Source organism: Chaetodon trifascialis, chromosome 12 (genome assembly GCF_039877785.1).
Source record: "Chaetodon trifascialis isolate fChaTrf1 chromosome 12, fChaTrf1.hap1, whole genome shotgun sequence".
Taxonomy (NCBI): domain Eukaryota; kingdom Metazoa; phylum Chordata; class Actinopteri; order Chaetodontiformes; family Chaetodontidae; genus Chaetodon; species Chaetodon trifascialis.
In genome coordinates, this window is record NC_092067.1 from 19,089,217 (window position 1) to 19,232,987 (window position 143,771).

General features: G+C 41.5%; 7 protein-coding genes across 13 annotated transcripts; 5 read left to right on the top strand and 2 right to left on the bottom strand.

The window, feature by feature from the left end:
- The first annotated feature begins 16,406 nt into the window (after nt 1-16,406).
- LOC139339973 (GRIP and coiled-coil domain-containing protein 2) lies at nt 16,407-33,969 on the top strand. The gene is made up of 24 exons (XM_070975481.1): nt 16,407-16,626; nt 17,351-17,413; nt 17,556-17,640; nt 17,735-17,814; nt 17,928-18,032; nt 18,189-18,693; nt 18,905-20,823; nt 21,019-21,070; nt 21,217-21,317; nt 21,629-21,727; nt 22,452-22,571; nt 23,398-23,562; nt 24,387-24,491; nt 25,215-25,377; nt 25,607-25,707; nt 25,993-26,070; nt 26,236-26,373; nt 26,981-27,102; nt 27,377-27,553; nt 27,732-27,940; nt 29,657-29,884; nt 30,023-30,162; nt 31,698-31,899; nt 32,123-33,969. Exons 1-24 carry the CDS (start codon nt 16,621-16,623, stop codon nt 32,194-32,196), a joined length of 5,037 nt encoding a protein of 1,678 aa, XP_070831582.1. The 5' UTR covers nt 16,407-16,620; the 3' UTR covers nt 32,197-33,969.
- tmem223 (transmembrane protein 223) lies at nt 30,220-31,481 on the bottom strand. The gene has a single exon (XM_070975482.1). It carries the CDS (start codon nt 31,323-31,325, stop codon nt 30,558-30,560), a length of 768 nt encoding a protein of 255 aa, XP_070831583.1. The 5' UTR covers nt 31,326-31,481; the 3' UTR covers nt 30,220-30,557.
- Nucleotides 33,970-36,052: 2,083 nt separating the features above from the next.
- LOC139340315 (LIM and senescent cell antigen-like-containing domain protein 1) lies at nt 36,053-64,500 on the top strand. Of its 5 annotated transcripts, none has more exons than XM_070976087.1 (11): nt 36,053-36,249; nt 54,150-54,309; nt 55,920-55,986; nt 56,422-56,542; nt 57,405-57,554; nt 58,226-58,376; nt 59,487-59,579; nt 60,416-60,464; nt 60,715-60,790; nt 61,246-61,434; nt 62,688-64,500. In XM_070976087.1, exons 1-10 carry the CDS (start codon nt 36,218-36,220, stop codon nt 61,388-61,390), a joined length of 1,044 nt encoding a protein of 347 aa, XP_070832188.1. In that variant the 5' UTR covers nt 36,053-36,217; the 3' UTR covers nt 61,391-61,434; nt 62,688-64,500. The 5 variants fall into 5 exon arrangements, with proteins under 5 accessions (XP_070832188.1, XP_070832189.1, XP_070832190.1 ...); XM_070976089.1 differs by lacking the exon at nt 36,053-36,249 and adding an exon at nt 43,157-43,349; XM_070976085.1 differs by lacking the exon at nt 36,053-36,249 and adding an exon at nt 49,699-49,940.
- A 734-nt stretch (nt 64,501-65,234) lies between these two features.
- ranbp2 (RAN binding protein 2) lies at nt 65,235-89,284 on the top strand. Of its 2 annotated transcripts, XM_070975272.1 has the most exons (30): nt 65,235-65,399; nt 66,537-66,604; nt 66,707-66,818; nt 68,636-68,788; nt 69,250-69,480; nt 69,593-69,735; nt 70,053-70,248; nt 70,741-70,881; nt 71,211-71,370; nt 71,626-71,807; nt 72,242-72,441; nt 73,289-73,412; nt 74,281-74,442; nt 74,707-74,844; nt 75,487-75,618; nt 75,761-75,991; nt 76,118-76,201; nt 76,689-76,830; nt 76,951-77,045; nt 77,170-81,658; nt 82,079-82,156; nt 83,492-83,668; nt 84,106-84,192; nt 84,385-84,560; nt 84,903-85,161; nt 85,651-85,734; nt 85,860-86,014; nt 86,145-86,418; nt 86,680-87,032; nt 88,110-89,284. In XM_070975272.1, the coding sequence occupies exons 1-30, from the start codon at nt 65,328-65,330 to the stop codon at nt 88,413-88,415; spliced, it is 9,204 nt and encodes a 3,067-aa protein (XP_070831373.1). In that variant the 5' UTR covers nt 65,235-65,327; the 3' UTR covers nt 88,416-89,284. The 2 variants fall into 2 exon arrangements, with proteins under 2 accessions (XP_070831373.1, XP_070831372.1); XM_070975271.1 differs by lacking the exon at nt 82,079-82,156 and having other exon boundaries at nt 65,236-65,399.
- Nucleotides 89,285-90,177: 893 nt separating this feature from the next.
- Nucleotides 90,178-98,786, top strand: tpt1 (tumor protein, translationally-controlled 1). 2 transcript variants are annotated; one of them, XM_070976290.1, is made up of 6 exons: nt 90,178-90,260; nt 90,446-90,519; nt 91,437-91,624; nt 91,799-91,904; nt 92,270-92,380; nt 92,981-93,484. In XM_070976290.1, the coding sequence occupies exons 1-6, from the start codon at nt 90,233-90,235 to the stop codon at nt 92,981-92,983; spliced, it is 510 nt and encodes a 169-aa protein (XP_070832391.1). In that variant the 5' UTR covers nt 90,178-90,232; the 3' UTR covers nt 92,984-93,484. The 2 variants fall into 2 exon arrangements, with proteins under 2 accessions (XP_070832391.1, XP_070832390.1); XM_070976289.1 differs by lacking the exons at nt 90,178-90,260; nt 90,446-90,519; nt 91,437-91,624; ... (1 more) ...; nt 92,270-92,380; nt 92,981-93,484 and adding exons at nt 93,930-94,081; nt 94,865-94,938; nt 95,548-95,732; ... (1 more) ...; nt 96,265-96,381; nt 98,346-98,786.
- A 2,939-nt stretch (nt 98,787-101,725) lies between these two features.
- LOC139340738 (general transcription factor IIF subunit 2-like) lies at nt 101,726-142,163 on the bottom strand. Its single transcript, XM_070976676.1, has 8 exons — nt 142,098-142,163; nt 141,558-141,631; nt 141,430-141,448; nt 140,545-140,689; nt 107,219-107,300; nt 104,988-105,087; nt 103,847-103,990; nt 101,726-101,854 (listed from the first exon to the last, which is right to left on the bottom strand). The coding sequence occupies exons 1-8, from the start codon at nt 142,161-142,163 to the stop codon at nt 101,726-101,728; spliced, it is 759 nt and encodes a 252-aa protein (XP_070832777.1).
- Nucleotides 121,146-123,182, top strand: kctd4 (potassium channel tetramerization domain containing 4). Its single transcript, XM_070976675.1, has one exon. It carries the CDS (start codon nt 121,415-121,417, stop codon nt 122,189-122,191), a length of 777 nt encoding a protein of 258 aa, XP_070832776.1. The 5' UTR covers nt 121,146-121,414; the 3' UTR covers nt 122,192-123,182.
- Nucleotides 142,164-143,771: the final 1,608 nt, after the last annotated feature.

Genomic DNA, 143,771 nt, shown 5'->3' on the forward strand with positions numbered 1-143,771 from the left:
TGTGTGTGTGTGTGTGTGTGTGTGTGTGTGTGTGTGTGTGTGTGTGTGTGTGTGTGTGTGTGTGTGTGTGTGTGTGTGTGTGTGTGTGTGTGTGTGTGTGTGCTAATACTCATTTACATGTCACCAATGAAAGTTCAAACCTGCCTGCTTTACCATAAATTCTCTTCTTTAATCTTTATTTTTCAATTGCATGGTAGTGCACATTAAGCAAAATGTCATTTTTAGATATTCCGCTATATTTGCGTTACTTATGGAAAAGTACCATCACCCATCCACGTTATGGAACATAACTCAGCTGCACCTCTTTCTTTTGACAGATTCTGCAGCCTTTCTTATTACCGCTGCACTCATTGATCGCTGCGGTGGCGGCCTATGTATTGAGCTGCGGTAAGTAATGAAAATGGTGTGTGTCCACTGTTGGTTCTCCTATTGATCCCATTAGTGGTAAGTAGCTTGGCTCCAATTAGGCCTTACTAGGCCCGAGGGAGAGGGGATTGTGATTGTATCAAACTGTATGAAATGGGAGTTATATATACAGTAAGTTCAATGTAAAGAGTGGATGTCGACAAAAGCTGTATTTTACCTGCATTTCCATCTCACAATAAATCAGTGTAATGAGCAGGGTGTCAGCCAGTAATTAAATCTAAAGTCTAAGGTGAGAACAGATTCCTGTCAGGACAATATAGACAGTTTATCCCATTACTTGTATGTGATGTTAGTTACAACTCAGCGATCAATGAAAATCAAGTCCTGTTTAGCCTCTTTCTCACCAATTGTACCTCCAGTATGCAGCTGCCTAAAGCTCGTTTTGCCTCTTTGTTGAAGAGCTGACAGGAGCTGACTCGTCACAGCGATGCTAAGGTAATCAGCTGAACCCACACAACCTTCGATGCACAAATTATATCACAGCACAGTTTGAGGGTAGTGGTGGGCAGTTAATGCCTGGACTCACAATGAATGTTGCAGGAGTTGCAGCCTTGAAGAGACATTAGACACATTCACAGGAGCGCTACAAACAAGGCTGTGCATGCGTGTGTGTGTGTCCACGTCGTGTTGTCTCTCTGCTTCACTGCTGCTGCACATCTGGCTTCCTCCAGCAGTAGTATACCCAATGAGCTAAGATGGCTGTTCCCTTCCAAACACAGCAGAAAATAAAAAGACGAAAGCTGGCGGGTGAAATGATGCTCATGCATTAATGTGGAGGAAAACTAAAGCGTGTTTCATCTCAAACTGAAGCTGTCAGTTCTCGTTTAATAACACATTGACTTGGCACAGGCGAAACGTTTCTTTATTTAAGCTCCACTCTGGTGGGACTGATGAACAGCCAAATGAATGATTTATCCCATTTGAAATTATAATTTGAGAGGTTTATGTAAAAATGCCTGATTGTGCCATTTCAGAAAGAAAAATCTCTACCGATTTATTCATTACATTTACTACATACTTTAAACCCCATCAATTCATTTTACAATTTATATATTTGCATCATACTCTGACGTTTCATGTACCATGATCTTAAAGCGGATATAATCTATATTTCTATATTAACAATGGATCACATGACCACTTGCAGTGAAAGGGGTCATTGCAAGTGACTGCAGTTCCTCTCAGCTCTACTTTATAGTATCTTTGAGTTCGAAGAAGCTCTAAAAACTGAATGCATGCATCCTGTCCAGCACCATATACACTGTCTGCAGCTGGAGAGACCAGGCAGTTTGCCTAGCTTAGCATAAAGGCTTGAAGCAAGGGGAAACAGCTAGCTTGACTCTGTCCAAAGGTAACAAAACCCACCTACCAGCAACTCTAAAGCTGACTAATCAACATGTTATATCTTGTTTGTTTCATTAATAATTCCTTCACTGCAAGGTTGCCAGACAAAGAGCAGAAACTCCATTTTGGCCAGAGCCAAACAGAGTTAGCTGTTTCCCCCTGTTTCTAGTCTTTATGCTAAGCTAAGCTGATAACTAAACTGTAACTCTACTTAGCACATAGATGTGAGAGAATAGTTCCTATTACTGTCAACTACTGCTTCAAGTCTGCAGATTTGTAAATTGGTTATATTGTAATTTAAGATATTTTATGTAATGGTCAAATTCAGAATAGATATAGAGTAGAATAGAATATGAAAATTGCAACCAAGATAAGATTATCAGTTTAGGTATCAGTCTAACCGTATCTGTTTGCTTTCTCTTTCTCTTCCTCTTCTTCTTCTTTTCTTCTTCTCTGATTAGAAGTGATACCAGCTGCTGGCTAACAGGCTAACAGGGCAGAAGCATTTATCTGGCTAACAAAGCCCTGGCAGGGCCCCTGTCCTCCACTCTGCTCTCCGTAATGCTTTACGACACTGTCATTTAAAGATGACATATGATAGGAGCGGGGTTTGGCTTGCCAATATCCCCCGTCGTCACACACACACACACACACACACACACACACACACACACACACACACACACACACACACACACAGCTGCTGAGGAGGCAACCCAGAGAGGCAGACAGAGAGGCGGAGATGGATGAACAGCTGCTGTGTGTGTGTGTGTGTGTGTGTGTGTGTGTGTGTGTGTGTGTGTGTGTGTGTGTGTGTGTGTGTGTTGGCCAGTGCAGTCATTTATTTGATTATTTTTTCCAGTTTTACGTCTCTCATGAATCAATAGGAATGGGTCCATGTGACTCTGGATATTGGCCGTCTTCTCCGTGATAACTCTGTGTGTGCGTGCGTGCGTGCGTGCGTGCGTGCGTGCGTGTGGGGGTGTCAACCCAGCAACATGATGTCTACAACCCAAGCACAACACAATACAGTATGTTGGGCCTGGGTGACTCCATGGTCCCATAAGTAATCACTAATTGAACAGACACATTACTTATTAATTAATCAATTAATTATTGATTAATTAACAACAGAAAGTGAGTCCATTGGCACAACAACTCCTAATTATAGTACACAGCAGGCAGAGTGTACTGTTTTCACAGACAGACAGACAGATAGAGAGATTTGTACACACACTTGAAATGCTTCAACTTAAAAGCATGTTTTCAGAGACAAAAATAGTACTTTTTTCTTTTTTTCCTTTCTTTTTTGTTTTGAGTGTTGGCTTGAGGCAGTAAAGATGTAGAGCACTCAGTACTGTGATGTTTCTGTACTGTGGCATTAATGCCATCTTATACTGTGACGCAGCCAGGAGGCAAGACCCTCCTCTGAAGGCTGGGAGGTTAGATATGTAACTACAGTCCTCTGAGCGAAGACCCTGCTCCTGCAGTTAATCACATTAGGGTGAGTTAGTGCTCATACATATGGAGTATGGAACCAGGCAGAGGCACATTCATTGCTATTGTATTGTCAAAAATACAGTGTCAGATGTGTCTCCACCCTGACACGATGTCAGCCTCTTTGTCCACAAGCAAAAACTGCAAAAATCCTCCTTGTCTCAAGAGGCTCACACTCGAGTCATCCGGCATTGAAGATACTCATGAACGTCCCTGCAAAGTCAGGTGAAGAAGGGTGTGCCTGCATGCGTAAGGCTAGGCATTCTCCCCAAGAAGCTTGCTGATTAGTTAATCCAACTACGACACACGACATGAATGTCGCCTATGAACATCCACCCACGTGCAGCTCAGAGAAGCATCATAGACTCATGGGCAGACAGATGACAAAAGGAAGGGTCTAAATCAAAGCTGCACAGGCTGACACATCCTGACTTTAAATATCTGAATGCTGGATCCTCCATTTCTGATAAATGCCCATATCCTGTCCACTCCAGACCCCCCAGTTTATAACGCAGGCTTTCTGTTTAATGAGCCCAAGCAAAGGGTTAGTCTCTCAGATTTCGGAAAGGTTCAACCAACAACTACTGGCTAAAATCAGGAGTTTGAAGTAGCAGCCTGTGAAGCTCATATTCAGTGTTTAACAAACCAAATGGATGGGGAAAAAGATAAATCTGAAACAGTGGCCACAGTTTAACCCAGGAGACTATGTTTCTGTATTGGGGACCACTAAAGTTATTGTTGACAGTAAATTTTGAAATGAGATTTTGATGATGGATGGCATTTCAAGATACATCAGTGTTAGTGTCACAATGGATTTAATCCAACACCACACAGCCATTAGACTATATTTAAACAGCCCTGTGTGTCCACTGTGGCTAGAGACTAATTAATGCCCTATATACTTTTTAATACATCCCTTCACTTTACATCTGAATGTACATTATAAATCATTCTGCAAAGCTTTTATTTTAGGAAGACATTTTTCCATCAGTTACAAAAGGCCTATTGATTCAGAGCTGTCTCAGAAAGTGCTATCAACAAGAGAATATTTATGTGTTCTTTAAGTGAGTTCTCCCATAATTTAATTGCTCTAAATATCTACCGGGAAACGAGTTCCTTGTTTATGTGGAGAAGAAAACCAGTGTGCAGCTTCAGCTGGACAGTTGTCATGAAATAATGAATTCTAATGTAATTTACTGTATGTAGATTATTCACTGGATTATTCACTTGATGTTGTTCTGTATTCAACTGAGAGGAACGTGAAGTAAACTAAGCAAGAGAAAGAGAAAACTGCTCAGACACACTCGCATACTTTACAAACAACTGAATTCTACGTTCGGTCCTCCTGCTGCAGTTCAGATTCATGTCCTCCTCTACTCCGTACAGGAAGCGGCAGAGGATAATCAGATTACCTGTTCTGAATGGGGAAAGATAATTAAATCTAACATGAGCTAACCCATTTAAAAATTTAATGCCGCTGTTACGGATCAGGACACCCTTTCCAAATGCAGAGGAATGGCTCTTAAATTGAGATCAATAAAATGCAAATCACATTGTTTAAGATTCACATTCTCTTTCTTCCTTTAATACAGCTGTAGAGTTCTGATTGTGTTTACATGCAGGCTTATATTAGGTATGAGATGTTGTACTTATCTGTTGTGTCATTTCAAATGACTGATTTTAGAAAATTTCAAACCGACATGAATATTATTATGTTCTGTTCATTCAATGACTGTGGAAGTCTGTGCTCTCTGCTAGAAAACGCTGCAGCTCTTCTCCATCTGCATGTTTCTGTGCACTGAATTTCTTAAGTAAAGTGCATCATCTGGGTCACCATAGAGGTGGGTTTTAGTTTCGGGCAGTGAGAGTGGAGAACTAAATGGATAAAGCCCTGAAGACTGTGATGAATGGTAAGGAAAACGGCACACATATACACACATACACGCACACACTGAGGCACCAACTTTCTGAGCGACGGAGGCACAACACACCACTAGTTTCTAAAGGACTGTGTGCTTTATATACAAAAGCTGCCCCAGAAGGGATACTGATGCAGTGGTACACAATTTGCATGACCATCACAGTCTGAGAAGGACACGGTGAAACTGATTGTATAGTACACAGTCTAAATATTGTGTACATAGTGCATAATGAAGGTCTCCAACACGATTAAGGGCGAACCACATCTCCCAACATCTATGAGATTTTAAATGCCTAAATGAAAACAAAGAATCAAACACAGAAGCACAACACACATTTTATTTGTTTTTACTTTTATACATTTACTCTGTCATATTTAGAAAAAACACCCTAAGAGTGTTTTCCCTATCAATTTGATATGAGGGTATTTACACTATGGCCAATTATTGTAAGGGATAGGCTTGCATACGCTGGTCAACTTAAAGCGAATGCGCTACTGTCCAGCAGGCTACAACCAGAAAAATTCCTGTTAGCAAAAGGGTTTTGAAACTATTCTGTCGTTTTCACGAGAAGGTGAGAGGAAGAAATTTCCTTTTTAGAGAAAGACGCATCATTAATGGCAAAATGAAAAACAATCAAATGTTCAATCGTAGCTTTGGTGGGGTTAATCAGTGCTGACAGGAGCTGATGGCCGCCATGACAGACAGCCTTTCACATTAAAACAACATCCTGTGGACCAGCCGGCCAGGCAGGAGACTCGTGTCAACTGCACATTTAGATTTATCTGTGATTGTCTGTAGTTTTAAGAAACAGTTTGAGAAACAGATACTTCTCATAGAACTGTTAGTAAGTGTTGACAGCTAAGCTAATTAGTGTTAGCTAGCTAGTGTTAACTTGTAAATAGCTTACATTACAACATTGTTGTTTACATTAAAAGCAAATACAAATACCATCTCCTAGTGTGTTTCACTTTATTTCTGTCTTTGATTTGTTCTCATTTACAGTTTTGAATTCTAGATCTCCAACCCATAGCTGCTCCAAGCGTCCTGCAGCAGTCTGTCCACTGAATGCACAGAGAAGAAAACTGGCAATCCTGCAGAAAACTCCTGGTAGGACAGAAAACAAGCCCACCTCTGAATTGTGACCTGTCATTCATAAAAATGCTCAAGGGGTTTTACTGTTTCATAGTTCAATATTTCGCGCAATAAGAAATTGGGCAAAGTTTTAAAAATTGCCTGCTCGAAGAGAGAGACATGATGCACAGACACAATGTGTAATAAATGTCACAATTAGCATGCAACCCTGATCAGTCCACTAAAATGTTCCCCTCGCATTGATCTGTTGGACAAAGAGCCAGTAGAAGAAAACATCAGCATAAAAAAGAGAGGGCATTGATTGACCCGTTCTTAAAATAGGAGGGACGCCATACTCACAAATCTGGAGGAAGTGCTTTCCATCAGTCTGATGGAAAATTCCAGTGGTGGCATTTTCAACCTATAAACAAGCCCGAACATGAGCCCTTCCAAGCCCTCGCTTTGGCCATCAGGTCAGTCAGAGTGATAGTAATGATGACGAATGAATACAGCATTCTGTAATAGTATGAATGGAAATAATAATAATAACTTTCTAGTCCCACATCCAGCCCTTGTTAATGTCACTTCTACATACAGCAGATGATGCGAATGACATCAGCAGCAGAGATGCAGTAACATGAGAGTAACTCTTTCTGGAAAATTAAATGGGTTCCTCGAGAGAGGCAGAGAGGCTATTTGTCTCCTAGTCCAAACAAGCTGAATCTAAGTAGGAGATCAATACTGATATCTTTAGGCTGCTAACTGCTCCACTAATATATTATCGATGTCTGGGTCTCGCCGGATTGAATTTGGGCTGCACACAGCAGTTCATCTTGATCAGCACACACAGGGGAGATGCACCGACAGAAGAATACAAGAATACCCCTTTAAATGTGTATATGATGCCTGGAAAGCACCAGAAAACAGAAAGGTATGATGTGTTAAAGGAGCTTTCAGGGTGAATAATGAAGGCAGTAACGTAGCGTGACTGGAAAAGGCCATCACAGCCTTTAGTTTCATTTGTTTGATTTGGGACGTAGAGGCCGCTGAGCTGAACAGGAATGCTTATCCGCGGCTTTAGGGTGAGCTGAGCTACTTATCACTTAACAGTCACACCACCTTTGACCTCGCTACTTTGGTTACTTAGCAGATGCCAGAATATCTGACCTCCTGACTGAACATTGCTCTCTGGCAATCAGCAATCACCAAAGCGCATCAGCAGGGACCTTTTGAACGGCTCAGGGTTAAATTGTATCACAAAAGTGACAGCGTGAGATGACTGACACAGTTCAGTTTTACATAAATACTGTAACATCTTCAAAACATCAGTGAGAGACTGATGTTGTGAGAGACTTTTCCTCTTCAGGAAAAAGACAGCATTGATCGGCCGTTCATTAAAACTACTTACGGTTACATGTCCCTGACATGAATAGTGACTGTCCTTTAGCAGAAGCAAAGGTGGAAGTAGTGCGTAGTTTTTACTGCTACAAAGCACTCATGGAGGAGGTCGGGTGGATGGCTGGGATGGTTGAGTGAGAGTTAAAAGTGTCAGACAGAGACTTCAGCTTCTGTCAGTGTCTTCCAAAACAGCCAATCTGACCATTCATAGAATGACTTTTGTTTTGTTATTATGGTTAAGAAATGCTGATGTTGGTGCAATATGGGATGTGAACGTATTCTCCATTTTTGGTGATAGAAAACATGACTTTAAAGTGGCATATACAGCCAAATCAGAGGACGCATGTGCAAATTTAATTACACTATGATGGGTCTGAATGTGTACAAAGTTCATTTTCGCTCCAGTAATTGCCAAATTCACTAACAAACCCAAACCTTATTTTTATTCTTAATTCAAACAGGCACTGTGCTGTTTGAGCATCACACACTGTCCTCCATTAGCCCATTTGGAGCTCCTCAACAAGGCCACACTGTAATTGCTGTTTTTGCTCTCATCCACCTGAATATGCTAACTATTCATTATTTACACCTTAACTCAGACTAGAGATTTAAGCAAATGTTTTGAGGATGGGTATTTTTCTGAATCTGCTTCAGTCCACCCAGCAAGCATTTCCTGCAAAAGGCATATTACAACTGATGGATTACCTATTGGAATTCATTAACTTCCCTCGTTTCCCCGTCTCTCTCTGCAGCACTCTGAAGCTGCTGTAATTCCACTAATGGAGTGCTTACCATTCAGGGCCATTTTTCTGGCAGTGACTGATGCTGCTTAATTGCTGAAAAAATAGAGAGTGGTTCCTGGATGTAGCTAAATACAGCATAAATGTGGCCACAGAGAGGTGCAGGACTTCTCATCACGATGTCCAAGACGTGTTACACTTAAGCACATCCTGTTCGGTGTCACAAGGGAGCAAAATTAAATGGTAAGTCTGCACAATAATGCTGAGCCAGCCGTTTCTGTTTCTCATGAACAAAATGACAAGCCATTATTTTGCAGAGTTATATACTATGGAGCTGGATATATGAAGGAAAAAATAACTTAAAAAACAAAAAAAAATGTTAAAGGAAAATTTCACCAGGTGAATGGAAAATAATAAACACTGACTGCATATTCTCTAGAGATAATATAATATGATTAGAAGAGGGAAAGGAATAAATAAGGGCACAATATGCCTTTGACACATTAGCACTAATATGCAACAAATAATGGACACAAATTCCAGACAGTGTTGTGCTTGCAGACTGTTATCAATTACTCATTGGTCACTAAAACTGTAATTTCATTATCAGGTTTTTACTGATCATTAACAGCTAGCTTAGTCCCATTGTCTGCACACATTACTCTGGAGAACCCAACCTCATATTGAAGTTGTGGGTGTTAACACACCCTCCAACTCTGAACAAGACAAGACAAAGTTTAGGCTTACCAGTGGCTAATTGGCTAGCAGTCTACTTTCATTTAGCCCCTATGTAAAGCTAATACATCCCAGATGAATGCACTGCAGAGGTGCAACAAAAACTATGTTATCTACATTTCCCTATTATAACAATTCAATAACACATTACATTCACACTAAATCTCTCTTTAATATATCATACATTAAGGAAGGCACCTTGGCAGAGATCAACCCCATCATGCAACAGGTTTGTTTTTGCAATACAAAAGTCCTAACGCAAATTATATTGTAGGGCCTAAAACAATGATAAAGGGTTCACTTAAGGAGTGCTAAGATACAGTGTGTATTATCTCTGATATAAATAGATGACGTTATTTGCCCAGTGATTGGTTGTCTTCAAGTGTGAAAATGAGCACAGGGAAGATGAGCAACTGTCAAGGTCTGAGCTCGAGTGCAGGTCCGGCAGTCTTCCTGACGAGGGTCACGCTGCTGGGCTGAGCGACAGGGAGGAACCCTTCCTCCAAAGCACTGTCACAGGCCCAGCAAAGGTGAGAAAATGGGGTGGTGTGGAGGATTCAGAGTGCGGCAACAGATACCAGACCAGCCAAAATGTAGTTTCAAAAATAAGAAAATAACTAAAGTCTTGAGATGTAATGCAACAGAAAATGAATGAGCTGCTTCATCAGAAGAATGTAGCCATTAAATAGCTGGTAAGAATACCACAAACCTAAAGAGACACATTAAAAAATAAAAAAAAAACAACGAAATGTTGACTTCAGGACTAAGATTTCATTCACTACAACTCAATTAAAATAATTTGTTTTCTTTGAGTAAGATAACAGTAGAACACCCAGACTTTCAGTCAACTTCAACTTGACAAACTTGACACAGGAGCTCAGGTGTAATTCTCACTGATTTTTGCACGAAGCGTAATACCCGCATGCCTTACGTCATATGACAGAAAACAACCAACAGTTGGTCTGGCTTCATGGTACCTGTTCTTTTTGAGATGATGTTTTTTAGGTTTGTTTTTAGACACTTTGAATATGTAAACAAGCCCCTGGCATCAGATGGCGGACGACTTTCAGCCATATCCCAGCTGGTGACACAGAAGGTAAGTTGAATTTTAGAAGGAAAAAGAGGCTGCCAGCTTCTGGGTGATTTCCTTTATTTCCTGTATTCACGCTGATGTGCATGGAGTGCTGTGGTTGTGTGTGAGCTGAGGTCCAGGGCCAGGGCTGAGATGAGCATTGGCCAACACTTCCATTAACACTGATTGAAACTGAGGCGGTGCAGATGAAATATATTCAGTTAAGAGTCTTCTTTTACACACACACACACACACACACACACACACACACACACACGCACACACACAGGCCAGACAGCTCCACCAGACTGATGATGAATGACAAGAAGCAGGAGAGAGAGAAAAAGATGGACAGAGAGAGAGAGAGAGAGAGAGAGAGAGAGAGAGAGAGAGAGGGAGAGAGAGAGAGAGGAGGCAGTATTTCAGTCACATTTAGCAAACGGCTGTCAGTGGTGAACCCAGATGCTTCATCACTCTGTAAACCGTCAGCCACTGTGTTGTATCTCCACTGCTGCTAATGAAATCAACACTGGCCTGCTGCATGTGTGTGTGTGTGTGTGTGTGTGTGTGTGTGTGTGTGTGTGTGTGTGTGTGTGTGTGTGTGTGTGTGTGTGTGTGTGTGTGTGTGTGTGTGTGTGTGTGTGTGTGTGTGTGTGTGTGTGCGCGTGTGTGTGCGTGTGTGTGTGTGTCTGTGCGTGTTTTCTATCTGCATGTATGTGTCTGGCTGTGTCTTTAAAAGGGCTGTGCATTAAACAGGGCTGTCATCTCAGGGCTGCCTCACTAGGCTGAGTGAATGTGTACATTAGCTTCCATGGTGACTGCACAACAGAGTAATGTACAGCACGCTGACACTGAAAAATAATACACATTGATGGTCTTTAAAAGGGTGATTGCAGTTCTGCGACAGCTGGTCTTGTTAAATGCAAACCTCTATTAGTGCTCAGAAAGCGGTGTGGCATGAAAAGCTGCTACCCTGATTCCGAGCCTCTGAAAAACTGCCCTCGTCTCCAGTTTGTTCAATGATGTTCAGGTCTGGTACTGCGCTCGCTCACTGCTGTTTCCCTTGGGTGGAGGAGCAATCAACAAATCAGAGAATTGTAGGCGGAATCGAGAATGAGGACATCATCTTTCTACATAGCTCACTAACTGCCAAGCCAGAAAAGTGGCCACAAACTTAGACTCAGAGAAACAACACCTCTCAGTTAATTCAGCTTATTTGACTGTACCAGAAAATAATAAGTTAGCTGCTACTAGCAACACCTACCACTGCTTTTGTATTGTTAAATGGTCGAACATGGGAAAAAATGTAATATTTGATTTGATGATTATGTGTGGGACACCTGGGTTGTATTTGAATTAATTCAAACTATTCACATGCTAGTTCCCATTTGTACAAACTTGAGGGAAAACAATGTCAGCCTGATGAATGACGTGAAACAAAATGCCAATTTAGTCAATTAATTTAAGCCAATTTAATTTTGTAACCTGTAACCAGCTTCAAACTTGGAAGTCCAATATGTTAGACATTTCATTCAGCACATAAGTGAAAAATAAAAGCCATTAAGCAGCAGAAAATTCAAGATACAGATAATCAGCAAAGTTCTTGGGCCAGAGGTTATTTGTCTGATAATTTCTTTTTACGTGTTATCTTGGAGAAAGGTGAAACCACAACTGTACAGGATGTGCAAAATGTACCATAAGCATGAAGAAGAGGAGGGCAGAGGAGGGCACTGAGCAGGGAGGAGGAAGGGGAAGACTGTTGTAATCAAGGCTGAGCGCTAGTCGAAGTGCAGACGGAGGCAGGTTGTGCCCGTGGTCCTTGATGAAGTGCTGTTCTCCTGCTGAGCCACCAAACTATTTATACACGAAACACTGACAGCCTATGGGCAAGGAAGAGAAAAGTGCTACACTTACTGCTCTTTCTTCCTAATCAGTCGATCCCTCACGTTGGTCCCTCTATTCACAGTGGTAGATTGGATCAAGGGCCTAAATTTACTGTACACAATATTCAGACCCGGCATGGTTTACGGCCAAAATTTTGACTAAAACAACTAGTGACTGACAAGTGGCTTTGATGGTCAAAGAGTCAGAACAACCATACAGTCAGATCATTGCTGAGATCAAAGGTCAACTATGCAGTTTGGATTCATCAGATCAGAGGCCCTGCTTACAGGACGCGACCTTGACATCATCAATAATAGACGAGTGTCAGGATGGAGCATCCACTGCTTCTGTCGCGCTTGCACATGCACACAAACTAACACAAAATCAAGGTAAAGTGATGTGTATCCTCCCTGCACACACGTGGCAGTGATTGGAGAAGGTCAAGCGTTGCCCTTTAAACAATTACAAAACAGAATAAAAAAAAAAAGTAACAAACCTGATTCGTTTATCAGTTCTCATAAAAAGCATACAAAGAGAAGTTATCTCTTATTCTATGTTTGATTAATGGTGTATCAACTTTGACATATTGCCTTCTCTTGAGATTATGACACACAGACTTCATTAACTATTAACCTATTATGTCCAGAGCCAACACTATTCGCTCAGAACATAATGAAATATTCTGTCATCTTTCTTGAATACAGGCTTTGGTTATTTATTAGAAAACCCCACTCTCTCGGGTCTATAGTGAAAAGAACAATCTAAGAGGTTCAATTCCTTCATTAATACATTAAAATGTCAAAGCTATATGTTAAAATGTCAAACCTATTAATGGTACTGCCAGTCTGTGGAGGTAAAATGTCAGGAAGAAAACAAATGCAGGACGCAGTGAACAAAATAAGGTGTGGACCGGTGTAAATGCTGAGTAGATATAACAATCTTATCTGAAAGATTCACTCAAATAAATGCAAAAATGCCAATGTTGTGATGAAGGCAGGCACTGTTGTTATGCAGACTATAGACGCTCCTAACAATGAGTAGTGTTAGAATTAAAAAAAAAAGTGCAAGACACCGTGAGAAAAATACAATTTTGCAGGGGTACTTGGTCAGAATGAGCATAACTGTATGATATATTTGCATTTATCTATACCGAGTTTGTTCATTATCAATCAGTTGTCCCTGTTTATTGAGCCAATTTGAGCCTAAATCAAAATTACATTGTCTTCACAGTCAAATTCTTGTTTATGTAGGCAATAATCTGCCAGCCATCTATACTGGTCTCTGAAGAGGCACCACTGAGAGGCCTCCATCATGCTGTAGGGGGTCCGTGACATAACCACTCCAGCCCCAAAGTCACCTTTCACTGATTGGGTAGGAGGTCAAGTGCAGTGGAGTGGAGGAGGAAAGGGGGAATGGAGGCTAGAGAGGATGACAGCATCACTTCAGTGTGTTTCTACAGCTACGTTGATTAATCTCAATGGACAGCTGAGGCTAACAGTCAAAATTTACACTTCAGAGCTGACACCTCACCCTTACGCTCAACTTAAATAAAGCTTGAAAAGTAATGGTTGTCATGGTCGTCTGGTGTTAGCTTAGAGCTCACTTACATTAATGAAGACGTCAGGCAGCAGCTTAGCAGAAAGTCTGGAAACGGGGAAACAGCTAGCCTGGCTCTAAACTATCAAACTACAAAGCAGTGAAGTGGTCCCAGGGAATGCAGCGTGCTTGTCAATAAGATTGACACTGACTGCTGTCATTCATTAAAAAAAGAAGACAGTAATGATTTTCAGTATTTTTTGACAGCGTGTCAGTTTGCAGGGAGTGATGGAGCAGGAAGGAGCAGCCACAGTGAGCTGTTACATGAAGCGCTGCAGGCGACAGGCTGCACACCTCCAACTTCTCAGTAATATAATCAATTCCATTCAGTTTCGCTGTGCCCTGCTGTCCACAGGCTCATGTCATGTGCAGCATAAAATAAGATTACAGCTGGTCACTGAATGATGGAAAAAAGGCCAAACGTTTGTTTTGCTGTCTTTCAAAGCAACAATGGGAACTAAAACTGGTGGTGTGTTGAAATATTATTGTGTTGTTAATAAAGGTTAAAAAAGGAGATAAAAGTCACTATACCTATTACAAGGCAAAAGCTGTAAAAATTTAACAAAAGAGAAATAACAGGTCAGTTTTTGTTAGCTTTGGACAGAGCCAGGGTAGCTTTTTTCCTCTGTCTCCGATCTTTATGCTAAGCTAAGCTAAGATAACCAGCTGCTGGCTGTAGCATCATATTTACCATGCAGGTGATGAAGAATCTTTATCACAATGTCCAATTCCATCAAGGCTTTTGGGAGCTAGCTTCTGGTCACATCGGGGTAAACATTGAATCATCAGCTGGGCTGGCAGAAAAGTACTTTGCTCTTGTAACTACTTTCTTTTTACACCCTTTATACAGGTTTAATGAATAAAGGCAACAGAAACAATATAACAAATGTGCATTGAGCTCTTTCATGATTCAGGGGAGGCTATTTTTCACAGTAAAACTTCGTCTGCCACCGTAACACATTTACAGTTTTGGACCTGGCTCCACAGCTATAGATTACACTTTGATGTCACTTCTTAGCCATGAAGAAAGACATTAATAATACTCAGCAGTGCAGCAGAGGGTGACTCTGCATAGACGCAGGGTGCGCATCTTTGTAGACTGACAAATCTTTGCAAGTGACACTTTATTTTAACAACAAATAACTGCTCTTATATTTGCAGTTTATGATGATTATCTACTATCATTTTTATTCACCACAACATTAATGCAACATTTGCATTTACAAAGTGCACAAAGCACATTTGAAGTATACAGTCGGAGGAGTCTGCAAGACATATCTATCCTGGCATTTTCTAACCAGAATCAAAGAGATCAGGTGAGAGAGAGAGGGACAGGTAAGAGGTGAATATATCCCATTCTCCATGTTAGTTTGAAATGTGGCGAGGGAGAACTAGCAGGACAAAGTGAGAGAGATAGAAATAGAGAGGGAAAGCAAAAGAGAAAGAGAGAAGCATGAAAGAGTGTCTGTTGCGCCTCCTGATAGACCCAGCTAGGCTATTCATTACTCCCTGAACGCCAGCCAGTGTCAGTTATATTACTGCAAAGCCGTCCCTGACTGACGGCCACGAGTGGGGGGAGAAAAATGGCTGCAAAATACTGCTGAATGCCCTGGGAGAAAACAAGGGAGGGGCTGTGATGGATGGGTGTGTTTGACCCGAGCGGGGTGGAAGGCAGAGACGGGTCTCTTCCAGATGAGACAGGGAGTCGGCAGAGCCCCTGCCCCTCTGCTCACAGCATCCCAGGCTTGTCAGGATGAGAGGCATCTCGCTAAGCTGCCTCCGTCAGTGCTTCTATCACTCGTGTCAAAAGAAACGCTCTCCATATTCAACAGATGAAACTGGACCTCACGTGATGGGAATACAGAAGCACAGCTGAGCCATCCACTGAGTTTGTGACAGGCCCGATGTCAGCATGAGGGCAGATACCCCTCACCTCCCTACAGAAGTCCCAAAAACAACATCATGGTAGCATCAGACAGCTTTGGGGTGATTTTATGCCCCATATGGCCTTGCATACACAGTAAAAACAAACAATGAGAACAGTTTTAGGTTCTCAAAGTATGTGCTGTCTGCAGCCACCATACACATTTGTGCAGCTGCGCAGCTTCTGTCTTTTGACTAAAGGTCCGTGTGTTCTGTTTATTTCTGCACTGAGGCTTTTTAAACACTGGTCATCAAGATGTGTTTGTCATTAAGGCGTGTGTTTAATGTCAGTGAGGAGTCTATATCTTATTGTCATTAATCCACTGCATGTTTTTACAAACAGTTCAGAGGAAAGACACACAGTTCAATCACGCAATGACTTCTCCTTTCACCTATAACAAAATTTAAGTATGATGTTTATGTGTAGTTACAGCACTATGATAAACATTTGAATATTCCTTAAGTTTTACATTTATTCTGAATTCAAATAAATGATGACTAGGGAATGAAAAGTATACACACAGAAATGTTTAATCAATATCTTACATTACTAAGATCCTATCAGGATATACACAAAGGCTTTAAACATGCATTACTATCCATATTAATAGTTCTATTGTATTATAATATAATACATAGGTGGTCAGAAATATATTGTAACTATGGAATTGTGTCCTAAGGGTGTTAGTTAAATTTTATTGCCAGAGTTTTTCATTTCCATGGCAAAGAAAAGAAAAAACATGCACATTGCACAAGGGTAAAATATCTTTCCTCCTGGCATCCTGTTGTATGTGTGACGTAAATTTCGCTGACGTCACTTGGTTGACGTTTACGGAAGCAAGTCGATGCTGTAGCCTGTTAACTAAAAAACCAAAACAGATGGATGTTATCGTGTTAAATCTCCAATAAAACGCAAATTATTTCGGACATAGCTTTGATTTCGTGCGGTCGACTTACCGGTCGTGTCTCTGTGTGTGTCAGACGGCGGAGGAGTAGATAAACTGCGACTGAGATGGAGGTAAATGTTCAGAATCCAGGAATTAGCTTTAGCCAGTCTACCACAACGTAGTAATGAGTATATAGCATGTTCAAGTTAGCTAATGATGCACTGCACCGACGTTTGTAATATCGGCGCTGAGATACTCACGTTTAATTGTGAAAGGACTTTGAAACAGGGCTGATAACACCCACAGCCCGCAGCAGGTTCACTTACCCATTATGTGCTGTTTACTCACCGAACTGTATTCCAAACTTCGGTAATTAAATGGGTTGAATATCGAAAGTTATAATATTTGGTAAAACAGGCAATACTGTGAAGGGCTAGCGGTATTATCTTCTGGTACATCAAACATATTTTATCCATGTCGCCTTACCCCAAAGTCTGCTTTCCGGGTTGTTTCACCCTGCTCGCCTTCGCCATTCAGTGTGCTTGTGAAAACGCCGGCACTTGGAAAGACCAACCTTTTTTAAAGCCCACATTTATACTTGGTCTATATGTGCCGAATTGAAAGGTGGCTCCTAATAAAGCATAAAAGCTTTGAAAACTTGCTCTGTCAACAATGCAGTTTTGCCGGCAATCAGATCAACATTAAACTTCGGATTTTTCAAAGGAAATACTGTGCTGACTGTTGACTTTTATCTGGCACGTCTAAGTCAAGTAGTAAAACAAGAAAAATAGCATACCTGACAATTTAAATAGGTCATAATTAGGTCATTTGTTCTTATTCCTTTCACTAAAACAGGACCCTGGTGGTACCGGAGCAGAGGCTGTGGCTCAGTCACCAGCAGGTGCAGCCAAGTCGAAGGTAGTGCACGTATACAAGCTTGTTATTGATCTAAGTGTCTATCAATATCTATCATATGTGTCTACATTTGCATAAACATCATAGTATGATATGTACTGATACAGATTCATGTACCTCTCTTTTCCTTGTATTTTATTCTCAGCTCGACACACTCTCCAAAGATGACCTCATCAAGTTTGCCAAGAAGCAGATGGCTGGCATGCAGAAGATGAAGAGCAGATGTGCAGGTAGCTATAAATGCTGTAAACACTTGTGTTCATGTTTGAATTTTTTACTCTGTGGGCCAATAGCATATAAATATGTGACGTTATTTCCCTTCAGATTTGGAAAAAGAAGTGGAATCCCTGAAACAACAATCCAAAATCAGTAACAGCAGTTCAGATGACTCCACTCTGATACAGGTTTGTTTGTAGGCCAGCATCTTATCACGTGTCTGCTGTGAATATTCCTCTGTTAACACACTGTACTTCATTTCATATTGCATCAATTACACTGAATCATGTGTGTGTAATAGGAGCTGACTGAGAGGATGGATGCCTTATTACTGGAGAAGGCAGAAACTCAGCAAAGTCTTGCACTATCTCGCAAAGATCTAGAGAAGAATAAGCAGCAAGCCAAGGTGAAACACAAATATTGTATGACGTCTAACGTTTTACTGAATTCTAGTGTTCTCTGAACACTATGACATTGCACTGCAAAGTCCATTCATTGATGCATGTATGTTTAATGAAACCAGATAGTCATAACCCACCTACATAACTGTTATTTTGTGCAGGATGATTTAGCATTGCTGCAAGGAGAGCTTGACCGTGTCATAGAAGAGCACCAAATGAAGATCAAGACCCTTGAGAGCAGCATTGAGCAATCTAACAACAAACACCAAGAAGAAGTGGCTTATTTCCAGAAGTTACTGAAAGAACGAGAAGAAAGTGACCGGCAGAGGGATAGTGAAAGAGAGAGGGAGCGCCTGGCTGAACATGCCAGTGCAAAAGAGAGTGCTGAAGAAGTCCACCGTCACCTAGAAGCTCAGCTGAAAGCCCTTCAAGCTGAACTGAAAGTGATCCAAGAGCAAAAATCGCAGGAGATGGTCGAGCTGCAGGAGAGGCACCAAAGGAAGTTGACAGAGGCCCAGCAGGAGGTGGAGAACCTGAGAGAAGAGCTGGCTCAGAAGAGTCTGCAGCACGAGGAGGAAATGAGGGCTCTGGAAGAGGACTGCGAAATTGAGAGGGAGCGCCTCCTGTTGCTCCATGAGGAGCTGACCGAGCAGCTCGCTCTCAAAGGTATAACAGCACTTCATTGAGAGCAAGAGTGATGTCACCTTTCCAAGCTATCATACTGTGTACATACAGCCTTTTGTCATGTAAACATCAGGCTTTTTGTGATTATTGTATTACCAAATATATTACGTACTGTATGTGTGCATGTGTTTACATTACTGATGGGATGGAAATTAAAATGATCTTTTAGTTAACATTAGCCTCATTTTTCCAGACAGCTACCTGCAAGATGTGCAAGAGGAAGACGAGGAACCTGCCCGTGGGTCGGGGATCGCCAAAATGCTGGAGCTCTCTGGCTGCAGTCAGGGTGACACCAACCACGCTGATGGAGAGGAGACGGAGACTGGAAGACTGAAGGCAGCTTTGGAAGAACTTCAAGCCCAGAGCACCATGTTTCAGGATGAGCTCACTCTGCTCAGTAATGTGAAGGGTGAGCTTGAGGCAGAGCTGGACAGGGTCAGAGAGGAGTTCCAGATGGAGAGAGAAGAGCTGGAGTTCAAAATTAATGAATTGCAGATGAGCCGGGAAAGTGCTCCCAGTGACGCAGCCGTAAGCCTGGACCCGGACCAACAAGCAGTCCAAAAAGAGTTCCAGCAACAGGGTGAAGCACACAAAGATGCAGAGGATACCCTCCAAAGTGAACCCAAAGAGTCAGCAGTCAGTCCTGGAGACCAAAGCCACTTGAATCCAGAGGAGCTGAGGGCCCAGTGTGAGGCCTTGACCAGAGAGAGAGACTCTGCCCTGGCTGAGTGTCAGCACATGAGAGACATCCTGCATGGTGTGGAGATAGAGCTGAGCGAGAAGACGAAAGATTTTGTTCTTCAGTACAAAGCGATGAAGGAGCAGGGGGCTAACACTGTACAGGAACTCCAGGACAAGATAGAAGAACTTAACCAGGGGAGGGATGATCTGTTGGAGAGGGTGAGAGAGGTTACAGAGGAGAAAAATGCTCTGATGAAGAACGTACAAGACCTAAACCTAAAGCTTGAAGTTTCTGCAGGTGAGGAGCAGAAAAGCCAGTCCTGTGTGGAGGAACAAACAGCTTTAGCCTGCGAGCTGAAACACTCTGTGGAGCAACTGACCAGGCAGAACGAGGAGATCGTCTCCCAACTGCAGATGAGGGAAAACATGACTGAAGACCTGAAAGAGAGGGTCAACACGCTGACTGAAGAGCGAGACAAAATACTCTCCCAGCTTCAGGACAGAGAAGAGGAAATGCAAAAGCTGAACAATGAGAGAGCAACAGAGATGGAGAGCCTGCTGGAGCAGAAAGAGAAAGAGGCACTTTTGTTCAGAGAGGAGAAAGAAAAGGAGATGGAAAGCCTGAAAAAAGAGAAGGAGGATGAAGTGCAACATCTAAGAGAGGAGAGAGAAAAGACAGAGGAGCGCCTGAAAGAGGAGGTGGACAGGAGGCAGGAGACAGTTTCTGCTTTAGAGCTGACCATCAAAGACCTCTCCACAGAGAAGACTGACCTCCATCAGAAACTGGAAGAGACATCCTCTGTGCTTTCCAAAGCCCAGGAAACAAGGGAGCTTTTGGGCTCCAAGCTGGAAGCCCTGGAGGCTCAGCTGGCGCAGGAGACGTCTGAAAAGAACCACCTAGAGGCGAAGTTGAATTCAATGGCAGAGGAAGCAGAGCAGGCCCGTGCCACCATTAAAGCTCTGCAGGAAAATCAGTCTGAAGTACACAGAAACTCCACCAAAGAAGTTGAGGAGCTCAGAGCTCGTGTGGATGAGCTGGAAAAGGAAAGGAGCCTGTTGAGGAGTAGTCTTGAGGAGGGCCAAGGGGTAATAACATCAGAGGAGGTGCAAAAGGAGCTCCAGGCTCGCATCATGGACCTGGAACAGGAGAGGAACATGTTGAGAAACAACCTGGAGGAGGTGGTGAAGGATACCGAAGGCCTGCAGAAAGACCTGGAGGACATGAAGTCAGTCAATGAGAGGATTAATGAGGAGAACAAGAAACTGCAGGCTCACATTTCCCTCATGACTGAGGAGAAGGAGGAGAAGGAGACGGTGAAAGTGGAGGGAGACATGGAGAATATGGAGAAGGCGAGACGAGAGCTCCAAGACCAGCTGACAGAGAAGGATTCTCTCATCTCTCAGTTGAGGAGTGAGATGACTGCTCTCCAGGTGAGCGGAGCTCCTCATGTGTCTGTTTCTCTCATGGAAATGATAGAAGTATTGGATATTAGCAAAAAAAATGTTAGATGGTGGCAGTTTCAAACCAAAAAACAATGTTTCCTTTAAAAAACAATAATGATTAACATGTGATTGGAGTGTTTTTTCTTTCTTATGTTTTCTGCTTTTCCTCTGTCACTCTCTCAGGAGTCTGCTTCATCTGAGGAAAATGGAGAAAGCGAGATCACACAGAAAATAGGTATGGAGGTGAAACTTGTCCGGGTTAATGAGTAACATCCATTTCAAACTGCAAGTGGTTTCATTAAATATGTGGTGCCTGCTCTTTGGAGCAGGTGATAAATTGTAGATTACAAATTCAGCCCATTGAACTGCTGCTCCCCTCAGCTCTGCTGGAGAAAGAACACAAAGACAAGGATGAGAAGATGAACAAAATCAAGGCAGTGGCCATCAAAGCAAAGAAGGAGCTGGACATCAGTAAGAAAGAGGTAGAGTGAAACATAAACTCTACATATGAGCTTGGTATCCCTTTTTTTAACAACATGAACATGACAAATCATGGAATCATGGATTTACATCGCATTAATTCGGTTTTCTTTATGTTTTGCACAGTGTCCCAGCTTTTTTGGAATAAGGGTTATGAAGAAATTCTAATATCAAAAAGCATTCAGACTCATTATGCAGTGTATAGCATGGTAAAGTGGTGTTTAATGTTCAGGACACCACATAGACATGGATTCTAGATAGATGCTCGCCTCAGTATTCAGATTAATGTCTAATTTCCTTGATTTTCTTCCAGGTTGCAACCCTCCAGGAGGAAGTGGAATCACTGAAAACAGAGAGGGAGAAAGTGAACAGCTCTATGAAAGATATCATCCATGGGGCTGAAGGCTACAAGGTAGGAGACCTGCCTGCACAGATAAAGAGTGTGCAGGATATAGAGTAGTCAACGATGTATATGTACATTATGTACAGATTATAAAAATGCTAAATGCCATAAAAATACTACTGCCCATAAAAGTACTATTGCCATGGTGTTATGAGAAAACCACCACTGTCATATGTTGAATTGCACTTGAGAAATAAGGACATAATTAGGATATTAATTGTTAATCCTCACAGTAGGTTCCATAATAGAGCACTGCTAAATATATAATCTAGTCAATATTGCCATTGTGTTTCACATATGAGATCATAGTCAACACTCAGAAATATTTACACTGTGTCTTTTTGTAGTTTTCTTTCAGGCCTGATTGAAAATTGCAGAACCGAATGATTAGATTTTCTAGGAAAGACATGAGCTGACAGTTTTTGATCGTTAAACATTTGACTAATTGTATGCATTGCTAATACACTAATTGGCAAGTGGAAGCGTGCTCACTTTGAGCCAGGCTTTTTGCATGATGTCACTCCCAGAGGTCTCCATAAACAGCCCCCAGACTGCACTGTGCTTTACGACTGTGTCCCCATTAGAGGAGAAACCGCTCTGTTGTGCCTAATGAGAGTTTTGTCCCATACTCTCATGTAAATGCTGCTGAGATTGAAGATGCATAGTGTTTACCTTCACTGAGCTGTTCAACCGGCTTCCAGTAATGAATGAATGTGTGTGCGTGTGTGTGTAGAACCTGCAGATAGATTACGACAGGCAGACAGAGCAACTGGATAAGGAGAGAGAGAAGGTGGAGGCGGCAGAGAGACAGATTGCTGAGCTGACCAAACGACTCAGCAGTGCTGTCACAGAGGTAACACAGATACACACTCAATCACACACACCCACACATCACCCCTAACAAACACACAAACTGCTCTCACCCTCCAGTAAATCTAAGCAGTGCCACTTTGTCCAGCTATACATCTCGCCAATACTTCTCGCATAACTCAGTTACCATCTGATTTACAGTGAGTCATTTCAGCCAGCGCCACTTTACCCAGCTATGCTTGACGGCCCGGCACCCACAAATAGCCCATCAGATGTGACTGGGTGAGCGGGGGAGGAATTTTGTTTATATATTCTTCGCTCCCCAAGCTCATAACAGTTTCTTTCCAATGAGAGAACAACAGGCAGGTAAATGGAGCAGAGTATAGCTTCCATCTGCTGCGTTCTAGTGCAACACAATTTCCTGAGGCACGGGTTTATTCTTGTGTGCGCTCGTGGGCCTCAAGGGGGGGCAGGCAGACTGAAAGCTAGTCAGGGATCTCAGAGTACGTCTGGACATCTCTGTTTACCAATCATAGTTTCAGTGTTTAGCTGACAGATGATGGGAGGTAGCTGCTGCTGCTGGTTCAGTGTTCCTTGCAGAGAAAGTCCTCAGAGCCTGCCGCTGTCAGATTTGCATGAATGACTTTGAGATGCGTCACGTGTGTTCATGCAGGCTCGGCGCATTTGCCTACATTTTCAGGTGAAAATCTTTAGTCTGAAACATGTAAAACAGCATTTCTCAGTGGGAAATCTTCTTTTCAGTGAGATTTTGCAGGATCATAGAACATTCTCAGTTCATTCTGTTTTTTGGTAAAAGCCTCTTTATTGGCTGACAGGGACGGTAACATGGATTGTTTCTGCTTTTGCAGAAGGAAACAATGAGCAGTGAGAAGGAGGACCTGCTGGCCAGTATGGAGACCACAAGGAGCTCAGTGAGGTTCCTGGAAGCTCAAAACCAGGAGCTGCAAAGACAGTCAGCCAGTCTGGAAAGAGACCTGCTGGCTGAGAGAGCCATGAAAGAGCAGAAGATCAAGGTAGTAATGAGGAGAGATAGATACTCTTCCACTGTTGTGGACACACTGTATGAAACATGGACATAGTCTCCATAAAATCATCCATAAGTTCCTGAAGCTTAGCGACAGCGGCTCCAGCCATCGCCATCTTGGCAGCGCCTGACTCCTGGCTATTCCCAAAATGAGCAAAGAGGTGGAGTGTGGGTGGAGCTGAGGCGGGCTGAATGAAGCTTGATTGCTGAAACTTAGGGACGAGCCGTCACTCAAAGCAGCCATGCCCATAATTAAGCATAACTTTAAGCCTTAATAAAGCTATAATATAAACTATATATCTAAATTCATCCCCATGCAATTGTCATGATTGGAGAAATAAGCTATAGAGACCAAAAAGGTTCTTTGTACCAGGCTGGAAACATGTTTCTTTCCACTGGTAAGTTAGGCATTTTAATTTGGAGGTCTATGGGGATTGACTCACTTTTGGAGCCAGCCTCAAGTGGTCATTTGAGGAACTGCAGGTTTTGGCACTTCCTCTTTGGCACCCACATGCAGGGGGTGAAATTTTACACAGACCTGGTTTGTCTTTAAGTATCTTCACATCTTCTTAAACCGCTCATAAGACTTAAACTGCTGAAGGTTTTTAAAGGTTGATGAAATAAAATAAATAGAGAGAAAAAAAAAAAATTATATATATATATATATAGAGAGAGAGAGAGAGAGAGAGAGAGAGAGAGAGAGAGAGAGAGAGAGAGAGAGAGAGAGAGAGAGAGAGAGAGAGAGAACACTGAACACTGTACAAACTGAAAACCCATTTGTGTGTGTGTTTGTGTGTTTCCTTGCTTTTCCAGGACTTGTCTTCTGCCATGAAGGAGGTAGAAGAGCTGACAGCCCAGCTCCGCAAGCAGCAGCAGCAGTCTCAGCAGACTGCCCAGGAGCTGGAGCAACTACGCAAGGTACACACACACAGACACACACACACGCAGCTCCTGAGACACCAGTGTCTCTGAGGGCCTGTCTAGTCAAGCGACTGGACTGGTGATGGCTGGCCTGCAGCTACAGCAGCACCTCTCACAGAGAAAGAAAGCAATTCTAGCCCGCAGCACAGGAGCTGTTGTTTCTTTTCCATTAGTGCAGCCCTACATGGTTCAGCAGGGTACATGGAACCTGCCAGGAGGTCTGACTCTGTCATGTGTCCACATTGGTAGCACAGCTAAACACTGTGATCTCTGACAATATAGAAAAAACTGATGATGCATTGGCGCTATACATCATTTAGCGAAGATAATTGAGCAGTATTATTAGATTATGATCAAGGATAACATTTTTTTTCTTGTAAATTTCTCTGGGACTACTTAAGTACAACAGAAATACATTCAGTCAAATATCCACAAAAATATGCCCGTGCTCTCTCACCACTTTGACAGGACAGCATTTATTGTGTGTCCAGAAATGTAAATTTAGCACTTTTAAAGGTCAGGTCCTAAATTGCTGTGCCGCCTTAAGCCTTGCTAGTTCCTCACCAGTCTCACACACAATCACAGATGAAATCTCCTGAAAAACATGTCACATCTATTCTTCCTGTTTTGCTCTTAAAGTTTGACATCAGTGAAGCGACGGGGAGATGGGATGTTGGCTTTGTTCACTGTAATGATGTAATATTTTGGCTCTGCCTCTAGGAGGCGCAGCAGAGCTCTCTGCTGGACATGGAGATGGCCGACTATGAACGCCTGGTGAAAGAACTCAACGCCAAACTCTTAGATAGAGATGAGTGTGCTGAGGAGTTGAAGGGCCAGATAAACACACTGACCCAGAAGGAGAGCACGCTCAAACAGGAAATTGGTATGTGCGAATTGTTCAAGTACAAACTCCTTTATGCTTTATACACACACAGGAAAAAATTGTCCTTAAATGAAAAGCCTACAGCATGTATTTCACCTAAACTGTCTTTATTTGTCTGTGTGTGTGTGTGTGTGTGTGTGTGTGTGTGTGTGTGTGTGTGTGTGTGCGTGCGTGCGTGCGTGTGTGTGTGTGCACGCACTTGTCTCTGCGTGTGTATTTGTGTCTCCAGAGGCTTTGAAGTCCCAGCTGGACCAGGGGGAGGAGAAGACCTCCAAGATGAAACAGCTGCTGGTGAAGACCAAAAAGGACTTGGCCGATGCCAAGAAACAGGTCTGTTTCTGTGTGTGTGTGTGTGTGTGTGTGTGTGTGTGTGTGTGTGTGTGTGTGTGTGTGTGTGCGTGCCTGATGAATGTAAATAGTGTTATGCAACCATGTGTGGGCATGATTGTGGGAGAGGCCTTGAAGATGTTGGGAAAAGTTAATCATTTGTGTGTGCTGCCATGTTACATGGGTGTATTCATTTACAATTTCTGTGTGTGTGTGTGTGTGTGTGTGTGTGTGTGTGTGTGTGTGTGTGTGTGTGTGTGTGTGTGTGTGTGTGGTGCATACGTGCAGGAAAGCTCCCTCATGATGCTGCAGGCCTCTCTGAAAGGAGAGCTGGAGGCTCACCAGCAGCAGCTAGAAAGCGCCAAGGTAACATGGCCAGCACTTCCTAGAAGACCTATTCTTAGCGATACCTTTTCATGAAACCTGTAGTCAAACAAATCAGCATTTCAGTCCTACGCAAGTCACACATTGAAGTGTGTGTGTGTGTGTGTGTGTGTGTGTGTGTGTGTGTGTGTGTGTGTGTGTGTTGAGATCGAGGTGTGCGAGCTGACGGCCGAGCGCCATCGTCTGCAGGAGCAGCTGAGGTCTGCGGTGGAACAGCAACAAAGAACCAGCAGCTCCCTGCAGCAACGCATCAACAGCCTGCAGCAGGAGAGAGACACTGCTAAGGTACACACACACTTTCAGTGTGTCGTTTGTCACACACTGAGCAGCAAACAGCTCCACCAGAATGGAGTAAGAGTAAAGTGCATTGCCAAAGATCACATCAGCAGTTTCATTTGAGATGCTGAGGGTTGCAGCAGCTCATGCTCACTACTTACAGAGAGCAGTGTTGGCTGCAACTCGTGACCATTTTCATTATTAAAATCTCAATTACTTTTGATTAATCTTTTCATCTCTGCAACATCAAAAAATGAGAAAAATGCTTGTTTCAGGTTTCAAGTTCATAGGGCGACAACTTTTAATTGCATGTATGCGTTGACCAACGGCCTATTCAATTATTAGTGATATGAAAAGAGAAGCTACTGTATGTTTGCATATAAATAGCTGTAATTAACTCACAGTTTTCAGAACTCAGTCCAACAATCCTCTTCACTCCTCACTAATGTCCAAGATTGGTAATAAAAAAACAGTGCAGAGTGAAACCTTGTGAAGTGGACATGCAAAATATCATGCATGTATGAAGTCATAGAGCGGTCATGGATCAGATAATTGAATGATGTTGAAGAAATGTAATTCACTGTGTATCTCTGCTTAATCTTTGTGCTGATTCCAGGCTGAGCTTACAGCAATAGCCAGTGAATTTGAGAGTTACAAGGTGCGAGTCCACAATGTGCTCAAGCAGCAGAAGAGCAAAACCACTGGCCAGAGCGACGGAGACTCTGGTAAACTAGAGAGGTAAGGACAACACAGAAATGTAACTATACAAAAACTGCATTTCTAGATGTTTTCAAACCAAAACAAACAAATAATTACTTCATAAATATTGCTTAATGTGTAAAAGCAAAAGCTATTTGCAAGATCAGTGCTGAGATAACCCAGCTTATATATCTCAGGTGCAAACGCAGCTGCTCAGTGAAGCATATTTAAGTCAACACTAATTAGCAGTATGAGCCAGTTAATGCTGCAAGAGTGTTATGTGAGTATAATGAATATGTGGTGTGTCTGGCAGGGAGCACTTGTCCTCTCAGGTAGAACAGCTGAGGTCCAGGCTGGCAGAGAGCCATCAGAACCTCCAGAGCAGCACAGCAGAGCTGCAGCAGCTCCAGACTGAGCACGACACTCTGCTGGAGAGACACAACAAAATCCTCCAGGAAACCATCAGCAAGGAGGCTGAGCTCCGCGAGAGGTGACCCTGTCTTTCTTTGAACTTACCATACTATCATGTTGATGTATGTTCTCTCACGGTCGCTTCGCCTCTGTCATTTGTTAGAACTGTTTTCTCTATTAAATATATTTTCCAGTAGTTTTCACTGAACAGTCTGTAAGTTCTTCCCTCAGTCTCCTCTCACTGTCTCCACCTCCAGGCTGCTGTCAGTGCAGTCGGAGAACGTGGCTCTGCGGTCAGATCTGTCCCAGGCTCAGGCTGACCTGTCCTCCCAGGTCGAGACCCAGCGGCAGACCTACAGGGAGCAGCTGAGGAAGCTGCAGGACGACCACCGGGCCACTGTGGAGACCCTGCAGGGCCAGCTGACCCGCGTCGAGGAGCAGCTCTTCACCCTGCAGAACCAGAACAGTAAGCGTGGAGGCAAATTACAAACGCTGGCTGCTGCTCAAATAGACAACAGGAAGCTCAAGGGGTGCATGATTGATATCTTATAAAGAGATCCGTGAAAGCATTGAGTGTGTTGAACTTTTCCATCTTGTTTACTCGGCTTTTCTGGTGTGTTTACCAGAAGAGCGGCACTGAAAGCTCGTTCATCACCTCCCACACAGCTGCCCTCTGGAGTCAAACAGCAAATACAGTACACACATAGCAATGACTAGGAAAGGGATGTGTGTGTGCGTGTGTTTCTTCTCTGTCACTTCATTACGGCCAGGTGTTGGCGAGGCTCCTCAGCTCTGTTCCCGCCTCTCAGTGGGGCAAACAGCTCACTGTGGCATCTGGAGAGGCTCATCATTAGTGGCTCACACATGGAGTAGCCCGATAAAAAGAGCCAATATTACTGAAAGTCATATTTGAGCGTTTTCACCACTATATTTGGGTTTAATGGCAGTTAGTTTGACATCTGTGTGATTTACTGGCCCTGGTGGACAGGTGGGTCATAAAGCTGCTTGACGCCTGGACAATTTTTACTGGCTTCGTTTTTGTTTTTTCGTTTTTTTTTTTTATGAATCACTTGTAGCAAACAGTAAAAATGATCTATATTCATTGACATGTTTTGCCCCATTTACTCTTTAATCTAAACAATCAAACAGTACATAAACACAAACTGCAAATATTCAATCTAAAAACAGTTTTTTACAAGAAACCGATGGAGGCAGCAGCTTTTTCTGCTGTACGCTCTCTTATCTGTGGATTATATCGTGTCCAGGAAATTCATTCCTCTATGAACAGATGCCCTTTTTCCCTGTTGCTGTCATCTTTATCTTGAAACTGTCCTCTTGAGTGTTGAGCCTGTGACAGATTTGATGGAGTGGATCTGCACACATCCTCTCTGTAATAAGGAGTGTTGTGTCAGGAGATGGATAAGAATCTTTCTCCAGGCCTCGAGCCACCAGGAAATCATAAGTATAATTGTCAGTTATTCTGAACCCTGCTCAGACGACAAAGTCTGGTCAAACTCTAATGCAGTTATAGACAGAAAAAATAGATGCATGCACGTAGCAGGACTTCAGTGTCCTGCTCCTCTCGCTCAGCTGCACAGGGTGAGGAGGCAGAGTGCCAGACTGGAGGTGGGAAGGTGAGGGGGATTGTTTGGTGTCTGCTCTTTTGGTTCAGTCTCAGGTCCATTAATCACAATCTTCTCTTTTGTCCACCCTTCTCTCCGCACACTTGTTGTCATTGTGTATGCCGGCTGAATGGTGAACATCGGAGTGTGTCTGGTGCCCCCTCATGTCACAATGAAGTAGGACACTCACTCACGGTTGCGTTAGATGAAGCAGGGATTGTGTTTCGTGTGGTAAGGGATTGATCATAGAGCTTCATGTTGTACAGTTTTTAATTACAGTGACAGCTGGTTCAGTAAAAATCTATTTCATGATTCAAACTAAAAATAATTACAAATGCAGCCAAACACTGTATAAGACATGATCACTGACAGCAGAAGACCAGTGGAGTTGACACTAACCTCGTTTAGCAGAGAACTAAACTAAAATTTAAAGAATAGTTTTAAGTACATCCCTTTAAGTCAAAAACTAGGTTCATTTAAAGCCTGGATGTTGCTTGTTAATATGCTCATATTCACCTGCCAAAAAATGTGCTCTCCCACAAACCTTTCCACTCTCTCAGTTTCAGTGTCGGTCCAGTCTGGACGTAAGCCCCTGGCATCAGACCCCCAGCGCAGAAACGTGGATCAGAACCAGGCCGGGCTGGGACTGATGGCCCTCAGTGACCTCCAGTCTATGGCCAGGGAGGAGGGCGAGGGGATGGAGACCACAGAGACTGAGAGCCCCTCTCCTGCTCTGACGCCGCTGCCCTCTCTGGAGCATCTTCTCACATCCCCAGACCCCAAACAAGGTGTGTTATTCAGTTTATAAAAGCACCATGTGCAGTACTTCACCTGTCATTCAGTCTCTGACCCAAACGTGGCAATCAGAAACAGTACTTGGTTTGTCATCCTTGACCTTTGTTTGGATCTTTTGGTTTGGTGTCTAGAGCCATTTGTGTGGACGGTGGAGCCAACCAAAGAAGAGCTAAGTCAAAAGCTGAGCACAGCCACCCGCAGTATGGAGCACATGAACAGCCTCCTGCATGAAACTGAGGCCACCAATGCCGTTCTCATGGAGCAGATCACAGTATGTATAATTACACACACACACACACACACACACAAACAGGCAGGAAATGCAAACATGTCAGTCTGTTTAATTTCACCGCAAATTCCTTGAAAGTTTCTTGACACCTGTATAATTTCAAGTTACTCATTATTTACACTCAGTAAATTTAAAGGATATTTTAAAACACTCCTCTGAAGAATTTAAATTTTCAGCAATAGCAGGATGTAATGTTTAATACTAGGCATGAGTTGACACACATCAGTCCATATTTGAGCTCAGATTTAATTTCATTTCATTGAAAGACAAACAGAAGCTGACATATTTGTTTGGCAGCCATGTAAAATCACATCAGTGTTTCCTTGGTGTTTGGTGTTCCAACACAAGCATTTTGGAAATGGTGTAATAACCACACCTTACACTGGCCGGTAAGCCCCGACAGTGACATCAAACAGCCTGGCGTTGTTCACGGTCCCCTCTTTGTCCAGGAGAAAGTAGAACTTGTGTCCTTTGATCCTGAGAGGGATGAAGGAGGGGGCCTCGTGCCTGTGAGCGTGACAGGCGACCTGGGACAGCGGGACTGTTATTCTCTGCCCTCGGCCTGGTCCCAAAGGCGACTGCGTGCAAACTGTCACCATCGTCCCACCTTTGTGTAAAACCACCTGGTTGACAGAGCGCCGGCAAAACAGAAGACCGAGCCCGGCTATCCCTGCTCCTATCGCCAGGCACCCCAGCGTGAAGCCGTACCTCCAGGTGTTTGAGCCCAGGTTCATCTCAAAACTCCACATCCCAGCCAGCCCGGTGGTGGTGGGCGCCGCGGCTTTCCGTTTCTCTGTAGAAGCTCGCGTGTCTCTGAGCCCGGTGTAAGCGAAGTGGCCCAGGTACGTCCAGAAGAGAAACTGCCCGCCGCAGAAGAGCGACAGGAGCCGGAAGAAGCGGCTCCTGTCGTGCTCGAACAGGGTGACGTCTCTAGAGGGCTGGGTGGAGGTGCAGAGGCTGCGGCGGCCGACCAGCTCTCTGTGAGCGACACCGAGGCGGCTTGTGTGGACGAATACCCTGCTGCACAGACCTGCCACAGACGTCTGTGGAGACGCATTTTGAATGACTTTTTGCTGAATGTTAACGAGTCGAAGCTGTCTGGAATAACACTCCAGTGCCCCGCAGAGCAAACGCTGTAAACCCATTTCTCACAACGAAAAACGGCGAAAATCCTCACAAAACTATTTGATCAGACAACCACGATAGCTTACACCCGGAAATCGTTCTCATTACTCGCGTTTTAACGCTTCTCTTACAATACAGTAGGGCGCTGCACCGCAGAGGGCGCCGCCATATTTGTTATGTGTGACGTAACACTCGGTTACGGAAAGCAGCGCCGACCAAAATTAATTGCCGCTCATTAAACGAAATCGAATAATACTCTAAAAAACAATAAAAGAAATATCTTTTAATTACTGTTAAAACATTACGGCTGTTTAATGATGTCAAATGGAGGGACTTTGTCAAAGCTGAAGGTTTTGTAGGTTTTAACGGTGCTGATATTTTCTACCTGCTAGCTGTTGAAGAGTGAGCTGCGTCGTCTGGAGCGAAACCAGGAGAGGGAGAAGAGTGTGGCCAACCTGGAGTATCTGAAGAACGTCCTGCTGCAGTTCATCTTCCTGCGATCCGGCAGCGAGAGGCAGGCGCTTCTGCCTGTCATTCACACGATGCTGCAGCTCAGCCCAGAGGAGAAAAGCAAACTGGCTGCCATTGCACAAGGTGAGCAAGGCTTATCATATGAGATAAAAAACTAAAATACACATAAAGAATGAGTCAGTACTGTTTAGGAAAAAGCTAGCAATCCGGCCACTCACCAGACTGCTTATCTGCTGCAGTATCTAACAGCACTGAGTCTCTTTTTTCGTTCTTAGTTTTCCTCACCAGGTTAGTGAAGTGCAACAGAATTTACTGTCAGTGATGATCTTTGGTCTCCTTTGTGCAGGTGAGGAAGAGGGGTCTGGGAATCGGGGCTCAGGCTGGACCTCCTATCTCCACAGCTGGTCTGGGATCAGGTAGACTTAATGATCAACCAACCCGATAAAAACAATAGGATGAGGAGGAGGAAGAGGAAGAGGACAGATGTTACTGGGCCTTTTTCTGAAAACCCATACTAAGCAGTGATGCTTGACATAATGGCAAAAGCGGAAGCTTAACTGGGGCATTTACCAACACGGGACAAGGGACCAAGGAATGTATCAGATAAGAACGAGTGTTGCAGAGATCCAACCAAACATTTGACTTGAAGATTGATTTGAATTTGTGGTGCAATAGTTAGATGAGGCTCTTACCAATGAATGTTAACTGTGACAAAGTCCTGTCTTCCTTACTCTCTGTTGACACATATTTATAACAACCTTTACTGGACGTGAGGTTTCTCCTCCTTGGCGTGGGGCTTATTAGGCATCATTAGCAGTACGAAAACATTGTGAGCGGATATAATACATTATTTGTATAACCTGATATAATCACAGCATTGTATAAAGCACAAGATGTGCAAGAATTGTGGGATAACTGCATAGTTAGTGGCATGATATCACAACATTTTACTTGCACTTCTAATGGGCTTGTGCTCTGTAGCACGGTGCACTTAAAGGACCCTACTTGAGTTTAGCTCATTTGGTACAAATCACACACGCTTTACACGTGTTTCAACACGGGCATACTGAGCGTTGAAAGATTTTTCAATGTGTTTTTATCACCTTAGAGGCAGCCATTCTATTTTCTATTCCATGCGTTAAGAAAATCAGCATGAAGTTTGCACGATGCATCAGAGAAAACATCTTCTCTGCTTTTATTTTTTGCCAACTGTTGCGTTGAAGGAGAATAAAAAGCATAAACGTAACATGTTTTGGAAAACAATCAGCAGTTGTGTGAAGTCTGTGTGATTTTACTCAGTGGGCTAAAACATGCTAAACCTCCGCTGCGGTCCATTTAAGTCTTTCTGGTATATCTGTCATAATCTCGTTTCAGTACAAAGGAGAGCGCATTCTGACATTCTCAGGTTCACCTGACCAACATGACTGACACAACATGATCATAAAGAGCGTATTTAGACCTTTTCTGACTGATTTTGCAGTTGTTCACTAATGCCTCACACTCTGAAATCAGGAGCAGGTGTATTTTCTTTGAGCTTTGATTCATATCCTGTAGGTTGATTTGTGATTTTGTTCTGTTTACTGTGTAATTTGTTGTTACTGTTTGTTGTGGTTGTTATTATTTAATACCAAATCATTATTGTTATGGTTTCTATGAGTATTTTGGGAATACTTTATGAGGCGTCAGTTGTTGTGCTGCTGTTTAATCACTGGACATGAAAGATTTGTTGCGACTTCATCTGCACAGCCGTCTTGTTGAAGGACGGCCCCTGTGACAGCGGGCACACCCACCCTGCTAAAGTGTCCTTGAGCAAGACTCCCCATCAGACCCCTGGGTGCTGCTTTTCACAGTGCCTGGCCACGACCTCTGACCTCCAAGTGAAGCACACATCCACCTACATCACACGAGTCCGTTTTTGCTCACATCCTACCAATGAAGGAGATAACTGGCTTGTTCATTTTCTCATTCCAGTGGCAGCTTTTTGTGATTCCTTCAGCGTAAGTGAATGTATTTGTATCTAGAGTTCTTATATGTTTGGTTGTTAACCTCAGTAGAAGCTATGGAGAGATTACTGTAACCACAAAATCTTATCTGGATAAGCATTTCCAGTATAACTAGTACACTGTAGAACACCTTCCAACAACTAGTTATTTCCGCCTGTAAACTAAAATAAACTTAACATGGATGAAAGTGTTTCTGATTACTTTGTGTTCAGCTTTGCATGTTCATTCATTATGATGCATTTGCATCTACTGGTCATTACGAGCATGAGCAGCATCTCCCTTCATGTTTTCAGGCCTGTGAATCCTTAATTTTATTGCTCTAACATCATCAGTTTCTCAACTTCAGTCTGTTTGGAGTGTGAGCTCATGTACAGTATCCCTAGGTTTTTGGGGTTTTTTTAGCTGTTGTGCATTTTTCCTGCTATGAAAGTCCTCATCCCTCCTGTGAGAGGGAAGGGGGTGCAGGGTCTCTCCTTAAAAGGAAATATATGTGGTTTCTAGTATCATGACGCAGCCAGGGGAGGAAACAACAAATTACAGCCACTGCATCTGCCACTGGAAGGTAAACATGCTATTATGTGCGCTCCCCTCCCTGGAGAGCAGCACCATCATTAACACCTCACTGAAGCTTTTCTTCCTGTTATTATTTTTTCCTATACGTTATATCATTCAAACTTATTTCGCAGATCCTTGCAGAGAGGTGGCAGGAAGCACATTCTTTCCATCAAATGTGTCTGTAGCAACCCGTGGATGGCTTTTTCAAAACCTCGCTGTGAAGATCTTGATGTGGGATGTATGTTTCCTCATGGCACCCACTCGCCATGTTGAACTTCTGTATAGTTTTCGGCGGCCAGAAAATGAAAAGTCTTTCCATATATCCTGAACTGATGCCTCACAAAGACCACAGAGGATGCGGGAGCAGCATCCTGCATCAGTCTGTTGACGGATAACGTTTAATCTGTCGATACAAACACGTCTTTGCACTGAGCTCACAGGGTGGGTCTTGTCATTTTCTGGCTTTGATACCGAAATTGTAATTCTCCAGCGGTGGAGGCTCGCAGACTGAGCGAGAAGCTGCCGCACATACACGCAAAAACAGCTGGCGAGCATTCCGGCCTTCAAAATAAAAGCATAGTCTTCTCGTTTAATGTGAGCCTGTTTGTCTCGATGGGTTATGGATTGTTTTAATTAGTGGCATTAGTTGTGTTTTTTTATTGCCATTTTTAAAAATATCTTTTTATTTGCACATAACATAATTAGCTGCTAAAAGAAAGAAAGTAACTTTGAAAAAAGTGTCAAAATCTCAATAATTTACATGCAATTGGCCCTTTTCAGATGTTACTGTCAGGTGTTACTAATTACAGTAACAATGGCTTTTTTTCTGACTGGGCCTGAGTCTGACAGTGAGCCAGAATGCACAAAAGCAGAGCCCCGAAACTGAAACAGCTAAAGGGAATTTAACCATTATCAGTTCTATTGTTTACACGTGCTGACCATGACATCTCAAAATGTCCTTTGTGGGAAAAATCGGTAGAATCACTTCAATGTTTCAGCATAGCTCAAAGCTGGGGATCAACATTGACTTTTGACTGTGAGCAAATATGCTTTCAAAACAGTCAGTTTGCTGAACGGATATGAAATCAAAAAAGTATTATGATATGCCATTGTCCAAGCACAAAAACTGATATTTGGTTCAAGATTCAAAGTTCAGCTTTATTGTCATTATACAACACAGGATTGCACCGTAAAATGTAGGTGCAGCTCCTTCCATGCAACAAATATTCAAACTTTTGATATAGACAAAGCAAATAAAAGGAGCATTAAAGAAAGGGGTTAACAGGAAAACTAAAATTCTATTTACAAGGAATTCATACAGTTACATATATAAAGTACAGATATGCCTATACATATATACACACTGAAAATATGTACTGAATGTGCAACACAGTACACCTGTACTTGAAAACATATTGTACACAGACACAATAGAAGATTTCCACCTTCATTGTGCTTTTTTGTTTTTTAATTTCTTTGGACTATTATATCAACTGTTGTTTTGTAAAATCATTACGCTTACCTATGACATATCCTGCAGATCAAAAAATATATACATGAATGTGTAGACATTTCCATCATTTTATTTTGTTAGTATTTTGATTTTGTTTTGTTTTGTTTTTATTTACTTACTAGAGATTAGCTGAACTCTGGTGTGACAATCTTATTAGAAGAATTAGATTTTATTTTGAAAGTCACAAGCGGAAGTGAAATGTTCCGTTGAGTCTGTCTTGACTGCTGGTGAACTGAGGCGAGGCCCGTTTTCGCCATTCTTCCCACTGTGTGAAGACCAACACTGGCCAACGCTACATCCCAGACTGGACAACATCTGGACATCTGCAGCTGAAGTCTGAAAGCTCAAGCCTGGCCCGGGAGGGAGCGGCATGATGCTCGGCATTACGGAAATGACAAATGGGTGAGTGAGAAGTTTTGAAGTGTTTCCCGAAACGATACATTTTTGCCTGATAAGTTGGGAAGTTGACAGTTTTTCGATGGACGGGGGTGAAAAAAAAACGCAGCCCCGGTATGTTCCATTCTCTCATGGATGATTCAGTCATGACAAACCCCATTGAGAAAGCTGCCAGTTTAACGGTGCTTATATGCATGGGAGAAAATGGCTTTTATCAGTCAAACTTAAAGTACATTAGCGACACACTAAGTAGCTGCAGCTAATGTACTTTAATGTTGTATAGCTACAATCTGAACTTGGTCACTTAAACAGCTCGCTAGCGCCCCCCATCGTGTTTTTAATGGATTTCCATTAAAAATATTTGTTTGAAATGTTGAACTGTTGATCAGTTAAAATGACAGCTTTACAGAATAGAGTTTGGTTTGAAAAGCCTCCGTTAACTTTAAAGTTAACCGTTTCCTAAATTGTATGTGCTGCTGTTGTGGCTCACAAAGCCCCCATGTGTCTTACAGCATGGAAAATAATGCAAATTGATTTATAGTTGTTGTTAACAATGCAACAAATTTGATATGGATGTTGAATGGAGCATAAAATGTCAGATATCTAATTTACTTAGCAACTGACAGCTAGCTAAGTTAGCTAACCTAGCTCTGTTGTTGCTTAGCAGCTCAGCTTCCGTTTTAAATATCAGGAAGATTAATAAAGTTTTGCTACTGAATTTGGATTTAATTATTTTATGACAGATTCAGTAATAACCAGAAGAATGATCTGACTAGCTTTTCATGAGGGGGCTAACTGTAGTGTGCACAGACACATATTTGTCAGAAGTGATTGCATTATTAAAGCTTTTGATTGCTTTCTCAATTAGACTTTTTGTTTAGCAGTTTTTAATCAGTCTTTCCTTTCACTCGTTCATTCATTTGTATCGCTGATCCATTTAAAAAGCTGGAACCAGCAAACGTTTGACATGTATTATGAAAAAAATGACTGAAATAATAAATTCATCCATCCATTTTCTATGCCGCTTATCCCTTTCGGGGTCGCTGGGGGGTGAAATAATAAATTGAATGTCAAAATAGTTCTCAATTAATTTTCTTTCAATTGAGGGTTGCCCACACTAATTGCAGTTTTGATAATAAAAAGCCAAAATAGCTTTAAAGGCGACTTGATGTATTGATGTCAACCTACACTCACATTAGACAGAAGTGACGGCACAGGGTATAGCAGAGAAAGAAATTTTAAATAAGGAAAGAGGATGTTCCTCCATTTTCTGCACATCAACCTCCTCCCTGCACAGGAATGTCCACACAAACTCACTGGACAGTAGTTACTGCTTTCCAAACCACTTCCTGACCATCCATTCCCTGGGGACGGCCATTCGGAGCTGTGTTTTTTCCACTGGTGTGAATGCTGCTGTGTGCACCGCGCAGTTAATTATGGCCTGAGATGAATCTGGCTTTTATAAAGCGCCGTGGACACTGAAAGCTCAGAGGGAGAGTCTCTTAAAGGCCCGAGCGTTGCTGCATTCCCAACGCATTACAGCTTTATCTGACTTCACACTGTGTTGATACAACTGGAGCTTAGAAGAATGTCCCCTTCTCCAGTGTGGACTTGTCCTTGTTTGGAAGAGCGGGGAACTTGTGTGATGCTGGATTTGGACTGTCTGCATTAGATTTCAGAAACTTAGACTTCATACTCTTGAGTGTGAAATGTTTATTTCGACTCACGCATCCTGTAGCTTATTAATACTGCATTGAATTCGACTTTTAACACGAAGTACAATGGGCTTCAATAGTAGTTCAAGTTACTGAGGTTTCTTTGGAAGATGTGGGTGTCCCATGATCTTAATCCTCTGGAAGCACAACAAAGGCCAACCGCTGTCTACACAATATAACACATTTACTGTGACGCAGGTCTTTTATTAGTATCAGTGGTAAATGTCTGCTTTCTGCGTGACTTTGCAGCACGAACATAAGGTAACAAGTCTTTCCTGTTGTTCTGCTACAGCTGCGTGGTACTGAAATGTCACAGTCAGAAAGTGAGTCTCATACAAGTACTCGGTATTAGCAAGTACCCAGATGTAAGTATTTGTACTTGGTCTTAAAAGAGTGATATTGGTGCATCCCTCGTCGTAGTATTGACTTACTGTGTACATTGTTCCTGTTCATGCTGGCCCACACCGACGTGAAACTAGAAGTCATTGGTTCTTCTTTACAGGAAGAAGTTCTGATTGATTATCTGTGGGGCGCATCGGGTTTGTCTTCATAGGATGTAGTGTGTGTGTTTAGTACACAATGATACACAACTGCCTAACTGATGCAGAAGGAAGTATGGACCAACGGGCTGTGCAACAGTCGCGCTTACAGCAGTTCCTCCGTGATAGACTCTGTGTGTGTGTGTGTGTGTGTGTGTGTGTGTGTGTGTGTGTGTGTGTGTGTGTGTGTGTGTGTGTCTGTGTGTTCAATTTGAGACATACTGAACTTGCAAGAAGTTAATACTTTTTGTGTGCGCTGGATTGTTTTTACACTGCAGATATTTGCATCTGTATGTTTATACTGGTTTTGCACACATTCCTAATGCTGTAACCACTTTCCTGTCAATGCATTCTCCAGCCAGTCTCACTGACATTATTTATATTATTTTGTTGTCACGTTAACAATACAGTTGCCAAACAATATAAAGTGTCAGTGGGAGCCAGTGTGGTCAGTGGGCTCGGCCTTTCACGTCCTGTATGGCAGCTGCAGAGGAACACTTAACATAGCATGTCTGTGAGAACTACTTGATTATCCATTCAGTCTGGTCATTGAAGGCTCACCTCCTCACACCTTCTCGGCCCTCCCTCCTCTTCTCTGCACCACCTTTGATCTCAGGACAGTTTGGCATCCAAAGGCCTAAGCCACACGCACGCGTCGAGAAGTGCGTGTGCTCGCTTTACGTCCGCCCCATCTCTCACAAACACATGCTGGCACATGGGCACAAATGGATGCAAACATACACACACACACACACACACACACACACACACACACACATACACACACACAGCACAGCAAACAGGAAGTGATGTGGCCATGCAGGCTGAGATAACAGCTATGGGAGCATTTGCAGTGGCAGCAAAGGGACTCTAGCAACCACTGAAATATCCTCACTGCAGTTTGACCCGAAAACAACGGTACGATTCATTCAAATTACTGTCAAAATATCTGTTATGCAGCTAGGCTCCATCAGCTTCATGTTAGATGTGTAAGTCATGGTATTATGCTGTCTGTAGAGCTATGCATGGTCTTAACACCACAGTGCACCTTTGAATATTGTATTAGGAAGTTAGCTTGATAGCTGTGATGTTTTATGATGTAAATCTTTTCATTGTGGCTCAGCATGGCTGTGTCTGTGCTCGTTTCTATGCTTCTTCTCATATGTGCGACTTATTATTTTTGCTATATTTTTGCATTTCATTTACAGAAATAGGATCACAACAGCACAGAGGCAGTCATAAGATTCTTCAATAGACAAAAAGAATAGATGAAATAGTTAATTCAACTTAAAGCAGTGAGAACATATGAAGAAATAATCAGGTTTTGTGTCCGCTTTTAAAATACTAGATATGTTACTGATTTCAAGAGTACAGAAAATAATAATCCCACAGTCAACTGTTTATATATGGAACACATTTTACTGCCATCATTACAGTGTTTTTGGTTTGCAGCATGAGGGGTTGAAGTTGTTACAGTAGCTGTTGTACCTGTGTTGTCCACACGGTGGCAGTGTACTCATGTGGCAGAGAGGTTGGTTTAGGAGTTTTCGAAGGCTTGTAGGAAATGTGTGTGTGTGTGTGTGTGTGTGTGTGTGTGTGTGTGTGTGTGTGTGTGTGTGTGTGTGTGTGTGTGTGTGTGTGTGTGTGTGTGTGTGTTTATATCCCAGTGGGGACTTGAACCTGACAACACATCAACCCATGTGGGTGACCTGTTGAAGTCCAGTCCAGCTTTTTAAGACTCGGTTTTATGTTCAGGGTTAGAGGTATGCGTAGGGTTAGGCATTCAGTTGTGATGGTTAACGGTTAACGTTATGGCAGGGGGCTAGAAGATGCATCATGTCAATGGAGTGCAATAGCGGTGTGTGTGTGTGTGTGTGTGTGTGTGTGTGTGTGTGTTTGTGTGATGAGTCAGTGTGAGCGCGTGTAACAACAGCTCTCTCAGCACATTTGTCCCAGTACAAAACTTTGGCTGTATGCATCTTAAATCCAAAACACAATGTTAGCTTTTACATCCGCTGTGGTCACAGAGCCATCATTAGGCACACACTGCGTTCACTGTACACGGCGAATCCCGAGCAGATGACCATTCACGTTTAGATTTAAATTGTATGACAATTTATTCAATTTTGAGGGAAATGAACATCCCAAATGTGGATTGGAAGTGACTTGAACTCGGATATAAAGCCTAAAACTGTGATTCATCATGAACGTTCTGGCATACTCAGACATGTCAGCCCGTGCTGCTGTGACCCTGTTGCAGCTGCTCAGGGATGTGAAAATCATACAGAAGTTCAGCTTTCACATTTCTCCTGCTTTAAGCGTGTGTGTGTGTGTGTGTGTGTGTGTGTGTGTGTGTGTGTGAGTGAGTGAGTGAGTGAGTGAGTGAGTGAGTGAGTGAGTGAGTGAGTGAGTGAGTGAGTGAGTGAGTGAGTGAGTGAGTGAGTGTGTTCATCAAACCCATGTGGAATGCTGAACAGGTCGAGACAAGCGGCCGAAGGTGAATCTGCACCGTGTGAGCTGTTCATAAGGCATGCAAGCGTCTGCACATAAGGAGGGACATGGTTAGTCCACCAACAGCCGTTCAAGACGTCAAACCCTCACACGCCTTTGTGATATCTGCAACAGCAGGTGCACGTGTTGACTGAAAGGTATAGACAGAATAAACACAGTTAACCTGAGCAGGCAATTAAAGAATTGCTTATCAGCTCGCATGTTCTGTTTCACAGTCTGAGCTCTGCGCACATCTGTTTCTTTCCAGCCGCTTGTTGACTTTGCTTGTTTGGCTTCACGTCGGGTGGCCAATCGTGTCCCCCCGTTTCGTTGACGTCACAGCTTCTTGTTTTTGATTAAACATGCACGAGAGGCAACTTTCAGCTGTGTCTGCCGGGGAGGGTCTGTCGTTCCCACATAACAGTGTGATGAATAATTCATAGGTTGACATTTTCCCCTTTGTCAATAGTTTGTTGTTTCGGCTGGGAAACACGCTCGCAGTTTACAGTGGAGGAGTCAGACTGAAGAGCAGCGTGTGCTTGAAACTTAAAAAACGTTACTCCATAATAGGTGGCATTGTTTAGTGTAGTGCAGCTTTACTCGGCCTTTGTGTTCCCATCCATCCAAACAAGCTGCCGTTCAGGCTGAAACATCCACAACATGTTTTTACCTCTGTGCAGACCACAGTGCTGCTGCTCTGCCTGGCCTGGCTGAGGCTGACTGATGACAGAGGAGACATGGGTACATCAGCTTATTGAGTGCTTGAGTTGCTTAGAAGTGTTATGCTCACTGTAGCCTGACTTCAGCTCACGATTTTATCCGCAAGTATTAGCATATATTGTGCGATATCGTCTAAAAGTATACAGTAACACACGTAAAAAGGACAGGGCATCACAAAAATGTTTTATAAAGAGTATTTTATGCACATTGTTTTTTAAATCCTTTTGTTTTTATTCATAAATAGTCAGGCTGATTTCATTTTAAGCGATTTTTACTGTTAATATTTACTATCTATTATATTGTATTTATATTAATTGTTTAACTGTTAAATGCCCTGGCTTAGTACTGTATGTCATGGTCACAGCTCTGTCATGGCCAAACATGAGGGATCCTTGCCAAAATGTGTATTATGTGTAAATATAAGGTATTAGTGTAGATACAGAGCGCTGCACGGATGACGTATTTTATTTGGCCGGCCTGAACCTGAGTATCACTCTGGCTCCCTCGACAAAAAGCCAGTGGGATTTCAGCATTGACTTTTGGATTAATGCAGTCAATAATCTCTGTGGCAAACAAAAGTTCAGGATACTTACACGTTTCGTTCCGCAAGATAATCTTTGTCAGGTGAAGAACTACTGTTTGGCTATGCACCAGTCACACGTCATCAACATCAGCACTGCTAAGCTTCCCACTACACCGTACACACACTTGATAACTGAACTGAACTGATAAATGTACAAGTTGGAAAGTTTGAGTCAGAATTGTTTCCAAGTAGATGAGTTTCCATGATGGTGTGATGACGTTTAATAGTCTCATTTAGCCATTTGATTTAAGACACACAAAAGCTCCAAAATTCACAAATGGGATATTTATTGAGGTGTAAAAATCCCTTAAACTTAAACGTAAAGGGGAAGTGCAACAACACAAACTCATTTCCAGGTTTTAGGACTCATTCCTGCAGCACTCTATTCAAAAAGTAAAGATTTTTAGACTTGAGCTTCAAACAGTATCCTCAGATAATACCTCAGATGACCTCATGAGGGTGGTTGCGGCATCTCTACACCACATAACGAGTCATCACTGCTTGCTGTTGTATGTATGTGTGGAAAATAGCCTCTTCTGTTGTCTCCCATCCATCCGGGACTTTCTTTTTAAACAGAGGAATGCGCACGAGAGAAGTAGGAGGCAAAGGAGACAGTGGGGGTGAAGGTCAGACAGGGCAATGCCTCCTTCTTCTTCTTCTCCCCTCCTCTGACACATTGTCCCTCTACCTGCTGCAGGAGGGGGAGGAGGCGCAAGAGGTATTTGATAGGTGTGCAGGCTGTAAAACCACTCCTCTGCATGTGTCCTTCCTCAAGGGGGTGAGCCCTGGAGGTGTGTTTGAGAGAGAGAAGAAGAGCGGAACAAGACTTAATCTTTTTATTTGGCTCTGGCCTCAGCACACACGCTTTCTTCAGAGTGCTCTGAGCAGACGAGGGGTAGGAAGGAAGGAAGGAAGGAAGGAAGGAAGGAAGGAAAGGAGGGAGAGAGGCGAAGAGGAGATGAACTCTTTGAGGCTGAAAGAGTTGTCAAACTCTGACTTGTACAGACGGAGACAGGAGAGACCAGACAGCTATGGAAGTGTGGCAGGGGACAGCCTCAGGTGAGTTCACCTGCGTGAAGCTTTTCATCTTCTGTCAAATGTGAAATCATTGATGATATATAGGTATTCTGCAGTGGTTTTACGTTTGCTTCGTGATAGCAGCTGACGTAAAGTTATAAATGGCTCCAGATAAAAACTTCACGGCCTAATAAGGAATGATTTCAAAATGAGGAAATTAACAATAACCGTACTTTGTAAAACGTGCCTTTTCATGCCTGTCGGAGTGTCCAGCATCCTCATTGGCTTCTTAAGAAACTGCTGTAATTTTCCAACAAATTGGAGCCATTTGGCCGGCTAATATACGATTCACTCCTCGCTTCCAAAATCCTTATTCTTCCTGATAAGTGACTTTTTTTTTTTTTTTTTGGTAATAGATTTTTTCTATTGAAGCTGTTGAAACTATTTAAAGTGAGCTTAATCTCGTGCTACAGTCCCTGACTTTTCAATGTGCTGTCCTGTGTTCGTCTTTTGGGTTGGCGTTGCTAGCGTTAGCCCGTCATCAGCTTCGTTATCATTAGTTGGCGCTGGCTGACATTTTCTTGCATCATGTAATGAATCAGGGAGGGTTTGTTTGTGTTGCTACATAACAGAATCAGTACCAAAGAACCTTTGAGGAAAAGTCCTTTTCCGCGTGTCTTGTGTTGACGAGGACAGATAAGGTGAGATGTGGTGGAGTGTTTGATCAGTAAATACTGCAGCTGATGGCTGAATTCCTCTGAGCTGTGTGACCGGCACTTTTAGACAACATGCACAGACTTTTGCAATATTGGTTTCACAATATGATAACATCAGTTAGTGTTGGATGCTCGTTGCCTTTCACAAACACCTTTCTGTCTCTGCCTTCATCTCTCTCTGTCGTGTCTGTTTGTGTGTGTGTGTGTGTGTGTGTGTGTGTGTGTGTGTGTGTGTGTGTGTGTGTGTGATCCTGAAGTGATTAGAGGAATGCAGTAATGCGAGGAATGTGGACAGAAAGAGGGAGCTCTCTCTTCAGAGGTGTCCCCAGTCAAACCACAAACACTTCATTTCACACTTTGCAGCCTCCCTCTTTCTCATGCTATGCAAAGATAATTTGGTGGGTTCTTCTTTGTAATTTTCACACCATGCCGTTTATCATTGCTGTCGTGCTATGTATCATTCATATTAGAATAAAACATCTGACTGGGCAGGGTCACTGTGTTGATCCAGCAAAGCACAAGACTGACATGCTTCATCACCACCTCAGAATTACAGCTTACCTGCAGTAATTATACACGCTACAGTATTATTCATACAGTCTCATTCTTTCGCGCCAATTCTGATTGTGGTATTTACACGAGCCTGGAGATTGTCGGCATCGAACCAAACATTTCTACTGTCTCTCGGCAGCGAGTTGCATCAGTAAATGACAAGACTTCTTTAAACCACAGATGAAGAAAGCAGAGAGCTCAGACAAAGCATGTGAGAGAGGGACAAAACAGTAATGCAGAGGGAAGAAAAGATTTAGGAGATCTAAAACAAAAGGAGCCAGATCCGAGGAAATCCTGCAAGCGGTGGTGAGAAAGAGAATATTCTGATGTGAGGAAGTTTTTCAGATTAAAACATGATGACAGTCAAAAGTCCGTTTTGCCACCTGGACCGCCGCAGGGCAACATCACAAATCTTAACCACCCAGGAAGTCAGCACAGTCATTACGACTGTATCTGAAAACCAGGAGCCTCATATAGTCCTGACTTTTTATTTTTTAGAAACGCCTTCTCTAAAAACTTTCTCTAACTCAGTGCTGTGTGTTTTTACCATGAATACTGTTGTGTTGTGAAATGAAAGCAGAACGAGGTCTACAAAGCATCACTTTCTACCACACTTCCAGTCACTGTTATCTCTAAGAGGCACAGCTGACCCAAAGGGAATATAATCTAAGAAAGGAACCAGCAACATTGCAGGGGCACATTCTAGGTTTCCAGAGTGTTGAGAAAATAAATTGCTGTTTGCCTTACAGTATTGAGAAAGGATGTGTGTGTAATGTTTTTCTGTTACACTCCTTTGGGCTGTGTATGTTCCAGGCCGTCTTGTAGCGTTGAGGTCAAAGTGGGTGCCTGGAACAAAAAGTGCAAAACAAAGGAAATGTTCGTCATCAATTATGTTTGCACAGTCATTAAATCTGTATGTGTCACTGAGTGTGCTCTGTGTGTGTGCGCGCGTGTGTGTGTGTGCTTGGGTTAGTGTGCAAACTCACCTTGCCAGCAGCCCTCATGTCAGTGTTGCCATGGTTGCTGTTGACACAGTGCATGGGGGGTCAGCAGGGTGTGTTTGATACCAAATGTTGTCTGTAGACACAGATCCATTCAGCCAGGCTTAAGACAAAATTTAAACAGAAATGTTGTGTTGCATGAGTTTCTATGAACTGCGGTGTCACGTGTTTTAATCAAGTCTCAAGATTATATTTTATGTGTAAGGTGGTCATTTTGGCCGATCAATAAAATAAAACTCCCCAAAATGTTAATTCACCAAAGCAGACGTGAACATGGGCCGCTAGCTGTACGGTTAACTGAGCTAACTAGCTAACAGCGGCTAGTAGCTACAACCAAAGATACTGTAGAGACAGCAAAGAGTTTAGCAAGTGCAGTTAGCAGTCACTCTGGTGATATGCTGCCCCATATTTGGTTGGACCAACCTTTGACAGTTGGCCAAGTCTTACATATTGTACCTTTCGTGGGAAACTAAGGATTCAAAGACAAGCTAACACTAACCAAGATCCAACTAGAACCAGATTCCTCCAGGATCATCGTGTGAATGGAGGTTCGTCTGATAATCCTCGGGAGTTGAGGAGGTGTGGCACCACGTTTTGGATGTTGTTTTTTGCCTTTTGTTGTGAGTTCTTGTAAGGACGGAAAATGTCATAGACAAATGTTTTCCAGCATGTTCCTGGGTTAAATACTTCTGACTGTGGGAGCTGTGCCCACATGGACTGTTGAGAAGCTCTGCAGTGCATTATATGCACAAACCCTCCCTCTGTTGGAGACTTCATGGCTTTGCCTCCGTTATAGCTACAGAGGTCAGTTCAGTGGAACAGTGGCTTTGACCTGGGTGACCTGACCTGTAACCTTTCCGGTGACCTCCAGCGACCCTGTGAGGAAGTCTCAAAATCCTATCCTGCAGGGGGAACACAGCAGAGACACTTTGTCGACTGCTGACAGTTGCTGGAGCCATTTTTAAGCTCAGGTTGACGTTCACATCGACACTCGCTCTCTCTCTCGCTCTCTCTCTCTCTCTCTCTCTCTCTCTCTCTCTCTCTCTCTCGCTCTCTCTCTCTCTCTCTCTCTCTCTCTCTCTCTCGTGCTCTCTCAGGCATTGAAAACTGCTCCTTTTGCTAAATATCTGATTATATATTACTTTTCATGATATTGTTTTATTATTTAAAGTGATGTATCCCTCTCTTTTTACCATGTCTGGTCGTTGACACTGTGGTCAGAAAATTCCCATTTGAGGTCTGTAGATTAAATTTGAGTGTGTCTACCACTGGCATAAGAATAATGTCCCAGCAGAGACACTGTTTAAGCAGATGAAAGAGCAAGTTTTGTCTTCTAGTCTATTTTATTGGAGGAAACTTACCATCTTTCTGCAGTTGGTTTTTATCTGTGTATCAGTGAGGGAGGGAGAAGGGTGTGCTGGGCTTTTTTGCTCTATCCCTGTTTGAAAGTGTGTTGCAGTGCCAGTCTCAGTTTAATACTGATGCCTCTACATGACCTACATAACCAAACAAGACCATTCATGAGAGGACTGGCTATTTCTACAGTTATTCTTAATGCCTGTCATTGGGCTTGATTCTCTGCAAAATTAGCCAGTTAAAGGAAGCAAGAGGAGGTTTTTTCTTCATGAAACATTATTTTAACGTTATGTTCTGTGGTTAGGAAAGAAAAACTGTAAAGAATAGACCAAAAAAAGGTAAAAAAAATGACAGAGATGGAGCACGGGTGAAAACACAAGTCAGCCTTGGTCGGTCATGCGACAGATGAAGAAAATTGTGGGATTAGATCTGTTGGTTGTTGGCTTAGATGTAAATCACTAAAACAAAGTTGACTTTGTTTCATCATTGTCATATTACAGTTATTAATCTTACATGGCCACAGATACACATATTGCCTCATCACTATGCATCCTGCAAACTGCTGTTTAAAAAAGGCCAATGGGATTAAAGAAAATGCTTCCAAAGCAAATGATCGCGTGAACAGATCAAAATCTTTCAGACATGAGGTGGTGGAAACACTACAGGGGGCGCCAAAATCAACACAAAACAAATGCTCCTTGTAGTTGCTTTAATAATATTCAATGCTGAAGTTCAACTTAGCCTAAATCAGATCAATGCACATTAGATCATGTTAATGTGGACACCAGAGAGCTGAATCATTCTTGAGCTCTCCTTTTAGGGTGGAACACCCTGCAGCACGTCTGTATACAGAAGGAAAGATTGCGTGTTTCCTGTTAAGCACCCACCCTCTATCCATTGTGCACCAGTCACTCAACACTGGTTCCCAGTGGACAACATTCCCAGCAGAGCACCAGCTAAGGACAGGTGACTTTCTGCAGTCATTGTTCTGTTGGAACGGCTCTTGAAGCTTTGGATGGTGCCTGGTGAAATGTTTGGCTCATTGTGTCCCCTGCATAGTTTAAGTGGGGTTTAAAAGTGAGGATGCTGTGAGTGATAATGCGTAATGCATTCAGAAAATAGGATGAATTTTAGAAACAAATCAAGCATCCAATTTTTAAAAAAAAAGCTGCATTTAGATGGAAAAAATGTGACTGAATGACTTTGGAAGTTATATGCAGTTTAGAGGAGGTACAATTGGCCACTAATATGTATACAGTACATGCAGACTCACTCTCTCTCTCTCTCTCTTTCTCTCTCTCTCTCTCTCTCTCTCTCTCTCTCTCTCTCTCTCTCACACACACACACACACACACACACAAACAGCAGCTGCCAGCACCTAGTTTGGAGTTGAGGCTCCACTAGGTGTCTATTTGTAGAATGATGGAGTAATGTAGAAGACTGTTATACTGAACACACACACACACACACACACACACACACACACACACACACACAGGCCTAGAACATTTGACTCCTTATCCCTTAGTTTTGTAGGATGAGTGCAGCATCTGTTCTCTAATGGAGCGTCAAACATGTTTGTCTCACTGGAGAGTATTTCCGGATCTGGCTTTATGTTGTTTTGATGGTTTGGGAAGTGGTCATTAATTTGAGATGCCAGTTGAGTTTAACGACATAAAGAGCTATCATTTACCCAGAGGGGACACAGATTCATGGCTTTAAAGGAATGCCTAGGCTTAGACCAATATGGGATTTCTAAGGGCGATTAACATATTTTATAATTGCGGCTCCCCATGTCCTCAAGAAGATGTTTCAAACTGATGTTCAAGCTGCTCTGTTGGCTCACTTGGAGACGACTTGGAGGTCTTGTGTTTTAATCCTGTCAAATGCCTTTTATGGCCAAAAATATGCAGTCCATAAACAATCGCGACGTGGTTTACCAGTAGGCCAGTTAGAGTGTGTTTAGAAATAGCGAACGTGTGCAAAGGTCAACTGAAAAGTCTGCATTAAATCAGCTCAGATCCATTGATCTGCGTCCCTCTTCACATCAGGAAGCTGACACTGATGAGACAGTATCTGGCTCCAGCCGCTGCATGTGTGTCTAAACACACAGCTGCTTGATTTGCTGCTCCAGTGTGTTTAAACAATGACATATACAGCAGTGTGTTATCTGCTCTGCTCCTGTCACTTGGTATCCTGCTACTTTAGCTTCTCTGCGCAGTGCTGAGCTGGAGCCATGTTGTTATATCTGTCAGAAAGCTTAGAGCTCCAGCTGTGTAACATACACACACATAGATGGACAGTGTGGGTAGATATTAGCCATTGACTGCAGATAGTAGTAGTTTTTTATAAATACAGCTAAGATTTGTATGTGTGTGTCTGTGTTTCTGTCTGTGTGTGATGGCACAGTGACCTCTGGAGAGACATCATGGTGGGCTCTTTTATTTCAGTAACCTGCCCAAGAATAGACAGCGAGTGTGTCAGGAGGGGAGAGTGTGTGTGTGGGCGTGTGTGTGTGTGTGTGTGTGAGAGGAAAAAAGAGAAAGAGTTGATGTGGGAGTGAGAGAAAGAGGGAGTGTGTGTGTGAGCAGGAGAGAGGGAGTGTACTCCAAGCGCAGTCTGATCAGTGTTTCGGTCTCCTGCTTTCTCTGTGGACTACAGCTCCCACCGCTCACTGGATTGTCTTTCCCAGCCCTGGAAACTTATATTGAACCAGCTCGGGGGGGATTTCTGTTAGAGCGCTTTGATTTTTGACCTGAGGTGTTAGATGGACTTCTGAAGTCAGTCCTGTTGTTGATGAGTATGGAGATGAATGGTCGTACCCTGCCGCCGTCAATACCTGAGGATGGAGAAGCCCCGGACCACATTCATCACGGGGAGACGAACGGTTACCACCAGAGGTTTCGGGGCGATGACGGGGTCGAGGCTGAGGTCCCGGTGTCCAAGTCCCAGAGACGGAAGAGCGATGTGAAAGTCTATAAGGAGTTTTGTGATTTTTATGCTCGCTTGTGAGTACACAGTTTAGAAGGCAAGGCTTTAACCACTGTAATTAGTTGTTGCCCAGATGATGACACAAATCTATTTGAATCATTATATGTGTGAGATGTTTGACCAGAGAAATCCTACTAATGTGGAATGAAAGATTTTACCCAGCAGTTAAAGCCTACAGTGAAGCCTGCCTCATCCTCTTTAAAGGGGCTGCTGACCCCTTAAAAAGTGTTGCGTTAATATGGATTAAACACGGTGGGTTAAGTTTAGTGTCAGAGGCTGTTCTCCGTCATTCGCAGGGACACACCTCCACCCATTCGTCATCGTCAGGCCAGGAGTTGTGCTTTGATTCCCTGGCTTGGTTGTGATGATTGACCACATCACTGAATTTCCATCGCACATTAAGAATAATACATTTTTCTAACTGACGTGTCAATTCAACTGATGACAGAGCAGGGAAAAATGGTGCGACGCAGTGGATGTGTGCGTTAAGGGATTCGGTCTCGTCCTACACCGACATGCCATTAGTCTGTATGCTCTGAGCTTACTGTGGTGCTACAGAATGTGAAGAATTCTGATGTTCTAGTCGCTGGGCTTTACCAGCCAGTTTGATTTACTTTAGCTGCCTTAGGTGCCATGTTTGTGCAGGGGTAGCGCCCAGCGCTACAGGAGGAGCGCATAAGAAGGGCTATTTCTGTGCCAAGGGGGGAGTTGTTATGCAAAGTAGAATATGTCAGCTGGCATTCTAAGTATGTGTGCATGAGGGACAGGAAGGCTAAATATACATGCCTGACTGACCTGGCTTCATCGTAGGCTGCAGGAAAACATGGACAAGGGTCACACGCAGGTTTGTGAAGACTGGAGTTTTCTTTGTCAGTGTCTGGGATAAAAAGGGAAATTTGGGTGAAGATATTAGAGGTGAGGTGGGACAAGCGGGCAGCAGCCACCTTTAGCAGCCATGAGGACATTAAAGCTCCTGTGTGTGGTATTTGAGAATGTCTGACTTTAGTGACTCCTAGTGGTATTGCATAAAAATGCTTGTCCATTGCAGACACATTTCTGTCAAATTTGGTCTTTGGCAGCTGATATATTCAGTTACATAACTGGGTCCATGTCCATCATGTCATCCTCATTCAGAAAATAACTAAAACTGCTGATGAAAAGAGTTAAGAGTAAGAACTTTAGACATGTCAGTCGTCAGGAAAGACATTGATGGGGCTTTATGACGGCTGTGTCTCAGGTTTCCAAAATATTGTCATTAAAGAGAATCAGTGTCTGTGGATGTGTACAGACCACTGAGAGCAGATGCAAAAGAAAGGAAACTGATGACAAGTGGAGACCAGTGGAGAGAGGGTGGAGGCAACAGAGGGTATTCATAACAGAAGTGACAGTGTGCATCCTTTCCCTTTGCTGACAACCAGACTCCATTTATAGTCAAAGGCCAGCATGGTGGGGTTAACTGGGTGGAGTCATGTGTGGTTTTTTATCATTAATTTTGTGTAAATCTCCTCCCAGCTTGCTTTTGTCTGTGTGCTCACACTGCCTGTTTTTTGCCTCCAACTTTTGCATCAGTTTTCTCCTTCAGTCTAAATGCTCTCAAAGACTGGGTGTTAGCCTGTGAGAATCTGACCGCTGCGTTGAGTTTAATGGAGAAAATCTATTTTGCTTTAGTCCTACATCTCACTCACACAGGGTGCTGGAGGCAGATAGGAGGGTGGAAATGCCTGAGGGATGTATCACTTCCTCCCACAAATCCTCTGGACAGGGCAGGGCTGTCAGTGTGTGTGATAGCAGGCCAGACAGGGTATATGGAACAATATGTATTTGATAAGCTTGTGAGGAGTGGACCCAGATGGAAGCAGAGCATGTTCTTACATCCTGCTTGAGTGTAGCCAGTGCATTAAAAAGGGTATGCCGCTTACTTTTTTTGTGTGTGATGCAGAATCTTAAAGGCAGAACTGAGACGTGTATTGTTTGAATGATAAACGATTTAGAGTAAAGCCCAAAAAATGAGAAGGGATGTGCAGCGCGTCCAGGAGAGTTTCTGGAATTCTTGTTAATTCCCAAGTTGATCTGGCTAAGTTAATATGAACAGATGGCATCACTCCATAAAATCTTACATGGTCTTATTGTGTGTGTGTGTGTGTGTGTGTGTGTGTGTGTGTGTGTGTGTGTGTGTGTGTGTGTGTGTGTGTGTGTGTGTGTGTGTGTGTGTGTGTGTGTTGCCTGGATACACTTTGGTATTCTGACCTTTCAAACAAAGCAGAGCAGCCAGGATGGTCCCACCGTCCTCTCCTTTTTCCTTGTCTCTGTCTGCAACATGTTTCCATTTGCCTCCACTTTGTTTCAGCTGTTAAACGTGTTGTCTGTGTTTACATCAGCATCAGTACTCCTGCTGGGTATTAACTATGTTGCACTTTGGTACACTGGGTACTAATGCTTGGTAGGAGCAGTTAGATCATTTTCAAGTCTTTTTTTGGAGTCACCCATTTTATGATCATCATGGATTTAGTCCCAGCTTCAGCCTAAGCATAAACATGTAATAGAAGCAGGGTCCAGCGATGCAATGATAGTATGTTTGTGTGTTTCTAGATCAGTGAGTGTGAGTGGTGTGTTCAGATCAGATCTTTTCTAGTGCTTATAGCATTATTGAATTGAAAGCTTTTTAACATCCATGGGCAGTGACTAACTAACAAGTGTAGGGCCCCTTGATTTCCATGATGCAGACAACAGCCGAATTCATGTATACACACACAGTATGTTTTGGTGTCACACACACAAACACAGGGGCGTATCGAGAGCTCAGCACTTCGTCAGACTCTCAGGAGTGCAACCGCATCGGCAGATGCGTGACTCCAGCCCGCTGAAGACTTCACGGCTGTGTGCTCAGAGTCAGATATTCTGTCCAAAATGAATGAAAAAGCTTCGTCCAGTTCTGGTCAAGCATCGCAAACAAGAAGGAGTGTTGACAGAATGTGAGAGCAGCCTCCATCAGACCCACTGACCCGGCGTGTTCAAGCTGCATATGGAGGCCCTCATGCAGAAGATCCATTTGATGAAAAATAGTGCAATTCATATGGCACCAGGCTTTTCTTATTGAATTGTTGAAGTTATAATCATCCACTGCATGATCAGCCCCTCCTCAAAGGGCCGTACGAATGTGATGGTGAGCAGAAAAAGACATAAATAAGCTTTATGCAGCCAGTGGTTGGTTTTTAGGTATGACCACAGGTTCTGGCACCAGTCCCTCCAATGGGAAAAAATAATTAGCCCGGGGAGCTGAGCCGCTGGTATGTTACAGCCATGTTTTGCATAGAGGCAGTGAAACATTTCTGATTGTTTAATGAAGGGATCGGCTTTATATGTCACACTAACCCTTCCTCTCTGTTTACTCTTCTGATACACTGCAGAAAAAATGCAGATGAATAAACTTCAGCTTGTCTCTCAAAAGACAACATGCAGTTTCCACACCTCATTGATTCCCCCGCCCTGATAAGCAGAGCCAAAATAAACCAAGAGCCAAGATATTGTGTCTGTGTGTGTGTTTAAAACGGGCTGATAACCTTCTTACACCACATTCTCCCCTCTCCCCTCGCACTGAGTACACATTCCAGCTGTGCTCATGACAGGAGGAACATGTGATACATGTTGATAATATTGGTGTTGGGTGTGTCCTGATATGACCCCGCTGCTTTCCATTATCTTCCTATAGAAATTTGACTTGCAGAAACAAATGACCAATGTATGAAGAAACTAAAAACTAAAAAAATAAGATGAAGATATAAAAAATCGTAGATTAGAGAACTTCATCATAGCAGAATACCCTCTTATTAACAAGCACTGAAATCATAAAACACAGCGATGCTGCTTAATCCGTTTCTGTATTTGAGACATTTCAGATTGAACCGAGGTTTCAAGTTAAATAAAAGCTGAAGACATGTAATAATTAAAAAACTTGACACCATTAACCAATCTGAAAACTAGAGTCAAATATACGTAGTATGAAAACAGTGAATAGAAACTATAATAGATAAACAGTCAGCTAAAATTCTACTGACAGTAAAGGTCATAATATGCTGTTTTATTGGTTGCAGTATGATTCAGTTTGTTCTGCAAATGCTGCTTTCCCTGCTTCTACTTATTATAAGAATCCTTTATGAGTGTTGTTTGACTATTTACAGTAACTCTGTAAGTATACTGATGCCTGATTCCCTTTGTTTTCCTCTCAGCAACATGGCCAACGCTCTGGCCAATGCCATGTGCGAGCGCTGCAAGAGTGGTTTTGCCCCGGCTGAGAAGATAGTGAACAGCAACGGGGAGCTGTACCATGAGCAGTGCTTCGTGTGCGCCCAGTGTTTCCAGCAGTTCCCGGACGGCCTCTTCTATGAGGTAACACTTTGTCCTCACGATTGTCTTTTCAGCATGGCTTTCATCATCCATTAAAAGAGACACGATGCGGTAATTGACAGGGTTAAACACACGTAGAAGGGAATGCATTACAATAAACGTATAAACATGGGCGTTGCAAACTGTTATACTCAGGCTTTTCAGCATGAAATGCATTTCAAATGGCCGCGATGGGTCAATGAACTGGCTCGCTCTTCACAGGCACTTAGATCACGGTTTTATGCAAGTCTGTTGTTATTGCACATTCCTTCAGTGAAGAATCTAAACACATGGCCCTGCTGAGGTAAATAAAGAGGGGTGAGGGCCACCTTAATGCAGCATTGAATTATTAGAGGACCACTTCCAGTAAGCTTGTTTGCTTACCAGCCTGCATACGAGGCCAGATATCACTCCAGCAGGTCCCAGAGAGCCCGATGCTCCTCTGTTTAGGCAGTTCATGAAAGAGAGATCAATATAAACATCAAGGGCATTACATCAACCTTTGGTTCCCTGTAAATAATTCTAAGTGTTGCCAGAAATAAATATCTGTTGACTCTTACCCATTCCCCTTTGAAATACAAAAAATGTCTTTCAACAGCAGTTTAAGTCTCAGTGGATAAATTGCCTCCTTCTTTTGTTGATTATTCTGAGCATCACTGTTTTATTAGTTAGTTATTAATGCTTTAAGAGGTACTGCGCAATTAAATCGACTACAATAGAATCATAAAATGGTTGTTTGAAGAAAATTAGAGAGCCATTTAAAGGGAAGGAATTGATCTTACATCAAGACATGTAACATAAAATACACACCAAGAGCTATTCAGAATAATTTTTGCTATGTAGAAATTCTAAATAGTTGGTTTTGATATGCTCAGTACATGTATTGTATTAAGTGTACAGAAAATGTGAAGCCATGGCGCACTGATGGCTGTTTGGAACAACACAGTCTTTATACTCGCCAGGCTGGCACAGCCACACATCTGCAGACATACAGATCAACCATCGCTTCCTAAATAATGTCACACAGGTCATCCATCTTTCACGTTTTTACTGCCTCGATTGATTTGAATCTGTTCTGTCCTCTATGCTGAGTAATTGCTGGATATCAAGAAGCGACTCTCTAGAACCACTCAAACAAGTCCAAATTCCACAGTCTCTGGCAAATTTGAGCTTCAGCACAGCCTGAAGGGCTCATTAAAATCTGTCTTCTTCCCCCTTGGCTTGCTCAGTGAGCGTTGCTCAGTAATATTGCACAGCTGCCTTCATTAAACTGCATCTAACTATTCTTCCCAGTCTGTTATTTGACAGTTTTCAGCACTAATTTGATTCATCAAATATAACAGCTTCAGCCTAATGGGCCTCCACTTGCATTCACAAAATAATAGAACACCAACAACCTTTTTCACAATGTGAAAGAGGGCAGTTCTGCACTGGCAAAACTTCACTGAGTTACATTTCTAGCTGAGTAACGAAGGCACATTTTTGATCTTCTGGTAGTAAAGATGTAAGAAAGTATTTGTCCATTTAAAGGGTGGGAGAGATGTTTTTTAAAATTCTACTACAGCTGTGTGCTTTGATTAATTGTGCACAAATTGTTTGAACTCTGTTGCCAGTTTGAAGGCAGGAAATACTGTGAACATGACTTCCAGATGCTGTTCGCCCCCTGCTGCCATCAGTGTGGTAAGTACACGACCTGCAGTAACAGAGAAAATGCCATTCGAGTAGGTGTTTTACGTGGTATATCATCAACTGACACACTGACGTATTTAATGATGTTACCTGCGGTGAGAGGTGCACTCGGTGTTTACTGAGATGACTGCTGGGGAAAGCAACTTTGGCCTCCAGAAACCCCCCAAAACACGAGCAGCTCATCTCCATAAAACTCAGTGATGAGCTCAGTTGTTTTCTTCAGCCTTTGGGGGGGTCATCCCTCTCTCACTTCTTTTTTGTTGGATTCTTGTGCCATATGCTGAAAACATTGATCTGAGTGCAACAGATACATTTAAGTGTTTATGGTCTGTTTTTATGCAGCTTGCCCCTGTCCTTTCTTCGTGTTTGTGCCCTTTAATCGATAAATATCCATTATTTTTTCCTCTGTTCTGTTCTGCTCTCAAGGTGAGTTCATCATTGGCCGTGTGATCAAGGCTATGAACAACAGTTGGCATCCGGACTGTTTCTGCTGTGATATCTGCCAGGCTGTGCTTGCTGATGTTGGATTTGTTAAGAATGCTGGAAGGTCAGTTCCACTTTAGCCAATCAGCATCAGTCTACACTCATCATTCAGTTTATGTCCACTAGGAGGCAGGACGACGTTTTCTATGATGCTGTTTTATCTGGTACTTCTACACACCCATGTCACGTATTCGCAAGACCATATCCTCCGTGACTGCCTTTTAATTGTCCTGCCTCAAAAATCAGGATTAAAAGTCTGCTATACGTTGTGTCAGGATCAAACACTGACAAACTGGTCGGGTTTATTTTGTCAGTAAATTAAATCAAGTTTTAAGTTCAGTAAACAATAGGTTCACATTTTTTAGTCCATGTTAAAACAGTACCCACATGCCCGTACGGTACTTTCAAAGACAACCTTTCCTAATGCAATGTAAATAATAATAAGATAAGATTAGGACTGTACCAAATGTCATTTTTTTTTACATTCACAGCCTCTTTGGTGAGAATTCACTGTCCTTATTCTGTGCAAAAAGGACTCCTAAAGAAAGCAATAGCCTCATTTTGGTTTCTTCAGGGCTGGTATGGACAGGAGGAATGATTACAATGACCAATAGCTCTTTAAGTATTCATATGGGCCTGTAAAATGTCATCGCTTCCTTCAGTTTTGGTGAGCAAATCTGGATCTATGGGCTCTTAACTGTGAAGCATAGAACAGGACTTGCTGTGCGTGAGGTTTCAGGTTTCAAACAGTGCTGTTTGTTCAAGCACTCAGTGACTATCTCTGCATCAGCTGTATTACACAGGACAAATAGTGCTTCGAGATATGGCTGTGCAAGAAGGATCCTCAAAGAACGTGCTATCTGATCAGTGTCCCTCTTTCTTTTCTGTTATTTTCTTCTCTCATCTGTTGCTCGCGCTCTCCTCAGGCACCTGTGTCGTCCATGCCACAACAGAGAAAAAGCGCGGGGCCTTGGCAAGTACATCTGTCAGAAGTGTCACGCCATTATTGAGGAGCAGCCTCTGCTTTTCAAGAATGACCCCTACCACCCTGATCACTTCAACTGCAACAACTGCGGGTAAACATGCACACACACACACACAAAAACCTGGTCAGCTGTGTCAGTCTCACAAAGCCTCCAGAGCATGACGGCAGTGGGAAGTCCAGATGCTGCAGGAGATGGTGGGTGCAAGCTGCGTCAGGTCCTGAGAATGCCTCAGACTCACGGATAGAGGTCTTTCTTTCAGACTCAGGCTTCATTTGTTATGCAGTTATGATGCTGCCAAGTTTCTGCGCACTTTGATGATCCAGTGGCTTGAACATGATGACACACATCGTCCATGATTATTATAACATAAATATTTGCTGCACTGGTAAAATGTTCTTAGCATGAAAACTTCACAGAGATCCAATAAAGTAGGTTACAAGTGTAAAGTATATGCAGACTTAGACCAAATGCAGCACTTTTCAATCTGTGATGGACCAAAGACTGCTCTCTGGTGGACAAACTATGTAATTGTAAATATATGTACACATCCAAGATACTGTGTATGCTGTACCCATGCTGTGGTCTAAGTGTCTAATGGCATGTTATATTCAAAACTCTTTAATTGCATTAGAATTACAGTCTCAAGCCCCCATTGCACTCTGCGTTTTTTCCACCAGATTTGGTGTTTTTTCATATTTTCTTTGGGCATATACTGTGTCTCATCAGTCAAAGCAGAGTTTTATTCACCTCTGTCCCTGCAGGAAGGAGCTGACGGCTGATGCCAGGGAGCTGAAGGGGGAGCTCTACTGCCTGCCTTGCCACGACAAGATGGGTGTCCCCATCTGCGGGGCCTGCAGGAGACCCATCGAGGGCCGCGTGGTTAATGCCATGGGCAAGCAGTGGCATGTGGAGGTGCGATATTAAACTTCACAACTCCAGTTACCCAAAGCTTAGGAGACGCTTGGAGACAATCTTTTTTTTATTCATTTCATACCAATGAGTTCACTTTAATATGTACCATATGTGTGACTCATACTTTTACCAGCTTTATCTCCACAGTTGTGTTCAGCGCCCCATCTCTGGGCTGTGGACATCATTCCTCCGTTATCTGTCTGCCTCTTTGTTATTTTCTCTCTCTGGCATCATTCTACCGCCTTCATCTTTTCTTCTGTCTATTCATAATTTATGCCCATTTTCCTGTCTTCCCTCCTCCACATGCAGCATCATGTGTGCACTGTGTGTGAGCGGCCTTTTCAGGGCCACCCATTTTATGAGCGAGGTGGTCGTGCCTATTGTGAGAGGCACTTTGACATGGTGAGGAGACGAAGGATTGGCCAGGCGTTGACTGCTGCCCCGTGTCTCACTTCTCCCTGCCTCCATACAAGGGTTACACTAATATATAAGTTCACCAATCTGTGTCGAGTGCATGCTGTGTTAACAGTTTATACAGCATAGGCATTTTGACTTTCCCATCAGTCACAGATTAAAAAAAAAGGAAAAGACATAAAGTTTGAGTTTATATAGGAGCAAACACTATGGGGAAATCTGTTCTTTATTTGTGGTATAAAAAATGTGAAAACAAATCGTTGAATTTTGGCTACTGGCCAGCAAAACTTCCATCAACATCAACATTGTTTTGGCTTTTAAGAATTCATATTGGCGTAACCCTGCTCTGTCATACTCATCCATGATGTCCTCGTACGCAGACACATGAGGGTCTTCAATCAGTTCCTCTTGAGCATTATCAAAAATAGTGTATGTTGCCCTTTAATTCCTGTCATACCTGTAAATCCTCACATGTCAGGAGGATTAGTACACCCTCTACAGCTCACGATTCTGTCCACCTTCTCTGCTCTGTGTATTCTGTCTGGACCCAGTAACAGGACATCTGGACTGAACTGATCTGCTTATGGTCTGACCTGATAACGTCTGAGCCAGATTGTGCTGCTGCCTGAACGTGATAATGTACTGACTGACGGCTGTGCTAACCACGTGTGCTTGGCCGTGGGTTTTTGTTTGCAGCATTTTGTGTGTGCTAAGTGTGAGAAACCCTTCCTGGGACACCGTCACTACGAACGCAAGGGCCTGGCCTACTGTGAAACACACTATAACCAGGTAACACTCAGCGGTACTGGGACCGTTTATGTTGAACACACGAATAGAGGATGTGAGCTCAGCCAACCGACACCAAATAAATGTTGAAATAAAAAATAACAAAGTCTCTTTAGAAACCAGAAATGCTGCAGAAAAGGTACTTAGCCTTTCCGACAACAGACGACGGCTGTTGTCACTTTGGCATGGAGGCATCAAGCAAACATCAAACACAATATGTCCACCACTTATAACACCTAGAAGCCTTGACATAAGTTGTCAAGCATGATTATAAAGATTTAGTTTTATAAATGCTTGATGATATCTTGAGAATGTCCTTGTAATGCATTGTAGACATGACCTTCAGAGAAAGAAAAAGCAAAAGCTTATTGTTCTGGTGTATATGAAGCAGTCAGAGGCAGATATTCTACCTGTCCCCAGTACACTTTTCATGGTCTCAGAAAATTTCTTGTGTAAATATGCCATTAAAAGACTGCATACACAGTAGTATCAGCAGAATCCAGAACATTTTTGAACTAGTGACAGTACTACTTCTTTTAAAAAGTAACTTTAATAACTCAGTAATAGAAGAAGGCAGTATAATATGTTATTTCTTTGACTTGAGATCCTAAACCATGCTGCATCAGGAAGTCAGTGTAACGGCTCCACCTAGTGTTGTACTTGCGCTGCCAGGAAAGTTCCTGTGTAGCCGGTGCGTGTTTGCATGTTTTCTGAACACAGCATGTCGTATGAGCCACGATGAAGGCTGCCAGCGCTGCGTTGTGTTGCATAATTTCATGACTCATCAGACATGTCACAGTGTTGCTCACTGTCTGTTTCTCTCCCCTCGTCACACTCAGCTGTTTGGAGACGTTTGCTACCACTGCAATCGCGTTATCGAAGGAGATGGTGAGAAAACTTGTTTTGATTGGGAATGCATGATGGTTTGTGGGTGGAGTGGTCGTAAGTCGCCGTGCAGCCCTGTTAGCATCAGTGTTCATTAGATCACTTTTTACTTTGTACTTTTATGACATGCACTTGAGTGCACTGTCTCGCTTGAAAATGAGATTCTGAAATCTGTTTAATTGCAGTCATACAGTGATGATTTGGAACAGTGTGACAGTGTCTCATGTGACAGTGTTTCTTCTATTTTTGTCAGTGGTGTCTGCCCTCAACAAGGCGTGGTGTGTCAACTGTTTTGCCTGCTCTACCTGCAACACCAAGCTCACCCTCAAGTAAGTCACACACAAGTCTGAGAGACACTATAACATTAATACAACCACTGTGGATGGATCAATCCACACATGTTAACCTGGGTTATGTACTCATTTGGTTTTAGTTATATTCAGATATTCAATGATTTGGCCAAGCTCTCTCTTTGCTTGTCACTACCTCGCGTCTGGGACAGTTTGCTGCTGTTAACTGTCTGTTTTCAGTCCTGTTAATTTCTGATTTTTCACATCTTTCTCTTCTAATCGTGTGTCTCTAAAGGGCTTGTTTCTCCACCTCTCCTCCTTTTCATCATCACTCTTCTTTATCCTCTTGTTTGCTCCCCTTCTCCTTCACCTGCCCTCTCTCTATCCTTCTTCTGTCCTCCTCCTCCCCCTGTTTCTTTCTTCCTTCTCATCTTTCTTATCTGCCCTTCCTCCTCTCTTCCCCTGCCATCTCTCCCTCCTCCCTGCTCTGCCAGGGATAAGTTTGTCGAGGTGGATCTGAAGCCGGTGTGTAAGCACTGCTACGAACGCCTGCCGGACGACATGAAACGCCGGCTGGCCAAACGTGAACGCGACTCAAAAGAGAAGAAGAAAAAAACACTGATTCCCATGTGTCTGTGATCCTCTCTTTCTCCTTTGTTCTCACTTCCACTGTTCTTCCTTTGGTCAGTTTCCATCTTTTTTCCTTTCTGTTTCTATTCTTTCGCTGTTTCATTGACAGTATATTTCAAATGTACTCCATTTCTGCTTTTATTCCACATATCGCTGTTATACTTAGTCTGTCTGGCTTTTAAGCCAAATGATGAAAGGTATTTAACACATTTAAGTGACTTAGCTCTGGTTTCAGTTCATGACCACTTCTCAGCCCCAAACACTGGTCAGGATTAAGACTGGTACTCTTGTAACCCCTGCTATGCAAACAGGAAAATCAGATCAGTCACATGGTGAAGGGAATGCGTTGTTTTCTGGGTCTCCCGGCCTGTCTGAGCGTAAAGCCTTAATCACTTCCGGCAGCTTTCTGACCGCAGCAGTAGAGGTGCTGAGGTGCAACCGGGTTTGACACGTGCTCCGGTCCTGCCAGCGATTATCTGCTTCGGGAAGAAATGTCGTCCTGGCGGGTGGGTGGGTAAAGTGGAGCACATTTTACCTCTGCCGAGCCTTCGCAGTTCTCAGAATTTCAAGCATAAAAAATGGTCAGTTTTAATCTGCATGTGTATCTAAACCATTACACAGGAAGATAGACCGTCTTGGGATCAAGTAGTTCATGAAAAACTGTCAAAAATGTTCACAGGACCTCAGAAACACGAATCAACTTTTCACCACTTATTCCTATATGCTCCCTGATTCGACTCTGGCTGGCTTTGTTGCACGTCATCCATCTCTCCACCTGTCTCTTCCCATATGTCCTTTCTGTCTTGACTGTATTTTTCAATAACACATTAAAGGCCTACAAGAAAAAGAAGTTTTGGAGTTAACCAGCTTAGAGATCGATAAGCAATCTAAAAGAGGATATTTGCTCAAGAACTATAAAGTGAAAAAGAATGAAAAATGTTATTTTTAATGGGGTTTTTTTGTACATTGTGTATAAAGGACAGAGTTCAATATGACGATGCTCCAGACGATGCTTGGCGTTACAACAAAAGTACAAAAGTACCCGTCCAGTTCGTGATGAAAATAATAAATAACTAAAAATGCCCACTCACAATATTCACTTTGGGCCACTGTTTTGTGTTGTTTGTTCTTTGTGGCAACATCTGCATGTCAGCATTTCAGTTCATGCGCCGTTGCTGGTTTGTAAGCGTGTCAAATGTATGATAACCATTGCTCTAAAGTGTTGCTCCAAACCAGCAAATTACTAAACCACGCAGACGCTGGGTGTGATGACATCTAACTTCCAACCAACTCTTGCCTTCCACAGGAACAAGTTTGTCGAGTTTGACATGAAGCCAGTGTGTAAGAAGTGCTACGAGAAATTCCCCCTGGAGCTGAAGAAGAGGCTGAAGAAGCTGTCTGAAACTGTTGCACGGAAGTGAACACACAGATGAGCAGCTGGAGGCAGGGAGGAATAGATGAGACGCCATGGTGGCCTTGCAACATTTCCAAAATTGACAGTCGTATAAGATATCATTAGTGTGTTTTATATAATTGGTATGTTCAATGTAGGTTATTTCAGTGGAACAATCCACTTTTTGTCAGTTTGCCTACAGAGGTTCATTTCATGGAGCCTGAAACTGACAGACGGGTTAACAGACAGATTGTTGGTCAGTCAGTTAGTAGGTTTAACATCAACCAGTTCAGTGCCTTCTGGCTCAAATGCTGCAATGTACATTTTTCACATGCTTGCCTTATTTCACTATACATATTTCACCTCAACACAGATGACAATAGTCCTGTGTTTTAAAATGACATATGAGCTTTAAGAGAATAATAATAAAAAAAATGGGGTTCAACAGTTTGTCAACTTGTCTCATGCTGTCAAGCCACTGGTCTTCTGTTTGACTCATGTTACTGACTCTTATAATAATGGAGTAAACTAAGAGACAGTTGAGAAAAGATGTTTTAATGAATGTGTATATAAATCCCATATATTTCCTGTTTCTGCCACCATATCTATGTATTGTTAATGTGTATTTCCTTTAACATTGTGCAAGTTTGTCTTTAGCTAGCTTTAGTTTGCATTTCTTTTTGCATCTACAGTTTATTGACATCAAGTGCTGATGGACTCAACCATCACCTGCAGTATGTTGCATTGCCTCGTTATGTGCTATGCATTTTATGCGTGGAACAATCTCTTTATGTAAACTGGTATTTACACTGAGTTACCTGCTTATTAGGTTCCCTTGTACAATCTAATAATCCAATACAAAAGAAATAAATCCCCAAATTTAATGATCAGTTTTTGTTTTATCTTCTCTCATTTACAGTCAATACATGAGGGCAACAGAATATTATTACAAACACCTCTCAATGTAATGCAGTCCACTTTAAAGCCAAAACTGCATTTTTAAAATGATTTCAGCGATGAAGCAACGCCTGTCACACTGTCAACAATGAACACAGTCAGCTTCACAGTAACAGGATTTATTGCACGACAACTGCTGACTGTGTGTACGTCCCATCATGACGGCTTGTGGCATGTGCAGAGACCGGATGTGGAGTAATGTTAGATGTTAGAACATGTGTCTCTGCTGTTTGTAATCCAGAGAAAGTGATCCTCTTAGAGAGGTGTACCGGCTTCCTCGGGGCTCAGACCCTATTAAGAAAGAAAGCCAACTGTTGTGAATGGGAAAGAATAATTTCCGTTCATGAAGTGTTTCACTTGAGCAGTATTTAATCGTAGAACGCTTATCGTTTAGATAGTTGTTTAATTGAAAAACACATTCCACTATTTTATGGAAATACAAACCTATGTTACTGGTGTGAATTTCACCACCTATGCCACAGCATTTTTCACATGTCACATAGAAGTAAAACTATCCACTGGACTGTTTGTTGTGAAACAGAACGTCAGCTCCACTAAAAATAGTCCAGTGGATGGTTTTATTTGATATCTTACTACCTGGGAGACTGAAATGACTCCACACAGACACTGCTCTTATACTGTATTTTGTCTTTGCAATGCTTGTCAAGAGGTAATATTTATTCGTATAAACACACCAAAGTGCATGTTCTAAAGTTGAATGGAGAGATATTTTTCATGCTATCTGAGAATAAACGTGTATAGCAATGTTACCAGTGGGCATTTGTTATGTTTTTTTTAAACATTTCTCAGCTCTCTCGAGTGTTGCGTGACATCACTGCATCCAAAAGTATGATAGCTTCCCTTGATTGAAAATGAGTTGCTTCCTACTCCACCTTTACTGGCAGCATACTTGGTTTCTTTGATTACTGTGATTAAATATTAATAATCCCACCTATAGGGAGTGTTTTTTTTTTTGTCTTGTATGTAGTTTCTAAATGTTTGAAACAGATTTGTACATTGAAAGTAACATATTTGTGCTTACTCCAGATACAATATAATTCCTTGGAATAATTACATGAGTTGAGTAGGTGTTAAAGTACAGACCACACTTATGAGGAAATTACCTGTTGAAGACAATCTAAACCTTTAACACTTTCACAATTACTTGATTTTCATCTTTCCCCTTCATTGTCACTTAATACCTATGCATTCTTGAAAGATTTAACCAAATGTGGTTTAAATTTTGTTTGATTAGTGCTTTCTAGAATAATTCTATCAATAGTATTGCAAACTATTATACCATTACATCTTTACAAAGAGTCTGAGGTCCGGAGGGTTCACCCCAGCCAGTACACCAATCCTTCAAAATAAACTGCGTCAGTGTGCGTCAAACTGAATACTCGGTTTTCATTGGTTAAGAAGCTTGATTCAAGAGCGAAGGCGGACCACATGACTTTCTTCCATTTGTCGGTTATGAGACTGCGCAATGGGGAGTTAACGTTACGTAGTGACAGTCGAACCGATATTATTTTGTGAATTCTTGGTATTTTACGCGCCATAGTTAGCCGTTTTAAAAGTATTTGTTTTTTGAACGCGATGCGGCGGAGTAAGGTTGAAGTGGACCGTTACGTTTCCTCAGTACAGAGTTCCTCTCCCTCACTTAAAGAGGTAAGTTGACCCGGCGGTTGCTAACGTTAGTGTTAGCGTGTTGCTGCCATCATGTCAGACAAACGTGTCAGACGAGCCGGTGCTAGGAGGCAACCGGACGCTGGGATCAGATTAGCACTGGTTATAGTTTTAAGTATCTTAAGTGGACGTTCTACCAGTTATCTTAAACTTTGTGGTTAAGCACCCCAGGCTAGTGCCAATGCTAACTACCGGTCTGCTAGCTTTGGCGCATGATGACGCTTCGTCGTGTCCTCCCATACCCAGAAAATGCGCGGCATGGGGTTGTTATAGCAGCGCTAGCCAATTAGCCGTGCTAGTTAGCCACCACTCAGTTTCTCCGATTACGTTTAGCTGTGGTTCTTACTAGTTTTATACGCCCCTTAACCAAACATAAGTCCTATGCAATTAAGTAGGTGACCGCCAAACCTTGCTCAGAAATGATATGCCGAATCTTAACGTTAAATACCGACTAGATTATCTGTAAACAGAAGTTAGTGGAAGTGATCATGTTACATCTCTTACTTCACGTTAAAGTTGCGATTAACGTTTTCTGAGTCGTCCACGTTACCAAGAAGAAGGAGTGCAACAATAACTTCATAGATATGTAGTTTAGTTTATTTGGCACGAGAAATGAAGCCACTACACCACAAAAATGTTAAGAGTGATAAAGTCCCAAACGCAGTATTTGAGTATCAGTATTTCCATTGTGGTCCTTGATGTAAAGATAGCAAAGATGCAAAAGTTCAGGTTAAGATGATAAAAAAAGACATTAAAATTCGGATAAACTTATGATTCAGAGTTTAGCACATGCCAATGATTAGATCCTCTTTAAAATCTGGCTGCTTGCTCACTTAATGTGCGGAGGTAACTTACTTAAATTCCTGGCACCACAGTCTCAAAGGAAGTAATCAGCCGGACTAACTCTGGTCAACAAGGAGGGCCAACAGCAAATCATGAGTGGAGACAATCCTGTCACCATGTTGGCTCACATGTTGTTCACTTTTACCATATCAGGACTGAGTGGGCATTTGTGTCCCAGTAAGACATCATGTTTAACTTTAAATGGCATAATGCCTGTGCCTGTTCAAAACATTGTTGGCTTACATTTTCATCTCAAGTGTTTTCTTCTTTCCACAGAAGCCAGTCAAAGGGTTTTTATTTGCTAAATTGTACTTTGAAGCAAAGGAATATGAACTTGCAAAAAGGTAAGCACACGAATCTCCCCACTGATGACCAAATGTGTTTTTGCTTCTTGAGTGGTTTGCGTTATATTAACCACAATCTTGCATTTTTCATGCTGTGCCTAGGCATGTGTCAGAGTATCTCAAAGTCCAGGAGAGGGATCCCAAAGCACACAAATTCCTTGGACAGCTCTATGAGAGAGAGGGAGACATCAACAAGGCAGTAGGATGTTACAAGGTAGGAAGAACATGACCCTCTCCTCTGAGTGTTTTAAAGTTATTCATTTCAGGGTTGGCAGTTCAAATTCTGGCTTGTGCTTTCCACACATGTGGAAGTGTCACTGAGCATGAAATTTCTCCCTTGGCCAGTCTGTGATTGATTGATTGATTGATTGTGTGTGTGTGGGTGTGGGTGTGTGTGGGTAAATGAGAGGTGTTAAGGTTAAAACGTGCTATAGAAGTGCAATCCATGTAGCTTCTTACTTAATCGCAGTCAGATCAGGATGGCCAGTAATTAAAGCCAAGGCTGTGAATCACATAAGCAGTTCTGCAGGTTCTCTACATTTGTATCAACTCTTCATTTATTATCCACATGAAATACATGCAATCTGGACATATCTGTTTATAAACAAAATGCCAACAATACTCATTAGACTGATAAATAATGCAAATGTCATTAAATATTAAATTGATTGATAAAGTTACACCAAATCAAATGGGATTAATTAAAGATGGGGATTATTCTGAGTGAATGCTTTTAACAAACAGCATTGTGAACAATGCTCCTCATTAATTACACTCATTCGGGAGGGGATTTTATCCAGTGCAAATTATAGCAGGTGGTTTGTAATAGAAAAGTAATTCCCCATCCTGTTGGCATTATGTTAACTGACTTAACATCAAGGCAGCCAACCAGACAGCTTGGTTAGGAGTCTAACCTGTAGAGGCTTTACAGCTCTTTTGACTGCCAGCATCTAACTCACCTTGCATGCTCACTCCTAAGCTTTCCATTTCTTTTATTTGTTTGTTTTGTTTATTTTTCTTTGAGTGTACAGACTCCCAATTAGGGCTGTGTCACTATAAATGGGTGGCTCTTCATCACATTAGCCAAAGACAAGTTTCAGTTCTACCTTTTGAGCTGTAGAAATTCATTGTGAGTTTTTAAATACAAGGTGTTGGTGGACCAATCAAACAGTTATTTTTGGCTGATATTAACACCTGCAAAGGAAGAGGAAATTACACACATTTATGTAAATGCAGTTGAATTTACAAATGCAAATTCATAAACAATCTACCGATTGTGTATGCTTTCTGTTTCTACTGACCACTTTCTATAGCATACCATAATCCTTTTCCTGCCTTCTTTGGTGTCAACTATGTGAGATGTTAAAGTTGCACATACTGTAAATTTGGTTTGAGATGCAGAAGGTAACCAATTAAAGTGAATATCAGCAATCAAAGGGCATTAGATTATTATATAGATATTATATGGTGATGCACTCTGACTATAAATTCTTGATGCACATTCAAGAATTTATAGTCTGCTGCCCAAGAACTGATAAGCTTTATTGACAGAATATCAAATTCAAAGCAGAAACGATAACAAAAACAAGCATTATGAAGGATTGTGCTAGATTGATGTCTCTTGCATGTAGAAGTAGCCAACTCTGAACTCTTTTGTCAAGGTTTAATGCACCAACAGTTGTCAGTCCCCTTTACACCTGCATTACTATGTTTTGACAACAAAATTTGAAGTAAAGTCAGTTTTATTTAGCCCAAAAATCACAAATTTGCCACAGAGACCATTAGAGTCTGTCCCACGTATGCATCCTGCTTGCCATAGACTCTTCCTATTTGTTCCATAACTTCATTAGACTTCCCTCTCCAGCATGTCACTTCACTGAAGTATAAATAAAGTAGCCATTCTTCTGGTCTTTCTTTCCCACTTTTATATCTTGGATGTTGTTTTTGTAACAGTCTTGCCCTTTGGATAGATCACATAACTTTTGTAAAAAACTGACACTAGTATGTGTGCTCTTCTTTGTGTGAATGTAGCGGTCAGTGGACTTGAACCCAGCCCAGAGGGACCTGGTGCTGAAGGTGGCTGAGTTACTGGTCAGTAAGGAGGAATGTGACAGCAGAGCAGAGTTTTGGGTGGAAAAAGCAGCCAAGCTGCTGCCAGGAAACCCAGCAGTTTTCAACCTAAAGGTGAGGCTCCCTGTCGTCTGATTCCTCAGTAAGACCTCCATTATGCACTGCATCAGTCAACTGTTAAGTAATTTAATGCCCCTCTTTTAACAGTTCACTGATGCGCTGTGTTAGCGCTGGTTTCTTTGTAGATAAAAGAGCTTGGTCTGTACCAGCTCTATATGGAAAGTGTCCTGAGACAACTTCTGTTGTGATTTGGCGCTATACAAATAAAATTGAATTGAATTGAATTGAATTGAATTGAATTGAATTGAATTGAATTGAATAGTGAACTGTTAAATTATCAAATGCCACTCTTTTAACTTGTATTTAACCAGCAGCTTAGTTCAAAGTCTACTATGTCCCTTACTCTGTCGTCATTTTAAATTAGTTTTATAAGAGAGGAATTAGGTGCATATTAATTAAAAGAGGAGAGGATGCCACACTGACCCTTTTTGCTTTGTCTGTGCTGCTCTATGCAGGAGCGTTTGTTGAGTCGTCAGGGTCAGCAGGGTTGGAACCGGTTGTTCGACCTCCTCCAGGCTGAGCTGGCAGCAAGGCCAGCTGACGCTCATGTGAACGTGAAGTTGGTTCAGCTGTTCTGTCAGGACGGACGCCTGGATGAAGCTGTTAAGCATTGCCTGGCTGCTGAGAAAAGGGGCGTGCTGAGCCACAGTCTGGATTGGTACACAGTGGTGTTGCACACACTGCAGGTCAGCATTGAAGAGCAGTAGTGTACGATGTTCTGTTGTATTTCATATCTTCATATCTAACTGGTTTAATTTTAAAATAATACAAAAACAAACTGAATGACCTTTGTTGCAGGAGTATCTAGCCCAGCCCAGCGTCTCTAGTAATGAGAAGATGTGTCGGCGTCTCCAGAGGGAGCTGCTATTGGCCCACTGCAGCCTGCTGAGAATCACACTGTCTGAGAGCAACATGCAGCCCAGCCTCGATGCCCTCAGAGGGTAAGACTTGTCGACATCCTTCGGTGTTTGTATACATATCCTGCAGACATGCTGTGTTTGTGGAATCAAATCTGATTCTGAAGTCCACTTTTCCATGTCCATCTTTGGATTTGATCACAGAGCGTGCCTTTAAAGAACTGTACAATTTACTGTAGTACAAATCAGTAAGACTTTCACTTGATTTTATGAAGATCAACACAGTGTTCAGGTTTGTTCTTTCCAACCTTCCAGGTGACCATTTGTTTCCATTTATTCCACTAAACCGTCTTCACTGTCGGGAACTGTATATTAAACTGTGTCTGTGTGTGTCTGTGTAGGTTTGATGAAGCTATGCAGACACTGAGCAGCATTGCTGGCCGCCACGCAGATGATCTTTGTGACGTGTTTGTGGAGATGAGAGGTCACCTCTACTTGCATGCTGCCACAGTGCTGCTGAAACTAGCTCAGGATCGCCAACAGACCTGGAGGGCCGTCATTGACCTGGCTGCACTGTGCTACTTGCTTGCATATCAGGTACTGACACACCAGCCAGCCAATTCCATGTCAAAAACGGGACAAGCCTATGGCCACAGCCATTAGCGAATCCCCAAACACCTCTTTGATCTGTGGGTAAATGCTAGTCTGACTCACTGGTTGTAGGCCGTGGGTGTATGGCAGGCCCTTCTGCTATTTGAGTGTTACAGTTTTCACTACAGCAAGTGAGGCTATCTATTATTTAACAAAATTGCTTTTTTTTTTCTTTGATGTCCCTTCACCCTGTTCATGCTACAGACTTACACTTAGGATCTTACAACCAAGCAATTCTGTGGCTTGAAGATGGACAATAAAAGCTGAATTTTTCACTTTAAAAGTCTTGACAGTTGCCTTACAGGACAAGTAATGCAGTATTTATCCTTTCATTTTCTTAGTTTTTGGATTTACTGACTTAATTTGGGTGCCACAACAGCGACGTTCTGAATATAGACTGCTTTCAAATACATTTTGTTTTGCTTTTCCTTCCACCAGGTCCCCAGACCAAAGGCTAAAGTGACCAAAAGAGACCAGTCGGCCCCACAGCTTCTGGAGCTGTTGGCCAACGACCGACAGAGTCAGGCTGGCCACATGTTGCTAAATCTGAGCACTGATTCTTCCACCTTGATCAGAGAGGTGTGTCCATGTGTTCTGATTGAGTTTAGCTAAAGTTTGTAGCATTTTTAACCTGGAATGAAACTGTTTTATGTGTGTATTCAAGTGTCAAGTATTAATTCAATCTAATGAATTGATTACTTTTGTTTTATTTTGTGTGTGTAAAGTATGACTGTGGAGATTTTATACCATAGATGCAAACATGTTATCACTCTGTCATGACCCTGACAGATGCACTATTCCTTCAGTATATCCATTGTGCATAGTCAGACATAGACAGCACTGACAAACTGATGTTAAATGTATATGTCTGAAAACTGATGTAATCGTTTTATATCTTCTGTGTGTAGGTGGTGGAGGCATTTGGGAACCGTAGTGGTCAGGACTCTCTATTTGAACTCCTGTTTGGACCACAGGCATCCACTGGATCGTCCTTTATTGCCAATGACAACATTCGTTCCATTAACACCGCAGTTCCAGAGCTCTCTCAACTGGCCAAGTGGGACGCTGGTATAAAACCAATAATTTGCCCGAGTACTAAAGAAGCCTGAAGATCACTTCATTTGGTGGTCTTTTCAGATTGATAATCTTAAATCTGTGTTGAAATTGTTGTGGTCTACAGACGCCAGTGTCTGAAAGTGCAGGACAGTGCTTTTTATTCTGGAGAGCGAATAATATTCGTATTGCTATTTTTCTGTGCACAAGCAACTGTTTTGACATTTTAAGTACTCCTACGTAGTAATAACTTTGTTGCCTCCTCCATAGGCTCTATCCTGCTGCACGGTGGTGACTTGCAACATCTAAGCTGGCTGGGGCTACAGTGGACCCTTCTGGGCCAAAGACCAGCCCTGCGGGACTGGTTACAGCAGCTCTTTCCAAGGCTTACACTGGAAACTTCCAAACTGGACACCAACGCACCGGAGTCCATCTGCTTGCTGGACCTGGAGGTAGGTGGAATCATGTGGGCTGACTTGGTAGCTCCATATAACACAAGATGAAGCTTTGCAGGAGAATCTTACAGATGGTTTTTCACATAATCTCCAATGGTCAGTACATCCCTAGAGTGTTATAAGATATATTAAAAAGATTTAAAGATGCATCTGAAGGTGCAAAATAACAGGAAAATGTGTTTATGGCATTAAAAGCCACAGCCATGTGTAATGTAAACAATGTGTTATGTGCAACAAACACTTGGTAAAACAAACATTGGGTAACTATGCTAATAAATGTTGAAACATGCCCCTGAAACTGTGTTTGATAGGCCAACCCCATATGTAGATAAAAGGCACTTCTGCTGTTCAGTTCTTGTATAGTTCCTGAATTTTTGCTTGTCTTCAAAAATATCTAAATCTTTAACTCTTGTCCGGTTTCCTCCATCCAGGTATTTTTATATGGTGTGGTGTTCTGTAGCCACTGTCAGCTCCAAGAAACGGCAAAGATCAGCAGCGGAGTGAACCAGCAGCAACAACAGCAGCTCTATGAGCCTCGCTGCCTGGCTCTTCCTCTCCTTCGCCTCTTGACCACTGACAGACAGAGGGAGTGGTGGGATGCCGTCTACAGCCTCATTCATAAACAAGCAGCGTGAGTAAAACTAGCGTTAAAACAAAACTTACAGAATACTTACTCTAATATAATATAAGCTGTTCAAATTATTATATCAGCCAGATTGTTTTGTCCACCTCTGATGTAATGGATATGATTGGTTGCCTTTGTTGATTGTTGTTTTAAAGACCTTGTTTGGCTGTTATCAAGGTGTCTCAAAATACAACATTTTTCAAGGTAGAACGAATGGTTGATTTGACTCGAAAGGTGATTTCTGCTGTTCCTAACTTATTAACAAATATTCACCTATTGAGACTACAGACTGCATTAGAGTGCATTGTGCACGTATAACACATTATTGTATTCTAACTGTCAATATCAGTGAAGAGTATGAATGGCCTGTAGTGAGCACACTGGCAGTCCTACAAAGTATTAAACGGTGAGGGCGCCAGAAAGTTAATTTATGAAACAAACTCAGAGACATGTACTGTTTCCACAAGCTCAGCTTGTGGCCAGCTAGGCAAAAGAAAGGAAGCATATTCAATTTTGGAGTCACTTAAAAAACTCTCTCATAAACTCTTCGGTAAATATGACACTAATTTATCATTTTGAAATCTCAGAGAAATGGTTGAAAGAGAGAAATAACTCTTCAGTTACCCAGTCTGTTGACAACAGGATGAAACACTGAACCTCTTTGTCACAAAGTTAAGACAGTGCAGATGTTGGCACACCCATGGAATTTTCACAAGGAGTGAGTTGCCATCTGTGGCAGTGACACAGTGAAGAGTCTAGAGTCATTTTAGTGTGCAGTTTAGTGTAAATATTTTACATGTACTAATACGCAGTGTATTTGTTGAATGTGTCCTTGTTGTATTTCTCCTTGTAGTCCTGGTTTGTCAGCCAAACTGCGGATGATTGTGCAGCACGGACTGAGCACTCTGAGGGCTGGAGAGAAAAATGGGCTCCAACCAGCGCTTGCCATCCATTGGGCTCAGTGTCTCAGCCAGACGGTACACAACCACCCACACACACACACACACACACACACACACACACACACACACACACACACACACACACACACACACACACACACACACACACACACACAGAGGCATACACTGTTTCCACAAGCTCAGCAAGTGGCCAGCTAGACAAAAGAAAGGAAGTGTTTTCAGTGTTGGGGTCAAAGACCTCAGGTGTGGTTGCTTGACAAGCAAATGAAGTTGCAAAAGAGTTCTTCTTTCCGTCCGATGTAGTTGTTTGACTGTATTTACAGAATGCCAAACTCAGATACAATCAAAACACTGCACACCAAGTACATACTGACTAAGTAAAATTGTAATTGACAACTAAAGCATGAAGTTACAGTGCACAAGTTCTTGCTTTGATACTTTGCAGTCTTTGATTATGCAGGATATAAGTGTCAAGCAAGTAATGTTATAGCATAACAACAAAGGACAACAAGGTGTAGGGTTGAACAGGTGTATGAGAATATGAGTATACCAATATGATCAACTTCCTTCATTTAAAACATTGCTAAGATGGTCAGCTAGAAGGGGGACCAGATCAGTTGTGGGTGGTAGTCCTGCATACACAGACGTGCAGCATGACCAGAAAAATAACACTTGCATAACTCAGCACCTTGCCAGATCCTGCACAGAGACATGTCTTTCCACCTGTTCCTTTCTGTCACTTGCTCTAAGACTGTTAAATGTGAGATTAAGGTGTCCAAACAACTGGAGGAAACTACGTCTGTCAAAGCGCATGAAGTGCTCGTCCTAACATTGTTCATGTTGGCTGTCTTGAATTAAGCTAATATGTAGGCTTATCTTTTCTACTTAATGTTCAGCTCTCTTTGTATGTTTGATACCCCAGGGTGACGGCGTGAACTCCTACTACGACCAGAAGGAGTACATTGGCCGCAGCGTCCACTACTGGAAAGCTGTACTTCCACTGTTGGAAAGGATCAAAAACAGACGCAGTATACCGGAACCACTTGACCCTCTTTTCATACACTTCCCCTCCAAAGATGTTCAGGTTAATACAAGTGTTGTAATATGCTTTTATTATTTGAAATTTTGAACGTAAGTGATGATGGGTGGATGTTCTGAGGTGGCGTAGTCTTACATCTAAAGCAGGCTGCCTACAAATATACATATTTGAACTCAGCTCTTAAAATATACAGTAAATATATGCACCTGTGGTACTAGTAAATATTTAGAATGACAAATTTACCAAATGACAGATCCAAGCTGTATCTTGTTGGCTGACGTATTAATGAATGTCCGTATCCCTTCTCAGATTTCTTCTGTTAGGGGTTATGAAGAGGAAGCCAAGATTGCATATGCAGCTCTACTTGACGTTGAAGGAAAGACAGAGGAGGCCATCGCTACCCTGGAAACCATCAATAACATGTCATCCATCTGGCATTTGGCACAGGTAAGCCATGCGCTTCTACAGAACATAACTGGAATAGAGTTTTTCTTTTACCACCTGAGTTAACAATAGTTGTATAGTTTTAATCATGGGTTTGGATAGATGTGCGCTAAAATGATTTTTGTTGGCAGATTCTAGAACCAGTTTACTCCCTACTCCCACTCATGGCAGCTAGTGGTACAACAGTTCCTTTATAAAGCAGGAATACTATTAGTAATCTTTAATGTATATCTTGTTCAGAATATATAATGAGCATTGTGGAAGTTGAAGCCTAATAAGCATACATTTGACATCAGTCTTAGAAGCTTGTATCAGTTAGGTAATGGTGGACTCCCAAAAAAAGGTGCAAATTCAAAGATGTTCATTGTCTGTAGCACAAAAAGAACTGAGTCACCTCTGTTCTGTCTGACAGTATGGTACTGCTTGTTTTTTCACTGCATACTGCAGTGTTTCCTACCATGGTACAGACATCCTCTGAGCTGCTGCCTCTAAAAGACATAGATTGAGAGAATGTTGTTTAAATAGCATTCACCCCAATCAACCAGAAAATATTGTGATTGAGTATTAATATGCAGGTTAGTGCTTCTGACATGAGTAGAAAGTTTTGCTATTTGTTGTCTATGATGTGCTGCATTTCCCTGGCAGATCTACCAGCGGTTATCTGAGGAGGCCAGCAACGGGGTTGAGGAGACGCAAGACAGATGCATCACTTTTCTGAGAAAGTTCAGGACTTACTTGTCAAAGATCTATAATGCTAATGCAGATGACATTGACAAGGTAAATTCCATTTGTTGTAGCTCCAAACACTGGACCTTCATATATATTAAAAGCAAAACTTTTGACACATTGTTTTTAGAATGAGTTAGCAAATGTGAGCAACTCTGCGGCTTTGTAATAATTTATTACATTTGTCTCCCAGCTGCCTGTTTCCATGGAGGAAATTGTGGATCTGCTGAATGATGTGAACCAGCAACTGGGGGAGAGTGGGGAGGCCATGGATGAAGAAGAGGAGAAGGAAGAAGAGGGTGGAAAAGGACCAGCTCACTCTAGCCCTGCTCATCCCACAGAAACATCTGCCACCATATCCCACATAAAGTTTTCCACTCCCTCTCCTAACAAAAGCATTGCCTCACCTTCCAAAAGGCACATGGTAGGTTTAGGTTATTGGTTTTCGTACAGACCATCTGAGATTACTTTATGTCATCTATCTATTAAGGGTTGTTGATTCACAATGCAAATTAATGACTTTTCACAATTTCTTTCCCCTGTCGGTCAGCTCTCTCCCAAGACACCACCTCACTGGGTGGAGGATCAGAAAAATCTCCTCCAGATGCTGTGTCAACAAGTTGAAGCCCTCAAGGTCAGGATGAGAAATTAAACTTTTCTAATTTCACACAATTTTACACTGGTTCCACTTTGAAGGAATAAATTAGTGGTTAAGAACAGAAAGTCAATGCATTAGAGTGGTGAGATGAGTATGGTATGCCTGCGTACTTGTACTGATTGAAACAGGTACATAATGCTGGATTTATCATAACAAAAGGAAAATATGGAGGAAGTGTTTTCATAAGTTTTCAGCACTAAAGGAAATGGGAGCAGATCAGATTTACTCAAGATATAATTAAATTTGTTAAGAAAACAGGAAATAACAAATAAAGGCCTGTCTCTAAGAAAAGCTTGTTTTAAGTGAAGGCCTGGTTCTCCCTGCAGTTTAGGTAAACATAGCAACAGCTATTTGACAGTTTACAATCATTAACATAAGAATGACAGTAAATGATGTTGATAATCTGCATATTCTGTATAGATGTCAAATTGAGTCACCTCTCATTAAGCTCCTTGTTTTGCAGAACGAGGTCCACGATCTGAGACACAACTCTTCAGGGAACGCAGGTTCTCCTCATCACAAAATGTATGGGGAGAGCTATGGGGCCGAGGGCCTACAGGAGCCTTTTACCCCAGTCCAGTCCTACCATGGAGCCCCTCTAACAGGTCAGTCCACTACATAGAACCAAAGGATGTCTCAATTTATGTTTCCATATTTTTGTCTACAAGTATTGGACAGAAATAGTTTGTAGAGTCACAAAATATTTATATATTTCTGTTTTGAAGTTGCCACCACGGGCCCCTCTGTGTACTACAACCAGTCTCCAGCTTATAATTCTCAGTATCTCCTGCGCACAGCAGCAAATGTAACCCCCACCAAGGTAATTATCACTGTTTGAAATTAGCTCATAGAAATAAACTTGTTCAGAGTATATTGAATGACATGATTCTCTTTCTCTCTCTCTCTCGCTCACTCTCCTTCTTTCTCATTCTCTCTTTACAAAGGGCCCAGTGTATGGTATGAACCGTATGCCACCTCAGCAGCATATGTATGCCTACCAGCAGCCCACCCATACACCACCATTGCAGACAGCCCCAGCTTGCATTTACCCTCCTCAAGAGCAGGTCTTTGGTGGCCCTCTTCGTTTTGAATCACCAGCCACAAGCCTTCTTTCCCCATACAGTGAGGAATATTATGGCCAGAGTGTCACCCAACAAACCACTAACCCTCCCCTGCCTGAACCTGGCTACTTTACAAAGCCATCTGTAGTCCCCGTTCAACCACCAAAGAGCATTGAGGGTAAGCCTATGGACTTTGGGAAGCTCTCCTTCAGCCAGCAGGCACCAGCTGAAGTGCCCAAAGTGCCTAGTTTTGGAGCAGCAGCAGTTGCCCAGTCAACACCCTCAGCTGCTTTTAAATTCAACTCTAACTTTAAATCCAACGATGGAGATTTCACATTCTCAGCTTCCCAGGCCAAGCACAGTGAAAGTCTACTTGGTCTTCTTACTTCAGACATTCCCACTAAAACAGATGCAGTTCCAGAGAAGCCTGCAACCCAGGAGCAGCCTCCCAGTCAAGCAGGCATCTTCACATTTGGCAATAAAAATGTTAGTGGCTTCTCCTTTGTTGATTCCGCACAGAGCAAAAGCACTGGAGGTCTGTTTGGAAAAGTGGAGCAGCCATTTCAGTTTGGGGATGTTACCAAGCCAGTGTTTGGGCTTGCTAAATCTGCAGCAGAAGAGGAAAGAGCAGCAGAGAGCGACAATGACAGCACTCATGTTGAGGAGGATGAGGATGGTCCTCACTTTGAACCCATTGTACCCCTTCCTGATAAAGTAGATGTGAAAACAGGTGAGGAGGAGGAAGAGGAAATGTTTTGCAATAGGGCAAAGCTGTACCGATTTGACACGGAGTCAAAAGAGTGGAAGGAGCGAGGAATTGGCAATGTTAAAATCCTAAAACATAGTACTAAAGGGAAGGTTCGCCTCTTAATGAGAAGAGAACAGGTCCTCAAGATCTGTGCAAACCACTACATCACTGCTGATATGCTACTGAAACCGAATGCTGGCTCTGACAAATCCTGGGTTTGGAATGCCATTGATTATGCAGATGAAGAGCCTAAACCTGAACAGCTGGCCATCCGTTTCAAAACCGTAGATGAGGCGTCACTTTTCAAAGCTAAATTTGAGGAAGCCCAGAAAACTGTGCTCAAATCCCCAGAAGAGCATGATCAACAGGAGAGGAAAGAGGAAACCTTAAAAGTTTCTGGATCACTGGCAGCCCAGTTTGCACTTAAAGAAGGAGAATGGGACTGCACTGTGTGCTTTGTAAGAAATAAACCCACAGAAATGCGATGTGCTGCTTGTCAAAGTGCCAATCCTAATTCTTCATCCAAGCCAGACATTCAAGCTGTTGGTGAAACCAAAGCCAGTCCCTTTACTTTCAAATTTGGGACTGATTCATCAAAACCAAGTACTTCTGGCTCTACATTTACTGGATTTGGTGCATTTGGAGCTTCTATACCGTCCTCTTTTACATTTGGCACCAGCACCTCAAAACCTGCTGACACAGTCACCAGTGCATTTGGTTCTGGCTTTGGGGCTCAGTTTGGCAAGAAGCCAGGGCAGTGGGACTGTGACACATGTTCTACAAGAAATGAGGCTTCTGCGGACAGTTGTGTTTCTTGTAAAGCTCCAAAAGCCTCACCTAAAACAAGTGCTACAGCACAAACGGCACCAGCTGTGGATGTAACTGCAGCACAGCCCTCTATATCTGCTGTTGACTCTGCGTTTGGTGCCCAGTTTAGCAAGAAGCCTGGACAGTGGGACTGTGATGTATGCGAAGTAAGAAACGAAGCCTCTGTTGACAAATGTGTTGCCTGTAAAACCCCCAACCTTGCTGCTAAATCAGCAGTAGGGGCTCCGGTAGCATCAAATCTGCCACCAGTGTCAGAATTTGGGGCAGATTTAGTGAAAATCAGTGGTATGTGGGACTGCAACGCCTGCCTGGTCAGAAATGATGCATCAGCTGTTGAATGTGTATCTTGTCATGCCCCACATGAGGCTCCCTCTTTAGAAGCCATGTTTGCCAAGAAGGATGGAGAATGGGATTGTGACACTTGTTTGGTGAGAAACAATGCATCTGCCAGTAAGTGTATGGCCTGTCAGACACCAAATCCAAATGGTATAAGCACAACCAGCACTGCTCCCTCAGCCTCCATGTTCAGCTTTACCTTTGGCACAAAGAGTACATCAAACCAGCCTGCTGGAACTGGATTTACAATGCCCTTTGAAACTGGCAGCACTTTTCAGTTTGGTCAAAGCAAAGATAAAAGCTCTGCTTCTTCATTCAAGTTCGAAGCTCCTCAGTCTGGATCTAATACCACAAGTTCGTCAGCCTTCTCTTTCTCAATGCCCATTCCCACTGGTGGCTTCAAGTTTGGCATTCAGGACCTTGCAAAAGAAACCCCTTCAACTGATAACCAGGCACCTCTATCAGGGTCAGCCTCCAGTTTTCTGAAAAGCATAGCTGACAAACACAAGGAGAAAGAAAATGAGTCTGCACCCTCAGAGGGCCAAACAGAGGAAGAACAAAATCCAGTAATTGCTGGTAAAGCCAATACATTCAGCTTTGCAGATCTGGCAAAGTCCTCTGGAGGAGATTTCCAGTTTGGCCAGCAAGACCCCAATTTCAAAGGTTTCTCTGGGGCTGGTGAGCAGTTGTTCTCATCATTACAGGCAACCCCCACCAAGACAGATGCCACAAATGAGCTGGAGGACGATGGCATGTATAAAACAGAGGAAAATGATGATATCCAGTTTGAACCAGTGGTCCAGATGCCTGATAAGGTGGATCTGGTGACGGGGGAGGAGGATGAACAGGTTCTTTATTCTCAGCGTGTCAAACTGTTCAGATTTGACTCCAACACCAGTCAATGGAAAGAGCGTGGTGTAGGAGTCCTTAAGTTCCTGAAGAACAGCACAAATGGCAGGCTAAGGGTGCTAATGAGAAGAGAACAAGTTCTGAAGGTGTGTGCCAACCACTGGATCACCACCACCATGAATCTTAAGCCCCTTGCAGGCTCAGACAAAGCATGGATTTGGATGGCCAATGACTTCTCTGATGGAGATGCTAAACTTGAACAGCTGGCTGCTAAGTTCAAAACCCCAGAGCTTGCTGAGGAGTTTAAGGAGAAGTTTGAAGAGTGTCAAAGACTTCTCTTGGACATCCCCCTACAAACCCCCCACAAGCTTGTTGACTCAGGCAGAACAGCACACCTCATTCAGAAAGCAGAGGAAATGAAGTCTGGTTTGAAAGACCTGAAATCCTTTTTGACAGATGAGAAAACAAAGATCAAAGATGATGATAACCAGGGAGACATTACAACATCCAGCAATGTTTCAAACCTTGTAATCAAGCCTCACGGTGAAACCACCGGCCCCACTTTGGAGTGGGATAATTATGACCTAAGAGAGGAGGCTTTAGATGATACTGCTGACTCATCAGTCTATGCCTCTCCCATCGCCAGCAGCCCTCTGAGAAAGAACCTTTTCCGCTTTGGAGAATCCACTGGTGGGTTCAGTTTCAGCTTCCAACCTGGCATCAGCCCATCCAAGTCTCCTGCTAAGCTTAACCAGAGCAGAGCCTCAGTGGGTACTGATGACGAGCAGGATGTAAACCAGGATGAGGAGAGGGATGGCCAGTACTTTGAACCTGTAGTCCCCTTGCCTGACCTGGTAGAGATCTCTACAGGAGAGGAGAATGAACAGGTGGTCTTCAGTCACAGGGCCAAACTGTATCGCTATGATAAGGAACTGGGTCAGTGGAAGGAAAGGGGTATTGGAGATCTCAAGATCTTGCAGAATTATGAAACCAAACGAGTGAGGTTGATAATGAGGAGAGACCAGGTACTTAAGATCTGTGCCAACCACTGGATCACATCAGCCATGAAGCTGGAACCTATGAAAGGGGCAGAGAAAGCCTGGGTCTGGAGCGCCTTGGACTTTGCTGAAGTTGGAGAGAGTAATATTGAGCAGCTAGCTGTTAGATTCAAGCTGCAGGACACTGCAAACACATTCAAACAGATCTTTGAAGAGGCCAAGGTTGCACAAGAAGAAAAGGAACTCATGACTCCAGTGACATCCAGGGTTGCCACAACGCCAGACAGTGTGCCCACAGGATCTGCACAGACCATTGCGACTGTATGCGGGAAGGCAGCCATTGCTGTTCTGGAAGAGACCACAAAGGAACGTACAGAGCTTTCCACAGACGGTAAGCCATGTGCAGCTGGGTCTCCGAGTCCAGTCAACCCCTCAAAGACAGTGGTCTCACCCCCAAAGTTTGTCTTTGGCACTGATAGCCTTCAGAGGTTTTTTGGCTCTCCCAAATCTCACTCTGAGTCCGAGGAATCTGCATCCAGTTTGAAAGCCAAAGATTCTGGACGTCTTGCCAAGGCTTCACTTGCAACACCTGCATTCAAAATCCCGGAGAAAGGTAAAGAGCTATCTTAATATAAGTGCAATATTTGTATGTTTTTGAATGAGTATTAGACTGTTTTACTCCATTGTCTTGTTTCATCTGCATCTCATTGCTCCATCATCCTCCTAGTTGACCTTGCCTAGAATCTTCTCAAAAACTTCTAGGGCAAAGATTTTATTAAAATCACTGATTTCCCATCACCTTCCCATGTAGCCACTATATACTTTTTTAATATTTCATTATGTCACAATATTCTGTACTTTTAGCAAAACTGTATTCAGTATACACATGCATACCCTCAGAGCTTGAACACAGTTGATTCAGTACACACTCATAGTATTTCATTTTCCTTTTAAGACTTTTAGCTTTGCTTTCTGATTATGATACCAGCCTCACAATTAGTTTCTCTTCGCCCAACAACCCATCATCCTTCAGGGCTGGATTTTAGGCTTTTCAAAGATAACCCAATGGCTTTTTGGACCAGCACATCAACCACCCAATTTGAACCCCCAGGTACTCTAATCACTGCAGTGTGTGTTAACACTTCTCAGCTGTCACCTGGCTGGCCCTTACTACTAGAAAGAAATAACCGGGATGCACGGAGTGGAAAAATCATTGACACTAATGTGTTGCATGTCCAGTGTGTGGAGATGCAGTTTTTATTGTACAAATAATACCTCAGAGGCTCCGATGTCTCATGATTTAAGTGTCTCACACAGGAGGAGGAAGTTGTACAAAACTGCACAAAATATGATCCATTTTCTATGTCTGATTCATCAGAGTCGTGGGAGAAATGATGCATAATGCAGTTAAATGATTAAGTAAAAAGCAATTTCTTAGAATAACTTTAAAGTTGTCATTGCAAAGATAAAGTAGATTTCGCTCGTCTGAGTTTCTCCAGTAGGTGTTCAAAAAACCAGTAGCCCTTTGGTTAAAGCTGAGCGGTAATTCAATATTATCATTTATTGTCTTTTCATATAATCATGTCACTATGGTTTCTCATTTTGATATTTTGTTTCACAGTTCCCCTGTCTAAATTAATATAAAGTATATTTTTTAGTAGAAATCATTGGTTTTACCTCTTAAATAGTTGGTTCAGTTTTTTTTTTTTTTTTTCTTCTCGACATCTTGAAACAATCAGAACATCTCATGCTGTGTTCACGGTTCACAGGGGTTTCAAGGTTTTGCTATATATTCATGGAAAAGGCCTCATTTACCAATGCCTGGATGCTAAAATTGTAATATGGGAATGTTAAGGAAGCAGCAGCAGGAATTTAAATTTGGTCATGATTAATGACAAGTAACAGTAGCATTTCACTTGTCAATGGACAGGGTCAGACTAGCGTGTTGTATAGCAACAGGAGAGAAGTTAATGTCTTTGGAAAGGTGAGCTGAGCGCACTCCCTCAGAGAGGAATGTACTGGGCAAACGTCACACATGCCAATTTTAGTGCAGGATGTCTAGCAACAGCATGAAATGCAATTCCCTGTCCAATCTGGCATCTGCCTGTGATGTGCACCTCAGCAGTGGCTAATTAGAGTTGAAGCTCAGGTATTTGTCATTGAATGCTACAGTATCATGTGTGCCACAGTGAGTCGTGGTGTCTGTCAAATGAAATGAAAAACGCAAGAGAGAATGCATACAAAGATAGTCTCTTAATACAACTTGTCTCACACATTTGCAAATTGAATGCTTGCTATTCATTTTTGCTGTGCATGACTTGTTTGAGTGTGTGGAACTAACACCCGTGTTTGTAAAGAAGAGCAAAGCTGCTTAATTTCTGCTTTTCTTCAAAGCAGTTCCTTCCCAGCCTGACTATGTGTTGTTCTTCCATCGTGTCTGTCACAGGACCACCTCAGGTAGAAGAAGGCGGTGCAGGATTGGATGAAGACTCGGACGTGGAGGTTGTGTATGTCAGGGAACCCACTCCTGAACAGGCAGCTTTAGCCAGGAAACTCCTGCTGCCTCTCACCTTCTTCTGCTACCAGAACGAACCAGGCTACACCAGCGACGATCAAACTGATGGTGAGACCAAAAGAGAAGAAGCAAGAGCATTAAAGTGTCTTTTCTTCAAGTAAACATGCGAACTAGAACAACTCATTTTGAGTTTTGCTTCATCACCAACTGCATGATTGTTTTCCGTACAATAGCGCATAACCATCCTACAATTGTAATATATAATAAATAAAGTAGACATTGACAGAAAGCAAGGTCAAGATTGTTTTCTCTTAGAGCCATTTGGAGTCTTTGTTGCTATTGTCTTTCGCTGTCACAACAGAATGTGTTTATTGTGTACAAAGCTGGCATTCATGGGCCTAAAAGTCTGAATACTTCAATCATAAGAGACAAAACAAACAGCTGACTTTGTCCAAGGTCTGTGGGAGTGAAGTGGGAACTGTGGAATCAACATCTTTCTCCAAGGAAAAAACCAACTATGTGTTGAATTTGTTTTAAATTTTCAGATGAGGACTACGAGTCAGCGGTAAATGCCTTGAATGGAAAGCTCTACCCTGATCCTCCTGAGAGACATGCTGCAGCATGTGGTGATGGTATGTTTGTTACTTCCTGTTTTCACACGCACACATTTTAACCAGTTTCTGGTCCTTACTCATCATTTGTACCAAGTATGTTGGTTTGAATAATTTCACATAAATTTTAGGCCTGTGATCATGATAATCTCTATTGTACACCATGTGCTGAAAAGCATTCTCTAGTACTAAACTTGTGTGTTGTGCACTCAGAGCCAGACTGCCAGGTGGTGTGGGAGAAGAAGCCGACGCCAGAGGAGGAGGAGAAGGCCAAAAGCCTCCAGCTTCCACCCACCTTCTTCTGCGGCCTGAGCACCACAGACAGCGACCCGGACCACGACAAGCCCGAAGACTTTGAGACAGAAGTCCGCAAGGCACAGCAAGACCTGGTAACAGACATAACACCTAGAAAGGACACTGAATTTGTGCAGATCAAATCAAAGTATTCCACAGGACAGTATCTCAAGACAATACATTACACAGTATTCACACGGCTTATCTTAACTAAGTAAGCATGTATACATCTATAAGATTTCCCAAAATGAGAACATCATAAGCAAAGTGAGTTTATTCCTACTGTTGGGATACATCATAGTGTTATCATGTCACTCATTTTGTTTCTTTTGGCTTAAGCAGTGAATATATATATACGTCTTCTTTTGCTGTGTTTTGTAATTTTAGCACCCAGAGAACGTTGGTATTATTGTAGTTGAATTCCTAAATCGTTTCAGGATGCCCAGTTAAACCAAGACGAAAACGCCTCCAGCCGCCGTGCTGAAGAGCCGGTGTCGAGCCTGGCATCCAGCAGCTCAGAAGCTGCATGCAGCACTTCAGCACCGGTGGAGCAGACCTCAGACCAGCCAACAAAGACTGAGAGTGAAGCTCCCAGCAGCAGCTCTCCCATTGACCTGTCAACTAAGAAGAGCCCGGAGCCAGAGTCCAATGCCGAGCCTGCAGCTGCTACTGCTACTGCTACAACAGCTGGCCAAGGTATACAACACTTCCTGCCCATTGCTACAGATTTAAGAGCTTTGACAGGCCACCTGTTGTGTGCAGGTCAGCAGTCAAAATGTTCCTGCCAGCATTATAAACAAACTCCCATAACCATCTTCATGAGAGTAATTCATCATATTTTGGCCTGTTTTTGGTTACATACATGGAATCGCTAATTTACCAGTGTCTTGATCTGAATGCTACACTGCGACCTGGAATAACATGCAAGTAATTGGAGAGTTTTGTAGCACAGAGACATTTGGGAAGAAGGTGGACACAGTGGTCTCAGCTTCCTAACTGTACGAAGCACAAGTTTAATCTTTAGCATCAGTTTAGGTGTAATGCAGAGCTGTTGGCGCAGATGATTTTGTTATACACTGTTCATGCTATCGTGTCTAACCCACTGTGTGCCAGAGTCCTGCATATAAAAAAAACAAACTCTGTTCAATTCAGTATTTAATGCTAACTTTGTTCCTCTCACCACAGACGGCTTTGGCTTCAACACACTGGGAGGCTTCTCTTTTGCTGACTTGGCCAAAAACACAGAAGGATTCGCGTTCGGAGTTCAAGGTTGGCTTCAGCAGTGACATTTTCTTAGCATGTCTTTTTGACAACTAGCAGTCTTACCATTAGCAATGCATTGTGACAGAAAATTTAAGGTCACCACATATTTGCTGTTTTTCTTTTTTATGAAGACTCCAACTTTGTTTGGGCAAATGCTGGAGCAACAGTATTTGGGACAGGGGTGACCTCAGCTTCAAAAACCAACGGCAATGAGGAGGGCAGTGATGAAGAGGAAGCTGCCAATAATGTGGACATTCACTTTGAGCCAATAGTGTCACTACCGGAGGTACCTTAATACGCTGAGCTCAAATATTTTTCAGCTTTGAGTTTGTCATGTTTCTTTTTAGACATTAAAGCGAAGTTTGGTGGTTGAGGTACAGGACCACTCCTCATTCTTGGTTATTTGTGCGTCTCAGGTGGAGACAAAGTCCGGAGAGGAGGACGAGGAGATTCTGTTCAAGGAGCGCGCCAAGCTGTACCGATGGGACCGGGACCTTGGCCAGTGGAAGGAGCGTGGCATCGGGGACATCAAGATTCTCTTCCACCCAGTCAAACATTTCTACCGAATCCTGATGAGAAGGGAGCAGGTGCTGAGGGTTTGCGCCAATCACACGATCTCAGAGGCGATGGAGCTCAAACCCATGAATGCCTCAGCCAACGCACTGATCTGGACTGCCACTGACTACTCAGGTGCGCATGTGGTGTTGACGTGAAGTCAGTAACTGCACTGCATGCGTCTGCTCTTCGTTTCAGTCTAATGCGAGTTAGCTTCGTTTTGCATGAATGTCACAAAAAACCCGTTTTGCATGCTTTGGGATTCAACAGAACGTTTTTAAAGGCAGAGAGTAGCAGCCAGTAAATCTAAAGTAGATCACTTTGTGCTCACGCTTGTATTGATACTTTTTAGCCGTCCTCTTGCTCATAGTCTCGTCTTTTCCTCTGTTTTTCCAGATGGCGCCGGTGTTGTGGAGCAGCTGGCAGCCAAGTTTAAAACCCCTGAGATAGCCGAATCCTTCAAGAAGACTTTCTGCGAGTGTCAGAGCCGCATTGGCCAAAGTGGCAGCAATGACTCATGTATCTCGCCACAGATGTCCAGAGTTCAAGAGCACTCCAGAGACACTAACCCACGGGTGTTCCTCAAAGTGGCAGCCGACGGCCAAACACTGGGCACGATCACCATAGAGCTTTTCGCCCATATTGTCCCCAAGACCGCGGAAAACTTCAGGGCTCTCTGCACCAGTGAGAAAGGCTTCGGTTTTCAAGACTCCATCTTCCACAGGGTCATCCCGTCCTTCATGTGTCAGGTGAGGAGATTCCATGAGTCAAGATTACATGACTGCAGTTTCACACGTGGATAAAATGTGAAACTTGTGCAAAACTGCATTCTAGATAATGAATGTGACTCGCTAGTTTGGGCCCATGCTTCCATTATTACATGTCATGCTCTGAAATCGAACATGATGATGGTGATCATTGTCATCTGTGGGGTTAAAACTGTGGATTTCCACACAGTAAAAGAGATCAAAAGAGTGTGTCCTAATCGTAGTTCAGTAATATAATCCCAACAGGCTGTAGAGTGCATATACCATGTAGCGTTTGACAGCACTGATGATCAAAACGCCAATCACACTGGCCTAGAGCTGTCAATGCACATTCAGAACTCAATCAACTTCAATCAAACCAGAGTTCATGATGATTGTTTGAACAGTGAAAAGATAGAATTAGTGTTTTTGTGAGTGAAGTCTGGTGGCTTTGGCGAGAGCGATGTTACGGCTGTTTCTGGTTAAACAAAATTAATCTTACTCCTTAACAGAAGGTATCTTTGTAGGGATCCTTTCCATAATGTCGTGAGATGCTTATTAGAACGATCTGAGGCAAAGACACTTTTTGTGGGCGTACATTAACGGTGCGCAAACCCCAGCAGGGATTACATTGCAGTCATCCTGTGGCTGCTGGCTGCAGCGCTATCCATCAATACTGAAAATATTTTAAAAATTGTTGTCTCCACAAGTCACTGGGACGAAAAAACACGTGAAAATCGCATCCATAATCAGATAATATACAACCATAGTTCTGCCGATTTGTCCGTCCACTGAAGCCTTCCAGGACACCTGCTCTTCCTCCTTTCTGCAGACTCTATATCGACTTATAGCATGAGGTCTCAGTTCATCAATGTTCAGACAGTAGTGCTATAGCAAGATAGACCTTATGATATTGTGACATGTGTTTCAAATACATGTAATTTTAATTATAAATATTATTTATATCAGAATTTTATCGAATGGACAAATCATTATTATATCCCACATAGGGAACAATGTAGTTTCTCAATGACAGATCTCCAAATAACATTACTAACAAGTTCCTCATTGGTCTTTTAGGGTGGTGACATCACCAACAGTGATGGCACCGGGGGCAAGTCCATCTACGGCAGCAAGTTTGAGGACGAGAACTTTGATGTTCGGCACACAGGCCCAGGCATCCTGTCAATGGCCAATCGCGGCCGCGACACCAACAACTCGCAGTTCTTCATCACCCTGAAGAAAGCCGAACACCTGGACTTCAAACATGTAGCTTTCGGCCGGGTGCAGGATGGCATGGATGTGGTGCAGCAGATGGGAGAGCTGGGCACAAAGGCAGGCACGCCCACGAAGAAGCTGGTCATCACAGACTGTGGACAGCTTTAGCTTTTTCAATGTTCAGATCAAGATCTACAGCTCGGTTTAGGTCACAGAGTGTAAAGACTTTCCCTGTGCAGTGCGCGCCCTATGACTGAAACTGAATCCATAGTCAGTAGACATCTGAGAATTAAACACTGATCGCAGGACTACTGATCAAAACCCTTCATCACAGAAACTTGCTCCAGTAGCCTGAAATTAGAAATGATTTTGCTGTCCCATAACGTAGTCACAAACGCGGAACATGGTGTGGTATTTGGGAGGAGGTAAACATAGTATACTTTTACTGTGTTGCACTTAAGTCTTTATCGTCTGTCAATAAATTCTCATCATTTGTTGTTTTGTTTTTTTTTGTTTGTTTTGTGCGTTTGTATAATTGTACATGGACTACTTTTTTTGTAAAGTCTATTTGTGTTCTTTTGTCTTGCATGTGCTCGATTTGAACGTGATGGTCCTCCTCATAAGCTCCACTCGGGTATTTCTGTCCCTTTTGTTTTTTGAAGAAGTCTTAACTATAATTGAGATGTGAGGTTGTTATTTGAAAGCACCTGCTGGTTTATAGCCGTGCCCCTGCCTTCTCTCCAAATGCTGCCTCTGTGTACTTTTTACTGTAGGGCTCCCCCAGTGGTTTTTCTTCATGTAAGTGGACTCCACAATAATATGCAGATAATCGGACTTCATACTTGCCCACGTGAACTTGAGTCATCTCGCTGCATTGTCCTGTGGACGGAGGGTGGCTAGATGATGATGATGTTACATCTGGTTTGGGTTTTACTAAGGCAGTTCATTCTAGTTTGAGATTATCACCAAGTTGCAATGGTGCCTGTACCAAAATAATATACTGAAGGAAAAATAAAGTTGCTTTACAAGTAATGGACGTTTGAAAGTTTTTCACTTTAATGTTGTATCCTCAGTACCTTACAGACTATTATAGAAATGTGCCGTATTCTCACCAAACACTGGTTTTACAGGTGAAATGTTTGTAACCTCTCATCACACGCTGTAGTCTTTGTATGGGCATGTGCTGAGAGCAGTTTCAGTTTGCATCCTACATTGGTGGATTTTATAGGCTGGTTGCAGTCATTTTCAGCCTCAATGTACTTAATCTTGATTCCTCTTTCTTTCCAATGAGTTTGAGAAAATGTTAGATCATAACAGAAGTATAAAAGGGAATCAGTTGTTGCATCATGAAGTTGGAGCTTGTCAATACCACATGTGGAGGTGGGAAGCGGCTTAACAGAAAGTTCCAAGTCATTCATTTAGGGTGGAATGTAAAGAGTTAGGGGAGGGGACGTGTCATAGCCTGAGGAAAGGTTCTAGGACAGCAATTACCTCTATGCATGCAGACAGCAGGGAGATCTATGGAGGCAGAACAGTGACTTTAACTTTTGGGGATCAAAAATACTATTTTATTCATTCAGCATTAAAAATAATCCCTGAGCTAGAAGCATTGTAAGTTGTAACCAAAAAATGAGAATACAAAAAAAGGATCACTAAAATAAAAATAAATTTTAGTGTCTGTATTTTATTTGTCAACTGATCTTTTTTCATTTTCAACAGTTGTTTCAGTGCCGAAAAACTTTTTCCAATACAAGTGTTTCGATGCCAGTGTTTCCTTCAGTTCAGCTTGTGTTTTTAAAGGCCGGATTTTATTTGCCAAAATAAAATAAAGTTACTGTTCTGCCTCCGAAAACCTGACTGACATGAGCAGGAGGAGACAAATAAACGCGCTGCCTTCAGGCTCAGGAGTTTCTTTTGCATTTCTCTGCTGTGAGAGCAACATCCCTCTGCTCTGTCTCTGGAAGACTGACCACCGAAGCAGCAACATGATCATCTACAAGTGCCTAATCTCCAGTAAGTACTGACGTTTTGTCAACGCTTTCCTGTTCATTATGTAGTGTCACAGTCACATTGGTTATTTCTGCTGTGTTTTCAATTTGGCCATGGTTCAGCTGTAGGTAAGTTATGTTAAAGAGTGACCATGTGCAGGAGATTTTCTTTGTGTTCAATTGGTGTGATAACAAAGTTTCCTCTTGCAGATGATGAGATGTTCACAGATGCGTACAAAATGACAGAAACTAAAGATGGGATGTTCTATAAAGTTGAAGGAAAGGTGAGTCATTTTTGTGGTACACAGGTAGGATCTTTGTCTGTGTAGTCAGACTCGGGAGGTGCCTCATGCCCTGCAGGCATGTCACCAGTCCACCCTGTTCTACTTGTTTGGCCCTAGCTGTTTCTCCATGAAACAAAATGTAGATGTTTGTGATCTAGTCTCATTGGGATACAATGAAGACGAGTAATGCTAAGTTCATTTCTTAAAGCCACACCCGGACATCAGACCACAGACGTGTTGCTCTGAAGTGCTGAATACGACCATGTAGAATTAAAGCTGCTGCATTCATTACAATGTGTTAAGCTCCGGTGCTACACATCTCACGCTAAACCAGTTGTTCTCACCTATGTTGGCAAAGAGCAATGGTGATATCATAGGCAGGCTTCTCATTTTTAACTCACCTGTCACAGATGGCAGATTATTTCTCAGACAATGACTGAAATCCAAAATGAAACGTCTGCGTGACTTCTGGTTCATGCGCTCGGCCTTCAGTCAGTTCAAGCTTGATTCATGTGCAAACCCAGGCCTACTTGATAGAGCTTTTTGTGTTGAACAAAATGGAGAAGTTTCAGTTTTTCAGTACCTGTGATGAGCAATTGGGGAATGATAGCAGGCTCCAAATGTTCATTCCCATTTGGATTACACAAATTTAGGTAGCGTTACAGCCGCGCTGGTTAATTTTCCTGTGTTATTTCTTTGGCCATGGTTCAGCTGTGGGGAAATCATCTTAACATTTAGATTACAGGTTTAATGTCAGTGATTTTTACTGAACAGATGAAGTTCACCCCCTCGCTGTTAAGCCACATATGTAACAAAGTGCCTACATGAAGTTTGCAGCACACAGCTGTCCTCACCTGTCCATCTGTGCTATTCTCACTCCCTCATGTCCTCTCTGCTGCCCTGCTGAATGTGTCCAGATCATCACCAGGAAGAAAGACGACATTGATGGCAAGTTACTTGGAGCCAACCCCTCTGCTGAGGAAGAGACAGTCGTTGTTGATGAGTCCTCTGTCAGCGGCCCAGACATCGTCCTCAACCACAATCTGGTGGCAATGAATTTCAACAAGAAGAACTTAAAGATCCAAATGAAAAACAACGTGAAGGCGTGAGTATCGGTGCTGTGGGCTCAGCAGTCAACATCAATCACAAATATTGAATCAGTACTTGGTATCGAACAAGTTTTATCAGGGAAGTTAGATTCCCGCTTCCCTGACTACAACTGTGGTATGTTGGCTCTAACGCTGAAATGACTAATATTAAACAATATCACTCTGGTTAGCATTAAGGCCCACCTGGAAGAAACCAACCCAGAGAAAGTAGAGAAGTTCATGGCTGACATGCTTGCAGCATTTGCGACGATACTGGAAAACTTCGAGGAGTACACGGTAAAGCTATACACTGCATCCTCTTCTCATTACCAGAGCGTCAAATACAATAATATTCTTCTCTGTCAGTCTAATATTGCTGCAGATGGGTTTACAGTGCAGTGAAAGGGTACTGAGAATGAGACCAGGCTGCAGTCACACACCGTTTCCTGTCTTAAAATATAAGCTCTTTGGTATATAAAAAATATCCTAAAAAGTACAAACTCATGTAATCTCCCTATTTATCTTCAGAAACATTTCAGTGATGTTTTTGCTCATTTGCATATCATGGGTCATCACAGACGGATTGTTTTGAAAACTGAGACTGAAAACTGAATTCAGTTTTGGTTCTTGTCTTCTGACGTGACGCCTTTGTCTCCCTGCAGTTTTACTTAGGAGAGACCATGAGCACAGATGGCATGGTGGCACTGCTGGGCTACGACGACAGCACGCCGTACATGCTTTTCTTCAAAGACTGTCTGGTGATCGAGAAATATGTAAGTACTAAGCTGAGTCTCCAAAAACACACGTCTCAAAGCCCACTGTGAGATAACACCACTGAATGCAAATGAGGATTTTAGCCATATCTGCGATGTCCTCTAAAACAGACAACATCCAGTCCAGTCTTTGTGTCTTGCTGTCCCCCATAATATCAAGGGTAGAAACAGGCAGGCTTCTCATTTTCAGATTGTCACAGCTGCATCATTTATTTCGCGGGTTAAATAAATTACAGAATAAAACTTTTAATATTTTGTAGCAGTCACCAGGTGTACTGTTTTCATAAAATTGTTTATTGCTCCACTTGTTTGGATCAGTGACCCTTTGGAAAATGCAATGCTGGATCCATTTGATCCCTCCTGAGCAATTCTGTCACTGTGACAGTTTTAATACAATGATACAAACAATAACAGAGTGTAAAGTGGCTGAAGTGCTCCTCTAACTGCTCATGTGGATGCATGTGTATAAAATCAGGTGTTGTTATATCACTCACTTAAGTAATCCAGAACTTGGTTGAGTGCACAGGAAGTGGAGACCTCTTATTTTGAAATGATGTTTGGTAGATAACTTCTATTAATGCATATTCCTCTTTCTTGCAGTAACTACCTGGAACTACATCTGCTTCCCAGATGGCCCCAGTCTTTAGCAGACTGAAGGAGCATTATTGTGCATCATGCCTGAACAGAAACATCCTCGTACAGTTTCATATATATATTCACATTATGGCCAAAGCACCACCCCAAGGCTGGTAGGATCAAAGACGACTAGTCACCGTTTTAACTTTTATGCATTTTGTAACTTTTCTTTTTGACTGTTGAAGTATTTGATTTTTGTCCCAGGACTGGCCCAGTTTTGGTTATTTAAAAATAAAATGCAGGACAGTGAGAGAAGCTCTGACTGAAAGACATTTTTTGTTTTGTCTGCGCATGGTTTTAGTAATGATCAATTGAAGCTGACCTCCTCAGACCTCTTTGTCTGAATTGTTAAATGAGATTCCATCTACAATTAAAATTTGAAAATAAAATCTAGTACCACCACTTTCAGTTTTGCTGTATGTTTATGGGATGTTGAGTCAGCCTTCACTTCTTATTGAATAGTTTATGGCTACATTCAAACAGGCACATTTTGGCTTGATGTTACAATTAGTGGAGTTTGACATTATATATATATAGAAACATGACCATGTCCACTGTGACCCTCGTGGCTGTCTCCACATGCTGTAACTGGCCTAATAGAGCTGCTATGTACTCATCTGATAGGCCTGCATTCATAGTGCATGAAACCAGGCAAAACAAGAAGGAGAAGGCGTTGTCTGAAGATGACAATGAAGACCAGACATGTTGGGCCTGAGAAAAGCCAGTAATGGAGGCGGCAGTTCTGAAAACCTTCCCAGATTGCAGATGAACAATTTGTATTTTTTCCTGTCCTGGCAGAAAAAGACTAGTAGACTGACTGATTGATAGGTAGATCAATGGACAGATAGATGTAGTACCACTGTCGTCCACCATACCAATGGCAGCACAGAGCTCTCAGAACCAGAGCCGACCCACGGTGACGTCAGTAGGACGTAAATGCGCTGCCTCGCGGCCGCATCGTTCTTTTTCTTCTACCATTCTGTTAGGTCGGCAGGCCTGTACTCTCTCTGTGGAAGATTTAACACCGAAGCAGAAAAATGATCATCTACAAGTGCGTCATCTCTGGTAAGTAATATTTCTTTGAGTATTTGTTCGTCCTCATGAGGTAGCGTTACATTCGCGGCCGTTATTTTGGGTGTTTAACGTTATGGGATGGAGTTGGTCAGGCTAGTTAGCTAACTCGTGTTACCATCGCCCGGAAGCTAGCGCCACCCAGATGCTTAAAGAAAGTGTTAGCCAGCCTGGTGGCTAACCGGTGATGCTCAGGCCGGTTAGCATGTATGTTTAGCCGTGGTTCAACTACCGTTAAGTTGGCTGAACGTGGAAACCTGTGACTACCGTGTGCCCAATAACGGGAAGCTTTTAACGGGGTTATAGTATACGTGACGGTGGTGGTGCGGGATATAAATGTCTCATTAGTCATGATAAAGCAACGTGGTGTACGTGGCCTTTCGGCATCATCTAACTTAGCGGCTAGCTGCAGGTTTATTTATGGGGAGATGTCTGTTCGGCATAGCGTCGCTACTTGGGGATTGTGGCCAGGTCGCGGCTTTGTCCATCTCACTTAATTACAAAAGGAAGTTCCAGATCAAGATGGTAAAGTGATTTCACTTCACCGGAGTTTACTGAGCTAGCTGTGTGTGTGTGTGTGTGTGTGTGTGTGTGTGTGTGTGTGTGTGTGTGTGTGTGTGTGTGTGTGTGTGTGTGTGTGTGTGTGTGTGTGTGTGTGTGTGTGTGTGTGTGTGTGTGTGTGTGTGTGTGTGTGACGTTAGTTTATGGCGCAATCACAGAGAAGGCCGGAGATTTAGTTGTACTTAAGCAGCGTTTTAATAGTGTTTTCTTCTGCAGGTGATGAGATGTTCTCGGACACGTTCAAAGTCAAAGTATCTGACAACGAGATCTTCTATGAAGTTGAAGGAAAGGTGAGTCATACTCTTCGTATGCCATAAATGCCACTCAGTTGCTTTAAATGCAGTGGGAAGTAAGGACACTTTAAAGCATTCTGGCCTCTTACCACACAGAAAATAAGAGTATCACATGAATTTTTGTATTCTCTCACCATCATTCACATCTGCCTTTTTAGACAGGGGTCCAGGGAAAGCAGTGTTGATGGGGGCATATTTTACTTGTTAGACTTCTGCTTGATGACAAAAGTCACTTTTGTTCACTCACTCACAGCCTGTGTATCTCTTAAATGAAGTTGTTTTAAATGGTAGAGGTCTTGATGGGTTCCAAAAAACGTGGCCTACCCCAAAGAGACCCAGAAATGTCTGTGAACTTTTAACTGGTCATGTAACAGTCTCAATTTAATTTAGTGGCATCAGCGGCTTTTTGCTGAACATTAAGTGAAGTTTATCCCTACACTGTTTTAGCCACATTTGTAACAAAATGGCTGCATGGAGTTTGCAGCGCACAGCTGTCCTCACCTGTCCACCAGCTGCCCAAACATCTGTGCTATTGTCACTGTGATCCACCATAAATTGATGTTCTCCCTCACCTGTCCTCTCTTCTGCCCTGCTGAATGCGTCTAGTCCGTTACCAGGAAAGACAGCATCGATGACGCTTTGCTTGGAGCCAACCCCTCTGCTGAGGGAGAAGCAGAGGCCGCTGATGAGTCCTCTGTCTCCGGCATAGACATCGTCCTCAACCACAAACTGGTGGAGACATCCTTCGACAAGAAGTCATACTTGCCCTACATGAAAGAATACATGAAGGCGTGAGTATTGGTGCTGAGGGTTCAGCACAGGTTCAGATTTTAAATACGAGGCAAATCTATCACAAGTATTGGATCCGTACTTGGTGTCGACAGCTGGTACCTGTTTGGTTACCAGGAGAGGAAGTTAGATAGCTGCTTTCCTGACCACAACTGTATTATGTTGGCTCTAACACAGAAATGACCATTTTTAAATGGTATCACTCTTGTTTGCATGTCCAGCATTAAGGCCCACCTGCAAGAGACTAACCCAGAGAGAGTGGAGAAGTTCATGGCTGACGCACCAGCAGCAGTGAAGATGATCCTGGGAGACATCAAGAACTTCCAGGTAGCTATACAGTCATCTCCCACACAGTTTCTTGTCTCAAAGTACAAACTCTTTGGTCTGAAAAAGTGATTATTATGAAAATTAAGAGCAGTGCTAAAACCAGCAAAACCAGCTCCTAATAGTTTGTGCTCAGTTATCTTGAGACTGTAAACTGAACTCGCAGTTTTGGTTATTGTCTTCTGACACGACGTCTTTGTCTCCCTGCAGTTTTTCACAGGAGAGAGCATGAACACAGATGGCATGGTGGCACTGCTGAATTACCGCGAAGACGGCATCACACCGTACATGCTTTTCTTCAAAGATGGTCTGTTGATCGAAAAATGTGTAAGTACTCGGCGGAGTCGTGAAGCTAGCAGAGGTTTGATGTGTGATGTAGCTCTCAAATTTTTTTTAATGGTGATCCCAGCAGTTTGACCCTTCATGATATAACATTCAGAACGTTTTGAAACGTCTTTAATTTCGTATGGGGGGAGTGTTGGGATCACAGGGTGCCATAAAGTGTCAGCTTTAGTTGGATGGATATGTAAAAACTAGGAGTTGATATTCAACTTCCACAAAGTTTGAAAGAGATTTTTTAAAGTCAGCATTGATGACACAGTCTGAGATCCTGATTCTGGGTCAGGCTCCCAAAAACACTGGATCCCACACTTCCCATAATGCAACTCAGTAGCCATTCCTGGCTGGTAAAGAACTGTAAACTGCGTGTTTTTTAACCGGCTTTCGTTTACAAAAAAATAGTCTCAGAGCAAATAAGGATTTGAGCCAGAGGGCGCCATTTCTGCAACGTTCCCTTTAAAACATCATTCAGTCACCACAACCTCCTCGCACCTCTGTCAAAAATATACAAAGGTTATATAGGATGCACCCTTTATTTTGCGCGTTGGCATAAAATGCAACTAATGGTCGTTGCCAATAAATTCGTAAGACTGAAAACTTGGGTCTGTACTCTCAGCCGAAGATGGTTTCTTGGAGAGAAGACCACACTGTTCAGGTTTTTAATAAATTAGTTTTTTGGTGTGCAAGAAGACCAACAGAGTGAGGAGTCTGAAGATCGATTAAAAATGAGCTTCAGCTGACTGCGTGTTTCCTAATCCACCTGGTATGCTGTAGCTGGATATCAGGCAAGGGTCACACTGTACATTAAGGTACATATATTCACCATTTAGAGTGTTTTGCACTAAATGATTCTTTTGAAAGTAATTGCCCGATAAATCGATCATGAAAATATGTTAGTTGCAGCCCTAATTAAGAGGTAACTGTGGGAAAACTCTAATGGTCTAGTTGTCGTACAGTATGATTGTGCAGAATAAGGCATTGATAAGTCCTTTATGATGACCAATAAAAAGTCAGCGTGCCACTATTATACAGGGGGGATAATGCCTTAAGATATGTTCTTTTTATTAGGAATTGATACCCACCAGGGAGGCCATACCAGTCTGGCCAGAGAAATCTACATTTTCATGCGTTTTGTAATCAAAATGAGCCACAACTCTGTTTCCCTGGTAACAGCTGAGCAGTAAACTAATATCTGGTAAAATCATTGCCATCCCATAAAGTTCAAATGTAATTTAAATGTGCAGCTCTCCAGTAAATGGTACGATCCTGGGATGCGACTTGGCGAAGGGAGACGTTTCTTGTCTGCTCTGAACCAGAAACATTATGCCACCAACATTTAAAATTAATGACGCTGCATACAGCTGACAAACAGTAGATATAATTTGACAGTGTGTTGAACAAGATGAGCTCACTTTCCAGCCACGCTGTTGTCCCCAAATCAATATCAAGATTTTCAGGAATGAGTGATGAGCCATGTGTTCTGTCATCTGCAGCCTGAAGCAGGGAGAACTGTACTGCAGTAACTTGCTCTGTTTTTCTAGACACAGATTAATTATCAAGTCCTTTCAATTCCTAGTATTCTTTGTAATAGTATTCTTTTCTTGTTTGGAGCAGTGACCTCTTGGAAAAGTACTACTGGACCCATTTGATCCCCTCCTGGCAGTTTTCAATGTGTATGAACAATAACTGTGAAATAGGTGGAGTGCTCCTAATTGCTCAAAACAAAAACCAATGGCTGACATATCTTCTTAGTTTACTGCACTCACCTGTGGATGCATAGGTGTAAAATCAGGTATCATTTGTGTCATTCAATTATTGAGTGCACAGGAAGTGGAGGACTATTATTTTGAAATGATGGTTTGTAGATAAAATATATTAACTGGTATTCCTCTTAATTTCCCCAGTGTGGGATCAATAAAGTCTTATCTTATCTTATCTTATCTTTCTTGCAGTAACTACCTGGAACTACATCTGCTTTTCAATTGGCTGCTGCTTCCCAAATGGCCCCAAGAGCAGACTGAAGGAGCACTATTTTGCATCATGCCTGAACAGAAACATTCTTGTACAATTTCTTATATATATATTCACATTATGGCCAAAGCACCACCCCAAGGCTGGCAGAATCAAACATGATTGGTCACTGAATACAGTTTTTAACTTTTTTCTTTTTGGCTTTTGCGGTGTTTGATTTTTGTCCCAGGACTGGCCCGGTTTTTGTGATTTAATAATAAAACACAGGACAGAGTGATGGATGTTTTCTCTTCCGTCTGCGTACGGTTTTAGCAGTGATCCATAAGCATTGACCTCCTCAGACCTCTTTGTGTTTACAGTCAAATAAGATTCCATCTATAACGAAGTCTGGTTTGATTTGAAAATAAAATCTAGTACCACCACTTTCAGTTTTGCTGTATGTTTCTGAGACTAAGGACTAATCCTTTACTTTTTATTTAATTGTTCACAGCTACATTCAAACAGGCGCCTTTTGGCTTGACTTTAGAATGACAGGAGCAGAGTGACGTGATGGCCCTTGTTTGTTTTTTTTATATACTTTATTTTTCAAGGTTTTTTGTACAGAACATGGGCAGCATCAGTGTAATGGAGAAAAAGTTATGAGTAGACAAAATAATTCAAATCTTAACCATGTAGTGTCCTTGTTGATGCAAAGAAACAACATATAAGAAAGAAGACAAAACACACTTATGTCTGCACCTGAACATATGCTTGCACATGCTCTCTTACACCCATGTGACCAAATAATCAGGCATATACAATTGCCCACATACACATGAGCACATTGATAGAAACATAAAAGAACCATGGGGTTACAACGAAATGGTCATTTTTCTTCATAAGCAAGATATATAAGACATTAAGACAGGTTATCACCTTTTCTTGTAATATAGGTGCCCCATTTTTCCCCTTTGTAGTCTGAGACTAAAAGTCAGTAGTTCCATTATTTGGATATCTATGATTATGGATTCCTGCTGATTAACTCTGGGGGTTCTGTGTTGAGCCATCTTCTTATGGCTTTTTGCTGGCAGCCATGGAGATCTTTTGGAGGTATCTGTTTTTTGGTTTTTTTTTGGCAATTCTGTGTCCAAATTACAGAGAGAGAAAGATGAACAAGTGAAATTAAAATTATACTGCAAAACTTTGTTGGTGATCCTTCGAGCTACTTCCCAGAGGGATTTGAGAGTGGGACAGCTCCAGAATATGTGTGTATGATCTGCCACACTGTGTCCACATCCTCTCTAGCACGTAGGTTGTAGTCCTGTGTCCTGTGACGGCCCTTGTGACAAGTCAAACCGAAGCTGATCCACAGTTGGACTTGTCCACAGTCTTTGTCCAGAGCAGTGGTGGAATGGAACATTAACAAGTATTTCAGTCTGCATCAGGCTTGTTTAAATGCTCTTAAGTGCAGCATCACTTCAGAGTCTCTTAAAGCTTTCTAAAGGTCATTAGCAGTCAAACGGGGGTTTGAGTTTGCTCAGAAAGTTTTGTTGGTCTTCCAGACCTCAGCTTCACCTCCATTGTAGCTGTTAACTGTCTTAATTACAGTACAAACTGAGAACAGCTACCTGAAAACGCTTTGCTTTCTCCTGCTCTGTGGGCATGGATTATTTTATTTTCAGAGCTGACTGTTGGGACAAAATTTGAGGCTGAGTGTTTAGAAAGCTTTGAACTTTCCTTTTCCCCTCTACAATTGTACAAAACAAAAATAATGCAGTAATCATGCTGAAGATGTTGAAACTGTTTCACGTTTAACTTCATGCCACTAAAACCAATGCTAAAACAGCTTCTTAGCTGTTTTAGCCCCCCCCAAACTGCATTTGTTCAGTGCAGATCAGTGACATTCGGTCTGGCAATACAAGTAATTTAGTTCTGCTAAACCTACTCCGCTCATGCCAAATGAAATTAGTGGGCATGTCCAATGATGGTCCAAATCTTACCCCGATAGACACGTGACTCTGAATACTTCTTCTCCTGCTACTTACAGTCTGTCGTACACCTCTTTAGGCTTTATTTCCCTAAACTGAGTCATTTCAGTAATGCAGTACAAAACAAATGGCCCCTCCAGACATGTGTTGGCTTTTGGTCAGCAGTCCTCATCATTTCACACCTTCAATCCTCACTTTCACTTTTCCTCAGCTGGAACGAGTCTGTCAGATGTTCAGGAATTCCGTGAAATGCTCGATGGCCCAGTTGGCAGTTTATGTATTTTTTTTTTTTTTTTAGATTTTATATTACAGGATAACTGCCAGTGGCCTTTTGCTATGTTGGGTCTTAGGTGTAAATTTAAATTGTTAAATGTAAACACAGTATTGAAGAGGCATTTTACAATCTTTGTTTTCCTGATTCATTGCTGCTGTTGAAATTCATCACCGGTGAAAGAGAAGTTTGGTCTAACTCAAACAGGTTTGGAATATGCAGGGAAACAGAGGGAAAGCGCTGGCGGCCTGCGGTCCAGTATGTTTTGGAAAACAAACGGTACTTTATGTGAGGTATGTGTGACTTACAGTTTGTGGGCTGAAACATGCACACTAACACTTGAACGGCCTTTTAAATCCTACATGGAAGCGTATCATGAATGTTCAACTTTGAAGTGCTTGTTCCATAAAAACTGAATCATACCAGTCAAATCAATCACGCAGCTGCCTGTTTTTTCTCTCTCTCTCTCTCTCTCTCTCTCTCTCTCTCTCTCTCTCTCTCTCTCTCTCTCTCTCTCTCTCTCTCTCTCTCTCTCTCTCTCTCTCTCTCTCTCTCTCTCTCTCTCTCTCTCTCTCTCTCTCTCTCACACACACACACACACCTCTCAGCCCGTGCATCTCTGACTTCCTTCAACCAACCAGGAAGCAGCTGTGGTGTAGGTGTGATGAAGTTAAACTGTTTCTAATCATGTTTTTTTTCTGATCATTACTTAAAAGAATATGAACGGTTTTTCATTTTACAGATCACAAAGCAGCATCTTAGATTTGTTTTTATCCACCTTCCACCGGTTATTCATTCCTCGGAATTTCCCCTCGAGGGACGAATAAAGGAATATTGAATTCCTCAACTTCCAGAAACTTAAAACTCAGTCACTGTGAAAAACATGTTTATTTCTGTGCTGTCAGCAAACCTTTCTAGTCTGTGATAATGGTAACTAAAGAATAATGAACTCAAAAATATCACACACTACCTGCTTATGTGCCAGACAGCATTTTCTGTTCGACATATTCAGGAAGTTGATGAAAACCCTGAACTCCTTTGTGAATATTGAGCAGCTGAATCTCGGCTCTTTCCGTGTGGTGAGACCGACGTCGGCGAACGGACTCGGAGGAACTGGCTGGAGCTATGAGGTCTGTGCCTCCTCCTCAGCAGACTGGTAGTGTCGGTACTCTGGCTTCAGTTCCCAGGTGCTTTTGTGAGCTCCCTTGTTGTTGTATGTCCCAATTTCCTTCATGATTTCTTTCAGGTAGGTCTATAGAAACAGGTTGGAACGATCACATTGTGACAGATGTGCGCTGTGTTTCTGTGTATGACACAGACTTAATTACACCTGTGTAGAAAGTATCAGGTAGACAATCCTTTCAGTCTCCATGGTGTACGAACAGTTTGACATTTTTGGAAATATGTTTATTCACTTTGTAGCAGACATTTGATTGACTGATTGATTGATTGATTGATTGATTGATTGATTGATTGATTGATTGATTGATTGATTGATTGATTGATTGACTTGACAGACACAAGACTGATACTACTCATACCTGTCTGTTAAATATAAGGCTAATACCAGGAAAGAGTCTGACTCATAGCCTTTTTACAGAGCCAGGCCAGCTGTTTCTAGTTTTTATGCTAAGCTAAGCTAACTGTCTCCTGGCTGTACCCTTGGATTTAAAGGACAGATACAAGAGACGTATCAATTTAATCTCTTAATTTCACAACAAAACAAATAAAAGGCATTTCCCAAAATGCTAAACTGTTACTTTAAAGGAACAGTTTGTGATATTGGGGAATTTGCTCCTGACAGTTGAGAAGAGTGACTCTCTAAACACCACTGACTCGCTCAATCTGTAATGATATATCATTTATTTAGATTCTGAGTTATTCTAAACTTGTGAAAGAAGCAGCTTTGTTATTTACTACATAGAACAATCTGCATTTCTGAAATGTAGTGGTGTAGAAGTATGAAGTAGCATCAAATGGAAATACTGATAGTACATCAAAATTGTGCAATACTAGAGTAAATGTACACATGTACTTTCCAAGCAGTGGCACAGAGCTAAGCTAGCTGTTTCACCCTGTTTCTAGCATTTGTTTTAATTCTGACATAATGAATAATTTTACTTTTGGTACTTTTAGTATATTTCAATGCTACTGCTTGAATGCAGGACTTCTAACCGAGTATTTCTACACTGCAGTATTGCTACTTTTACATAAGTAAAAGATCTGAATATTTCTGGGACTGCTGCTCTGTTCACAGGTATTAAAATCCACCTACCAGCACCTCCAAAGCTCACTAACACGTTCCATCATGGTGGTTTAATCTGTTCAAAAAAACGAGGTGTAAAAATGACACCGTGGTTTTCCAGAGGCAGATTTGTTCTTGGCTGACTCTGGTGCTTCCTGCCTGTTTCCAGTCTTTGTGCAAACAGAAGTTAAGCAGCTGCAGTGAGCTGACTTGAAGACTATCTGACAGTCTGTCTGCTTTCTCAATGGGAGTATGAGATTGAACATGATGCCTGGGCCAAGTTTGTACTCCTTGTATGCTAAACGGTGGTTTCCTGTTTCCTGTTTCGCTCACACTGCATTAGACAGTACACAATTGACAGCCAGGACTGTTTAGTCTCATAAACAGGCATCAATCCTACACAAATGTAATGTTGAATACAGAGCAGGGCTGTGTGTGTGAAGGACCATCCTCTCCAACCACCACTGGGTGTCTCTGTTGAGCTTGTTCAGACGTGCCCACTGTACCTGATGAATAACAGTGATGATGTGTTTCAAGACTTTTTCATAATGGGCATTTCGGTTACTTTAGTTCAGTTAATTTGAGTGTTAGCCAAGTGCTTTAGGAGAGAAATGATGGTGTGGAGTGTATTGCGGCGTTTGACTCCTACTCAGCCGATGGTTATGCAATCAGATGCAATCAGAGGGAGAGAAGGACCTCGAGGTCTCATCAGCACCTACACATTGCTGTTCACTGCGAGCTGGAACGAATCCACTGCACTGTATCGATTCATCCCATGTTTGTGTGTATGTGTGTGTGCGTGCATGCATGCACACATATTGGCCCAAATTTCAGCCACAAAAGATAGTGTGAACAGGCATGAACGTCATGCCGTGGGCGATTTGTTCAAATTTAACAAAGCAAGGTGGATGGTGGGCAGGTGTATTGTTTTTTTTGGTCTTTCCAACTATACCTTTGTGTCCATTTCTTTTATGTGTGTTTGTTTGTGCGGTTGCTCACCACAGGTTGTTTAGTAATGTCCACCAAGTCCTTAATGTTGTAATACTGGTGCTTCTCAAAGGCAGAGAAGAGCATGTCCAACACCACCTGCCGCTCCGCCCTCACCATCTTCCCCTCCAGCTTCTTCTTCTTATCATGCAGCACCTGAGAATCAGAAGGAACACAGTTACCACTAATATTAATGATAACAGAAATGACACAGTAATATTACCAAACATCCCACCATTCTGGTTTGATTCTAATGTCACACTGTGATCACAATCTACAGAAACATAAAAAAAAACAAAATAAAAAAAGCGTGTGAAGCCTACACATGTCTCAATGTCCAATTAATATCCCTCATTTTTCAAAATGTTAAATATTCAGTTAAGATTTGCTTGTACTCTTTAAAAGCTGCTGATGTTACATTAATACTTTTAAAACATATATTTTCTTATTTTGACCTGTTAATGTGCTTCTTGACCATGTTTGTGCATTAAAAGGGTCACTCCAGTGATTTAGTATTTCATTTTCATTAAGTTGACTGAGTTACAAAAGTCAAAAGGAAAGCAGCAAAGGCTGAGAGGTCTATAGGTCAAATCCGTCCCCAAAGCTCTAGATCCTACATTTCCCACAATGCAGCTCAATATAATAACACACCTTACCTGCTAAGTTTTCTTCGCACTTCATGCCTTCAGTTTGTAACGCAAGCTTTCTGCTAAAAATGAGCAGTCTCAAAGCCCAAGCAGGGACAACCATGATGACATCACTGTGACATCATCAGGGTTATGTTCTCAAACTTTCGAGAGCTCCTCCAGACCACAAGAGACATTATTAGGGATGATTATTACTGATTATTTCCAATTTCAATTAACCTGACAATTATTTTGTTCACTGATCCTGATCAGTGTCCATCACGATGTCCCACAACTGAAGAAGACATCTCCAAATGTCTCAACCAGTGTCCAAACAATAGTCCAAAACTCAAAGTTTGCCATCATAGATGATTAATAAAACTAGCAAATATCCACATTTGAAAGGCTTTAAGCATGGAACCCCCTCCCAATAATTTTCTAACAATATCAAATGGGCCATTACATGTTTTCAAATCAAACAGGTCACACGAATACGCATATACAGCCTTGCTATTATTAGTTCTCACATTGAAATTGTGGTTGGCCACAGGCTTGAAGACGGTTGTGATGGCTCTCTCCAGCTGCTGCGACAAACGTGGAGACTTGGTGGACTCTTTAATCTGCAGCCTGACACACACACACACACACACACACACACACACACACACACACACACACACACACACACACACACACACAGAGATGAATATTTGATTTGTGTTTTCTGTGATCTGACTTGATGTCTTCTGACAGACATGCCTTTTGGCACAGAGACAACACTGTTAGCACCTTGAGGTAGAACTGACCAAATGAGTGATGGCAGCTGCTCTATCCGAAGATATTTTGCTTTCCATTTATTTTTAGTTGAATTTCATTTATCTGGACACATTTTATTCAAGCTGACAACCACACAGAACGACAAACATTATGAGCCTTGAAGAGAGGTTAAACACAAAGCACTGAAGCTGCCTGATTTCCTGCCATAACTACCGGATATATTCATGATAAATTAACCATAAACAGTCATCCTAATGGAGCCATTAGTAAATCTTGCCGAAGCATTATCAACTACTTCTATCTCTGTATACTTCTTTTGTCTTTCATGAGTCACATTTCCTCCTCCATATGTTAATAACCACCAATTTAAAACTGATTGCATCACAAATGAATACAAAACACTTAGTAATAATGACATGATCAGTGAAGAAAAACACACATCATTCCCTAATTAACAAATATCATTTGAATTATATAAAACACTTTTTTTTTTAAATCAGTTTGTTCTCTTTAATATGCACATTAAAATGGCAAAGTCCTAAATATGATATTCTCCCCTGGCTCGTGCTTTTATTGTTTTATTGATGTTGTCTTATGTTTTCTCTTAACAGCATCCACACACACACACGACAAAGCTCTCTTCAGAACGTGTAGAGATCAAACCACAGCTAAATTTAAGGGTAATTCACTTCAGACACTGGATGCACATGAGCCATTTCGACTGGCAGCAAAACATTTTTGTATTCATTAAGTATATATTCAAGTTGTGCCTGCAAAGTCACTTTTTAATGATTTATGATTGAAATCAGTGAAGAAAAACACACATCATTCCCTAATTAACAAATATCATTTGAATTATATAAAACACTGAGATGCTTTTTTTTTTTTTTTTTTTTTAATCTGTTTGTTCTCTTGAATATGCACATTAAAATGGCAAAGTCCTAAATATGATCACTTTGAACACAGTAGGAACTGGTGGTGAAGTTCCTACCAAAACTGTTGTATTGTGCGCACACAGACACACACACAGCCACGACAACATAATGTCCTGCAGGGACATTTGTCAGCTGCCATCCAAATGGGAGATTACAAAACTGGAGTGAAAACTGAAGCCTTTCCTTGTCAAGCCATAAATAAAACACAATTTGGACAAATCTAAGTTCAGCATGTACTCTACAGTACTTCGCAGTACCACCCTGCCATGTCCAAGGAGAATCTCAGCCAAGATGATCAGCACAGAAATCTGAAAAACATGCTGTTTTTTTGGTGAAGACAGTCTCAGAAAAGAGCTTATGTCATGTCAGGTCCATCATTTAAGTGATTTCCTGTTATGTGTGTTAGTGAAGGCTGACACAGAAGTGGCCTCACACACTAAAGCAAACTGTGCACTGTGTTTGCCTTGGGTTGCATTGGAGCAGTGCATCTGCCACAGTGATGCGGTTGCTATAGCGATACCATCCACTAACTAGCTGGGATAACGGATTCCGGTGAAGAGGAGACAGAAACCATTTGAAAAGGCAGAGTGGACTTGAGTGTTCAGCGTACACAAACAAATAGTTGCAGCGTGTCAACACGTTGCGACTTCTCTGACCCCGTTTGAATTAATTCACAGCACTTTGCGTTGTCCAAAACCAGAGCGTACAGCTGAGAAAAGAAATGCCCCGTTTTATTTCTTTTTATTTGTCGTTCGACTCGTTATTTATTATTCATCCATAGTTTTTCGAGGGGTGTAAATTGAAGGGAAAACTGTAGCTATGATGTTATAAATACTATGTTGTTATGCAATGCCAGGGACAACTGCTGTGCTTTTTCCTATTAACAATATTGATACTGGAAAATATTTTCCTCTCCGACATATTTTAATTTACTATATATATCTCCTATTCTTTGCGACATCCCATTACTCTAGTCCAGTGCAACAACAGTACAATAACATTTTAAATTCACCATTTTTGGGATCAACATTTCAAAGTTCACTCACTTCTTCAGCTTCATGTAGTTGTCACTGACGACCGGTCTGCATTCAGCTCTGTGCACCACCATCCCCTCCAGACTGATTTCATCTACAACAAAGACAGTGACTCAGTGCCTCAATCATGATTCAGACACACGCACGCACACACACTGAGCTTGTTGGAAAAAAAAAAAAGTAAAACTCGATTCAGTGAAAGTCCATATTCTGTTGTTGTAAGACTTATTTAGGTTTCAGTCCTGGTTAATGGCGGCAGTAAACGTGGTTTAATGCTACAAGTCACATAATTATGGGGGCAGCAACTACTGTGTTAATAATTGATGTTTTCCCATCATTCTGTGAGCAACCATCATCTGATTTTCTGCTGCACATGCCATGAGTCTGCAGACAGCAGGGCACAGAGAAACTGACAGGAGCTTGTAACCGTGCTGAGAAGTTGGAGGTTAGCAGCCTGTCACCTGCAGCTCACTGTGGCTGCTCCTCCTTGTTCTGTTACTCCCTGCAATATTTCAAACTGATCTGCTGTCGAAGCCAAAAATTACAGTTTTCTTGGTTTGTAGGCGCACGGCTCACTGACATTTTCATTTCCTTTGACCACCTCATAACAAAAGCCAACTCTTGTTTTGGCAGTTAAGTGTTTTTAATTTAAGCTGCAGCAGTAGGATATGTTTGGTTTGCATTAGCAGTAAATTAATACAGCATATTATTCTGGGAATGTCGAGACCGAGACCCAGTTCATAATACTGTAAATATATAAACAGTGCAATACATTCATCAGTTGCTTATCATAGTTTAAGTTGAAAATGGATGAATATTGAAAAAATGTTTTTATATCATAAAATGCAATACAATTTATCAGCACCTCAATGTCAGCTTTAACATTTGCTCTCAGCAGCTTAGTTTGAGGAGTTAACACTCCATAGCCTTTTTAACAAACGTGCAAAAATGTCAGTGGTCTGATAAAATGCAACAAACTGTTATGGTGCAGTCAGCAGTGATGGAAAGTAAAGTAGATTTACTGCACTTGAGTACAATTTTAAAGTAGTTGTGCTTCACTTGAATATTTCCATTTACGTTATACCTCTACAACATTTCAGAGAGAAGTACTGTGCTTAAAACTGAAAAAAAAAAAACCTCAAAAACATGATAAGCTTATAAAACAACACACTATAGATTAAACCAGAGGTTCTGGATCATTTTGGCTTCTGACCTTCTTGGCCTGTTCCATTTAACAATGCTCATATGTCAGTGGTTGGCAACCTTTTTTATCAGACGTACCCCCACAGCTCTATAATAATAAATTATTAAATCACATCTTAAAACTCATTTATTTAGACTGGCTTTTAATATTGAGTAACTTTTACCCTTTGATATGCATTTTTTGTTGTGTTTCTTGCTATGTATCTTTTGTAATTTCCCTGTAAAGCACTTTGATCATCTGTCTGATGTTGTAAGGTGGTATATAAATAAACTTTATTATTATTATTAATAGTGAATCTCTACAATATATTTCATTCAGTTGAACAGTGGACATTTAGGTCTCTTTGGTTGTGGATATGACCACTGGGAGTGGAAGCTGTGCTTTTGTACCCGTCTCATTTATTTAACTAACCATTTCAACCACTTATCCACTTGCGAGTAGTTGTTAGCGGTTCTACCAAAGACATTTACCCTCTAAACTTCTCGAATGGTTTTAATTTTAATAACCGCTCAAAAGAGGTAAACTTTTCCAATGTTTTACAAAAAAAACTAGAACAGATTTGAGTAACAGAACTTACCCTGTTTCCTCATTTCTACCCCAATAATCATATCATGACCCCTCAGATTTATCTTGTGACCCTTTGGAGGGGCCCAACCCCTAAGTTCAGAACCACCTGACTAAACCAGCTGTATATATAGTAATTAAAACCAGCGCTGTGAGGTGGAACTGTGCATCAGCATTAACTCTCATTATGTTATGTACCATAAATCACGTCAGGGATTTTTCTACAGAATGAGGACTATTTAGCTGATAATATTCTGTACATTTACTTGAGTAGGATTTTTATATTCAGGACTTTAAATTGTGTCTGTGTAACTGTGTCCCACTGGCCACCACTTCAAGTCATCCATAAACCATTCACAACTGTGCCTTTCCTCTTAATGTGACCTTGTCAACCATTTCTGAGTTTTAATTTATTGCATTTATTTTTCAAGCTGTTCTTTCATAAGGTGCTTCTGCCAATTATTCAACTGTCCAACCCACAACCTCTTCCGAAACCATTTGATGCCTCTTCTGCTCCTCTCCAATCAGTACTATGATCCGCTTTCATTGTTTCCTCTTTTTTCTTTGCAAATTTTGAATCGACTGTCCAGGGAATGGTGCAGTCCAGTTGGTGAGCGTTGGCGTTATATTGGCAACAGCTTTGTCTATTGTGCATTGTTGTATGATTTGGCATTGTTTGTATCTGGACTCATAAAAAGGTCTGAGAAGCCGCTACATTTCACACCCATCAGTTAATAAAACCAGCAGAGAGAGACACTCAAAGGGCGAACAGAGAGAGGAAGTCTACAGAGAGCCGTAGAGGTCAACAAACAGACTGTGAGTAATTGATAATGAACAGACTGACAGGCCTAGATGACATGTGGACGAGGGAGAGAGGCTGTCAAACCTATTTTAACGTTCTCTTACAGTTTCCATAAACAGTTGAGGATCCTCGAGTGTGAAATCTTGTAAAAGAAGAGTTAGTAAATCCTCTTGGGACACATGCCAACTCGCCCTCACGCTTCCCTTGCTAACGTCTTTCCCTTTCTGTCTCAGTCACTCCCACCTCCAACATGGGGGAGAAATGCACAGAAAAGACATGAGGAAATAACGTCTCTTGCTCTCACACGTCATCTGAAGCAACGTCAGTTTCTGATGACGCGGAGACAGCAGGATCACCTGTCAGTCAGCATCAGCTGCTCCCTGGTGTCTTTTGTTCCCTTGTTTTTCAACAGATAATGTGATGTACGGTCCAGATTACAACAAGGACACATACTCCCCTGGCTCATGCTTTTATTGTTTTATTGATGTTGTCTTATGTTTTCTCTTAACAGCATCCACACACACACGACAAAGCTCTCTTCAGAACGTGTAGAGATCAAACCACAGCTAAATTTAAGGGTAATTCACTGGTCAGACACTAGATGCACATGAGCCATTTCGACTGGCAGCAAAGCATTTTTGTATTCATTAAGTATATATTCAAGTTGTACCTGCAAAGTCACTATTTAATGATTTATGATTGAAATGTCAGAAATGTTGAGTAATTTAGTAATTTAGGAGCTTATGTTTGGGTAAAACAACAAAAAACTGAAATTATTTTATATACTGTAAAACTGACTCACTGTTTAAACCAAACCCCAAACCTGGTTCTGCTATATGGCATTGAAATCAAACCTTTAACAGTCTTTCCACAAAATCCTGTTTTATCAGACCATTATCTAACTTTGCTATTTCTGAACTACACATTATTAGGCAAAAAATACGACACTACATGTCAATCTGATAGCACTGTAGCTAGATTTAAGGAAATACTTCCATTGGCATTTAATTCAATGCTGGGCCTTAACAGACTAAATAAACACTAGTCACCTTGATTACCTTGTTGATAGTGCTGCAGGTTCGCTGTGTATGAAACTTGACTGTATTCCCTATAATGTTAAGATAAATCCTCCATGCATGTCAAAGTTAGTCAGAGAGCTCCACAAGGTTCTGTGTTTGAACCAGTTCTATTCCCCTTATACATGCTTGCTATAGGTATTGTTATGGTATCATCCATAAAATATCTTTGTTATGCAGATGATACCTAATTAGGTCTTTTGATCGAGCCGGATTAACCCAATCAGTTAAGTAAACTTCGAGCGTACTTTAAGGCAGTGTTTCTCAACTCCGGTCCTTGGGCCCCCCTGCCCTGCATGTTTTAGATGTTTCCCTCCTCCACCACACCGGATTCAAATGATCAGCTTGTCAGCAAGCTCTGCAGTGGCTTTATAATGAGCCACTCATTTGAATCATGCCTTAAGGCCATTAAAAACCCAGATGACCTGCAATGTTCTGCTGTTAAACTCAACCAAAACTCAAGTTATTGTGCATTATCTACAGTTACTCTAAATGGCACTGCCCTGGCCTCCAGCATCTCTGTAAGGAATCCTATTTGATCAATATATGTACACGTAAAACAAATTTCAACATCTGCCTTTTCACACAGGTAACATTGCAAAAATCAGGCACATGTCTCAAAACAATGCAGAAATATTAATGCATGCATTTGTTATTTCTAAGCTGCATTATTGCAATTCCTTGTTATCAGTCTGCCCCAGTAAGTCTCTAAAGATTCCTCAGCTGATCCAAAATGCTGCGGCACATTTTCTGACAAAAGCTAGACAAAGAGATCATATTTCTTACATATTGGACTCTCTGCACTGGCTCCCTGTAAAATCCAGAACTGAATTTAAAATCCTTCTCCACACCAACAAAATCCTTACATTTTTGAGTATGAACTCTTCAGGCCCTGCCTATCTTATGGTGAGATGTTAACTTTATCAATTATCTAAGTGTTACTGGTTTTGGTAAAAAGTTTTTGTTTTTAGTGACAATTTGACTCATAGTACTACTGTAGTTAGTCATGACTCATCTTTCACAAAGAGAATTTATTTCAGCATAAAGCTCAATCTGTCCTGATTAAAAGTCCTGTGTAAAAATGCCTGCACTGAGCCAACTTCAAGGATAAGGCTGATCTTAATACTCAGTTTTCTTATTGTCAACAAATCCCATGAAAAGACCAAAACCCACAATGTTTATCAATACTTTTCAACTTCCCACTGTGGAACTACCCTATGATGACTTATCCAACATCACTCAAACTGAAGTAAACAGTACATTTGTTTGGGATTATTTTCAGTTGTGGATTAGTCCACATTTGGTGCACTAAAGAGTGTATATGGTATTAAAAAAAAAAGTTGATCGAAATAGAGGAAAATACAGTATCAGCAAGTGCAACACTGTGGCTCATGTACATGTTCTATTAGTTCTTGGAGCTGTGACACAGAGGAATAAAATATACAGTATCAAAGCTTTGGCAGCAGATGCAACAGTCAGTCAGGCAGTGGGATCAATTCATTGTTGTTTTTTTAAGGGATTGGTTGGAAACGAAGCTACAAAATATCACCAGCTTCATCTTTAATAAGACGGCCTTGATGTATTCAGTGTAAACCAAAGCTGAACAAATGCAGGTGCAACTGGCATGGTCACTATAGTAACCATCACAAGCCACCTGACATCATGTGTCACACAACATTCCATCAAGAGTCCATCTTTAATCTGAAGGCAAGAAACGCTTCTTGCCTTCAGATGCAGTATGTGTCACAGATCTCACTAATGTCCATCTTTGCCTTTCCCACAAATGGATGCAATTATGTGCAATTATTGGCTGGTGAGTGACAGAGCACTTGCCAGCAACACATCTAAAAACACACCCACACACAAGAAACATGTGTGTACACATGCACATGACTACTGACTATCCATCACCAACCTCCATGTTCTGCAGTAATCACAGTCAAATAGATCCAAGGTCATTCAAGTCTTCCCATTTCTTCTTCAGGATCCAGACAGACACAATGTTGAAGAGAAATTTCCTCCTAATCGTACAAAGACATATACTGCTGATAGAAAGAGAGGACACCACATGTAGGTCAAGGCTTCTGTGTGTGGGAGGAACATTTGAGATAAATAGTTGACTCCTGCATGTTGGCTTCACTATAAAACTTTTCATGCTAGATCAATGTTTTGATCCACACCTTGCAGACATGCACTAGTCTAATTCTCCTAAACAGTTATCATTCAGAGCTGCAAAGTACTTTATTACTCTGTATCGCCTGAAGAAAAGCAGCCACATGGTGGATTTCAATTCTGCAGGGCAGCTGCTCCTACTTTCATTTATGAATATCTATGAGATACTGCAGTACTAGTAGTACAAGTGATTTTAGAAAAGTTTTAGAAGAAGTTTCTTTATCTATCTATCTATCTATCTATCTATCTATCTATCTATCTATCTATCTATCTATCTATCTATCTATCTATCTATCTATCTAGATGAAAATTGAAAGATTTTCTTTCCTTTTAAAAAAAAGAAGCTATTGTCAGGAGACGGTACGCTGTGCTTGGCACAAAGACTAGAAACAGCGGGAAACAGCTAGCCAGGGTCCATCCAAAGGTAACAAACTCTGCCAACCAGCTGCTCAGAAGTTCAGTGATTAACACCTTATATCTCATTTGTTTAATCTGTACAAAGACAGAAGTGTAAAAACAATAAGTTGTGGTTTCACAGGGGGTTCTGGGCCAACCTATTTCTTGGCTCGGCACAGAAACTTTCTGCAACGAAGCAAATAAACATTATTACCATAATAGCAAATAATGTTATATGAAACATGACAACTTCTTTTTAGATGTGATTGGTACGGGTATTTTGGCATGATAGCTTACATAATTTAATATTTATTAGAAAAGTCTGACACTCTAACAGTCTAAATGCAGGTGCCGGTCGAGGGTGATATCCGCTATCACCTAACAATGTAACACGACCTATGATGTTATAGCACCTGTGGTGACAGAAAACTTCAGAAAGGGAAGAGGTATGAATTATCAGGTCCATTTACGGAGCTTTATTCCTGTCATGGCACAGCTCTGTGATGACACACCGCTAACAGCTGTAGGACTCATATAATGTGTGTATGTCTAATGAACTCATGGTTTCAGGCCCAAATCTTTTGGAAATTTTAACCTGATGGAGTCGAGTGTCAACACAATTATGCTGGCCTAATTAACTCTAATATTACAGGACATTTTGAATTGAACAAACAGTTAAAGGAGTCATGTACATGTCATGGAGTCATGTACATGTCATCAAATCATTTATAAAGCCATCTCAAAATGGGCAGGCTGTTTTGAGTACTTTTCTGGCTCTATTTGAATTTAAGTGAAAGTGGATTTCAGGCGTTTGGGGTCAACGTCTGCTCATCTTTTGTTTTAGACAGATTACGTTAATAAATTACTCTTATTGGGAACCTGTAGATGAAACAGATGAAAATGCATTTTAAGGAATTACATGAAGTAATTCTTTAAGAGTAGAGAAGTGAAAAATGGTAGAGTGAAGACAGTAGAGGCAGAGACACACAGATAGGAGGGTGAGGAGGTCACTCGTCCACCCCCTCCACGCTCATCTCTTACTCTCCATCTGCTCCTCAAAGCTCTGACCTTCCTTATGTTAAACACAACAAACAGCTCGCCGCCCACCAGGCCTCCATCCACCATCACAGTCTCTGAATAAACGACCCCTCTTCAGCTATGTTCCACCATACATGTATCAGCCACAAACACAGCAAGCCTACATATACGAGAGTTAGAGCAATAAATACATCAGTCTCAGACCCTCATCAGCATGCACCATGAACGCTACTCCTCTGTAATCTAATGCTGCAGCCTAACAGTTCCTACATTTTTATTTTTAAGGATTGCTGGCCTTAAGGTCCATTCATTGTCTTTTTTTTACAAACACAAGATCTGACCCTCTGCATGAACTGCTTGTTACTGCCTCAGGATATCCATGTGACCCTGGCTCTCTCCACTCTGAGATGACTCTCCAGTAAGACCTTTTTTTGATGGTTTCACTGCTTCTCTAAAACATCCTCTTTCCTCTGATCTTGACTCAGATCTGATTGAAGCTTGATGACCTTCTGGTTATCATAACAGATATGATGTTCTTGGTTTGAGGTGGTTTTAGTTCTCAGGAATAATTTGGAAATACTTTAAAAAGACACAAGGCCTGGCAATATGCATATGCACAAAAACCATGCAGTAAGTCATTTCCCTCACATTAACAGGTATTTTCAAAAAAAAAAAATCTTCATCATCTTCTTCTAATCTTCTACATTCTTTACTTTTTTAGCCAATTTAATTTGCTGACTTTTTGCAGTCTTCCCAGCATCTTTACAGTGCCCATCAAAGGCTCATTTACTGTACAACAGTATAAAACTGATAGTTTTTGGCTGAGGATGAATGGAATAATATCTGGGAAAGCCAAGAAAAATTCCCCTGTGATTTCAATTAATTGAGATTCCCTCGTTGGGGAAGTAAATCCGCACAAATTTCTTGCATCAGGTTCAACTTGGGCTAACTTGACCTGCAAATTTGCACCATTTTGACAGAGCTGACCTTTGAGGGGAGGGAGAGCTAGAAAGTCCAACATGGAAGAAACTATCATGGCTTATTGACTGTGTTGCACCAGACAAACACAGAATAAATATCTCCTTAAAATATTTTTGGCTACGAGCGAGAAAGTATGACAGGGAAATAAACTGTATTGAGAAACTGACCTTTTTTAAAGACTACAACATGAATAATATGCAAAACACTGGAAAAATATATAAATATGTGCCTCTAAGATCTAATTTAAAAACCCTCTTCTTGTACAAGTGTTGTATTTCCATGGTTGACCTCCTTGTTTAACTTGGAAAATACACTTGCTCAGAGGCATTTACATTTGGTTTGACAGATTGTATCATTCCATTTCTTTAGACTGGAGGCAGCATTTTATTTATGATCTTGTCATATTACCTTTTACCATGAAGTCCTTCAAAACTCTGTTTCAATATGAGCAATGTAAACTACATAATTACCTTTCTGATATCTCTGCTCATGATGGTTTACAGGTTAATTATACAGGTGCTATAAAAAAACATAATGACAGCTCATCTGGCCCTGTTGGAGAACCTTACCAATGCAACTGGTGCAACTACACTCATTAACAGGTCTAACAACTTGTGGAGCAGATACCAGTATTGATAAGCAAACCTTACATGCCTTCATCTATCTGTGGGTAACTGTAAAAGTGGAAATCAATCTTGTACGTATGCATGGCCTCAGAAATCTGATTAAAAAGAGCATGTGCTTTTCTGTCTTTGTGCATAAACAGACTTTTAGTCATGAAGCTACACAGAGTTTTATGCATCTGGCCCATGGCCATTAGCATCACTGAATATATCAGCCCCCCAGAGATGTCTATGTAGTACATCAATTAAATTTCATGCATGTGGCTGCGCCTTACTCCATCAGGTGTAAAAAGCATCAGAGAGGCTAAAATATACTCTTTTTTCTTTTCTCCTTACACACACACCTACACAGACACACACCAAGTAGTGACAGAGCCTTGTCTACACATGACAATGATTGGCTCTCCAAATATAATTTTCTATTACAGCTCATCTCTACCAAGCCCAGAGGCTGCTTCATTAAGGAAATTTAATGATTCCATTCATTAACTTTGAAGCGATTTTCCGATGTCGGTAACTGTATTCAGCCCACTCGCTTTTATTTTAACATGAATTAGTACCGGCTTTACAAAACAAACAGACATCAAAGTGCTGAGAAAATGCAGAGAAAACTGGTGGGCAATTAAATTGTGGGCAGTGGTGCCTAAAGGTTAGAGAAGCAAGTCCTCTCGATGGGCAGAACAAATCTGGTTGGGGAAAATAAAAAGCAGCACTTGCCCCTCCTTCATTACCATCACTGAGGTGCCCCTGAGCAAGGCCACATGATGACACTGATGACAACATGGGAATTAATTAAAATTAAATTGGAAAACATGGAATTTGGGAAAAAGTGAAACGGAATCTGGAAAAAACGTAAACGTATTTAATAGGGCCCTAACAAATAAAGGTAACAAAAAAAAAAAAATGCTAGTGGAGTGGACTCCTGTAGGTCTACTCTCACGCTTAAAAACTCATTGACTGTTTTTCAAAATGGTCTGTCAAAACAGGAAAATGGTATATTCTAATATTACAGAGCATTTTTTTTAAAGTTATAATTAATGTGTGATTTTTCTAGATTAAAAATGTTGATGTTTGACTTGCACTGACTTGACTTTGTTGGCAGTCTGATGTTACCTGGACACAAGACACCTTTGCCATCTTCACATCGAGGACCACAATGAAAATATGGCTTGAAATATATTGTGTCACCCTTGACATTTTTGTAGTCATAAGATGTAAACTTTGTATTGATCTTCTTAACTACTCATATTTGGAAGTAACATTTAAGATTAACATCACAATTCAGCATTTCAAAAAGAACATAATTATGTAGACATCATGACATTTATGTCACTGAAACTCATCGCGATCTATCAGGTCTAATAGATTAACTTTACCCCCAGCACACACACAAAGACTATCTATACAGTAGATAGACTTCCATAATGAATAAAGCAAGAGATTGACAGCTCTGAGCTCGTTCAAGACCTTATTTTAAGTGGTTGCCATGCCAGCTTCACAGCAGTCAGTGACTCCATGTTACACCACAAGCTCTCAGAGCGGCTCTATGAATAATTCACCACCTTCGGGAGGAAAGGAGAGTCCTTGCTAGCAGCATTTTGGGAAATTTAATTCAAACGTCCTAAACCTTCACTTTGATAAAGAGACACAGCAGCTGTGACAAACAGACTGTCACTGACTTTGAAGATAATGATCGTCCTTGATGAGCCAGTTTTAATGAACAGGAGGCAGAAAGCAGGTCAAACCTCCCACAATCCTCTCTGCTGCATCTTGGCCTCGTTTGCAATTCCAATTGAGCGTTGTTGATGATGATACCACTAATCACTTATGATTAGAAAATCGCCGTGGAGACAGAGAGAACTGTCACTCTGGCATCTTCTCCCAGATAAACACACACATGCATACACAGGATGAAAAGCAGCATTTTAGTAACCAACATCAATTATTTCTGCAGTCACTGTGCTGGAATTCAGTATTTCACTTCAAATGAATCTTCAGTCGTTCCCCAAGCAATGCACTTTCATCAGCACAAGCTCTGAGGTGCAACCAGTTGACAACCTGTTACACAAATCTAACACTTGTTGCTTGTAAGCAGAACAAGTCATGTTCATCAGTTTATTATTATTTAGTTTGTTGAGGAAAAGAACGGGAATGATTTCCGTGATTGTATTTTGTCTCTTATGTCTTAATGAAACATTTTCATCATCTTGTACACAGATGCATAAACATTTAGTGGTCTGGGACAAAACTGATGAAATTGCTATACGTAAAATTTTAATTAAATGAAAGATAGAAACCAAAATCATTCACTTTTCCTTCCTGCTTCACACTGGGCACAGCGGCGGCCTAATGCAGTACATACAATTCAGAATAGGGTCGTTTTAGCCTACTGGAATATTTACAGCTGCTATTTTCTTGTAAGCTTTAACCTCCAAACACACATTTGACTTACTTCAAATTTTCTGAACTTTAATTCTTTTAAGTTTCATAAATATGAGGCATGAAAGATACAAAATTGCGCTATTTTTCATTTGTGTTGCTAAATAAACAGATGTACGCAACAGCACCTTCAGTTCTACATCTTGTTTACATGTGAACGAACTGCTGAGAAGAGGCTTCAAGTATGATCTAATAAACTAAAAAAGGCAGGATCATGGGTGCCGAGAGGGTGGATCAACATCAAACACTGGTGGTCTGAGGCACACAATAAGAAGAAATCCAACTGTTACCAAACGACTGCATGAGTGAACTTATTGAACTGTATTTTCATGATGCACAAAAAGTCCTGCATGTGTGAGTTCAAATACAGTTATTTTTTAGACAATGTCTTGCAGGGGTGCGGACGTTTGTTTCCCAGTTTCAGTTCACATATCTTATTACGACTTGAAAATCTAACGATCCAATTTCCCCGCTGGCATCATTCAATTTCCATCTAATCTAATTTCATTAGAGCTATTACGATTGGTCAAATCATCAATTACTTAATTTATAGAACATAAATGTGCAACTATTTGCTGGTTTACTTCATCCTTACTGGTAATACAGTGAGTATTTGGGGGTTTTGGACTGATAGACAGACACCACCAAGAACAGTGAGAAACTTGGATGGACATTTTTCATAATTTATTGAGGTTTTTTAGACCAAACAATTTTATAAATAAATAAAAACAATCTACAGGTGAGCTGATACTGAAAATAATCATTAGCTTCACCCCTAAATCTAATCTAATCTAATCTAATCTGAACTATCATCCCAGTACCCTGCTACTCTTGTCTGCAATGTTCAGTGCATCCAAGTCATCATCTGTCCATTTTACAGTAATATTTTGCCACTGAGTAGTCTAAAATACACAAACATCACTGCAAAGGAAGCCCAGAGTGTCTGCTGCCCTGCAGTGACAGATACTGCCACAATCCAGGTATTTTGTCACAGCCAGGCTCCTGTGCTGCTAAATTATGCAAATTAACTGGCATTGCCTCCCTGGTGTAAAAACAACATCTAAAGTAGGTTACAAACCATCTGGACTGAAATATTTCTACAACAGAATTTCTGCCGGGGTCAGAATGGAGCATAAACATAAATTTAGTGTGCATGCTGTCCGTCTAGGTGTTTGCGTATTTATGTTTGTGTGTGCTTGAGAAACAATAAGAAGTTAATACACAGTACAAAGATTTTACTATCGGAGCATTTGTTTTGTACCGTTTTCTACTCCTACGCCCAAAGTTCTGTAATCTCCAACAAGGTGAAATTTTAAGAAAAACATGAAATTTAGCTAAATGATGGTGATTACTTACAACACAAGAAACACGGCTAACAGGTGATTGGAGTGATAAGTAGGAAGATAAAAAGATACAATTGATTACAGGTTTTTCAAAAAATCATGAACTCATGTGGTATCTGAAGTAGCCAGACCATGTATTCACAACGATTGATTTTTAGGCGTCCAGTCTCTAATGATCACTCACACAGTTAATACATACCCCTAACATAAAACTGACTGACTATGCCACATATTCTTTAATACTGTAAGCCATTAGTTACCACCTTCCTGTTACAGTGTCCAGTATGCTAAAGTGTTGGCATGGAGCACCAAATCCAATCATCTGCAGAGTATGCATTGATTTTTGTTTTCATCACATTCTCTGACCAAACATTATCCTGACATATTTTACATTTACAGGCCCTCTGTGTGTTTCCTTATGTATGATAAATGGCACTGCACATCTGAAGTTGCACTGGAACAGACACTGCCATGTGAAGCACACACACAGTGGTGGTATGAGGCATCTGTAGCAAAATTTCCAATCTAGTGCAGTTCCCGAGGGGGGCTGCAGGCCAAGGCATTAGCAGATTCAAAACCTGTCCTTCATGACCAGACCACCATTGACTGTAATTGATCCATTTCCTCCTCTGGACCCCAAAGCCAGCACACATACAAGACACACACAATCAATGCATGAACAACATTCGCAAAGACAGAGGACTGCTTGTTACCTTGCAAGAAAGGAAACAGGATATTTGTGTAAATGCATTCCCTGCTGCTCTAATTTACATAAGTAAGACTAGCAGCATTCTTCTCCCTGTCATAACCAGAGATGAGACAGAAAAAGCATGCCAGTAAAGCCCTGAATTAAACTGGACTCCTTTTCAAACAGATTCCAGTTCACATCTAGTGCTGTGTGGTAAACAGATGGATTTGGCTGCAAAGGGAGTTTCATATTCAGACTCACACAAGCTGAGACAGTTTCACACCACAAAAATTATAGAAGCAAACCCCCCCACCCACTCCTCCATCTGGTGACAGGAGGGTGTGTGCGAGTATGTGTGTGTGCATGTGTGCGCTAATTGCTGGAGCTCAGCTAGTGCTAATTGCCAGATCACTGCTCTGCACCTTTTTTATCAAAGATATTTAAGGAAAGAGAGCAAAAAAGAAAGAGCGAGCTCCGGGAGTCCGTACTCTTCGGTTGTCTGCTCTCACATTCTCCCTCTCTCCTCCCTTAATGTGACGCTGTCTGCCCACCCACTCCTAAAGGGAGGGAGAGAGAGACAGAGAGAAAGAGGGAGAGAGAGAGAGGAGAGGAGGGACACCAAGCAGCACAGAGAGCCAGTCTGTTTTCAGCTCCCAGTTCGCTGTAGCTCGTCTGCCAGACAGCACTCACCCATCCACCGTCACACAATCTCAAACACAATCACTCCCACTATACGACAGCTGACAACACCTTTTCATTTTCTCAGCAACACCACAGACTCACACAGCCAGATCCAAAAGAAGAGCAAGACAGACTCGACTTGTACTGCAGACACACCAGCTTTGAGGAGGCTGGGTTGAGGCTGGAGAGGGTAACTGGAGAATGGAATGGAACCTCAGAAGGATGGAAAGTGAACTGAGGCACATCAACCCGGACCTGCTGCAGCCCAGCAAGAGCTTCAAGAAGCCCTCTTCAGGCACTATCACCATCAACGTAGGGGGGTTCCTGTACACCGCCCACCGGACCACCCTTGCCAAGCACCAGGGTTCCTTTCTGGAAGAGCTGGCCAATGGTAAGAAGCCCGTTCAGCACACTGATTCCATGGGCAACCCGTTCATTGATAGAGATGGCCCCGTTTTTCGCCATGTGCTGAACTACCTCCGAACCGGAGAGCTCCAGCTGCCTGATGACTTCCGTGAGGCAGGGCTCCTTCGACGAGAGGCTGATTTCTACCGTCTGAGTGAACTGGTGGAATCCGTGGTCGAGTGGGAAAGCCAAAGGGCAGCCCAGCGGGAGGCTGCATTTTTGGAGGTGACAGATAGCCATGAGAGGTCACAGGGCCTCAAGGTATACTGCAGTGACCCCATCTTTATCGACAAAGTCAAAGCGCGACTGGTGCAGATCTCCAAGAGCCGCTTGGATGGGTTTCCGGAAGAATTCGTGGTGTCGTCCAATGTGATCCAGTTCCGACACTTCATCAAGTCGGAGCCGGGCTCGCGACTCGTACTGAAGGAGGACAGCACATTCTTGTGCACACTTGACTGTCTGAAACTAGAAACAGTGATGCTAGCACTGAGATCCGGCTTCAAGATGGTCACTAGCCTCGACAGCAGCAAAGGCTCCGTGGTGGCGGCTGAGGCCCTGCACTTTGTCAAGTAGGATGGAGAGAAACAGAGGGAACAGAGGAGAAAGAGGAGAGGGGGAGGCAGAAAGGGGAAAGAGTAGTGCCTGATTCTATATCCACCCTGCTAACATCAGATATTGGCTTGAAGATCTTGTAACATGTGCAGAGCTGTAATGTGTCATTGGGTGGGAGAAGAAGAACAGGTGGGTTGGACTGTCTCACAGTGTTTACATCTCTACTGCACAATAGTGGCTTAGAAACACACACAGAATTTGATCAGTTTGGGGTAACACTCGTAACAGCCATTATCAACAGAATGGCATTTTGGCATCAACCTTTACACTGCTTTGTAAGCTAGTATTCATAGAATTCAGAATGATCCAGACCAGAGTGTTTATGATGTCTACATTGCATTTGATTAGATATCACACAAAAGTACAACTCTGTAAAATGGGAAGACAAGCCAACAGTGAATCCCTCCTTAGAGAAGACAAAGGGTCAAACTGAGATTCTTAACATCGACAGCTTTATCAGTGGATTTGTCTCTGCACAAGAACTGCTTCTGCTGCTTTGTCAACGGCTGCAAAAGCCTTCAAAACCAGCCGTGATGTGCACTGTTGTGCCATTCAGCTACAGTCTGTGCGTGTGAATGTGTGTGCGTGTGTGTGTGTTGCTATACACTGTGTGCTGTGTTTAGCTGGTTTAATAGCTTGTGTTTAGTTTATTAGCCTTTTCCAGAGCCTGAAGGGTAAACCACAGCACATTAATTGTTGTTTTGGATGAAGTAACAAACTTCACATCCCAATCAGACTGAAGCGACATAAACTAATTCTCAGATCATGTCAGTGAGTTGAGTTAAAGCGCAAAGAAACGTGATTATTGTAAGGGCTTTGAATCTAGCATGATGCATGTGCACTAAATAAACTGTGTTTGTTAGTGCTGTGAGCCTCTGTGAAGTCAGTGCCACAACAATGCCTATTACTTTTCATTGTGAATATTTTACAAATAAAAGTGACACTGAAACGACTGGAGAGTATTTTGAAGTGTATCTGCAAAAGTTGTTTTTACAGTGAAATGCCTGAGTCATTGCTTGGTGTTAGAAGCCTGTCAAATGCTGCTTGTAGTAATGTTAAGTGTTCAGGAGTTACTTTGCATCAATTACATACAAAATTAACATAACTATTTAATCCTGACCCACATGAACTTACAGTCTGTACAGTGTGTAACTGTTACCCACTGAGCCAGACTGGAGCATTATTCGTGTCAAGTCTCTGGAATTTTCTGATGGAAAAAAGTGGTAGAGACACACTGAACTGTCTCTCACTTTCAGCTTTATCAAATCAGAACATTTTCCTTGCATACAATTACTGCTGTTACAATTCTCTGCATGTGTTAAACACTAATTTTCATGTCTGGAACCATCTACTGCGCAAAAATTCGAGGATCACAGGGACACAGAATTAGCATTATGAGCAGCGTATTCAATGCTGTTACACATATTAGGTGTCAGAATGGTACAGAGTGTAATGTTCCTGGGTTTCTGCGCCCTGAATGAAGACGTCACATCAAAACCAACTTCAGGTGATGAATTTTGAAAGCCGCTTTAACAGATGAATGCCACTGACAGATTTTCAATTACAGGAAACTACAGAAATCAATGCTTCAATCAGGCTGCTCAATCTTTGCATTTTTATTGATTTTTTTTTTTAATAATTTTGTTATTTGTATGATTTATCCACTTCTAATTTGCTTGGCCTATGAGAAGATAATTCGAGACTCTACATAAAAGGATTTTGAAATGTTTTATTCAGACTATGAATTTCAATTGAGGATAAACATTCAGCATGTATGTAGTATTTTCATGTAGAGGGCCTTATTAAAATATTCAGGTATATGTTACCCACATAATCTGTATACCCCCCAACACTTAAATTTGAGATAAACTGGCAAAAAAAAAAAAATCAACCATAAAGTAAACACAATTTACAGCATGGGTCAAAAGAAAATGCAATTCTGCCTATTTTCATGGCTGTATTTTGTCTTCACGCTAGAAGGAACTGCTTAACCATATGACATATATGCTTGATTGTGACACGTAGGGTCCAAAATTAACTACCATCTGCCAATGGCTGGTAAACTGAGAAAATGTACCTGCCAAAACATTTTTCAACCAGCAACACAACATAAGATACACCATTAAAAACTCTGTAAATATTAATTATCGACTAACCTTTCTTCAATGGAACAATAAAAAAAAAAATTCAGACACTGTTGTGGAGACTCAACTATCATTTTAAAATGTTAATTGATATTACATCATCTCACACACACACTACAAACAACAAGCACGTGCTTAACTCCATATACTCAAATCATGTGTCCAAATCATTCACAGAACCGAGCTCATTGGCGATACTGTCATTCAAAATCTGTCCTCACCCCTTCATCAGTGAAGTGCTACTTCTCGGTGGCAATACTTGCACACTCTCTCTTTGCAGTTAGCGTGATGTAGAAGTGTACCCAGGGTGTGGTCTGCACATCCTGACATCACTGATGAGTGCTTAAGATAACACCAGTCTTAAAAACATTGTTTAGGTTCATCTGTAAAGTGATAATGTTGACGCCTCTGCATTGAAGCTCTTCTAGTCAGGCTCATATTTGATACAGAGCTTTGATATTAGGTTTATTGCCAAGTACGCTTTCACATACAAGGAACTTGCCTCTATGATTTGGTGCATAACAACAAACATGGCAAGTAGAAAAATAAAGTACTGCAAGTCAAGAAGCATGAGTACAAAAGTGACAATAAAATATTATTATCATTATCATAAAAATAATATATACAACATGACCGTTTAAATGCTTAAGTGCAAAAGTTCATACTATGCATAGGGTTGAGCTGTATGACAGTATATACTATGCCAAAAGTAGAAATGTGTCCACCGGTAGCGATTTTGCAATACCATTTCCACCGCGAAGCCGTAAGCCGTATTTACACACTGTTATTCACAGTGTATGCACTGCTGCCCTGCTACACAGCGAGCGAGTGGACGTGTTGATGACATTGCACGGAGTGTAGCTGCTTCGTACTCTTTTCTGCTTGTCTGTATATCGGTTTCCACTCTTTTGTTGACATAGCGAATGCGTCCAAATACATGTCGTATTGATATCAATGTGAAACAGAAATCATTATGGATCAGTCCTCATCCTGCACACTCTACCCAGTGCAACCCCTCGCCTAAATCAAACAGAGTATTTCCCGTAAGTGAGAACGCGTCTGACTACAGACAAAGATGCTATATGTGTGAAAGGGTAACTCTGGACACTGTCTGGACCTGATTCTGCAACACTGAGCAACAGTCAGTGGCGATAATGCACCTCTATTGCATCTCTGTTGTTCTCGTTTGGAACTTTAAGGCTTAGATTTTGACAGAAAACTAGTTTTACTGTTTTGAGTCATCTAACTCAAGTGCTGTCTCATGTTAGACACTTGTTTTTGATTGTATGAAAGTTCAGAATAAAAGAAGAAAATAATTAAATGGGATGAAGCATGGTACAGTATGGTCATTTTAAGCCACTTCATTGAATTTACATAGCAATTACTATACCATATTAATTACTGATTTGTTTAAAAAAAAAAAAACTCACAATGTCATCATACATTAATGTTAAGTCAATAAGGGAATTAAAACATGCTCATCTCTGCCCTCACCTTCACACCACTGGCTGTAATGACTTACGCTTAGTTGTACTGGCTCACTGCCACCACCATGCAGCAACTCCACCTGCAGAAGCCTTTGGGGAGCCCCATCAAACCGTCTCAGCTCTAGTACAGATATTTGGTATTTTAAAAGTAGGCCAGTCTGTGAGATAAATCCTGCCCTTTTCCCTCAAGGAGGACCTCTTTTTATCTGTCTGCATTGCACTCTGATATGTGTCATTCATCAAATACTATGCTTAAAGTATAGATTTGAGGCACTTGTACTTGGCTTGAGTCTTTTCTTTTCATGCTATTTTCTGCGATACTCCGCTATTGTACTTTTACTCCACTAGTCTTCTGACAGCTTTAGTTACTAGTTACTTAAAAAATGAACATTTTGGCATACAAAACATATGAATAGCTTCTAATCTCCCTCTGTAAGATGATGCAGGAATGCCCTGATCTTAGGACAACTTCATTGTGCTAGTTCAGATGAATAAAATAGGAACAAAGTTGACTCTCCGTGCTTGGAAGTACCCCCCCCCCACCCCCACCCCAACCCCACTGTGAAGTGACATGATTAAGATGATGACTTACAAATGATGGCGCTGCTTTACAGTAGACTAAATGTGACAGAATTATTTCTAAAACTAATTAGTATTAATAATAGTAACAGTGACACAAATAAGCAAGTGCTGAAACATATCATTGTCATACAAATCTAATAAAAAGTACAAACATCTCTCCCTAAATTAAATTAGTAAGTACTAGTAAGTAAATTAATGATATAATTAAAGGGGCACTCCAGCGATATATTAACACATTCACAAAAGGTGGGGAAAATTTAAAAAAGAAGGAACAAAAATCATTGCCGCAGAGACCAAAATATTCACATTTTTAGCTCCAATAATAATGGATCCTCCATGTCCCACAATGCAACTCAATTGCATCCATAGATTTCTCCTGTCTGGTAAATGCCAACACTTTTCAAAAACTCTTGTGAACTCCTTGAAGCAGCGCAGACCTACAACAAATCATATAGTCAATGGGTTAATTATACTGGGCCACAAAAAAGGCTAACACTTGGGTGTAAATAGCTGCATTAAAGGACAAAAAGCTGGTTTGGCAGTGAGCGTTGTTGCCCCTGCCAAACCCAATGTGAAGCAGGGATGCGTCAAGATCCATTTATGGAAATGTTTAAATTTAATCATCCCAAACAATGACAAGTATTAATCTCCTCCAGAGTTTATCCTTGCTGGAGTGGAAAAGCCGTTGAAAAACACGTCAAATTACTGGAGAGTCGCCTCGACCACCTTTTAGTTACCGAGCATACCAACAATCAGCCACCTTTGAATTAACAGCATGTCTCACTGTACCTCTAACTGTGCTCCCCCCTCCATGGTGACTGAAACCATCTGTTCCACAAGCAATGCCGTCAAGCGGTCGGACCAGCCGCCACCACCCCCATCATGACTCATACATCCACAGCAACCTCTGACATCAGGCAGATCTCATCTTCAGCCCACTCCTCACAAACACAGACAATGAACATACAACGCACACGTACAATGTGTGACAAGGATATGTGTCGAGAGGAGAGAAACTCAGCGAACCGGTGCTGCTCACCGAGCCCTGATGCTTTACTGTGAACATCAAACCTGAGGCCTTTTTTTAATTTGCGGATCAGCTTCATGCATTTTTTATGACAATCACTGTTTTTACTCATTAGCTGTGGGGTCAAAGTGATCCACACCTCATCAAAAGGCAGCTTTGGTTGATGGGGGAGGCATGAGGTGCATGCAGAGAAAAAGGGAGAGGCGGTAACAGCAGCGAGAAAAACTTCAATCACACTTCTATGATCAACGGTCTCATCTCAGTCTTTTCACCTGTTGCCAGGCAAACTCAGCTACTACCTCATACACTCAAAAGCTGCACTCTTTTCTCTAACACACACACACTTTCTTATTGTCATGCCGTAGTCCTGTGGTGAAAAACGACTAACATACCTCAGATTTTTATCTTTACGCTCCAGAAAGAGAGGAAATGGCAGAGAGGAGTAGGGGAGGAGAGGAGAGACATGGGGTGATGAAGAGGAGGAGGGGAAGGTCAGGCCTCTTCCACTTCCACTCTCAGCTCAAACAAAAGAGGCAGCAGCAACCATTATACAGTCACAAAAAAGAGACGAGAAACAGATGCAGAGAGGCGGGGGAGGTGGGGTGACAGTGAGAATGAAACTGTGAGTATAGAGAATTGTTTTTCATGCAATAATATAGATATTTTTAGACTGAGGCTGCCAATGGCTGATACTTTACATCTGTGCTTCTCCAAGAACTGTACTTTTTCTTCAGGGTACACAAAGCCTCTGAAGCAGCATTTACACTTTTGCGTCCTGGGTATCAGATTGAACTCTAACAGCGTATTTTTCTTCAAAAACAAAAAGCATTCTGCCAGTGAAGTGAGAAAAATCCTGTTCCCTGTGCAGTTTCCCTCATTTCAGGAAAAAATTTGATCTAATCTTATTGTATCTTGAAATTGGACAGAAAAAGGCCATTCACTGCTCTTGCACCAGCCAACTTGAATCTGATTAAACTGTACGACAACAAATTCAAATTCCATTTACACTCCAACTAATGTTGATAAATTCTGTGGTCTCAATGTTGCTATAACTGAGACTGAATAAACCATAACTCATTAAAAGTAAAATCAATATTGGCCTGATCCAACCCCAATCATTTTTAATGTGATCAGCTTAACAAACAGAAAGAAATAAGGACAACAGGTGGTAAAAAATGCAGATCAGATAGAAAAAGATGTGAGGAGGGTCTCCAGCAGAGCTGAGGCAAAGAGACGAGGTGGAGGAGGAAATCAGAGCCAACCTGCCCTCCTGCTCCTACTGTATGTGTGAAAGCAGTAATGAGCATCCTTTGACACAACATGATGACAGATGTGTGTACATGTGCACAGGGTGTGCGTTCAGTGCATCTAAGTGAATTTATTAATTAACCATTGGGCAAAGCTGGCAACAGCTCCCAGGTCTCCAGACTTGAGTGTGGCTTGGGCTGCTCGTGGGCCCAAACTGAACCTGATGGGCATGGTGCTGTTTTTATGTCCAAACCCGACCTACTGTAAGCCCAATGCAGTTAATGCAAGCTGAAGCACAGGGTTTGTGTTACCCTGTCACACAATTGTTGTTCCCATGGTTACACCTTGCCTGTTTACTCTGATTACACGTGTGGGTGCCTTGTAAATGCCCGTCAAAAGGAATTGTTTTAAGAAGACCAGGGCTTCTCAAAGTCCCAACCGAAAGGCAAGTCAATCCAAACTGCAAAATATTAATGAATTCAGAAAATATGCACCTTTGGAGGCAACTTTGGATTTGTCACAGAATCACTATGCTTGCCCAGCACATGCAAGAGGCGTCACTTGGGTTTCATTTCATTGGCCAATTGTTGTCTCAAACCAAGTATCCTTTTTTTTTTTTTCTTGTGATCTAGAAGCAGAGTTTTTTATTGACACCAGGACTCATTCATTGGTAGTTGAACTGTGGGTTTTGTATTGACTGCTTCCTTGGCAGAGGTCCAGTTATCATTATGGATTTTCCATGTTTTCTGAGAGTCTGTTCATACTGATAGGCTCATAACACTAATATTAATTTGGTGAGAAAGTGAAAATATTCAACAGTAATAAGGTAATTGGGCCTACTGTCATCAGCAGTTCTAAATATAAGAAAATTTGAGTCTTACCATTGACAACTGTAGAACGTGAAGGAAGGTAACCTAACTGACGTGTGCAAACTCGAACATTATTTTCAAATTTTTTGTCCTGCTCGCTGTCAGTTGAATTTTTTTTTTGGAGATTAGATTCATTGAATCTAATTAAGTTTCAATTGATGCAGCAACATGAAAGGGGCGGTTTGCAAATGACTGCATTGTTTTATTTACATTTTACAAAGTGTCCCAACTTTTTGGAATCAGGGCTGTATTAGACTGCAAATCAGCCACAATATGAATATATGAATAACGACCAACAGGTAGAACCAAAGTAGAAACATACAAAGACGACACATTTTACACTACAAACATAGAAGACTGCAGTTTTAACTGCTTCTGACTGCCTGATTGATCAGGGTAAGTCCCTGCAGTCATGTACTGATGTGCATGTGTGTTACCATGGTTACCAACCAAATGATTTACATAAATATACACATCACTTACACAGACTGATTATAAGATCATTTCCTCAACAGTTCACAACCAATAGATGAATTTATTAAAAGTTTAGGTTTTTCAATTCATGCTAAAAATCACCTGTGTACTATTTTTCATTTTCAATCAAAATTATGACAAACTGGCTGACACACAGAAAACCTGGGGCCATGGAGTATTTTTCCAGCATAGAAGTACTGGTTGGTTTCACTGGCTCTGGGCAAATAATCAAGCTGCCATGTGTAGTTGTGCCATGTGCACTGTACTTAATGAGCCACAGGGTACACACACACAAATGCGTGTGAAAGGGAGTGGGAGGTCAATACATACTGTATATAAAGTGTTTCCCCCACAGCCCTCTGACAGATTGATGTTGCCATGCACATGCCAAGTACTGAGCAGATATATAAGAATATGTGACTGCATTTGATGTATCTTAAAAAGAAAGACAAGCTTTAGTGAGTACAAATATTTTCCAGCACAATCTATCACGGCACTCTTTTTCAAAAGAGGATCATCACTGTAAAAATTGCCCTCTACACATTTTTCACTCCAAACCATGTTTCCTGTCAAAGCTGAATTCTAACTAACTGGAAGCTGCTGTCATTCTCACATCCAAACTCTGCATACAGTATACAATGTTAATCATACAGCCTGCCAGTTTTGTCCTTAAAGACTTGCCTGCTCTATTTGGGAGTGCAGAGGCTTGTCATCAGGGTGCAGTGCTGAATCTGAGCACAACATACTCAGCTCAGGCCTGATTTGGACAATGCAAAGCTGAAACTGTCAACTGAAAGCCAGACTAATGGTGGGTGAGCAGCTTTTTTAAAGCTGAGTGAGGCAAGTTTTGTTACTGTTGAGTAAAATCCTCCCACACAACACAAAATTATTTTCTTGCTCAGACATCTCACACAAAAGTAACACAAACATATGGACTGTGTGACCTGTGTGTGGAGGAACCACCGACATATTAGATGTGGACAATACTGACTGGCTATTATTACATTTCTAATAAAGAGCCAATATCCAGCCAGCTCATGCTCTGGTTTGACAATAATATGATCCTTTTTATTCATGTGCCAGCGTGCATGAATCCCTACAACGGCAATAGCTGACTCTAATCTACGTCTAAAAACCCACTGGTGCAGGTCAGCTGAGCTTCTGGATGTTAAATACAGAAATGGGCTGTTTCTGCCCATTTAGCAAATTGGACTCATTTGAAATGCAGCAGTGATGGCAGGAAAATAAAACACAAAACAAGCTCCCGAACTCTTTCTGACACAAAAATACAGACTACTGAAATGTGGGCTATAATACCAGTGTTGCCTTATTAAATTACAAGTGACGAGATTCAGATGAAATTGTAAGAAAAACGGAAAATCACAATGTTTGACCATGGTCTATAATTGTCTTTGCATAGTTTCTTTGAGTAAATCTTTCCTTGATTTAACTCTAAATGGCCCAGAGGAATTTAAATAGACTTGACAATGACAAAAATACTGAAAACTGGAAGAAAATACTGCAGTACTGCAATATACTGTATTCATGGTTAGGAGATATAATACCATATAATACCATTAACATAATGGGCTCTTGAAGAAGGGTCATGATGGAGACAAACACCTCAACAACATCATAGAAAACATGACATAAAGACTTTACTTCCCCCACATTTTCATACAGTCTGCTTTACTATAACCTTTTCAGTCTTTTATCAATCTGCTGACAGAGGCTCACCTTGTGTATACTGGCAACAGAGCATTACAACTTAACCCTTAATCATTCTTCAGGGTGTCACGTGCCTCTTGTGTGGGAGCACAGCAGGGGTTGGGCAAACTTTCATTTTCAAGAGGCAGAACAGAAATGAGAACACTAATGATGTTTCTCTAGCTGAACAATTGCTGGCTTGCGCTCTTATTTTCACCTTGGGCAACAACAAACATGCATCTCTGAGAAGAATAGCAGGCCTTGAGTCACAGTGATTCACCCCCATGCTTCATTGTGACTACAGGGAAAAACAAATGTGAGATTTGCATTTTTAAGGAACCTGTGGGGTGCTAAAAACATTTTTAATCCACGTGTTCAGACTTTTGTGATATGATAAAAGCAGATTTTGAACGCACTGAAAGATGAATTTATACCCTGAGAGCAGCAACAAACCACCTGCCTGCCCTCCCTTAAATGGAAAATCATGCTCTCTGGGTAGTGGAACAGCCATATTCCCTTTTGCTTTTTCTAAGCCATAGGTGACACTTTTCTCCATGTGGTGCAATCACGAGCGACATGCTTCCCTTTGTCACTTCTCATTGAGGCAACGTTGAGCAAGACACTTTATGCTAAAATGCACCAGTTGAGTTTCACAGTTCCAAACAGTAAAACACAAGTTTTAATGTGTAGTGGAGGTGTAATTCTTAAGCTTTACCATAACTGAATGCATTATTCTCTTGTTATTTTACAAATCATCATATTAATATATCCAGCAAACAAATGAAAAAAATAAATAAATAAAAATTTCACTGCACAATAAACTACAATATATACATTCTGTTTATAAGGTACACCTCACTAACACTAATGCAGTCTAATATAACAACCCTGCAATAAATCCTAAATAAATAGAAACACCTGTCAGTATAACTCAGTTCAACAGCACCACAAACTACAGTGTCCAGAATGGCCATAAATTTGAATGAACACCTCTCAAAACCTGTTTCAATCACAACCTTCATGAAGGTAGAGTTCATGCCAGGTGTGTTTCATTAGACTGCATTAATGTAGTGCATGAGGTGTATCTAACAGACAGGCAACCAGGTGTATGGAGAATAAAGGTGTATTGTCACCATTTCTTCTAAACAGGCACTATATGTTCAAGCTTTTCATTTGTACACATTTCATTTGAGTTTGACAATATAGTCAATAATCTGTACAAAGGATAAATACATCAGAGCCTTTAAAACTAACATGTTGATAAGATACAAAGTATTCTTACACTCTCAATGTGTTGCTGCCAGTGTGAATGTGAGGAACTGTATAAATATGAGAAGAGGAGTTGTTGGAGGAGAGCACGAAGCTTATTTCCACAGATAAATACACCTTGCAAAACAAATGTCAGGGTGGCGAGAAATTCAAATTTATATTGTGAGAATGGTATTTTATCCATTTCACTGCACTGTGAGAGAGCAGAGAGCAGCGAGCAGTGCAACAGGAGAGAACTGACAGCTTCAACCAGCTCTGACAGCAAGTATGCCCAAGAGGCTTGAGTTCTCCGACAGCAGGAGCTCAGATGCCTCCCATTGGATTAATGTAGGCAGAACACAGTCTTATCTCCAAACAAAACGCCAAGACTGCTCCTTGACATCTGCTATGGAAACAACCCAACCGTATAGCTGTTAGCACTCAACTTCCAGAACAGTGAGAGGAACTGCTGAAAGCTGAATGCCAACAATTCAAACTGTGGGCCTGCTGAGCCCTTATGAATGAAGTCAGATATAGTCCTGAAAGCATGTGCTGTTCGTGTCGTCTGACTACAAAGTCATGCTTTTCAAGAGGTATCTAGTCAAGAGATAGTCCTCTTTAAGCCCTCAGCAATTCATGAGCCACATTTTTTGGAATGAACCTACAGTACAAAGCTTAGCCAGCCACCCTCCTTCAATAAAAACACCTACGACAGTCTGCCCAGGATCCAACAGCATGTACAGTTCCAATGGTTCTGTTCAGGATGTTACTACACAACAGGGATTTCAAATGATAACACATCAGGACAACAGCAGTTGATTCCTTCCAAACAGCCTACACAAACATTACTGAATTTCTACTCCTCGTGTTTAGCCTCATTCCAGGCCTCGTGGCCCAGATCTGATGGCGTGTTCTTGAGAGTGGCTGTTTCCTGTTTGGAGTCACAGTTGAGTATTTTCCCCGGTTTCAAACTTTTCTGTTATTAGCCACGTTTCCATCCAAATGCAGTGTAAATTTTAACCACATTTCCCAAAAATTTGAAAAAGCTATGAAGCGAAACGAAATGAAAGAAAATGCTAATTATTTTGCAGTTACATCCACGACCATCATGCCAACAGTTGATGGTGCTAATTGCAGAAGAAGAGGAAATGGAAACAACGTAGAAAACGTGATGGGAATAAGTATCTAATTTACATGTTTGTTTTATGTATTCACTTGAGGAATTTTACAGTCTCATTGGTTCACATAAATCTGATGGTTTCTTCTGCCACTACTTTTTCACCTATTCAGTGGAGACTGAGTGACCAACAAGTCAGCTCTTCATGTAATGTTACGGTTTATTCCCCGAGTCTGTTTTCATTACAGATATTCCCAAACATCTCAACACAGAAACAGAAGATAATGTAACACTGCAACTTGCTATGGCCATCATCATGGCTGCATCTTTTTTGGGGGGGGAATTTCCCCTTGCGGGACGAATAAAGGCATATTGAATCAAAAATTCCATACTAACCTGCTAACTAATTACTTATATGGTAAAACAATTTGTGAGATTTTTTAGTCACTCCAAAACCCTCTTAAAAAACAAATAGTATGTGAAGTGCATACTATTTTCTGGGAAATATTACAGTATGCAAGCACTGGATACTACGGCAGCATAAATATTCTACAATGCAATGCAGTAGTGACGACAACAGCAGCCATGTAGGCAATGCGCAGGTCTTAGTTAGGAAAAGGTGACGTCATCTGATTCCATGTACCAATCAACATTTAACACTTGAGGGTCAAGCCACAAACAGTCTGAATGAAGCAGAAGTTTTGAATGTTAGCATCTTATACCTAATGCTGTGAATAGAATTTTAAGATCAGGGACTAGATATTTCTGACCAAAATGCACCTTGACAAACTTATTTATGTAAGTCTCTGTATGGACAGGATTTGACATTTTAATTAAAAAAAAAAAAAAAAAACACTTTTTTGTAATTCTATTTTTCTTTTTCATTGAACCTTTATTTAACTAGGAGTAAGTCAATGAGATTAAAAACATCTTTTTCAAGAGCATCCTGGCCAATACAGGCAGCAGAACAAAGTAAAAATTCTAGAGTATATAAAATATGTAATAATGTATTAATATCGTACAAAACGTATTAGAACTTCATTGACTGATCTTGGATAAACTGGATCATATTTCACACAGAAAATATTTTCTGATTTTCCCTCTGATGTCCTCCAGCTAATGTGCTTCAGCTCTGTGACTTATGGAGTTTACAGAAGCTGTCAATCAAGGGTGTGATCGCTGAACAATGTTATAAGGAAATATCAACTGAAGAAGCAGAAATACAAATGTCTTCATCCATAGTGAGCCTGATAGACCTGAGTGTCAAAAGGAGTAAATAAATAATTAATACTCTAGTTCAACCAGAAGTTGACGTATTTAAAAACTTATGTATTTTTAACAAAGTGCCAAAGTACATTTCAAAAAGTCACAACTAGAATCTACAGTTTAAAAACTGACTAAATGAATGCAGAGACTGTGGTTTGATTAATTTTAAAGGGACTCAAGGACTGTAAACTTATCGTGAAAAGCTTCACAGAGCCATACTGCAACAGAGCAGTACATCTGGCTTTCTGCTCTCCTCTGCACGCTTCTGTGGCAACGAAGCCTGTTGCTTAGCAACCTCTTAATCAATACCTGGTCCTTGCCGGAACAAAGCAGAACAACGAGAGGGGAAATAATGGAGGAACATTTAGCTAGCAGCCTTACTGTACAAAAGCCATGTCAGACACCGTTTGCGCACGTATCAATCACCGACGGTCACCATTAGCAACCTCTCGCTATTGTTGGCTCACTGAACACTTGTGTAAGAGAGGTGGAGGAACGAATTATAGTCTGAAATGTTTGGATTATGAGGATTACACAATGGGTGGCTGAACATAGACAGAGCTGCTCCAGCCCATTTTGGGGTGTCCAGTAGGAAAACATGTTTATGCTTTGTTTGGTCTCAAAACAATTAAAGTCACTGTAAGTCACTGCCATCCAGCCTTTTTATATGATTGTTTAATACTTCAGCACAATAGTTGTGCCCTTAGGAATTTGGTGAACTGAAAAGCAAGGAAACAAAGCAGTAAACATTTAACCTCAGAAACCATTTTTTCTGCTTCAGTTTTTTTAGTCATGTTGCATTGCATTGACCTCAAAGTAATGCAGAGTCTGATGGGATCTTAGTCATTAGTTTTAGAGGTATCCTGTCATGAGCTGAAGCATTCGACAAGAGGGCGATTTGACCTGAGATTTGTCAGAGGTACAAGATGGAAAGTCACTTGATCCTCCATAGAGCCAAGCTGCTGGCATCACTAAAAACCTAATATTGCTAATAGAACAGGAACTTACATAATTCTGACTTTTCAGTTCACTTTTCTGAGCTACTTTGTTGTAGTTATTATACCTCAGGTTAGTTGTGTGGCATTGCTGATTTCCATTAGCTCCACCTCGGTTTTCAAAAAACATGCCTCGATTTTGCCCCCAAAATTTTGAAAGTTACCCTCTAGCCTCAAAACTCAGCTGAAATTTGGCAATTTGGGGTGTACCTTAAAAATCATGAACCTTATCTTCATTCTGAAAAAATCCAAAGGAGAGAAGCAGAGAATTTGTTTGCACATTAGGTGGTAGAAGTACTGTAACAGAATAGAAGCAGTAATAATGTTAGTAGTGGTGAGCAATAACAGACATGTAATAGTATTGTAATAGTATAGTGCTGAAATAGTACTTTAGTGGCTTTGTATTACCACCGTAGCCTATACGCCTGTACAAGACTCCATGTATGTGGAAATTCTGTGTGAAAAGCCAATCGTGTTTGTTTATTAAACATCTGATTTACATAGATTTTGCACATTGAATATTACATATGTGTTATGGAGCACAGTGGTACAGAGATATAATATATATATGGGATAACATTGCTTTGTATTACATTTGGTGATGAAGCCGTTACATAAAGATGTATTTCAATGGGTTTCTCACATGTAAATCAAATTTTTTTCTAAAGACCTGCTCTGTCCGAGGTGTCAAGAATCAGTAAAAAATTGAGTAGGTGTAAGGCAAAAAGTGTGAGAGTGCAAGTGCAGATCAAACCATTGCAAGCCTGTATGTGCAGGTACAGTGATGTTGGAAAGCTGCTGTGTGTGTTTAAAGAGCGAAGGGGAAGTGAGTGGGAGACCGGTGTCATACAATACACCTTCGTGTGGGCGAGTGGGGGTGGAGCTGAGCTTCGGTCAGGTAAATAGAGACTACACACCACCACATCTCGGAGGACATTATCCTATTTCTTGTTTCCAGTGCACTTTCACAGTCAACCCAATCATCTGGAGCACTGTCAGCTGTGAGAAAAAAAACAAGGAGGTTTTTACGCCTCCTGAATGCCATGTTTCCACATTCTCAAACAAGAATATTATGAAGGTGATCCTCTCTGACACTAGTTCTACTTGAGTAAGAGTTTATTTAGTTCCCCTTTCTAAAGACCATTTTAGCCAGACATTGCGGTGCAGTGCATTTTGAAGTGTAGCTTTTTTTGCTGGCAATAAAAGACTGAGGGTAAAAAAAAACCTTGAAAAAGAGAAGCAGATAAATCCATTATCACATGTAGGAGGTATTAATGCACATGCAAGTGTGGGTGAATCTAAAGAGCACGAGGGCGGTGATAGAACAAACCTTGTGGCTGTAGAATTCACCCTCATGAAGAAAAAGCTCTGTTTCAATTTTAATTACAGTTCTGAGGCAGTTAACTGAAAACGAGATGGAGCTGATGAGAAATCATTTGTTGCACCAGCATGCAGAAATTTAAAATGTCTTTTCATGTGGGCTGGGGTTATACCTACAGTTGCAAGTTTATCAGCTAAAACTAACTAGTTTATAATATGAGTATCAATTAATTCAATTACAAACTAGAAAACCACAACTCTTTATACTCAAGTATCATTAGTTAAACTACCACATAAATATTCAGTACAATTGAATTTTGTTTCCTGCACTGTTACAAAAGATGAAATCAAGATATCAAAAAGGAAAGCATTATTATAATTACTCAAATGCTGGTGGGAATACTGTATTTGTCCATTACGGACACACTAAGTTGTGCAGGAATAGATTAGTTTCTGTGGACTGAAAAAAAAAGAAAAAGAAAAAAGAAGCAGGTTTACTTTGTCAATATATATATCCCTATATTTTCATTTACACCACACCCATAGTAAAATTAGTTCAGTTAGTAAGACTGGACTGAACCAAAGAAAAAGTGTTGCAGTGCATTCCTTCTTCTCGTGCATTTGGATGTTTCTCTTGCTTCATGCTCTGTTGCTAACAGAAATAATCTAATTCATGTGGTCCCAGGTTTGCCTGTTCAGCTGCTTAATGAGAAAATTATTCTAATGTTTTCCTGTTTCTCTTGGCTGTTTCTCATAATTCAAATCAATGTGATAGTTGACTCTCAACAAGTGGCATTTGCTCAAAAGCTTGATAGTTTTTTCTATGTAGAGATGGAATAAAATTCACATACCACACATCAAGAATGTAGTATTGAATTGAAAACACCATGATTATTGTGTGAAATAAACTCTATATGCACTGAAGATCTGATCCACCAAAAGTGGTCAAAGGTACACGTCAACAACAACATGCCTTCGATCAACGGTAACTACAGACATGGATAGAAATTTAAACACGACTCCACTGGTATCAGAATCTATAGCCATCCACAGGCATTAGGGTTTGTCTCCAGTGTCCCCCTCCTGTCAACCACAGCTGCCAGATCAATACTTTAACAAAACACTTGAGGAAGAAAGCAGCTCATCATCCTGAGCAACAAAAATCTAGCACTGGCATTCACATTCCTGGTTAGCAAATACCAAAAGAGAAACCAGGACTGTGTCACCACCATCAGTTCTAGCACAGAAATCATCATATCTCATGTGAACTGGACTCATATTGGGTTTGTCTATTTAACCAGTATTGTCCTGACATATTGTCAATTATGTTGGCCAACCATTCTTACATTTAGAAACTATTCTGGGATCTCTGCAATACAATGCAATACATGTCATCTTTTCCTTGCTCCATATATAGTCCCGTCTTGCTTCACTGGTTTCACACGTTCCACTTCAGATGGTAACTTGCCATCCAATCAAAATCTGTGCATCAAACCACTTTGACCATGACTGAGATATGCTCACAAGACGCTTAGTTTTTATACCAACAACACCCAATTACATGCACCCTTAGCAGTGCTTGAAAAATACTATGAGAGGCAGTCATTTCATTGTTAGCGAGCACTGGCACCCTGGGAGGTTCAGAATTGCTTTTGACATTTTACTGATTTGAACAGCGTGCACCCTGCTACTTATCTACCGTTTCACTAAATTAAAGTTTTCACTGAAGTATGGGAACTTTTTGTTGTAGTTTTATCTTATTCTGTTTTGCTGACAAATAGAAACTATTTACAATGTTCTTTAATTACCCTGTCTATTGTTTGAAAAGAATAACTTAATCTACTTAATCATCATCCTTTACTTTTATTGGTCTTATTCATTTTAGTGACAGTCAAACTATCCCATGAAAAGTAACTAATCTACTGTAATTCACAGGTCACACACTCACACACCCAACCAGAGATTTCCAGCTATTTTTAAAGTCTGGGTCTGATGCAAATCCCTGCAAATCCCTCCGGCTCATGTATATGTATGACACATCCTGCCTGGTAGCTCCATAAATCAGAACCCACTCTGAGTATTCTCATTAATTTTACAGTGCAATCAATGTAGAATCCACCAACACGGGGCACCTTTCAAAGCAAGAAAATTTAAGAAACTACAAGAACTAAGGACAGTTAAATGTGTAATATCACGTGCCACTATATTCTGAATAAAAGCCCTGTGAGTGTTGGTTTGGCTGTCGACAGAAGAGCTCCTGAATTTGTTCCTTCATCAAGTTTAATTCATCTGCAGGTAACAGATCATTCTTTGAGACATTTTAAAATGTTGATGGTGGTTTTACCGACAATATAAGATTCCTATTTTGCATATTGAGGCACAGCTAATAATTCATATTTAGGATAGTGCAAACAGAATTTCCCAAACTCTAAACACTGTCTTGAATCTAAAATATATTAAAACTTTTTATAACATGTCCCCTTTTTCAGGAAACCGCAACATCCTCATTCTGAATCAGTACATACACTCTTATATATACTCTCTATACCCTCATGTATACTCTTTCTTGGTCTTTAAAATCTTTTTCAGGTGTACTAATCAGCAGCTACTTGCAGTAAGAGTCTTAGATCACATCTGTCCAGGCTATAGACTTGTGTTTAGCTCACAAACTGCACTGCCCTGTGGAACATCACTCGCATCACATACCTTCTCAGATCAATTTCCATTTGAACCCTTGAGCCACCATCAAACACAGATGAAGTTTCAGATGAAATTGCCCAGCACAAAAGAGCCAGAGACGAGGACTGGATCAGCTGAGTTGGAGACTGACCTGTGTCACTCTGGCTGAAGACAGCCATGGTCTGTCCTCCCACTGTGTGCATAGTGAAGGGATGATCCCTTGGGACCTGCAGTGATACATCTTTCTCCCCCACAGCATCCAGGACAGTCAGCTCCTCATTCAGGCTGAAACAAACCTGAGAAACACAGCTGAGTCAAGGCCCGGCTGTCTAGCTGTATTCACAACCGACTCTTTGATTCATCAAATAAGGTCAAATATGATATGATGACCCCTTATTGATCCTTGTGAGGAAGTTGAGTCAATGCAGCAGCAGCAGACAGTGTTGGGATACAACCAGTGGTGGAGGAAGCACTTAAGTAAAAGTAGTAAAAAACACACTGTAAAAATACTCTAATACAAGAAAAAGCCCTGCATTGAAAATGCTACTTCAGTAAAAATATGCAAGTATAAGTACACACTTTCGTTAAAAATAAAGTACTAAATGCAAAGAAATAGCCGTGACTGTTATATTATGATCTATGATATCATTAGATTATTATTGCTCATGCATTAATAAATAAAAATCAACTAGCAAAAATTTGTAAAATTCTGCTTTTACAGTTGTAGATGGTTGAGGTTTATTTTTAACTATTTTGATTAGGATGGCAACTAATGACTATTTTTATGAGTGAGTAATGTGCTGATTATTTGCTAATTAACTATTTGAATTGTGATTTCATAATCTCTTTTTAAGTTTTGTGTGCAAAAATCTAAGTCTGTAAAGTACCTAGTAACTAAAGCAGTCAAACAAGTAGTGGAGAAAAAGGTATAATATCTTCCTCTGAAATATAGTGGAGTAAAAGTAGAAAGTTGCATGAAAAGAAAAATGGTCAGTTTACAGGTTTACTGTACAAGCTTATAATGAAGCCGTCTCACCTCTGTTTTGCCTTGTTTCCTGTCAAGTGTATAAGAAGAGAGAGGAAAAAATAAATATATCATGGAGACAGGATTTAAGTGTGTACACATATGTTTTCAAATCTTCAAAATGCATTTTCACAACATACTTTCCAAAGCTAATCTTTCCAACTTCTCCTTTTTCTGTAGCCTTGTCCCACTGCTGGGATAAATACTTGGGAACCTGGTGAGAGAGGTCACTTTTTCTATTATCCAAGACGGCAAATATTTTCACACACAACACTAATTTAACATGTCAGTCCATAGGAGCTTTGAAATTAAATTTTAATGAATTTGTTAATTTCGACATGGATGGAAGTGATACACCGAGTCATTTCAATTAACGTTATTAAAACCAGTCATGCTAGCTAGCTAAATTAGCTTTATGCCGTTGGTTGTTATTCACGCAAATTTGGTCAAAATGCGTTATATGGCGGATGACTTCAACCATTTGTAAAAGCAGGATTTTTACTCCATTAAAATGAAAGTTTACCTCGATTTTTAATCACCGGAAGACACCTGGAATAGCCGCTGGGTCGTGTTTAACAGGTGTTAACCGACAAACAAGGCAACATATAAAACAACTGTGTGGCCCCCTCATAAATATCATCGATTAATTTGATAATTTCGTAATTTACTGATGGACAAACCTTTACAAGCCAAACGCCTTTACTTTGTTTGACTCCAGATAGATTGACCTCCGTTTTGTCTGCCATAGTTTAAATGCTGTTTAAATGAGTTTCGAAGACTGTTCACGGTTAACTGCCGTTACGACTTTAACAGGAAACACTAAACCGTCAGTTTAACGGCTCAATTTAGCCATCGAGTCCAATTAGGTAGAATAACTACAAAATAAAACTTCCTGTTACATATTTCAAAATAAAACTCAGAACAACCACTCAGTAGTGAACGGACTTACGTGTAGGCTACAGGAGGATAACACACTATGTTATGATCTTTAACGACAAGAACCTTTTATAACCTAAAATAGCTCATTTCTCCCTTTTTTATTTCTTCGTTCTTCCTTCCCCTTTTAACGAGAGACAGCATTTCCTCTTTTTCTGCCATTAGCTGCTGCACTGACTTAACTTTATTATATGAAAATGATGTATGGGCACGTTCCGGTTTTTTTATGCATATGGATGGAAACTTACCAAAATCATTATATATATTTTTGCTTCCCAAGTGTTTATTTAATGAAATAACAAAGGTTCGAGGACCACCAAGGTGTTATACAGTCCCTCTGCCTAAATCTAGCTTTAAGACCTGCATGTATTTTATTTGTTTGTGTTAAATAAATTTAGCACACAGCAAACTTGAGCTAAGAAACACGACACAGCACACAAAGAGAGGAACAGGAGGACAAAAGGGAACCCAGCAGCTCTTTCTTTTTTTTTTTTTTATTAAACAATGATGGTAAAATTAATTTTTCACTGTTGTTACTCCGCTTACAACTGCTGCTGGTCTCTAGCAAAATGTCCTCATCATAATTTGGCTTTAAACGAGCTGACGACTGAGGTCATATTGCCACAGCAGCTCGACACAACTTCAGACCCTGTAAGTCCAGACTTCTGATCACCACCCACATGTTGGATTTATTCAGCAAACCCAAACAAAATTATACTTCAGCCTGATTATCAGACCACTAAAGTCCAGGGTCAAGCATGCAATGAATACATAACACAATACTCTAGGTGGCTTTCTGGATGGACTGTAGCTCCTCTCTTTGCATGCTGTGACTTGTTTCTCAGCTTGTTTCATCATTAACACCATCTTAAAAAGGGATTCACTTTGTAACAGCCGGCAAAAAACATTATTGTGCTTTCATTTTCATATTTCCTGCATCTTTGTGGACATTCTTTGAAAGTTTAAATACGATACTGGAAACACAGATGAAAATGCCCCACTGAGTTGTTTATTCACATCAAAAATGAGCCCAGGATTACTATCATGACAATATCAAACACTTTTAAAGTTTTTCTTTCTACGAGCAGAGAAATATAAAAGAGGTACCAATAAACAGAGAGCTTACACATGTGTTAAAATCATCAACAAGGCAGTGGATTTGAGACAACAAATCAGCTTTTATGACTAAATGAATGGTAACGTAAACAGTTACTGGCAATAAGTGCTGATTAAAAAAAAAAAAAAAAGGTAAAAACAGGGTACACCAGAATACTAAAATCGAACATGTAGATGTATTACAGGTAATACACTTTTTGTTCTCTTTGTGTTCTTGTTTGTTTTCTAGAAATAGATATTGCTGTGATTTATTAAAATGATCTCCTTTATTTGCATTTAAATACCCTTTGTCATTTATTATG

Coding starts and splice junctions, on each gene's coding strand:
- LOC139339973 (XM_070975481.1), top strand. Junction 17,641..17,734: donor GATGAAGAGCAGATGTGCAG/GTAGCTATAAAT, acceptor ATTTCCCTTCAG/ATTTGGAAAAAGAAGTGGAA. Junction 18,694..18,904: donor CGAGCAGCTCGCTCTCAAAG/GTATAACAGCAC, acceptor TCATTTTTCCAG/ACAGCTACCTGCAAGATGTG.
- tmem223 (XM_070975482.1), bottom strand. CDS start 31,325: ATGGGTTTACAGCGTTTGCTCTGCGGGGCACTGGAGTGTTATTCCAGA.
- LOC139340315 (XM_070976085.1), top strand. CDS start 49,729: ATGAGTATGGAGATGAATGGTCGTACCCTGCCGCCGTCAATACCTGAG. Junction 56,543..57,404: donor TTTGTTAAGAATGCTGGAAG/GTCAGTTCCACT, acceptor CGCTCTCCTCAG/GCACCTGTGTCGTCCATGCC. Junction 60,791..61,245: donor AACACCAAGCTCACCCTCAA/GTAAGTCACACA, acceptor CTGCTCTGCCAG/GGATAAGTTTGTCGAGGTGG.
- ranbp2 (XM_070975272.1), top strand. CDS start 65,328: ATGCGGCGGAGTAAGGTTGAAGTGGACCGTTACGTTTCCTCAGTACAG. Junction 71,808..72,241: donor TCTGCTTGCTGGACCTGGAG/GTAGGTGGAATC, acceptor TCCTCCATCCAG/GTATTTTTATATGGTGTGGT. Junction 83,669..84,105: donor CAGCGACGATCAAACTGATG/GTGAGACCAAAA, acceptor TTAAATTTTCAG/ATGAGGACTACGAGTCAGCG.
- tpt1 (XM_070976289.1), top strand. CDS start 94,054: ATGATCATCTACAAGTGCGTCATCTCTG. Junction 94,082..94,864: donor CTACAAGTGCGTCATCTCTG/GTAAGTAATATT, acceptor TTTCTTCTGCAG/GTGATGAGATGTTCTCGGAC. Junction 94,939..95,547: donor TCTATGAAGTTGAAGGAAAG/GTGAGTCATACT, acceptor GAATGCGTCTAG/TCCGTTACCAGGAAAGACAG.
- kctd4 (XM_070976675.1), top strand. CDS start 121,415: ATGGAATGGAACCTCAGAAGGATGGAAAGTGAACTGAGGCACATCAAC.
- LOC139340738 (XM_070976676.1), bottom strand. CDS start 142,163: ATGGCAGACAAAACGGAGGTCAATCTATCTGGAGTCAAACAAAGTAAA. Junction 103,991..104,987: donor TGGCCAACCACAATTTCAAT/GTGAGAACTAAT, acceptor TCTGATTCTCAG/GTGCTGCATGATAAGAAGAA. Junction 101,855..103,846: donor ACATTACTAAACAACCTGTG/GTGAGCAACCGC, acceptor CTGTTTCTATAG/ACCTACCTGAAAGAAATCAT.